The 117,732-nt window shown below is 42.1% G+C and overlaps 3 protein-coding genes and 1 gene segment (V, D, J or C); 2 read left to right on the top strand and 2 right to left on the bottom strand.

The window, feature by feature from the left end:
- Positions 1–7,788: 7,788 nt before the first annotated feature.
- Positions 7,789–72,630, top strand: LOC103188473 (paxillin). Of its 2 annotated transcripts, XM_042337267.1 has the most exons (12): positions 7,789–7,908; positions 52,132–52,358; positions 53,155–53,205; positions 53,459–53,559; positions 54,091–54,230; positions 55,454–55,655; positions 57,091–57,238; positions 67,172–67,351; positions 68,059–68,232; positions 68,571–68,652; positions 69,398–69,546; positions 70,076–72,630. In XM_042337267.1, exons 1-12 carry the CDS (start codon positions 7,896–7,898, stop codon positions 70,340–70,342), a joined length of 1,734 nt encoding a protein of 577 aa, XP_042193201.1. In that variant the 5' UTR covers positions 7,789–7,895; the 3' UTR covers positions 70,343–72,630. The 2 variants fall into 2 exon arrangements, with proteins under 2 accessions (XP_042193201.1, XP_042193200.1); XM_042337266.1 differs by lacking the exons at positions 67,172–67,351; positions 68,059–68,232; positions 68,571–68,652; positions 69,398–69,546; positions 70,076–72,630 and adding exons at positions 58,410–59,429; positions 60,007–60,270; positions 61,884–62,485.
- Positions 72,631–77,360: 4,730 nt separating this feature from the next.
- On the top strand, positions 77,361–83,080 carry rplp0 (ribosomal protein, large, P0). Its single transcript, NM_001293034.1, is given in 8 exon segments — positions 77,361–77,389; positions 78,982–79,087; positions 79,754–79,929; positions 80,070–80,157; positions 80,862–81,008; positions 81,359–81,544; positions 81,819–81,959; positions 82,862–83,080. Coding segments are annotated over 7 exon segments (942 nt in total). The 5' UTR covers positions 77,361–77,389; positions 78,982–79,033; the 3' UTR covers positions 83,012–83,080.
- Positions 83,081–96,824: 13,744 nt separating this feature from the next.
- LOC103188483 lies at positions 96,825–97,666 on the bottom strand. The segment is given in 3 exon segments: positions 96,825–96,870; positions 97,123–97,459; positions 97,555–97,666. Coding segments are annotated over 3 exon segments (435 nt in total).
- Positions 97,667–108,137: 10,471 nt separating this feature from the next.
- On the bottom strand, positions 108,138–114,968 carry LOC103188484 (immunoglobulin lambda-1 light chain). Its single transcript, XM_007908510.2, has 4 exons — positions 114,659–114,968; positions 110,743–110,878; positions 110,073–110,401; positions 108,138–108,725 (listed from the first exon to the last, which is right to left on the bottom strand). The coding sequence occupies exons 1-4, from the start codon at positions 114,966–114,968 to the stop codon at positions 108,394–108,396; spliced, it is 1,107 nt and encodes a 368-aa protein (XP_007906701.2). The 3' UTR covers positions 108,138–108,393.
- Between the last annotated feature and the right edge of the window lie 2,764 nt (positions 114,969–117,732).

Genomic DNA, 117,732 nt, shown 5'->3' with positions numbered 1-117,732 from the left:
GCAGGACTCTAGGACAAGGGTGAAAATAATATATGGTTTGATTCTCCAATAAATTGCAAACAAAACATCAGTGTTGATCTGATTCTGAAAGCACTTTCACAAGGCACTGGAAACATTGGGTTCAACTTCAATTGTAACTGAGGACTGTCTGCTTTTAAATAATGATAATAATTAATGATTAATGCAAATTAAAGTTAATTATCCATTGTTATCTCTGTCCAACAGTACGAATGGGCATATCAAACTGATGAAAAACATACTACACCTGAATTTATCAAGAAAAAGTTGTTTATCTCAGTCCAATGCAAATACGAATATCAAAATCCAGGTCTGTGTGGTATTTTCATTGTCAGGCATGCCCCGGAATGTCCAATTTTGTTAGCGATTTTAGTAAAGATATTAGGGTGCTGAACTTTTGCCCACAAATTAGGAGTAATTGTGCCAGTATCATATTTAGCACTAGTTTGCCAGTTTGCCACATTACACACAAGCTAAATTTCACACATCAACATAATTGAGAGCCTCAGCAGATTGAATCTGCCAACCTGTGAAATTTTCCATAACTAATGAGTGTTAATTAATGCCTGTCTATAGCCCAAATAAAAATTGATCTAAATGATGCTCAACCTCTATAAACTTGCTCACTGGAGCCCAAAGCACTTTGAGAGAATGTTTGTGCACTGGTGTCTGTAATATATTAATAATTAATTTATAATAATCCTTGCCTTTGATATAGCTTCTTATCATGTCATTGAAATGTCTCAAAGTGCTTCACAATATTTTACTGTGAAATGTAGTGACTGTGTATTTGGGGGGGGGGCAAGCGTGGCAACCAATTTGACACAGCAATGTCCCACAAACAGCTGTGAAATGAATGACCAATCTTATCTGGGGATTGTTGGCCAGGACATGGGCAGAATCTCCCTTTTTCAAATAGTGTGACAGGTTGTTTAACATGCACCCGAACAAGCAGATAGGACCTCTGTTTCACGTCTCATTGAAAGGACAGCATCTCTGATAATGCAGCCCTCCTCCAACACTGTACTGTGTTGGAATGTCTGCCTGAATTGTATGCTTGAGTCCCAATTTAGGGCTTGAGCCCACAAATTTACTGACCCAGAAGTGAGATTGCTATTAACTGGGCCAAGATGTTGCCTAGGATGCTTTATACTCACCAGACAAGACCTGAATGACCTATCTTATAATGTGTAGTGATCTGCAAATAAATACTGTCATTGCACACGCTTTGCTGGTAACAATTCATTTGCAATCAATGGCTGTTATGCTTCTGATTGTTTCCAAGTGTTTAGGCAGACATCAGCCAAGTTTACATTCACACAGCAGATTTTGCTGCATTGGTGACAAGGGCACATCAATAGATACAGTTTCCTAGGATTCAGCAGCAGAAAGTGAACCTGATCCAAACCCCCTCTCTTTGTGAATGGCATTGGCTGCTGAAGGGGACAATATGAAATCAATACGTTCAAATAGAAGACAGTGCCTTTAAGCTGCTAAAATGGAAATAGAAAAAAACATATTACAGCAGCATAACTTTGAATTGGGGAATAGAAAATCAGAATGATAAATTTGCCCTACCGGAACACTTCTTGACTTGCTTAGATGGTAAATCGCCTTCAACAGCTGAAACTGACAGAGGAATTGTGTATTGGAATGAAGGGTTGATTTGTGGACATGAAGGGAGATATGTTGGCTGATATTTTAACGATCTTGAATATAGAGGAGCACAGCCGGATTGCTATGTATACATATAACAACTTGCATTTTTCTAGAGCAATGTTTTGTTGTGTTGGGCGGCGGGGGTGGGGGTGGCAGTATAGGCTGTGTTGAAAAGGTAAGGGGTTTTGAAGATCAACATAGAATGGGTGAAGCCACTGATAATGGCAGAGTGGGGTGCAGATCCCTGACTGTTCAGCGTCTTGGGACGTCTTTCTGACATGAAAGGCACTATACATATGTAATTTGGAGTCCTATAGCTCAGTGGTCAGAGCACTCGCTTTGCAAGCGAGAGATCTGAGTTCAATTCCACGCAGAGGGCGAAACATTGGGCAAGTTTCCTTACTCCACACGCCTAATAATAATCCCTTCAAAAAAAACTAAAAACAATAATAAATTGGTCATTTTCAATCTACAACTGTTTGTGGGACATTGCTGTGCACAATTGGCTGCCACGTTCGTCCACAACTATACAGTCAACACTTTACAGTGTGTTCTGTGAAGCGCTTTGGGACGTCCTCCCGACGTGAAAAGCGCTATATCAAATGCAAGGATTATTATTATTATTATTATTTGTTGTTGTCAGGGAACCCTCAACAGGGTTTGCTGAACTGGGGAGCTGAGCAGAAGAGTGAGGCTAAAGAGTTGTTCATATAGCACCTTAGGGAGGTGCAAGGGTGTGAAAGGATTTATCAGTGATGGTGAGCCAGTGAAGCCTGGCAAAGTTATTGAGCATGTAAAGTTTTGTATGCATGAGGATGTGGGCTATTTTGCATAAAGTATGTACAAAAGATCACGGCTGTATGGGTTGCATCCTCTACCAGAATTCGAAACCCGTAGCTCAAAGTTAGCACTACCTTAACCACAACGTTACAAACCTGTAAAGCAAAGAGGAAGTTTAATGGGCAGGACACCAACAGCTGACCCAAACAATACGAATGTGACTACATCCTGTGCTGGTGAGAGATAAGCTTTCTGAGCTCTGAGAAACAACATACAAAATGTCTGGCTGAAGTGGTAAATAACAACTAAATCTTCTGGGATAAGTATATGTACTAGTCTGTAGCTAACAATCTAACGTGAAGTGTAAACTCAATTAAAAAGTAGACCGTAAACTAACAGTAAAGTTAGTGATCATAAAATTGTATGGTGTTTGCACTGAACAGACTGGGGGAAATAGCATATGGGCAAAGAACTATGAATTATCTGAAATCAGAAAAGAAAGCTTCATAGGTTGTTAGTATAGCACCATACAACAACAACAACCATTTATATAGCACCCTTCCTGTAGGTGTGTCCCATATCTCAGAACACCTCACACGGCAATGTCGGACACTGAGCAAGGGAGGAGGAGGGAGGTAACCATAGCCTTGGTTGAAGATGTAGGTTTTTAGGCAGGATTTATAGTTGGTTAAATAGATGGATAAATATACTGTTGGAAATTAATTCAATTAATTGTATTAAAGCGTAGCTAAGCCATTTTAGATTTTAGATGTCAGTCTGGCTCAGTTGTTAGCCCTCACACCATGCCTGAATCAGAAGGTTCCAGGTTCACTTTGAAATCGTGTAATCGAGGCTGACAGTCCAATGCTGTGCTTCAGATGAGATGTTGAGCCAAGGTCCCAGCTTTCTGTTTAGGTGGATGATAAAGATTGTACTGTTTGAAAAGAGGAGGGAGTGTCACCTAATGTCCTGACCAACAAACAAATAAAAATTGTTAATTCACTTCACGGCTGTTTATGGAACATGGCTATGTGACAAATTGGCTGCCACGTTTGCTTACAAAATGCAAAATCACTACATTTTACAATAAATCTCGTGAAGTGCTTTGAAACGTCCTCCTGAATGAAAGGCACTATATCAAACGCTAAGATTATTAATGTTCTGATTTCAAAATCACACTCTTTCTTCTAACAGTAAGCCTGGGATAAACAGGTTTCTCACAGTTAAAGAAATGAACTTATTAACAAGAAGTTAAATAACAAAGGAGAGGAAGAAACTTATTTAGAAGAGAAGGAGAATTGGAACAAACGAGAATCTTTGAGTATAACAATAATCCTTGCATTTGATATAGAGCCTTATCATGTCATTGAAACATCTCAAAGAACTTCACAGGATACACTGTAAAGTGTAGTGACTGTATAAGGAAATACTTCACTGTAGAATGTAATATGCAAACATTACGGGTTATGCCAAGCAGAGGAGGGGGCAAATTAGAGTAGTCTCTGAATATGTCTGCTCCAAATGCCAAATAGTTCAAGAAACTGAAACTTGCTCAAATATCGCCTTTACTGTGTGTGCATACATAAAAGAAAAACTTGAAGAAATGTTGTAGGAGCAAAAACTGCTGCAATTGTAATATCAGATACTTTTATATTGTGGCAACATCAATCCAGTACATAGTATTGGATTCCCACAGGGAACAAAATGAGATCAGTGTTGAGACCCAGTAGGAGGTAAGAGAAACAAACAATAAAACCCAATGTGAGGGGAGAGAGTGAAAGCATGGGATACAATCTGAGAGGAATGCACTGGAGGAGATATCAACACACAGGAGGTATTTGGAACATATATTAAAAAAATGCAACAGGGGACTTCACAGCAGATTTTGTGAAGATCTTTGAGATGTCTTGACAATTTTCATTGTTTTAATAGTGAGGTATGTGGGCAGTGAGTTTTGGAAAGATGATAACATGAATAAGGCTGGATGCTGCTTCCTTTCCAGAGATAAAAGGGAGGAAAGGATGAGATCATGAGGGGGGAGGGAGTAAATCAGTTTCACATGTGGGAACAAATGATATCATGGTTACAAGGTTGATGAGGAGTTTTAAAGAAAAGGGTCAAAGAAAGTGGTTGTATCTGGGTTGCTCCATGTATTTTTTCTGAGGGTTGAAGAACGAGCAGGATAATTAACTTCAAGTCAGGAAAATTGTGTGTGCAGGAAGAAATTAAGTGTGGTGATAAATGGGCTACTTTTTCAAGAACATTAATACACGTTTATAGGAAGAATGGTTTACACTTAACTAAAAGGGGAACTAAATTGCCATAAAACGTAAAAGCAGCGTTTCATTTAAACTAGATTGGGAGGGAGAAGAGAGGAATGGGAGATTAGGAGGTCAGGCCTGCTGATCATCAGAAAGAGATGGGAAAGGTTGAAAACAAAATAGACCAAAAAAGGGAGGGAATTATCTAAATCAAGAACAGAAATATTTCACAAAGTCTCAGATAGCAAGAGCAGGAAACCAGACAGGAAAGTTAAGGGAGTAAAATATTATATACTGTATGTACGTAAAAGCTGGAAGCAATCAAAATTAAATGGTGGAATTAGAGGCAATTGGTAATTACAATGTGATAGGAATCACAGAGACATGGCTAAATCAGGATGATGGAAGTGAATACAACTTGCTAGGATTCAGGTTATGTAGGTAGGATAGGATAGAAAAGCTGGAAAGGAATTAGCAAGTTTCCTTTTAGGATGTACCCAGATAGAAGAACAAGACATCGGTTTAGCTTTGCAAAGAGCAATTTTAGAACGGAAAACAGGAATTTTCTCTTTACTCAGAGGGTAAATAGTGACTGGAAGAGGTTGCTGGGGAGGGAGGTCGAGGCCAGGACCCCGGACTCATTTAGAAAGCAGTTTGAGGCTGTGATGGTAGGCTGGTAAAGTGGATACTCCGGAGAGATGGTATCCTGTTACCGCGCATGTGCCTATTGCACGTACGAGTACATGTCTGTTAGTATCTGTGGAGTCCTGTAGCTCAGTGGTGAGAGCACTCGCTTTGCAAGTGAGAGACCCGAGTTCAATTCCAGGCAGAGGGCGAAACCTTGGGCAAGTTTCCTTACTCCACACAGAGCCTAATAATAATCCCTCCAAAAAAAAAATAATGGGTCATTTTTAATCTATGACTGTTTGTGGGACATTGCTGTGCGCAATTGGCTGCCGCGTTCGCCCACAAATATACAGTCAATTCACTTTACAGTGTGTTCTGTGAAGCGCTTTGGGACGTCCTCCCGACGTGAAAAGCGCTATATCAAATGCAAGGATTATTATTATTATTATTATCTTCCTCAGACGTGCAACACGCCATCGTTAGTGAGCATGTTAATTACTCCCGTGACTCCGGTGACCACGCCGGACCTATCATTAGCTCCTAATGCATACATCCGTGCTCAGTCCCGTGCTATCCTTTGAGACTCTCATTCGGTCCTTAACCACGTCTGGTTTGCTCCGTCTTCACGCCGACCTCACCCACCGCAGTGGGAATCCTCAGTCAGTGTGCGCTCCCGCTATGTGTAGGAACAGGAGGAGGCCATCCAGCCCCTCGAGCCTGTTCCGCCATTCCATTCGACCATAACTGATCTGTACCTCAACTGCAATATTTATTTTTAATTTTTGGCAGCGCAGCCCCCCCTCCCCCCACCAGTCAGTCAGTGCAGCCCCCCCTCCCCCACCAGTCAGTCAGTGCAGCCCCCCCTCCCCCCACCAGTCAGTCAGCGCAGCCCCCCCCTCCCCCCACCAGTCAGTCAGTGCAGCCCCCCCTCCCCCCACCAGTCAGTCAGTGCAGCCCCCCCCCCTCCCCCCACCAGTCAGTCAGTGCAGCCCCCCCTCCCCCACCAGTCAGTGCAGCCCCCCCCCTCCCCCCACCGTCAGTCAGTGCAGCCCCCCCCCTCCCCCCACCGTCAGTCAGTGCAGCCCCCCCCTCCTCCCACCAGTCAGTCAGTGCAGCCCCCCCCCTCCCCCCACCGTCAGTCAGTGCAGCCCCCCCTCCCCCCACCGTCAGTCAGTGCAGCCCCCCCCTCCTCCCACCAGTCAGTCAGTGCAGCCCCCCCCCTCCCCCCACCGTCAGTCAGTGCAGCCCCCCCTCCCTCCACCAGTCAGTCAGTGCAGCCCCCCCCCTCCCCCACCGTCAGTCAGTGCAGCCCCCCTCCCTCCACCAGTCAGTCAGCGCAGCCCCCCCCCCCCCACCAGTCAGCGCAGCCCCCCCTCCCTCCACCAGTCAGTCAGTGCAGCCCCCCCACCATCAGTCAGTCAGCGCAGCCCCCCCACCATCAGTCAGTCAGTGCAGCCCCCACTCCCCCACCAGTCAGTCAGTGCAGCCCCCCCCTCCCCCCACCAGTCAGTCAGTGCAGCCCCCCCCTTCCCCCCACCAGTCAGTCAGTGCTGCCCCCCCCCCCCCGGTCAGTCAGTGCAGCCCCCCCCTCCCCCACCAGTCAGTCAGTGCTGCCCCCCCCCCCCCCCACCGGTCAGTCAGTGCAGCCCCCCCTCCCCCCACCAGTCAGTCAGTGCAGCCCCCCTCCCCCACCAGTCAGTGCAGCCCCCCCTCCCCCCACCAGTCAGTGCAGCCCCCCCCCTCCCCCACCAGTCAGTCAGTGCTGCCCCCCCCCCACCGTCAGTCAGTGCAGCCCCCCCTCCCCCACCAGTCAGTCAGTGCTGCCCCCCCCCCACCACCGGTCAGTCAGTGCAGCCCCCCCTCCCCCCACCAGTCAGTCAGTGCTGCCCCCCCCCCCACCACCGGTCAGTCAGTGCAGCCCCCCCCTCCCCCCACCAGTCAGTGCAGCCCCCCCTCCCCCCACCAGTCAGTGCAGCCCCCCCCCTCCCCCACCAGTCAGTCAGTGCTGCCCCCCCCCCCACCGGTCAGTCAGTGCAGCCCCCCCTCCCCCCACCAGTCAGTCAGTGCTGCCCCCCCCCCCACCACCGGTCAGTCAGTGCAGCCCCCCCCTCCCCCCACCAGTCAGTCAGTGCAGCCCCCCCCCTCCCCCACCAGTCAGTGCAGCCCCCCCTCCCCCCACCAGTCAGTGCAGCCCCCCCTCCCCCCACCAGTCAGTGCAGCCCCCCTCCCCCACCAGTCAGTCAGTGCACACCGCCCCCATTAGTCAGTCAGTGCGCGCCCCCGTGACGAGCGGTCAGCGCGCGCTGCCTCGAACAGCCAAATGCGCGCTCCCGGTATCACACAGCGGTTCCCCCCCCCCTCCCCCTCCCCCAGAGAGTGCGCGCTCCCGCTCGGAGGCGCGCGATGCTGCGGTAGCCCCGCCCCTCGCTGCCTCAGACCGGCGCCGTGAGGGAGGGAGAGAGAGAGGGAGAGAGAGAGGCGGCGGTGGGGCTGTGCGGCGTCTCCTCACACAGACACACAGACAGACGCACACGCACGGCGGCCCCGGGCATGGACGACCTGGGTGAGTGACGCCGCCGTGGCTGAGCGGCACCGGGTGGGTGGGTGGGTGGGGGGGGGGGGAGAGAGAGGGAGGGCGGTGGTGGGGGGCCCGGGGTGGGTGGGAGGGGGCACTGCCGGGGCCGCGGGGCTCGCAGTTCAGGCCCCGGAAACAGCCCGGCGCTGGCGGTGAGGGCCGGGCCGCTGCCAACCCGGGGTAAGGCGGCGGCGGGTGGGGGGGGTGTGGGGGGTGGGGAGCAGCGCGTGGTCGCTGTTTGCCTGTGAGAGGCTTTGAGGTGGGTGTGGGGGGAGACCCCCGGGTTGGGTGGGTGGGTTGGGTGGGGGGGTGTCCGCGGGCCTCAGGCCTCCCCCCCCCCGCAGCCCAGACCCCCCCTCTCCCGCTTGTTCACTCACTGGGTTTCAGGGATTATGACCCGAGTCGCTGCTGAAGTTTGGGAAAGTTTTTTTTTATATATTGGGGGGGGGGGGGCGTTTTGTTTGGGAATCTCTGGAGAAAAGGGGAGTTTGTTGGGAACTTTTTTTTTCCACACACCTTTTTTTTTATGGGGGGGGTGGGGGGGGGCTTGGCTGGTGGTTTGGGAATCTCTGGAGAGAAGGAGTTTGTTAGGAATTGTTTCGCACACAAACTCACACACAAAGTGGTTCTGCTCCTCCCTGGGAAGAAACAGCAAAGTTTTCGCTCTCTCTCCCCCCCCCCCCCACCCCCCACCCCATTTATTCAGTCGGGATTGGATTCCCGGTTGGGTTGGTCCAGGGGGAGAGGAAAGGTTTTATTCATCATTCCACAGGGTAACGTTAAGGAGGAATAACGACACAACTGGTCCTCGGGGGGTCCCGCCAGGCAATAATGGTCCGATGACTGCACACTGGTTGCCCACAGGGTAATGTGGGGGGTGAGGGGAAGTGGGGGAATAATATTCTGTTCCGATGCCCCTGGGGCAGTAGGAGAATAACAGTTTGATTCAGTGCCCACCAAGTAATAATGATACTAATCCTTGCGATCTGATACAGCGCCTTATCACGTCTTCGAGACGTCTCAAAGCGCTTCACAGAATACACTGTGAAGTGGGGAATTGACTATATGTTGTGGGCCAATATACAATGCTGGATTAGCAATTGGATCAACTAACTATCCACTGGGTAATGGGTGAATGATACCAATCCTTGCATTTTTGACATAAATTGACTTAACTATTCGGTCATACCCTTGTGGTGTTGAAGATTTGATATTCTTTCCTGAGGAGAAGCGGAGGTGGTGAGGAAATAACTATTTATTCAGGTGTTAACAACATCAAAAGCACTAGTTAGTTGATCCGTTACCCCCAAATGACTGAATAAGGATTCAATTATTTAGCAAGTGAGTCAGAAGCAAGAACAAGTTTCATCTAAGCTGATCTTGGGAAAGGAATGATCATGGGAAATAGCGAAAATCAACCATCCGTGGACTGTAGAGCTTCAGTGAGTTATCCGTGGGGAACAGGGCATCAGGTTTGGCTTCCTGGGGGTTCATGGAATTTACAAAACTTTACAACAAAGTTTATCACTTTTAAAGATGCATTCATTCCCCAGTGATGCAACAGGTATTCATGCTTGCTGGCATTAAGCGGCTATCATTCACAATCTGTTTAGAGAAAAAAAATCTGGGCGTTGGCAGATTCCGTTGACAGCGGAAAGTTGTACATACATAGTTGTATTAACTATGTATGCTCTTTGAGATGTCCTCCCAATATGAAAGGCATTGTGTAAATGTAAATTGGTTTGTATGTGTGTACTTTGCATCGTGTATTGTGGAATTCATCTATTTCTTAAATTATTGCTCCCTATCTTAGGGTAGTGAGGGTGTTTGTTTTAATATTTCAGTGTGATCTGCTGTGGTGATTAAAATTCTGATCTCTAGTCTTTGGGTATGTTGCTATCACATACCACACGTTCTTGGGTTGCCTGGTGGTTTCAAGATTAGAGCAGATAATTGTAGTTAAACATTTAACCCAGGAAAAAGAAACCAAAGTGTAATAATGTACTGACAGACCATCTATCCTCAGATATTGTAAAAACACACCGCTGGGGTTTGAGAGAGCAGTATGTGACTGAGCGGACAATACATCTTTCTTTGTTGTTATACTGTGCTCAAATTAATAACCTATCAATGTTTTTATAGAACAATAAGCAGCAAAATATTCCACAATCAAAAGCCATGTTAATGTTCATATTGATCAGCATTTTCCAAGAAGTAATGAGAAGCTGCCCTGATTGATGAGTAGCTATGTGTTCTGAACTCAGTAATGACTTTGCCAGCATGCTATCCGGAGTTTTCCCGAGAGTTAGCGTGTAAGAACCTCAACGTCCTGTAACAGCGACTGACCTGGGCTTTATTAGAATTTGCAGGCATTTTATATATGTATTGTTTTTCATTAACTCGCCCTGTCTCCAGAGGGGTTAAGATAACAAGGTTATCAGAAAATATTTCTGGACTTTTGCCCAAGAAATGGAAGTTTCCTCTCTGGATTTTACTTGTCAACTTCCAGAGTTTCCTTCCAAATAAGCCATAGTGTCCGTCCGGTCTGTGTGTTTTATCTGATCTTTGGTTCCTGTGCATTGGTGATTTCACTTGGTGTTATTGTGAAGGGGCCCTTGAAGCCGTGTTTATCCCAAATTACACCAGACCGTATAGCTTTTGGTATTCTGGATTTTTATGAAGGTTTTTCAACAAAAAAATGTTCACAGAGGTGCCAAATTATGCCATGTTGATATGGACAGCAAGAACTGAGACTGATGTGGGATAGAGTAGCATCAGAGGGGCATAGACTGGAGAGCTGTTTAGTGCAGAAAAAGTGAGGTGTAGGTCATGCAGGAGAACTGTTGTATGAACTGTCCTGCCTCAGATATTAGCTACTCTATAGTGTAATATGCAGAAAAAAAGGCGCAGAATATTTACAAAGGACTTTTTCCACCAATCTATTTTTATGACGGACATGAGGAACTGAAATCAACATGTCTATGGCCTGAGGATTGATTTCTATGAGCACTGGATACTGTTCTTTATATAGCAGAAACATTTGCAGTGACAGCTACAGCCCCTTCCACTCTTTATATAAAAAAGACTGTATCTGGCTAGATAATGTGAACCACTCTTCATTTACAATGTCTGTATATACACTCAGAGCTCTCTGCAACCCTTTTTCTCACTTGCTGAATGAACATGTGCGAATTTCCACAGGAAGCACAAGCAGTTCTGCCTAGGTTTTACAGAAAACCAAATGTCTATCAACACTTTTGAGAAAAGAGTTTCCAAGAGAATGTTTTTTTCCAAGAAAAGGAAATTACAAATCTACTGAGAAATGGGGAGGAAAAAATTAATACATTATTGTTGAAACAAACCAAAAGGGTAATAATATGACAAAGTCAATGGAAGTGCCATTGCTTATTAAGGTAGATATAATGGCATCATAGCTCCCTGTCTTTGTTTATTAGTTTGATTTTGATTAGCAGTTTTGCTTTAAGGTTGGTGGTTTGAAATGGCAATTTTTAATCCAATGGCAATGCTGTAAACTCTTTTTAAGTCAGTTGAAAGATTTGTTCCCTACTTTTAAGGGAAGTAACTGCAGATTTGAAGTGGGTAAGTATTGTACCCTGTTTTGGGTGATGAGTGGTTGATTCCAGTTTGGATTCAATTCTGCTACTGGGTACAGACTGTTTGTTGACTAATACAGTATATGCAGGGAATTTACTGCGGTGGTTTGGGACAATGTATTCAGTGGCTGGTTGTGAATGGGGAAAATGCAGAAAGGGCTAATAGCAACATTGCCCAATCCACTTAAATGCTTTAACCACATGATTTCCATAGGATGTGTTTTATCTGTTGTAGTACTTAACAGTTCCTGTTACTGAAAGCACCAGGTCATTACTCACAGCTATGAGCTTCAAGAGTGTGTGTTAATAGAGATAAGAGTAAAAAAAATGCTGTACACATTGTAAAGGTCCTTCCTTAAATGCATTGTTGTTTTTCACCAGAACAAGCACAATATATCATACTACTGTTCATTTTAATGCTCAACTGCTAGTGCACAGTAAAGCTTGATTGGTAGAGACTGCCAGTTATTATCAACATCGATACATCCATTAAACTTGGGACTCTAAGTGGAGATGTCCTCACGCATTGAGAGAGAGGTGTCTTGGATTTGAGGTGCAAACTGCACTTTTGTCACAAACCGTTTGTCTCTATTTGTGAATTCCTTTCAAAACCCATTTTGGACTGTTGACATTTAGAGTTACAGACTCTGTTTGGCTTCTCTGAAAGGATTAAAATTGAATATTTATTCAACAACATCACAATTCATTAAGCCAGGGCTTGAGAGATTCAAACACATTATGGATTACGTCAGTGAGATTGGGGAGTTGGCGAGATTGAAAATGTTGTCAGATACAATCACAGTCAGGGAGTTAGAGAAGAAAAATCTACTGGTGTGTCACTGTGTCCTGCATATGTGTGTGCAGGACGTCGGGAGGCAGTGGCTGAAGGACAGTATTTCCTTCCAGAGGCTGGAGCTTTGCCATGAGTCCACTTTAACTCTTTCAGTGCACATTCCTACCCATAAACATCAGATTGACTGTGAGAACTAGACCCCAGACCATCTCCTGATTCTCAATTCAGTACTGGGATTGATCTATTTGTGATATTTTATTTTGTAATTATGTTTGTGGAAGGTGAATTTGTCCTCTTGTTCCCCTTAATTCTTATTTGATCTGCATTTTATGTTTCATCACTTCTGCCCCTTGCTGTATGATGCAGTATAAAACTTCCATCCCATCTGCAGTTGTCAGTTTCATCTCTATCTGTTAGGAACTGCTGGAGACTTTTCCACACTCCTCCCAACTATAGTTCAGTCTACCCTGTGGTTAGTAGAAATTCTGTAATCTTTCCAACCATCCATTCACATAGATGTAATAGAATATCACCTTCTTGAGCCTGCCAGGGCTGTCACTTCTATTCATCCTCTATGATCGATTCTACATGCTGAAAACAACCATTTATTGTGGTTGCTGTGGTATTGGAAAATATCCCTGTGTCCTGGGAAGACACTGTTGTGACTCAACGAAGGGTGATGGCTGCAGTATGGGCCATCCGCTCATTTGTTTTTGCTCACTATCCCCTCCAGCTCGTTCACTTCATCAACTTGCACAATGTGTTCCAAAATACAATTTTTTGGAGGGTCAGCCAGGTTCTTCACACATGCAGAAACCCTTCACCATGCTATACCATGGTATCCAAACCAAACTGAGAATTACATGCATCCCACCTACATATGGAAATTCTAGAGATAAATGGTTGGAATGGAATTGCGCACTCGCTCCCTGGAGGGACGCTTCCTGCTTAAGTAATTCCAGAGAGTATTAGGCCAGATTGGCAGGAGCCAAGGCTTGAGGGGACCGCAGGTTGTGTTAGGTTGCTGCTGGGGTCTAACCAGCTAAAACTGCATATTTTGCCACCAATATCGCTGTCTAGCAAGCTTTCCCACTGCTCATCCAGCTAGGATCACTCTACCCGTTAGGGCTTTGGCTTGCAGGATTAACAGGAGTTGGGGGGGCTCTGGTCTGGTCTGTCCTTCCAGGTCCTGCGGATGAGCTGTGCGGTCAGGAGGGCCATGGAGAACTGTGGACCCATCTGGCTCAAGGAACGGATTACCAAGTCCACCAAAGAGGGCTGGCTCAATTCCGACATTACATGGCGAAACATGTCACCTTGGAATTATTTTAGACCCTGTTTGCCCCCACACCCCTCCCCCCGAAGGATATAAAAGAAATATGCTCCATATCTAATGCAATATCTAGTGAATGGCATTGAATGAAATCAGGTTTATTTGCAATATTACTGCATTTTTTCTTTAAATGATTCAGAGTGATACTTTCAAGATAATTTTGCAAGAAGCCTTGGACTGTAATGTAAAATATATGTTGCTAATTTTATGCATAGCTCTTCAGTTACAACTGTCTACTCTTATTAGGTTGGCTAGCACAAACTTTATATAGTCTGTTGGATGGTTTTCAGTGTTTAGTCACAGACATAAACCAAACGGTTGTTATTTTATCCCCCATCTGTCAATGTTAAGTGAGAGACAACCCTAAACTTAACCAGAGCTTCGGAGCTATTATTAACTTGAACATTCTGTAAGTGAATTAAATTACTATTTTTATTTGCTAAAATAGTTAATATTTCCCTCAACAATATCTAACACATCATTTGCAATAATATACTCTAATACATTAATGCAAAAAAGGAAAAACTGCACACAAATTTGGTTTAACTTATAGCACATTTGCTACTTCTGTTATCCCAATTTCTAGAACTTATTTTTAATATTTCATTTACACAGTTAAAAAAACTTAAAACTAGATTTAAATTGTATTTTTGCCGATTACTGAGAAGAGCCTTTACCATAGACATGATTTTATGTTCTGTTTCCAATGTGTGTTTGCATACTTATTACTGGAATTACCTGGAAATCTCATTCTATGTTTTTAAGGTTTTGGCAAAAGTGCAAAAAACCATAAATTAACTTTGGCTTTATTGGCAGGTTAAAAAAAATTGAATTGCATTATATAGAAAACCAGAGCTACCAGATATATTTTGCTTCAGTGTGAAATCTTTATCTGGTCCTTTTTTGGACCAGCCAGCTGTCTGACACATGCGGAAACCCATCACCATGCTTAGAAGCATCCAAACCAAATTGAGAGTAGCATATTTGTATGCCCACCTGTGAATTGAAATTTCCCTGTGTTTGCAGTGGAATACATCTCCCTGAAGGGATGCAACCTGTTTACCTAATTCTGGAAAGTAGTAGATGCAAGATGATGAGAGCCAAGGAAGGATTGGGGACCTCAGATTGTGCATTGGGGATAATACTGGGTTTAACTTACGAGTGCCTGTCCCTTTATCAGTGAATTGCTATAGTTTCTAATAACAAGTACTTTGCAGTCTCCTAATTCCTTTGTTTTTCTCGCCAATGTATTTCCTTCAAGCTCCGTCAGAATAATGTGGTGGAGTGACATATGAAACTTTCCCAGCTGTCAGTGTTCACCGTTAGTCGAGGTTGAGAGCTGTGGAAGGGATCATTCCCACACCCACAAATATGTACGAGTCATACAGACGCACAATGCACACATTCACACACATGGCAAACTTGTCTGATACTGGGATTCAAGGCACATTTGGCACATCGCTAGTTTTGAATTCTAATTCAGCAAACTGCGCCCTCATGTCCAAGATTTGAATTCATTGGTCCTGATCCCTAGGAACGGAGTTTGAATTTCAGTATTCAAGTCAGGATAGCTGCATTATTGGATTCAGAGATTTGACTGTTGAATGCAATAGAGATGGGCTCAGTTTTAAACTTGACTATGTTTGGTGTCCATTCAAAAGTCCTGAAAGTCAGTGTTTCTGTGGTAAATGGTGTACTTTTTTTTCCAGCAGAGGGGACTAAATAGTGATTATGAGCAGGAAACCCCTCCTCATCAGCCCAAGGTCTTAGGCCAGTTGCAAAGCCCCCAACTGTTGTTTCACTTTAAAGAAGCGAACTTCCCATGAACTGGGATGAAACCTTTCTTGCATTACAATTTTTCCATATTGGATTGTGAGGGCCTTTCAGGAACTTGTACGTACACGGTAAGAAATATGCTGTAGACTAAAGTGGATGCTTTGGTTTGTTGGGAATGTTGCTTTCTCTCACTGGAACATCACTTGCTTCTGGGCTTTTAGAGTAAGCGTGTGGAGACTCGCTGTACAAAAGAATTCGGCAGAATTGCTGCAGGGTCAGGCTGATTCCCGATTTGAGGCAGCATTGGAATGAGGCGATTTTGTATCTGATGGGTGGATGGTGGTATTGGGATGTCCTCCCGATGTGAAAGGCACTTTACAAATGTAATTTTGTTGTTGTATTTGATGTCTAGATAAAATTGGAATTGTGACTGGCAGAAATGGGTTAGAATGACCAAGGTAAAGCAGATTTTTAAAGCTGATTGGGGACCCAATCTTGCCCTGAAAAAACAGGACTTCTCTGTGCTACGCTTGTGTGGTTTGTTTCGTTCTCTTATTTTCACCCTTCCTCTTCTGTATCAGACTGATTCTCTCGAACAGTCTATCGGTCGGTACAGATTGTTCTATGTTTTTTCTCAATAAGTCGGTATTCCCTATTTGTTCTCTTGACAACGAGTATCAGCAGGCTGATGGTATTTAACTGTAGGGGAGGGAGCAAGTTTGATGCACAGTATTCATTAGTCACTGGATAGCAATCGAGAGCAGGAGCCCTGGTTGATTTGTTTTTTCCTGTTTAAGCCAAAGGTTCTGAAGCCAATTGTACTGGCCTTGACTCTGTCCCAGATGAGAGCAGCCAGCTCAGCACTGATTGAATGGGAATCATCTGCATAATCTTTTTTCCCTGGTACAAGTTCCTAAAAGGAAATCACAATCGCAATTTAACCTTGTTTAACAACTTGCATTTAATTAGCGTCCTTCACGTTGGGTAGATCTCGGAGGACCGAGCCTTCCTCAGACCCCTAAATCTCAGACCTGTTTAAGATAAACAAAAAATGGCAGTACAATTGGGTCACGCCGAACAAAATATTTCTCACTTTAATGCCTAGTGATACCNTTTTTTTCTTTCTGAATTTTGTACTTCATGTCTTCCAAAATTAAACTCTCTTCCGTCTCCTAGAAATAATGGTTTGGCAGCATGAGATTGAAAGGAAATCTGTTTGCCGCACCTGAGAATTGTCATCGGGACTTTAGTAAAATGTAATGGTAGGCGTGTGTAACTTATACACGATAATGTATTCACTTGGAAGTGTGAAAGGCAGTAGGCTGTATGAGTAAAGACTGTCTGTATTCATCCAGCCAATTTAACAACTATTTGCCATAAACTAGCTCCAAGTGAGTGTTACTTTATACAGAACACAGCCCATCCTTTCACAGCTTTGCATTGCAGTAAAAATGCTTCGCTGTGGTCTAGAACCAAACCACATCTTTGTTTCATGGTAGAGCACAGCAACTGCTGTTCTCTTTAGCCACTTATGTGGTGTGGTGCAGACCTCACAGTCTCATTGTTCCTCACTTGAGAGTTCTATGTAGAACATTTGCTTTCATTTTGTACCCCTTTTAATGTGTGCCCTGGTTTCTCGAGTTATTGATGTAAATGTGAAAACGTTTTGACTCCTTTCCCCTCCTGCTCTTGCACTTTGGCCTGTGCACAAGCCATTACTGAGTGATTGTGTATGATCAGGCTTTGTGGTCATTTTAATATCATCCACTGGCAGAGTCCTACTGTACTCATTTTATAATATTTAATATTTTTTTCCAATGACGATGGTCTCTAAGAACCAGTACTCATGTAAGCAAATTAAGTGCAAATGAGCTTTCTCCGTTCATCTATAACGCTGGTGTGACAGATCTAGGAAGTGGAGGGAGGAAATGTGGTTGGTTTTTGTGGTGTGTAAAGAAAACATAGTGGTAAAATCTAGGATATTTTCCAAAAGATGTTTTTTGGTACTTTCTTACTCTGCATCCCAAATACTATAAATGTTAAGCACTGTCCATTTTAGCAGACCCCAAGTTTGTGTTATTTGGTGTGGCTACTAATACTCCCAATACCAGAAGTGGTCTGGCTTGTGGCTTGCTGTCTATTTGCTCATGTTTAAGATGGTTTCCTTGCTGCATGCACATACAACGTTGTAGAGACTAGGGACATTGGGTAGGTCAAGAGAATGCACTGAAGATTTACTAGGACGTTACCAGGGCTGGGAGAATAAAACTACAAGGAAAGACTGGACAGGTATTATTTTATTTTTGGAGATGAGAATATTGTTGGTGAGTCCATAACAAGGGGGCAACAATCTAAGAGCCACTAACAGATCTAAGTTTAGGAGAAACTTCTTCCTTTACACATTGAGCGGTGAGAATGTTGACATCCGTGCCAGAAACTGTGATTGTAGCAGAAAGTATCAGAGCATTTAAGAGGACACTCGATGTGTACCTAAGGGAAAGCAATTTGGGTAGAGTTTGGGGGAAGCGGGTTTAGGATGGATGGAGACTTGCACAGAGTATGAATATCGACACAGACTACTTGGGCCAAATGGACTGTTTTGGTGGTATAGATTCCATGTAATCTGTCTGAATATCACGCTGTGACTAAAAGTAAAAGAGCCGTAGATGGTGAATATACTCTCCTGTTTTACCCTGTAATCACTGCTTCTGATGCGCATAGGAGCCATTTTGGATAATAATACACTGTCAGGTGCTGGTATGATTGTCAGTACTTGTGTCAACCTGTACACCCAGAAATATGATTTGATGACTTAACCTCTTGTTCTAATGGGGTTTCCAATAGGAACCTCAACCATTTGTACAAGTAGGCCCTACATGTGAATAGTGTTCAGGACAGGTCCTGGGGCTCTTTACATTTAACCTGCTTTTTTTTTATGTTGAATGTGAGAGGCTGTCATGTGATTAATTCCAGATGTCCATTATTCTCTATATAATTCCCTCCGATCTCTGTGCAACTAATCTGGGATATCTGTTACACTATTATTCTCACTGTATCAACACACTTCTGGGTAGTTGTTTCTCCGTCTTTGTGGAACAGATGTGTGAATTGGCAGGGGTGCTGAACTCTGCCCCTTTTTCTGACTGCTCATACCAGGGTTGCACAGCTAGAGATCTGAGCAAATGCATCACTTTGCTAGGTTTTGTATCAATATTTATTTGGCTGATTGAGATGCTTCATAGCATTGCAGAATGTTACAGCAGTATATTTTATAACATAGATTGAGCATTGTGGCTGTTGATTCTAGCTCTTCCATTGAATAACTATTCTTATTTGTAAGTTGCCGCATTTGTCTACAAATACAACAACAACTTGCATTTATATAGCGCCCTTCATGCCGGACGACATCTCGGAGCGCTTATACAGTCACTACACTTTACAATAAATCCATTTGAAGCGCTTTGAGACATTTTGATATAGTGCTAGGCACTGTCAAATGCAATAATTATTATATCCCTGCTCCTTTTCCATTCCTTTAATATTTTTCCTTAATATTGTATTTTTGTAATTTCCTATTCATCGCATCATCATTCCTTCTTACCAATTTCCTAGTGCTTTTACTTTACTACAGTCAATTTTTTACAATGGTTCTTGGTTCCAATTAGTACTTCCCTCCTAAAATATGAGTATTTTAGTCAGTTTTAGTATTGTGTAGCTTATGACAGAAAGAATGTACTTCATAAATGAATAAGTAGTAAAAGTGTCTAAATCTTTGACTGGATTTGTGTCAGAATTCTTTAGAGCAATTCCTGGATCAATATTGATGTGTTTGGCACCCGCTTTTTAATCTGCTACAGATTGTATTTATAATTAGGCATTGGTAAGTTGTTTTTTTTACCTGAAATGAGCAATTTATATCATTATCGTAAATGGACCTGTATCTGATTGAATTCAAAGAAGTATGAGGAAAATTAATTTTTTTAACCTGCAAAGTACTATCCTTCAAAACAATTTCAAAATTAAAAACTTAACATAGGAAGGAGTTTGTATTCGTATGTAAGATGCAATGGAATAGATTGATTCAAGTTCGATTCCCCAACTCCTGAGGTTCCCCATCGTAACTGTTTTTCAACCAAAAAGAAATTCTGTGTGAATCATTGCCGCACTTCGCCCACAAATATACAGTCCATTCACTTTACACTTTACACTATAATAATAATCCTTGCATTTGATATAGCGCTTTTCACGTCGGGAGGACGTCCCAAAGCGCTTCACAGAACACACTGTAAAGTGAAGTGACTGTATATTTGTGGGCGAACGCGGCAGCCAATTGCGCACAGCAATGTCCCACAAACAGTCGTGGATTGAAAATGACCAATTTATTATTGTTTTTTGTTTTGGAGGGATTATTATTAGGCTGTGTGTGGAGTAAGGAAACTTGCCCAAGGTTTCGCCCTCTGCCTGGAATTGAACTCAGGTCTCTCACTTGCAAAGCGAGTGCTCTAACCACTGAGCTACAGGACTCCACATACTGTGAAGCGCTTTGAGACTTGCGCTATGTCAAATGCAAGGATTACTATTATTATTATATGCTTCCTGACAATGAACTAGAAGAATGGCATTGGCAGAGGAATCGATGCAGATGGATCACTCTCCTTGTACATAGCAGATTCATGGCCACGTTATTGCTCGTGCGTTTGTGTGGAGGGAACTTCTGTTGATCACTTTGCATGTTGAGGCCTGACTAGGTTGTCCACATCTTTGGATTGTAGATCTGTCATGTGGGTGGAAGGGCATGTTGAGTTAAACAGAAACTCATTCATGCGGGAAGTTGAAGGTTCGAATATTCCACCCCCATAGCTTTGCTCATCCACGGAAAGCTGTGCTTCTGTTTACATGTCTCATTGAGCTGAAACAATTAACATTAACAAACGTGCTCTGTTCTACTGACAAGGGAACCCTGTCACCCATTTCATATTGAACAGTGAGACATGTTAGCCTGCTCCCACCAGAGAGGTGCTATTTTCCACCCTTCTTTCATTGCTCAGGACAGATAGCCTGCTTAGAATCATAAAATTATACAGCACAGAAGGAGGCCATTTGGCCCATCGTGTCTGTGCCGGTTCTTTGAAAAAGACTATCCAGTTCAATCCCACTCCCCCGTTACCACCCCATAGCCCAGCAAACTTTTTCTCCCCAAATAATTATCTACTCTCTTAAAAGCTGTTATCAAATCGGCTTCCACTACCTTTTTAGGTAATGCATTCCAGATCTGAACAACTCCCCTCTGTTTCTTTTAACAACTGTTTTAAATCGGTGCCCTCGGGTTACCAACCCACCCACCAGTGGAAATGGTTTCTCTTTGTTCGCCCTATCGAATCCCCTCATAATTTGGAAAACTTCTATTAAGTCTCCTCTTAACCTTCTCTGCTCCAAAGAGAATAATCCTAACTTCTCTAGCCTTTCCTGATAACTGGAGTCCCTTATTCCTGGTACCATCCTGGTAAATCTGCTTTGCATTCTCTCCAATGCCTTGACATACTTCCTAAAGTGTGGGGCCGGGAAGTGTGGGGCCTGAACACAGTACTCTAGTTGAGGCCTAACCAGTGCTTTATAAAGCTTCCACCAGAGGGGGTGCCACTATTCATCCTCCATTTCATAGTGACTCAGAGCAATTTGCTCCCAGCAGCGATATCAATACAGTGAATGGGGTAGTGTATGCAATCGAGATTTGCCCGTATATAGTACAGTGAATGACAGCAATAATAATAATGGAGAGCATATTGGCTGCTACATTTCGCCCACAATCAATATATAATCAATTCAATATACAGTATATTCTGTGAAGCGCTTTGAGACGTCTCCAAGACCTGATAAGGCGCTATATCAAATGCAAGGATTATTATTATAATCTGACATAGTGAGTGTAGAACACATTTTTTAACCTTAAATGAACAATTGTTGTATATGCTGAAAATTTTACTGGACATTTTTCTGAAATAGTTTTTCATATTTCCTGAAGAATTGCTGATTTTGCAGGGTTACATAGGCGTATGCATTCCCATGAGCAGTCACACACAAAGGATTTTCAGTTCACCCCACAGAATTGTGCTTGGTATATAGTGGAAATGCTGGTGTAAGTGCCAGAAATGTCGGAGCTATTTATTGCAATATTTAACTGGAGAAAAATTCAGGCATCTCAAAGCATGTGCTCAGGAAGGCCCTTGGGCAATGTTAGATAAACACAATCCAGTGCACATCACAGGCAGACACACTACACAGAGCCTAATGGGTACAGAACAAAAAACATTCTTTGAGCCTAGATCTGATACTAGATTAATACAGTTAGACATTGTACTGGAGATCTGGAGGAATAGATTTCATCTTATGTTTAAAAGATTCCATTTGGAGTTGCCAAGGTTTCCTAAGTGTCTGATAGTGTGTCAGCCTGATTCAATTGGGTTGCTCCCACCACCTCATAGTCAGAAGGTTGTGGATTCCAGCCCCATGTCAGACTTGAGCACATATAGCTCTAGGGTGACATTCCAGTGTGGTACTTATTGGGTGAGCGAGCGCCTCATTGTTGGAGAACTGACCTTCAGATGAAACATTAAACCAAAGTCCCATTTGCCTGTTCAGGTGGACAGTAAAGATCAAAAAAAAAGTGAATTTCTCTGTGTTCTGGCCCACAATCCCACAGATAAAATTGGTCATTCAATTCACTTCATGGCTGTTTGTGGGATATTACTGTGGGCAAGTTGGCTGCCAGCTCCCGGTCAGCTGTGCTTTGAGAGCTGTTCTTTCTTCTGTCCAGAAAGGAGCTGCATAAATGTGTTGTAATCCATTCTGACTACTCTTTGTAGTGTTTAAATGGACATCCTGTATAATGTTCACAAGCATTTTGCTGGTTACAGATGTTAGACTTACTAGTCTGTCTCCTTTGTAAAGCTCCAGTGTTTACAGAACTTTTTTTTAAAAAAACTAAATCCACCTTTTTTCCTCTTGCTTTTCCTCCTCCTTGTTTTCTTGCCTTGTAGATATTCAATTACAGTTGGACTTGACTGTATTAGAGATCAGAACATATTTTATTTGTGCAGCAAAGGAAAAAGATTATCACAAGATTATTTGCGATGTCACAAGATTAGCTGATCATCGTCCCACTTGTTTTTTCAGAATATCCACCCTACCATTTTCGTATCACAGCATCAGCTATTTTTAAAGTGAGTCCAGTGTTGCAAGTTTCCTGTTGGCAAGCCTATTACTTATAGCTATTGGGATCATCCTCGTTGGGACGTCCTCCCGATGTGAAAGGCGCTTTACAAATGTAATTTTGTTGTTGTTGTTGCCCTTCTCTGCACTCCCTCTAGAGCTTCGGCAGCACCCCCTCTTATGTCTTGGCAACCAATACTCCAGGTGCAGCCTGGCTAGAACACTGTATTGCTTGAGTATGACATCTGAACTCAATTGATTTGGCAATGTAGCATCCTGTTTGCCTCGATTATTGCTGCATCATCCTGTTTTGACATGATGAACGATGAGTCAACTAATCACACTCAATCTCTTTCAGCTTCTCCTTTATCAAGTTCTATCAAATCCACTGGAACAAACATATTTCCTATTCTTACTTTCCACATGTAGTACCTCACATTTATCTGTTATTAACCTTCATTTGTCAACTGCTAACCTATGTGTATGCCCTATCAAGCTCTCTGTAGGTCATTCACTGCCTACTTTGAATTCCATAGGTCCCTTCAACTTGGTATCATCTGCAAATGTAACTGCCTTACACTGGGTCTGGAAATCTTGAGTAAATATACAAGAAACAGGAAGGGGTCCCAGTACAGACCCCGAGGCACCTTGCTTAATACCTCCCCCCCGTTTTGACCTAGCTCCCCTAACTAACCATTGCTTCCTTCCCTTCAATGAATTCTGAAACCATGTGCATTGTCTTACCCTTGATACCCAGTGACTTCAACTTGGGAAGGAATTTTTCATATGGTTTGTTGTCATAAGCTTTTTAAAAGCCTATATGCTATGTCATATAGCTTCCCATAATTTGGACTGTCACAGTCTTAGAGTCTGAGGTTGGAGAATAAATCTACCCTTTCTGAATGCGTGTTGGCTTTCATTCATTAATTATTTATATAATAGTAATCCTTGAATTTGATATAGCGCTTTTCACGTATTCTAGATGTCTCAAAGTGCTTCACAGAATATACTGTAAAGTGAATTGACTGCATTTGCATATGCAGGTAATGTTCCATTTTCTTTCTGATGATTGTCTCCATTTTCCCAATTATTGAGGTCAGGCTCATTGGTCTATAGTTGCCACGTCATTCATCTTTCTTCAATATCAGAACAGCCTTTGTTTCCAGTCTGTTGGAACCTTGCACTGTTTCGCATATATTGAGAATAATTGGTTGCAATAAGCCAGTGGTTACTGTTTCATTAAAGTTATACCTCAGCGCCTTGGGACATCCTCCCAACGTGAAAGGCGCTATACACATGTTATCTTGTTGTTGTACTTGGGCAATATTATAGTTTGTGGCTTTCACAATAGAATGTGCTGACTTTGGAAATCCTTCCCTTTTGGGAAACTTTTGATCCAGTAACATTGCATCACTAGATATGTTTCATAATACAGAAAGATGTAATTAGAGAAACTCAGCAGGTTGGCAGGATATTGTGGTGGGTTGGCAGTGCTGGACATTTTGCTTTAAGTGATGTGTAGAGAACAAGGCGAATTAAGCTGCCACTCGTGTTAGACTTGGATGTGTCACAATGAAACTTTTACACAAGCTAGTGTTAGGCCTGCTAACATAAATAATTGTATGGAAACCTCAATGGGTAATTTGCTTAATGACATTGGGAGAATGCAGCTGTGATTCCAAAGAGGATCTTGTGGCTTTGCAAAGAATCGTCGTGTGTCGAGTCTTTTAATGTGTGTGCTTTTGAAATAGGATTTTGTTTTTAACATGGAAGAAGATTGAATATGTTTCACATTACACTTGTGATACCTCTGTATTTATATTAGACCCCAGGTCTGATGTTTTGAAGTTGTGCCATGTTTAACTTCTTACAGGGAATGTTATTTGTTTTAACTGGCTATGTTCAGTTAGTTACCATACACTGAACTGAGGAGTGCTCAACTGACTTTGGGCCAGTCGTATGGATATCTCGTGCCCTGAATCAAATTCTTCCCATCAATCTGCCAAGAAGTGTATTCTGTTTAAAAACGAACTGAACCCAGACGTAAACTGTGAGTTGGGGAGGACAATATAAGGGAGGAGAGAGGCAAAATTACAGTTTTTTGTTGCAAACCTGGATTACAAAAAGGGACATCGCAGTGCGCCCGCCCCCCATCTTAACTGTCCTACCTCTGCGCTCCTTCAGAGTTGCATTGTATGACTGTGTTCCTTTGCACTGCATTTGGCCCCAGGGCAGTTTTATTTCTTGAATTACTATGGTAGTTTCATCCTTCTTTGGAAATATAAGATTTATTTGGATTCTTGCCATAAGAGATTTCCTGCCCAGCCCTGGATTGGCTTCAAGGCTGGTGTTGGCAGCATTTCCTGCAGCAGGTTCTTCAGGGCTTTGACAACCTCAAAACTTGTATCGAAAATCCACACACTACAGAAAGGAAGGAGTTGCTGTTGACCTCGCCAGCAATTTTTGCACAATGAGATGCCCTTTGTGCCTCTCAAACTAACATACTTTCGTTTCCTCAAAGTAATGCATTTGAATTACTCTACTAAAGTGAGCAGGACCTAAATAGTTCCAATAGCCACTACTATACTTTCCTTTCTTCCCAAGGTGGCTCATCTAACCTTTGACTGCTGCTTGGCCTCCACCGCATTTGCTGTCTGATCTTCCAATGTGTGCACTCTTAAAATGAACTTTTACTATTGCCTGAGGCTTTCAGCTGCTGCTGCAGCAGTGGACAGAAAGCCACAGTTGAGTGTTGGTGGTATGAAACAATTTGGACTGGCTGCAGGTTCAGCCTCGCTGTCGTACAGCTGGGAGAAAACTGATGACTAGGCATCTAACAAAATTAGATTTGCTTCATTGGTAATGTACCAATTCTGACAGCCATGCAGCCGAAATTCAATTGCATTTTTCACACAGACCTGCATTTTGTTGTAGCTGAAATCTTTGCAAGTTAAATGCATCGATGACATTTTTGGCTTGAGGACTTGTTTCTGTAGGATGTAGTGTATGAGTAAAACCATGGTTTTTTTACTTTTAAGGATCAGATGGTGTGTTTATAAGACTGATTCTGCTCACTGTCTCCATTGATACAGTTTTGGGAGATTGCTAAGATGGATGAGGAATAATGGAGCTAGTGAATTATCTTGTAATAATATAATCGTGCATTTGATATAGTGCCTTTCTTGCACATTTAGTTTGGATGTGATGAATGCATGGATAAGGCCCTCAGCGGCCCGTGGGGAGAGTGGTGGACACTATTGCAGATGTGGGGGAAGGCTGCACGGATGTGGCGTTTGAAAGATTGTTGAGAATCAAACAAAACACTGAATTTCTTCACTGGCTCTGTGAGGTGGTGTGTGTATCCGTGTAGATTGATGCAATCAGCACCTGAAGGTTGAGTGCATTTTATAGGCAAATATAGCAGCCAATTTGGGTCCAGCAAAGTCCCACAAACAGTCATTAAATGAATGATCAATTTTATTTGGGGGATTTGTTTGTCAGGATACCGAGAGAAACTCCCTTCTTTTTTGAATAGCAGCATGGCATTTTTGAGGGTCACCTGAACAGACAGATGGGACCTCAGTTTAACATCTCATCCAAAGTATAGCACCTCCAATAATACAACACACTGCACCGGAGTGTCAACATAGAATGTAACTTCAAGGTCCTTCGATGGGGCTTGAACCCACAACCTTTTGACTTTGAGGTGAGAGTGCTACCAACTGAGCCAAGCTGGCACACGGTTACTTTCTGTCTCTGCTCATGGCAAAGTTGTTAAAGCCTTGTCTCGCTAATTCAAGGGGTGTACAATGACTGTCTCTCTGGAACCATTAATAACTACTTTCTGGTATGTTTTTTTTAAACCAGTGTCAGTTCAAAACCTACAATTTTAAAAAAAACACACACGAAGAAAGGGCTGGAGAATTTTCTGTACAAACAAATGTAGCTTTTATTCTCTTACTGTTAAAAGGGGGAGGTTTGATCTATTTTTAGTTATCAATTTGTACATTAGTATGTATCAAAGTGCAAATCAAAATGTAAAGTGAGTTGTGCACACGGATTACGATGAAATGCATATTCAAAAATGATTAAAATCGGCCAAGTTTAAATTTCTAGTTTTTTTTCCCCAAAGGGAAAATGCACATCAGCCGCAGCGCCAGTCCATGGCAAGAGAAACATTTCCCTGCTTGAGTTTCTCCACAATCAACAGCTTTTGACAGCTTATGTTTACAATGTGAATGTGGCTCACCAGGACAAATTTTAATTTGTTTTGAGACGTACTATTAACTCATAAGACCATAAGACGTAGGAGCAGGAGTAGGCCATTCGGCCCCTCGAACCTACCCCGCCATTTAATAAGATCATGGCTAATCTTCTAAGCTAATTCCATTTACCCGTCCTATCCCCATATCCCTTGATCCCTCTGTCCTATGAACCATGTTCATAGTATTAGCTGAAGCAAGCTTAGCAATTGAGTGAGGAGAGATGGAATTTTGGCTGGCAGTTCTAAATAAATTACCCAAATAAGATATTGTTGAATAACAAAGAGTCCAAATAATCAGTAGCCCTCTGCACAAGTGGGGTAAATCTAACAAATTCTTCATGTCAGTAGACTTTGGGTGGCTATGTCCCCACTTTGACAAAAAAAACAAGTACTTGCCTTTACATTAAAAAGAATCTTGAATCCCTTAACCATGATAGTGGAGGCAAGAAATGCAGGGAATTGAGGTAACTGATTCAGTGGTCAAATAAATAATAATAGTCCTTTCATTTGATATAGCATGTGGTCAAGACATCTCAAAGCTCTTTACAGGATATACTGTAAAGTGGATTGACTTGTAAAGTGGATTGACTGTATTTTGTTGGTGAAATACAGCAGCCAGTTTTGCGTACAGTAATGTCCCACAAATAGCCAAGGAGTGAGTAACTATTTTATTTGGGGATTGTTGGCCAGGATACCAGGAGAACTGCCTTCTCTTTTTGATTAGTGCCTGAGATCTTCAACGTCCACTGAAACAGATTTAACTTCTCATCCAAAGGAGGTTTTTGACAACTTGAGAGACCGATAGGCAGTTTTGAGAAAGCAAAAGGGGTTGCTCTATGGTAGTCTTTTTAATAAGATAGTTACAGGGGTTTTGAAGGAGAATTGAACAGTTCTCAAGGTTGGCGTGGATAGTGTACTGCAAACTAAATGCCCCTTATAGTGTCTGAGAACGTAAAATACCTTTCCATTCTTTTGTGTTAAACAGATTACAGCTCGTGCCTGAAGCCATTACTGGCAGTGAAGTGGACAAAGTTGCCCTAAAAGGGAATATAAATAGACAGTCTCGGAATAGTAATTTTATGATCTGCAAAGATTGCAGCTGAGGTCAATATGATCGAATTTTTTTGTAAATGAGTGTATCACAAATTTGCACAATTGATGTCATATCAGCATTTGGAAAAATACTGTAGAGCATTTTGTACAAGGCTAGGAATGTTTAATGAATGTAACTGGGTACCCAGCAAAGTTTTAGAAGCAATGAGTCATGCCTCACAAATCTAAAAGAATTCTTTCAGGGGGTAACAAAACTATTAAATGTGCCTTTTCAGGTTTCCAGTACAATTTATTTGCGTTTTCAGAATAGGTTCTGCATCCATGAGTTTAAAATCATGCAAAAGACCTTTGGAATTGGTGACCTATCAGTAAAGACCATTAAAATATTGTTTTTATTCAAAAAATGTAAAAAAAAGTTTATTTGGGAGGGAGTTATGTGAAATTGGGAGAAAATTAAGGTAGAAACTTGATGTTAAAAAGTCAGTATATTCTGTGTAAATCTGCCAGTGTTTTACATTTTCTGCCCAAGATAGATAGTCAGAGAAAGTCGTTAAGCTTTTCAGAGAACAACTATTGTACTTTCAGATAGCTAGCAACAAATGCAACAGATTCTGACGCCAAGCTACGACCTCGGTCGACAAAATTGTATCTTGAAACACATTACGGAGCAGAAAGAAGTCACAAAAGTGGCAAATTAGATTTTTTTGCAGAGAAAATGAGTTTCAGAGAAACTAAAGGTCGCTACTTATCACCTAATTGGAAAATAACTTAGCAGGAGAATGTACGAGTTGATGGCAAAAGAACAAGTTTAAAATCTCATGCTGAGGATGAAACTCCAAGGTGTCAGCCTGGCTCACTTGTCAGCACTTTTGTTCCAGAGTCAGAAGGTTGTGGGATTAAGCCCTAGGTCAGAATTTAGACTTTCTAATCTAAGATGACACTCCAGTGCAATGCTTGGGGTGTATGTCGGAGGTGCAATCCCGATAATAATCCCTCAAGAAAAAAACAATAATAATTTGGTCACTCAATTCACAACTATTTGTGGGACGCTGCTGTGGACAATTGGCTGCTGCGTTTTGCCCACAAATATACATACAGTCAATTCACTTTACAGTATATTCTGTGAAGCGCTTTGAGACATCTCGAAGATGTGAATAGCGCTATATCAAATGCAAGGATTATTATTATTATTTATTATAGTCCTTCAAATGAGATGCTAAACTGAGATGCATTCTGCCTGTTCAGGAGAACATTAAACATCCCATTGCTCTATTTGAAAAGTAAAGGGAGATTCTTCCAGTGTCTTTGCCAACAATCCCCTGATTATATATTAAAAAAATTCACTTAATGGCTGTGGGACATTGCTATGCACAAATTGGCTGCTGCGTTTGCCTACAAAAGTAATCACTGCACTTCGCAGCAAAATCCCATGAAGTACATTTGACGACCCAAATCGCAATATCAAATGCAAGGATTATTTTTACTTAGTTGATTTGTGAGCAAAGTTTCTGAATTCCACACGTGTCTGTTATGTCCTCCTGCAGACATTACTATTCCTGAATAGTACTGCAGTAGTGGCTTACCACAGTGTGACTGCTCATGATAATTCACTTGATTTTTAAAAAAAAAAATCTTTTGCACTGTGCATAGAAAGTCTTGTTTTTGGTTTTAGCAGAAGGGTTGCACTCAGATTGAAATCATGTTCCTATTCTCCGACCCAGGGTTCTGACAGGCTGAATGATTGCAGCAGAACAACTTGTTATTCTCTCCTTGAAGGCAGTGAGTCATTAAATCCACTGGGACGCAAATAACGAAGCACAGACATTTTTACAGCACAGTTCTTTTTGTAATTCAAATAATAAATTTTAAAAACTCATTTCGTTCACTGTGTGAACGAAAAAATTAATTTTATTTCCCTGTAGCTTTTATTTCTCTCTCACAATGAGTAACCTGAATAGTTAATTGTTCATTCCTAACGTAATTCAGCAGAAACATTCAACAGAACATTTTTAAGAAACTTTTCTATTCATTTTCCATTATGATAAGAACATAAAGCACCTCTCAAAAGTGCTGAGTTTTGGGAATACTTTGTTCTTCCCTGCTTCTCTTTCCTCCATTCACAGATGATCTGGAGGATGGTGCAAAAAGTTGTATTAAAATATGTTCCTGGCACCAATGTTATGTGGCAAATATAGAGAAAATTGCTAATATGTGGTAAATTGAGTATGTAACCAAAGGAATGTTAGGAAGAATTAATGTGGGATTACACAGAAGAAAACAATGTTGAACACATGGGTGACTGTTAGCTATGATCGAAAAGAAAGAAGATGAGTGTGATTGACTGCTCACTTTAACTAAAATAAACTTAGTGGAGATATTTCTATATAAAGCACTCATAATGCTGGGAAACTACCAAGCTATTTCTTACATATTAAGAGACGGCTTTGGTTTAGCAATATATTTTTAGCCATGTGGAGAACTTCCATTTCGAGACACAGTGACTGGTCCAGAGGTGCCCTGACCCATTTATTTTCATTGGAGGTTGGAAGTGCAAATGGACGGATAACAACGTGACTGAGCTTGGGTCCCAGGCCTACTACCAGATAATAATAATAGTGATAGTGCCTTATCACGTCTGTAGGATGTCACAAAGTGCTTCATAGGAATTACTGTGAAATGGAGTGACTGGGCATTTGTAGGCAAACCTGGCAGCACAATTGCACACAGCTAAGTCCCATAAACAACCATGAAACGAATGACCAATTTATTTGGATCAAATCTAAAGAATGGTTAATAAAAACAGAAGTCGCTGGGAAGACTCAGCAGGTCAGGCAGCATCTATGGACAGAGAAAAGTGAGTTAACGTTTCAAGTCGATGACCTTTCGTTAGAACTTAATGGTTGTTTGGCAAAAGTAACTATGGGGTTGCTGATCCAGTGGAATTGTGCTCCATTTTGATTTTCTAACTTCAAGGGAGGAGGGATAAGGGAGTAAAATTTGTAGGATTGGACGACTATTACAGTTGGTGTATTTTAAAAGTAAGGACTGAAGCTTATCAAGATAGGGTTGGAGGCAGATGATCAAAATCATTACAAATCGTGCATTCAGAAAGGTTGAGACTCTTGCAGTGTCATTTGCGAGAATGCAGTCGGTTGGGATTCAGTAATGTGGATTTTATCATTACAGTGCTTTGATATTCTTGAGTTTCTGTGCTTGGGAGAATTTATATCATAGAAGTTGCATATTTTCCTTTTTTAGAAGGGCCTGACTTTATTGTTTGATGAATGATCTTTTCTTTCCTCATTCGGTGCATATTTTACATTCCAACCTGAAGTTGTTCAAGTGTACTGTTTGTAAGGCGCAATCTGCTGGCTGAGTTCTGCATTTACTAAACATGAATAATTTCAGGCCCACGGGGAGATTTACCCCAACCTCCAGATAAAATTCTAACTTAATCACAATAAGTTAATCACAAATTACACCAGAAATAAAATCCCTGAATTTCCCACATTTAATCTCATTTTATTTTTAGTACTTTAAATTGCAGGTCTGAATTAATAATAATCCTTGCATTTGATATAGCGCCTTATCACATTGTTGAGACTTCTCAAAGCGTGTCACAGGATGCACGGATTGACTGAGTTTTGTGGGTGAAAGAGATTTTAAGGTGTGTTTTTTCAGCATGACCTGTCTCTGGCTGGCCAGGGTCCCATGGACTACAACTTCCTTTTATTATTGCAAAGCAGTCAAGTCATAAAGTATCACTGATAGATAGTGAGAGAGAGTAACTCAGGATACCGTCAGTAATGCTGTGGAGCAACAGTGAGCAGCAGAAGGGAGTAATAGGATTTGGGTTGACGCCTATGATTTTACCACATTGATGAATGTATGTTGAGTCACTGAGAAAAAAGTGAAGAAAAGTCTAGTCTTTTCCTCTTGGGTAAAGATAACATTATGAGTCAAATTTAGGCTGATTTAGTTCCTTTTGGTGGCTGATGTGACTTTGAGATGTAACCAGATATTTGTAACCATTATCTGCCAGCTGGGTTTATATATTCAGAAAATATACTGTGAATATACTTCCCAGTATATTCTGTGAAGCGCTTTGAGACAACAACAACAAAATTACATTTGTATAGGGCCTTTCACGTTGGGAGGATGTCCCAAGGCGCGAACTGTCTAGAAGACGTGAAAAGTGCTATATCAAAGAGAGGATTATTGTATACAATACTGAGTCTCTGGAAGATCGCCCAGTCAGAGAAGATCATGTATTCCCTGAGGTTTAATCATGAGAAATTTACTAGAATCTTGCCCATTTTTGGAGCCTACTGCTCATGACTAGCTAGTGCACTGGCAACAACCCCTTTATAGCTCAAGTCCCATGAGAGATGTGCATGCCATTACACCCACTCAGGAAAACTTGTGAAGCTGAGGCAGTGTGGTAGAGAAGGATTACATCACATCTAACCCTATTAGATCTAATCTCTGTGGCCATCCACAAAGCCGTTGTGTAAGTAGTACTACTTACTACACTGTATTGTACAAGCTACCTAACCATGAAAAAGGTACTATATACTATATGGGTATTCATAATGGGACGGATGAACCATGAACAAACCCAGTTTGCAATCAACTATCCTGGGAATGGGTCCGTGGTTGTGTTGGTGATTCAGACAGCGCTGACCAGCAAGTCTCGACTGATCACAGCTGCGCTTGTAGTTTATTCTGCTGTCTTTGAGATGGCAAATTTGGACCAGTTCCCGCATGTTGCTTTCTTGGAAAATTTTATATCGAAATTAGGAATCTGGTGTAACGGGAATCTCATACAGTATATAACAGGACTGGGTTTAAACATGTATTAAAAACTAGTCTTTTCCCTCAAAGTATCTTTGTTTGCCTATTTATTTTTTTGTCGCAGCTTTTTCCACTGCTCAGCATTTTCTTTTACAGCTGCTGTGCATGTTGTTTTGAGCTAGAAAACTTCTTATGATTGTGGAAAGTGGTGGGGACACCTCTTTCCTCGCGTGAGAGCAAATTGAGAGAACAGTTTACTGTTCACCATTCCACTGGCAAAGGAATGTTCAAAGTGACTGAAGCTGCGAGGCATAATTTGTTCTGCCTTAGAATACAGGATGTGGGTTTGTGTCCCAGGTGATAATGTGAGGTCATTTATATTTTTAAAGACATTTTCTTTCACATGTAAAGCAAAATGCAAGCGCTTAGAGCCTGCGGAAGTGTTGGGTGATAACTGTCTTTCACCATGCAGTAGTAGTAAGGTCAGAATTATAATTGTTTTTCATGCAGCAGGAAAGGCTGGGATGATTTAATGTTGCTGTCATTCTGAATCAAAAAAAACTGTTCACCTCCTCCCCAGCTAGTGAGACCAGACTAGACCCTCTATTCCGCCCAACCTAATGGAGTTCCTTGCATTAACTTGAATTTATATAGTGCCCTCCACACAGCGTAGCATCTCGGAACACTTATAATAATCCGTAATATAGTATATTAATATAATAATAACTTCTCTGGAAGGGGAGAAGTTAGATAGTGTTAGTATTCAAAGGGATTTGGGTGTCCTTGTCTACCAGTCCCAAAAAGTTAGTTTGCAGGTGCAGCAGCAACTAAGAGGGTGAACGACATGTTAGCGTTCATTTCGAAAGGTTTAGAATATAAGAGTAGGGAAGTCTTGCTGCAACTGTATAGGGCCTTGGTGAGACTGCACCGAGAGTATTGTGTGCAGTTTTGATCTCCTTATTTAAAAAAGGACATACTTGCCCTCGAGGGGGTGCAGCGTAGATTCACTCGGTTAGTTCCTAGGAAGAGGGGACTGACCTATGAGGATAGGCTGAATAAACGAGGGCTGTATTCACTAGAGTACGGAAGAATTAGGGGGGATCTTATTGAAACTTATAAGATTCTTAAAGGGCTGATAAAGTAGACACTGCGGGTCTGTTTCCCCTGGTGGGAGAATCTATAACCAGGGGTCACAGTCTTAAAATTAAGGGTCAGCTTCTTAGAACAGAGTTGAGGAAACATTTCTTCACTCAGAGGGTAGTGAACTTATGGAATTCACTACCCCAGAAGGCTGTAGATGCTCAGTCCTTGAACATTTTCAAGGCTGAGACTGATAGATTCTTGAAAAATAGAGGGATTATGGGGATAGGGCAGGTAATCAGAGTAAGGTGAGAAGATCAGCCATGATCTTATTGAATGGCGGAGCAGGCACGAAGGGCCGAATGGCCGACTCCTGCTCCTAATTCTTATGTTCTTATAACTTAATATTAAGCTATAACTTAACTTGTGTGAGTATCTCTGTATTATGTCTGAAACAATTCCTTATGTGAGATGTCAGCAATCTATATCTAACATGATCGCCTCCAGCCTATTGTGGGTTATGTTGCAACTTCCTGTTCCTTGTGACTGCGCAGTGTTCACACAAAGTTTCAATTCTGCAGATATTTTGGTTTCTCCTGGACACCACCAAACCTATGCACTCCATTTGCCCCCACCACCTTCCCCAAATAATCCCTTTAGTAAACAAAATACCCGTTGGTTTGAACTAATTATTAATTAAATGATCGTTTTTGTTACATTCAAGGTCTTTTTAGGTTGTCACATTTAGGAGCTCAGAGATATTGTCCCCAGTTAAACAACACGATCTCTCATCTCGATTTTTCAATTACGCTAGTTGCCTTCTATTTGTCTCTCTCGTTCCACCATCTACAAGGTCATTTTGGCAAGCTCGAGCCTACTCTGCCCTATCATTGGTGGCTTCAACAACTAATCTTCCATTTGGAGCTCCTTCCTTCTCCTGTTCCATTTTACCACTTTTCTGTCTTTCAGTCCCACCTACCTATTTGACCACATCTGCTACTACCTTCCCCCTAGCCCCTGGTATCTGACTCCGTCTGTGAAGCATTATCCTGTGTGAAGGGTGTTATATACATAAAGTGTGAAGTCCTATAGCGTATTGGTTAGAGCACTCTCCTTACAAGTGAGAGGACCTGGATTTGATTCCTGGATACGTGAAACATTAGGCAAGTTTCCTTACTCCACACGCCTCTGTTTACCGAGCAGTAAGTAGGAATCCGGTTGTTAATTGATTGGCAGATCGCTTTTCCAGGAGTAATAATCCCTTCAAAAGAAATAACTAAATAATAATTTGGTCACTCAATCCACGACTGTTTGTGGGACAATACTTGTGCGCAATACTTGTGCTGAGTTTCACCCACAAAATATACAGTCAATTCACTTTACAGTATATTTTGTGAATCGCTTTGAGGCGTCTCAAACTGTGTTAAGATGCTATATCAAATGCAAGGATTATTATTACTGTTAAATTGTCTTTAGAATAGACTGTCATTGTACTAAAGTCTCTACAAGTCAGTGTTGAGGGTGGCGAAATATGACCTTCTTTCATAGCACACGAGAATATCCTTTTGCAGCTGTAAACAGCAGTCAATAGTAGAAGGTCAGGAGTGAGCGTCCTTTGGGAAGGTTTCAGAAATGAAGTCACTTACTGCACCCCCCCCCGTGTCTACTTAAAGATGAGCTGCAAGGACCGGCAGGCTACTTCAGAGTAAATACTACCGACCAAAATAGATATCACTTCAGCGAATGGGAGTCAAAATCACTCTGTGGCCTGCTCAGCATAGAAGACTTGGCAGCTATCCTAGATATTATCTAAAAGAAATAGAATTTATCACAGAAATGGTATACTGTAGTTGAATATATCAAAGAGGTGTGCAACATTAATGCAGAATAATATTTTGTGCAGTAACAATATCAGCGTTCCCCAAAAAAGGAATTGTTTAAAGTTAGCAATGTCCGAAGGTCCTGAGATCTAATCAATAAGCGCTCTGACTGTTTATTAAAGCGGAGGCAAAAAAAATTAAAAGTGCAAATAGTTGGGTTCTTGCTCGTGTGCCCTTAAACCTGTTTGCAGACTCTCTGCTGGGTGCTGAGTGGAGCTGCATGGGAACAACAACATACTTTATTACTTCTCTTATGCATTTTCTTCTAAATTACTATTTTTAAACAAATTGTTTTAAAAATATTGCTGTATGCTGCTCCAGTTCAAAATGTTAATTGTAGCCTCAAATGACTGGAATGTAATTTAGTTTCACGGTGTTGCAATGGAAAGGGGCCATCTGCTTCACAATTTTTGATTCTAGTTCTATTATTGTCTATTTTATAATTTATGCCGGAGCTGTCAGGCTGCCATAAAGATGTTCAGCTCTTAATGTTGAACTTATTCTGTGGCATCTCCATTGTGATCATAGTAAAGAATCCCTCATATTTGTTACTCTGCAAGTATACATTTTGGTCTCTGGGGCTACTATCCAGGTTATTTTGTCCACATACATGTAGCAGATCTGAAGCTATAGTACTACATTTTTGAGGAAAGATGACATGATTTCAAAACCTGCTGAAATTAATTGAGGGCTATAAAGCCACACGCGCACAAAAAGCGGTTACATTTTGTTTTATAAAAAAAATCAGACTTGTTGGAAGCCATTGAGACCTGACTGTACTGCTGCTTTGTAAGTGGGCAGGTAATTGTGTGGGTTCAGGGATGTCCATGTAGGGGATACAAATGTGACTCCTGTCTGGGCTTGTTGGTATGCAGTTTGTCTCCTTCACTTTCTTGCTCTGGATCATTTGCTCTCTCCCTCAGGCTCTCAACCTTTTCTGGATGTACACACTGCGAGTACTGACAAGCAGTGAAAAGACTGAAACCTGTGGGTGTGTTTTTGGCAACATTTAAATATTACGTTTTGATTAATGTAGGAATGCAGCTGTTTATCCTGCTGTGGGCAGGGACAGCCGGTCTATACATTAGAGCATCAGCGCACACCAGTGCAGTCCAAACAAACTGTTTGTAGTTATCATTAGGTTTTTGTGTTGTCAGAATAAAGCTCAATCCTCCAATATGGAGTGCTGCACACCTTGCAGACTTTCTTTATATAACGGAGGGGTTATGGTGATCTTACATGTATAGGTACACACAGGGAGTGAGTGGGTTGCACCTCGACTCCAGTGTTCGTGTTCATCAGTTAAAGTTTTACTTAGAATATCCACCCAACTACGATCTATTGTATTCCTGTACTGGTTCCGGTTCATTCAACAGGATAAGGGACACTGAATGTGCGACCATGTGGAAGTTTTGTTTGGCATGGTAACAATTACTCATTGGGGTCTATTCATCTCCGGCAGTTGCAAATATGGGCTCCTGCTGTCAACATGATTCACATTAATCTGACCCGTGGAACAATGCTCGGATGTACCTGAAGTAGTATTAAGTAGTATTACTAATAATAAATAATAAATATTAATAATAATACTTGCATTTGATATAGCGCTTCATCATTATCATTGAGACATCTCAACTAGTTTTCACAGATTTTTACTGCAACGTGTAATGACTATGTATTTGTAGGCAAACACGGCAGCCAATGTGCATATAGCAAGTAATGTTTTGAAATAGGGTTATCTGTGGGTCAGCATCATGCATTTTCAGTAAGCACTAGGAGGACCTATCTGTGACTTCCTGACAAACATAGAGTTTCGGCCTCTGTGTGCAAATGTGAGGAGTTTCTATTCAAGGTAAAGATTACTTGCTTGGTTACTGAAGTTAATTTTAGTCAGGAATAAGAGTTGTTGCAGTTCAGTAGTGATGTGGGCTCTTGCTCACTTAATTCTGTGATATGTGGCTGTTTTAAACTTGTGTGTTCTCATTTAAATTTGAGTCTCAACAGCCATTCTGCATCCATCCTGTGGACCTCCATCCCACAGTCGCTTCAACTCACCCCCTCCCTCGCAACCTTCAAGACCCACCTCAAGACCCTCCTCTTCGACCGGGCTTTCGATCTCTCTGCTTCACCCATGCCCTCCTCTCTCCCCGACCGCCGGCTTGGGCCCATGACTGTCTGTCCAGCGACTTGGGACGTCTTCCTGACGTGAAAGGCGCTATACAAATATAATTTTGTTGTTGTTGTTGAACAGAATTGGTAATATTGGCAGAATTGGTATGGAGTCCTGTAGCTCAGTGGTTAGAGCACTCACTTTGCAAGTGAGAGACCTGGGTTCGATTCCCAGCAGTGTGAACCTTGGGCAAGTTTCCTTACTCCACAAGCCTGATAATAATCCCTCAAGAAAAAAATAATAAATTGGTCACGACTGTTTGTGGGACACTGCTGTGTGCAAATGGCTGCCGCATTTCGTCCACAAATATAGTCAATTCACTTTACAGTCTATTCTGTGAAGCGCTTTGAGACGTCTAGAAGACGTGAAAAGCGCTATATCAAAAGCAAGGATTATATAATGTAGCATTTATCCAGTCCAATATTTTTCTACTCTTTGATACCAGGGTCCGATTCAGGTTTTGGGGGGGAAGTATGGCACATCTTTAGTGAAAGAACTTGTCAGTTGTTGAAGTTATTGTAGATTGGTCCTGCTCTTTGGACCAGTTGCTAAAAAACACTAACTTATTCACTCCAACATGGAGAATGGATTTGTGGTGTGCTTCGTATTCAGATATGTTCAACTTTTTGATCAACATTACAACAACAAGATTACATTTGAATAGCGCCTTTCACATCAGGAGGACGTCCCAAGGTGCTGAAGCATTAGCAACAAATCATTCTTTGAATTAAACTGGTCATTTCCAATCTCTCATTTTTGTTGAAGAATTTGTTCCTCTGGTCTGACTGCTGAGTGAAGCGTAGTTATACTGCGAATAATAGTCAGCAAGAAGTGATTTATAAGCTGTAATCTAAACAAGAGGATTCTTCTGGCATGAAGAACAACTAAACTGCTTTGTGAATGTGCTCTGAACTCAGCATTAGGTTACAGCCTTGAAATGCTATTTATAATGTGCCCTGCACACCTCTTGTTAATCATTTGGCCTGTTGCTGTTGCCAATTTCAACCACTGTGTTGTATTGGAAGAAACCTGCTTGGTGCCAGCATAGCAGTACTGGGTTTAGTCTGTGCGTATAATGGGAAGACAAGTACTACCCAAGTGAAGGTGTTGACAGCGTATGCCACTGCACTCTTCAAGCTTTGACATCATGCTGTTTGTACAATAATATGTTATTCTTGAATGCAATTACATCCTGTTTCGTGGAACCCCAGTCGTGTCTGAAATACCTGAAGCTAATGTAGCTGCTGAAGCCTGAATCACAGATGACTTTGTGCTCAACCCTATTTCTGTCGTTTTTCTGCCATTTGCTCGGTCAGTGTCACCGATTGCCTGGTGGATAGTGAAGGCAGAAGAGGCATCTAATGACTAAATGGTGCTTCAGATGGGTGTTTTTTGTTTAAAATTGTGCGGACTATGATAGCTATCCAGCTTCAGTCTAGGCTGTAAACCACTGAACCACCAATAATAGGAAATGGGGTTCCACAGACTGTTTTTCCTGTGGTTGATCGTTAAAACAAGAACAACTTGGAGTCCTGTAGCTCAGTGGTTAGAGCACTCGCTTTGCAAGTGAGAGACCTGAGTTCAATTCCAGGCAGAGGGCGAAACCTTGGGGAAGTTTCCTTACTCCACACGCCTAATAATAATCCCTCCAAAACCAAAAACAATAATAAAATTGGTCATTTTCAATCTACGACTGTTTGTGGGACATTGCTGTGCGCAATTGGCTGCCGCGTTCGCCCACAAATATACAGTCAATTCACTTTACAGTGTGTTCTGTGAAGCGCTTTGGGACGTCCTCCCGACGTGAAAAGCGCTATATCAAATGCAAGGATTATTATTATTATTATTATTATTGGATTTATATAGTGCCCCTCACGCAGGGTAGCATCCCAGAGCGCTCCGTTAGAGCATAACTCACTTTGTTACTGCTACAAAGATGAGTTTAATTTGTCAATTTCTGGAATCACGTTTCTGTGGCTGTGACATCAAATTTGTAATCATTCAGCTTGTTTGTGTCATTTGGCCAATTTGCACAAGTTAATTATATTTCAGTACGTTTCTTACACAAAACATGAATGTTGATTCCTGTTCCCTTTTCTGGCCTCTGCCTTGCTTCTACTTCCTTTTCTGTCATTTGTATTTTTCCTCACTTCTGTCTTCAACCTCCATCTCTGTGAGGGAGCACAGGAAGTGACTAAATTGGGTGGGAAACAAAGTTCTATACAGTATAGTCCAAGTTACCACACTAAATTCTGGTGCATGCAAAAAGGCTATGCAGAATCTACGCCAAATCTTTCTCTTTGGACAGGTCACAATAAGTGAATAAATGTTGCTGAATTGAGCTTCATGGTGCATATAAATGATTTGGGGAAACTGCTGCGCTTTTCTGAGTGTTGGCGTATGATTGGGTTTATTAAAACCCGATAAGATGCTATTTGATAAAGTTCCAATGTAATCAAGGTGAAACAGATGCCTAACATAGGCACATAGGAACAGGAATAGGCTATTCAGCTGACAAGTCTTTTCTGCCATTCTATAAGATCATGCCTGATCTATACCTCAACTCCAATTACTCACTCTTGTCCCATATCCCTTGATAACCATACCTAACATATCTATCTACCTCAGTCTTGAAAATATGAATGGATCCAGCATACATAGCCATTTGTGGAGAGAGTTCCAGATTTCCACTACCCTTTGGGTGAAAAGCTGCCTTCTAATTTCACTCCTTAAATGGCCTAGGTCTAATTTTAAGATTATGCCCCCTTGTTCTGAATTCCTCCACTTGTCTGTGTACCTACCTTATCAAATCCCTTTATTATTTTAAAAACCACAATTAGATCATCCTTCAAACTTCTAAACTCAAGGGAATAAAGATCAAGTTTATGCAACTTTTCCTTGTAATTTGACCCTTTTAGCCCAACTAACAAAAGCAATCAATGAAGCGTGGTGGTTATGTCTTAAAAAACAGATGGATAAGTATCTGCTGGGGATAAGTTCTGAAGGGATAAGTGCAGACTAAAAAGTGACACAATGGTTTCTGTGTGGCTGGGTATGAGAGGAGGTCAGGATTTAGCTATAGGGATGTATGCATCTTTAGTAACCTCAGTTTGATTTCCTTTAGGGACCATCAATTCTCAATACAGAATTTTGTTCCAAGAATTTATTTAATTACGAGTGGTTGGATGGATGGAGTCCATGATAAGTAGGCTTTTCATAATCTGAAAGGAATGAGTTATGGTAAAGGTGGCCTTTTTTCTATATTCGTGTGCGGTGTTTGTGTGTGCGTGCGGTGTTTGTGAGTGAGTGTGGTGTTTGTTTGAGAGTGCGGTGTTTGTGCGAACATCTGAGTGCACGGAATCTGGACAAGTACCACTTTTTCCCAACTGTTGGGTCCGTTCTTGCACCCAGACATTGAGGTGCTGCAGTTCGATGGTTTCACTTGAAACTCTGCCATGTAGATTAATTTACTGTAACTGCGCAGAAATCAGAAATTAATTGGGTGGTTTATTCCCTGCTGTGATCCTCAATTAGTCTTAGTGACCTTATCCTGTTTCTAATAATAGAGCACTAAAACAAAATGAGGACTTGTGATGCAAGGAGAATCTTTCGTTGGGCAAGTGTGATACAAATTTTCCCAAATTTGTAGAATAAATTGCAGTTTTCTGAGTATTTTCTAAGTGTCATTAACAACCTACAAATTTAAGAATGCTAAACAACAAATTATATTTGTATAGCGCCTTTCGCGTCAGGAGGATGTCCTGAGGCACTGGACAGTGAGGGATTTGTATCATAAAATGATTTTAGCCCATCCAGTTCATTTCCTGAATTGATCCAATTGTCTTCTGAGGCTTCAGTTCATTAGAGATTTGCAGGACCAAGGGGCAGATTATTCCACAAATTCACAACACCCAAGCCTTAGGAAATTCGTTGTTGTAATCATTGATTCCTTGTTCTATTCATCGATTCTCAATACAGAATTTTTCCTTGGAGTTTAATTAAGAGTGGGCGGGTGGATAGAGTCCATTATAAGAGGCTTCTCATAGTTTGAAAGGAATGAGTTAATGATCAAGGTGGTCCTTTTCTATGTTTTGTGTGTGCACATGCACGTGCATTTTCTCTGTTTATAAAGTATTCCTGTTCCCTGTGTACATATGGAGTGATCTCCTTTGCTGTAGCTTATGGAATATATGCTGTATCAGCCACACCGATTCTGGTGTTAACTGAGCAAATTGTTTACATTAGTTTATTTTGCAACCTGGCAGTATTGCTAATGGGAGTTGGCCTCTGGATATAATGTACTATCATCAATGTTTCCAAAAAAAAAATTCTGTGCAGAAAGGAGGAAATACACAGGACAGTAATATTCGCTCACTGTTGATAACCTTCTCATTACTTGATGAATAATTTTCCAAATCCCGCTTGTCCCTTCAGTATTTCTCCATAACTGGTAACAAGCTGACACTAAAAGTCATAATGTTTGTTGCCAATCTGACTAACGGACTGTAAATATTTCTGTCACTAAATTCCGTTGGAAGTGATTAGAGCTCAGTGCACTCGCAAAATATGTTTATTGGACTTGTTTCTGGTGCACAAATAATGATTTTGTGAGGTGGAAGTTTGTGGTAGGTAACCTAACCTTTCTGGATACTACTCTCACTGTAAACATTCAGCTTGTGCTGGACATTCTCAAGAGAATGGCTGGTGAAAAAACTTAGGGTGAAGATAATGTTTTGCCTCGATCTTACCTGTTTAGTTGTGTGAAGGGGGTATCTCTTTCTTTATCCTCTCTCAGTTTCATATTCTCCCTCCTGTCTCTCTCGTCTCTGTTGTTGTATGTCTATGTTTCTCTTTAAGGACATTTAATTACTTCCATACACAGGAATTGTTTGAGTTGACATTCTCTGCTCTACATTTATTTTCACTTAACGGCTTTTAATCAATGAGTTCTGCGGCAGGAATTGAGCAGATTTTCAGTAAAACTTTTATTGGGGTTGCCGTTGGTTTTTCTTTTCCATGTGTTTTGGCTTTGCTGGCGCTTTCCTGTTAATACGGTCCGTTCTGAGAAAATTTGGTGTCGATTTGCACTGAGTACACCGACAGGACACCAGAAATACTTGAGGTTTTTTTAGTTTGTTCTAGGTACAACTGTTCAAATCCAAGAAAAATGCTGATGACTAAACACTTTGACCCTTGTTTTTCATTCCTTTCACTGTTTGATTATGTAATGGGCAGGATGAGATATACAAACTAAATTGGAATGCATCCCTCATGTATGTAATTGCTGCTTGCAAACTGTTCATAATCGACTGATCCACGATCACCTCTGCTATGTGTGCAGAACCTACCCTGGAAGCTATTGTCTCTTGTTTGTGCATATACAGCCCCATGTCACTCCTAAATACCTGTCTGCAAAATTCCAACGTTTCTGCTTCTATTATTTAAGAAGCAATAACAACCCTCAACTGCTAAGTAGACATTAGCACTGCCACGAGGTTCTCGTTTATTGGCAATGCAGATGAAATGTTGCGGATCATGGAATTTATAGGAAGTCGATGCCCGGACTCACAAGAAGAGTTTTTTTACACAGTTTTGCGGTGTTTGTGGTGTTCAGCAGTATGTGTTCTGTGGATGTGGAGAATTTCAGGTGATCAGTGTACAGCCTGGTGATGGTACAGGCAAGTAAGTATTGTATAGGCAATTTACAGATTTAAAGTCTTGTCTTTCACCTTGCACAAGTTTGGAGGTGTTGTAATCTTGGTGGGTTCTTCGAAATGAGGCGAATTACATCATCAGCAGACACCAAGCGAAACTGTCAGTTAAGGTTTTATGTAAAGGGGCTCAGTATCTGCCCAGCACTCTTGAGATTGGGCTTCATTGATCAGGTTCACGTCTCAAACTTTAAGCATTTTTTTCTCTTCAGTTGCTGATTGACTCGCTATTCATTTTCCAGCATTTTTTGTATTTATTTTAGTGCTTTATCAAACAGTCTGGTAGGTGCACCGTTTTGGACAAAAACTTAATCTGTTGAATTTATACAAATATGATTAAGGTCTTAGACAGGAAGCAACTCTGTTTTGTTTAATAGGCAGTCTCTTGCGTTTGGCGTCAAGTCTTCAAGGTTTGGGAAGACCTGCTTGAGGGTCGGCTATCGGGGAGGGATGAGTGTGTGTAAATGGAGGAAACCGAGGAAAATTTTATGAGCAAAGCTTTATTTAACAGTCATTGCTTTTCTTTACTTTTATTTCAATTGACTGAACACAAAGCGCCTTTTTGGATGAAAAGAAAAATATAAATCTTGGGAATGTGTGATCAACATCTGAAAGAGAGGCTGATTAACAATTCAGTTGTAACTTTGGATGATCAACAACAACCAATTACTGTTGTATAGCACCTTTCACTTCAGGAGGATGTTCCAAGTTGCTGGACAGTTAGGGATTTGGGCACGAGCTGAGGGTTGGGGTTCAGGAGGGGTGAAGGACAGGGAGGATACGGATAGGAGGGTGACCAAAGGTGTGGTCGAAGAGGAGGGTCTTGAAATGGACCTCGAAGGAGGCGAGTGAGGTGAAGGGACTGTAGGATGGAATTTCAGAGAGGCTGAAGGCCTGACCACCGATGGTGGGCCGGGCGGGGAAGTGTAGCTCGCCGGGGTCCACTGAGTGGAGGGAGTGGACAGGGCAATATGGATCAGGCTCACAGCTGAAACTTTAGCACATATTTCTCTTCACATGCTGATTGACTTGCTATGCATTTTGCAGCATTTTTTATGTTTATTTTAGTGCTTTTTTGAGACTTATCTCTACAATATATTTTGCTGTTAAGTGACTTTGTGCCTGCTTAGGACCAGTTTGCCTTTCTTTTGAAATAGTGATATTGATGCAGGTGCTTGGGCTGTAACATTACAGCCAGTCATCAACAACAACAAATTGCATTTATCTAGTGCCCTTCACGTGGGGTTGCGTCCAGGGGTGCTACCTCACTATCAAACAAAGGCTTTAATGAAGAAGGTGGGTGAGAATTGTGACAACTAGATGCGGATTTATACCTAGGTGCAGAGACTCGACTCAAATGTTTCACTTGATATACATTTGTTCAGTTCTTGAATGTTAGTAAGAATGAAATGACGGCATGTCGGCTTCAGGCTACTACACAACTAAAGTGGAAGTTCAGGCCTCAGAACTGCACTGCAGCAACGTCGGTTTTCTACCAAAAGAGGACATAAGCGAGTTCCAGTATTTAGAGTAAAAGTGGAGCTCCTTCCAATGGGAATAACCAGTACTGCAACATATTTGTTAATCCACTGACTTTGGATGTTTTCGCAGAGAGACTTTCTGCACGTCCTGGACTTCAAACCTATGAATTATCAATGCTCTATTTGTGGCCATAGACTGAACTGAGACTAATGTATAAGGCACCGGGGCAAGAGTTTGTAAGAAAATAAGCCCCATCTGTAGCTTATTCACCTGTATAGCAACATTGCGGGTATTTCATAGTAATAATACTGATCACCTTTGCCTTATTACATTGTTGAAACGTCTCAAAGCGCTTCACAGATTATATTGTAAATAATACTTGCGTTTGATATTATGCCTTATCACGTCATTGAGACGTTTCAAAACTTCAATTTACTGTAAGGTGAATTAACTGTGTATTCTGTGGGGCGAAAGGTGGCACAGCAGTTTTTATTTCAGGAATTATTACTTCCGGAAAAGCGATCCGCCAATCATCTAACATACGGGTTCCTATTTACTGCTAGGTAAACAGACGTCAAGTAAGGAAACTTCTGCAAGGTTTCGCCCCGCCTGGGAAACAAACCCAGGTCCTCTTGCTTGTGAGGCGAGCGTGCTAATCACTATACTACAGGACTCCACGGTCCTATTCCCACAATCCCTGCTCCTTTACTACATTCCAAAGTCTTGTTCTTGTTGATCATTATTATTATTAACATTGAGGCCAGCATTCTACTTTATTTTGCTTTAAATGCTATCTACCCCTCCCCTCGTTTTACTAACTGCTTCATTTCAGAATGCCAAGTGGCACACCTAGTGTATTCTGTAAGGTTTACACACTGTCTGAGCACGCAGGGAGTGAGCATGCTGTTGCCTGTGCCTGTCCTCTGGTTCTGAGTGGTATGTAAGTGGAGAGTGGTATGCAGAGTGGTAGGTGTGGTTTCAGAGTAAGGAAAAAGCTACCAAATGATGACTAGTACTCTGATTAACTAGGTGGAGGTGCACATTAAGGTGTTGTCATAATGAAATTGGTGTTGAGTCCAGACATGGTTGATATATGAGGAAGCATTGGGTTCCTGTACCTTTGGATGGCTTTGGGAATCTATACTGCCATGCACCAATCCTCTTTCTTCTCTCTCCTCTCCCTGTCCCCCCCTTTCCCTCGCATAAAGTGGTAGATTAATATTTACATTAATCATCAACTTGCTGCACACAGGAGAGTTTTGACTTTATTGCTTTGAATTACTGCTTTCACAGGACCAGGAGCTGTGCCCTGAGGAACCGCATACTGCCATGTAGATTGGTATGTGAATGTGTGGGGTCTCAATACAACTGGGCTGTGTTGCACTTAGATTTTAGATTGATTAAATAATTTGTATACATTGTTTGTGTAGGAGCATGCGAAGGTAACTACTATCTATATTGCAAAATACTGTGTGCAGTGTACCCAGGAGTATAAAGAGAATATTATATGCTGCAGACAGGAGTATAAAGGGAACCGGATAATGTATTTGAAATAGGAGTATTTGTGTATGTTATATAAAGCAGGATAACACTGAATAACTATGAGCATTGTGGCAGAGTGTATGTGGTTTCTCAGGAATATGTGAGGAGGATGAATCTTCTATTAGGGAGTAAGTGGTTAATAGCATTTATATTGTAAATCAGGAAAAGTGTGAAACCGACATTGAAACTCACTGCATCAAGATGTCTGCAGGGAGAAGAAAACCTTCCAGACGTGTTCAGATATGAAATTAAACTTGTATGAGGAATTAAAGGCTGATCAGTCAGTGATTGTTGGAAGGGAAAATGTTCACTGGAAGTTATTGAGTTTTATCTCATGGGATTTCTTTGAGGAGGTAAATAAATTAATCGACAAAAGCTATCCGATGGACGAAATTTATTTGAATTTTCACAAAGCATTTGATAAGGTTACAGATCAAAGTCCATTTGGCATATTCATGTTGCAGGGCTCTTTGGAGCCAGTTTCAATAGAACTGGATCTGAAGTGTCCCATAGCTGCTAGTCTTGGATCTGACATTAAACCGAGATCCTCAGATAAAATTGGTTCATTCACTTAATGATTGTTTGTGGGATTTTGCTGTGCACAAGTTGCTGCTTCATCGGGCTACAAAGTACAGTTACTACACGTTATAGTACATCCTGTGAAGTTCTTTAAGACATCCTCCTGATGTGAAAGACGCTACATCAAATGGAAAGACTATTTATTATCCGTTTTTCTCTGCGGATAGGATCCCAAAGTACCTGCACAAATCGCCATTATTTGCCAGCTGTGAATTTTAACTTGAACTTTGTTTTCTGGACGGTTTTGGGGAATGTGTTTAGCATAGCTCAATTGACAACATTCTTTTTTCTGAGTCAGGCTGTGGTTTGAAGCCTCATTATGGTACTTTGAACTCGTAGTCTAGGCCAGTGGTGGTCAAGAAGCCCCCACCCCACCCCCCAAATCTGCATGAGTCTAGGTACGTCTGTGTGCAATCGGTGGTGTGTTTTTCGCTTTTTCTTGATTGAGTATTTCTTGATTTATGGCTTAAATCAAGAAATATTCAATCAAGAACATTTATTTTGTGGGCCGACCAAAAATGTTGGCCACCACTTATTTAGGCTAACACTGAAACGTGGTGCAGGGAGTATACTGCATTTTTGGAGTTGTTATCCTTTGGATGAGATGTTAAACTGAGGTTCAGGCTATTGACAAGGTCGTTAAAGATCCTGTGGCACTATTTGAAAAGAGCAGGGAATTTCTTCTGGTGTCTATGCCAAAAACAACATTTATATAGCACCCTTCACATAGGATAATGTGTCAGAGTTCTTTAGAGTGATTGACAAACTCTGAGCAGAGGGAAGGGGGTGACCAGAGGTGCAGTCAAAACGGTAGGTTTTAAGGTAGGACTTAAAGACTGTGCGGCAGGGGGGCACGACTAAGGGAAAGTTCCAGAGGTTAGGGCTATAGAATTCCCCCGATATGCATAAATTGGCTGCTACATTCGTCTAAGATATAGTCATTACACTTTACAGTAGATCCTGTGAAGTGTTTTCACATGTCTTTCTGCTATATGAGATGCAAGGATTATTATTATTACTGATACTGCTTCACCACCGACAACGTAGCAACAACTCTACGTTAGCATTTATTTTCAAAGTCAGGAATTGCAAATTTCAATCTCTTCCCTACACTACCAAAGAAGTGAAGCTTCTGCACTGTGGAAGGTCCTTAAAAAGCAATCACACAAATCACTCCTCAAAAATGAGAAATAACGACTGGGCTAGTGACTGCTTAGTTTGGTACTTCTGCACTGCTGCCATCAGTAGAAGGGGAAAGCCTACATCTCGATGTCTATAGTCGGACTTCTAACCGAGTGCAGCGGCAGTGTAAGGAAAAAGACCTGAACAATTTACAAGATGAAATCTGAGGAAGAGTTCATTCTTAACTTTCTCCCACAAAATATGCATATTTTATATATTGTGAAGTATATTTTGTGAAGCGCTGTGAGACGTCTCGAAGATGTGATAAGGCGCTATATCAAATGTAAATCATTATTACTAACTGAGCAATAAGAGTTTTTGCTGCACTGGACCAGCTAAAAGTTTTACGACCAGCAATAGCCAAGGCTGCATATTGCTGGGTTTGAGTCGTATTAAATTTGAAGAGCAAATCTGAACTTGATTGTTCAGAATGATGTGGTGTTATTATGTACAAATCCAATGGAAGTCCACTTCAGCTTTTTGTTATAGCTCATTTTATGAATTGGAATCCCAGCTCAACACTCAGACTCTTTCATATCCTGAAAATGCCCTCAATCAAATAAGTAGCTCGTAACAACTGAAAGTTCTGTGCAAAGTGGAATTAGTTATTGCCGAGTTTTAGAAAGGTAAGTTGCTGCTGTAGAAATTTGACACCTGCGGTTAATTATTCTGGAAGCCTTCTTGGACTAAAGGTTTTCACGACTAATCTCTAACAACGTCTACTAAATAAAGGAATCCGGACTTTGTGACTGCTATCAATCTGTATACATGTTGAGGATTGCTGAGTTTTAGCATGTTTCATTAAATGCTCCGTAATACTACCTTGTGTGAAGGGTGCTAAATAAATTCAAGTTGTTGTTGAAGTGTTCTGGCAGCTACATTAAGTCACACATTCCAATATGTTACTGAAGAGTACATAATGCTCAAGTAATCTGGACAAATTGGACCCACTGGAGTGTCACAGAGTTCTCTAGCTTAGCAAACTTCTGTGACAAGTTGCAGTGCGTTACTCAGTGGAGTACAAGTTTGGCTTTAGACCAAAATACTGAACTCAAGTTTCTTTTAAATTAGGTTAGTGTGCAAGGCAGAATTGTCCATTTTTCCCACCGGGATTTGTAGTGATCTGGAATGCGTAGATGTAGTGATTAAGGTACACCTCCCTTCTTCCTCCCCAATTCCACTCAATAAACTTGATAAGGTATTATGAGTTGCTGCCTGAGACTTGGCAAGGAAATGAGAGGCTTGAGGGATCTGTGTGAAGCAATTGAAGGATAACTACCCTTCTTCTGGAGATAGGAGCTGGGATCCTCAGTCCAGTAATGTATTGGATAATGCTAGGGTGCATGGTGAAAGTCTTAGCTCCTCATACCACAGAGAGATTCCTACGTTTAGGGTGTTTGATGTTGTGTCATAACAACAGGCCCACAAAATGCACAGGCAGTAACACTTTATAGTATATCCTGTGAAGTGCTTTGAGATGTCCTCCTGACGTTAAAGGAGTAAGGATTGTTATTTATTATAGCATCAAAATCAAACCGTTAAACACCCCAATTAATCTTACATTAATCTTCAAATGTTTGAACGTGAAAGGGCTGAAAGCTGACCTGCAAAAATACTTAAACAGCCCAACAACAATAATTAACACTTGTATAGTGCCAATCATATTGAGAAAACATTTCAAAGTGCTTTACAAAGACTGAGCAAGCAGGAGCCCGATCTAGGAGAGAAGCTGACCACAAATGCAAAGAAGGAGCCCAGAATGAACAAAGTCTATAATGATTTAATAATAATTCTTGCATTTGATACAGCGCCTTGTCAAATGCATCTCAAAGCGCTTCACAGAATAGACTGTAAAGTGAATTGACTGTATATATTACGGGTGAAACCCAACCAGCCATTAGAGCTGCAGATAATGTTTTAGGAAGCATTTTACTGCTTGCCGAAGGGGTAGTAGTGCATCCATTTCATAAATTGCGTAATGTCCAGTATGCCCATGTGAGAGGTGCATTAAGACTACTAGATGTAGAAGGTAATTAACTAAATCTCAGAACTAGACAAAACTTTGGGATTTGTTTTCTCTTCTGTAAAAATAAATGAATGATTGTTTTCAGGATGTGAAAATGACCGGTGAATTTGTATTTAAGCAATTTTTCTTTACTTGAGCCATAATTACAGAACATGAAGCATAGTGTAAGTGAGATTGCCATTTTGTTCTCTCTCCGTACCCCCCCCCCCACATAGCAGTCAAGTAACCCCTGTAAAGAGAAGCTATAGGAATGTAATTAAGAATTTGAAAATTATAATGATGCTTGTAGAAATGAAGGAGGAAATGATGTGTTCCAATGGAACTAACTCTGAAATGCTGTTCAGCTTCCAACAGCATGTTACATCGTGGACTTTGCACAGGTTTGGTGTAATAAATAGGTCTGATGAATCATGGCATTGTTTTGGGGCGTTTAGTTTAACTGATTAATGGAAAGCTCGGAGTGTACTGTTTTTATTGTACCTGAATACTTTCCAAGTGTAGTGTTGGGGTTATCAAAAGCCCTTTGGCCATTGTTCTTCGAGGCATAAATTATTATTGATAGGAATGGTTGCATTCCTATTGCAGTACAAATTGTATTATCTTTCGTCACAGTGCTGTGATGAAACCCTTTGTCCAGTACTTAAGGATAGACATAGGTTTGTTGTTTCGATGAACTGAAATGGAACTGATCTCACAAGAGTAAGTGTCTTTGGAATGTGTTGAGTGGTGTATGTATGCATGTATCCACATGGCAGCTCCAGAGCAGGTTCCAGATACTGAGTGTTGAAATGGGTTAGGTTGGCAGCAATAGTGTAGTGACTCGTAACTGCTTCTCTCCCACACTACAGCAGAAATATAATCATTTGGAATGAGAGCAATCAAGAGCAACAGAAAAAGACTTAACAAAGTAGCTCTGAAGTGCGTCTGCCAAGACCCAACTTTCGGTTTAATAATATTAGTGTTCATATTGAATGTTCGGTAAACGATGCAGATAGATTTCCTTGTTGGAATTTCAAAAGTTTGTGTAGTTTCCCTTGCTGATTACTGCTTTCCTTCAGATCCTTATGATAGAGTGGAATGGTAGTGGTTAAAGTGACAGCCAGTGAAAGGTTACAGACATTTGGAGGGAGTGAAAGCGTTAGTGATTCCTTCAGTAAACTCCTCGCCTCCCACTTGCTGTGGCTCATTACAGAAGCAGCCTACTCAATTAATGGCGATTCTGCTTAAGGTCCTTTTTTCTTGAGAATGAACATTTTCTTCATATATGCTTGTGTTAGAGGTAGAATATGTAGTTACTGTTAGATTTTTTTGGCCTGCGTGAAATATCCTGAGCTCACCTCTGTGCTGACGTGTTTCTGTGTTCGGGTGGAGGTCTCGGTGCTGCTAGAAACAGCAACCTTCCAATAAGAAGTTAAACCAGACCCCCTTGTGTCTATCCTGGTGGGCACTGATGGTTTTGTGGTGTGATTCAAGAGTAAAGGGTGCTTATCCCTGGGATTCTGACTGAGATTACGTTTAGGACATGTACTATCATCCTACTTCCCACAACCATATTGTATCTTACCTTTGTGATCTTCAAATAAGAATAATCGTGAGACATTAAACAGTAAAACTTGATGGTTATACTAGAGGGGTTTGTTTATTATACTTTAATATACGGGTCCCTCTGGTACTTGTCCAAGCAAATTTGTCTAATTCTGGATTGGTTTCTCTTCTGTTTCAGATGCCTTGTTAGCTGACCTCGAGTCAACAACTTCACACATTTCAAAAAGGCCTGTTTTTATCCCAGAGGAGACACCGTACTCCTATCCAACAGGAAGCCATACTTACCAGGAAGTGTCTGTGCCTCCACCCGTGCCACCCCCACCTTCTGCAGATGCTTTGAATGGAGTGATCATCGACACAGTTGAACAGTGGCAGCCTCCCATTGCCTGTTATCGGCACCAGCAGGTAAACCATCTGCTGCTGTGTTCTCCTTCCTCCATCCAGTCTTATCACCTGCCTAAACTGAGGGTGTTCCTTCTATTCTCAATTCTGTAAACCGTGTTCTACTTTTTACCATAATTCCCTCACTGAATTTTCACCACTTTGCGGAAGAAATCGCTCACTGTATGGATTCCTGTTCAATTGGGCATTTCAGTATAATAGCAAATTACAAGCTTCTTTTCATCCCCCTTGCCCTGAGTTCCACCAATTTACGTACGATCGTAAATCTATTTTGGTGGCAGCTGGTGCTCTTGTTGATGGCTAAAATGATTGACATTTTTGGGGGATGAGAAGAAAGAAAGAGTGTTGAATCTTGGGCAGAGACTGAAATCAACTGTGAGAGTTATGTAAAATTTGATGGACGTTCAATGTTCTTGAAGATGTCAATCAGAACAGAAATTAAATGATGGTATCACCCTCGGAGCAGGACTTAAGGATACACAATAAACTGCTTGCACAAACTGTACTAACTACTGACTGCTTCACTCAGATTGGTCGGGTGTATTTCTGGGTACAGTGGAGGACACAATATGATTGTGATGGAGAATATGCTGGGGTAGGGTAGGATTTTTATTGGGATGGAAGAGTGACTAATAATATCAAATAGGTTTGGCTGAAACTAATTCAATTGTATCTTGGAAATGAACTAGAAACTACATGATACAGGTTTCAGTTCAACAACTATAAGACTTGCTGCTAAGAATCTTGCCGTGACGATATTTTGTACATTTAGGTGGTTGATCTTTTCCTGGTTTTGCAGGGTTTCCAAGAGGATGTGTCCCCTCCCACTGGAGTGAACAATTCCGTAAAGGTACAGCATGGATTATTTTAGAGATGGTTGAAAGAGTACGAGTTCAAGTGATTGAAAGTTAATTATAAAATATTTGCTTCTAATGAGATGATCCGATATTTTCTGTTGTATTTCCTTGTATCTAAAATGTTGTCATTAAGTATTAAAATAACAAAGTGCAACTATCTGGCTTTTAAATATTATGTTTGAAAATAATTTCACTTTGACTTTCATATTACAATTCAGAATATTTAGATTTTGTTCCCAATTACAGCAACAGAATTACTCTTCAAATGTGAAAAGCAACTCCGGTATTGCCCGAGAATCTGTCAGTCCTCCTGTACCACGTTCAGCTGAAGAGGACCACGTCTACAGGTAGTAATCCGGACCAGTGACCGGCTTTCTCTCTCTTCTCCCTCTGTCACCCTTTTTCCTCCTTTCCTGAAGAACGTTTTATATTTCACTTTTTTTATTCATTTTTTTTTCTTTTCTCATTCTTCCTTAGAGTCCTGTAGCTCAGTGGATATAGCACTCACCTCTCAAGCGAGAGACCTGGGTTCAATTCCCGGCAGGGCGAAACCTTGGGCAAGTTTCCTTACTCCACACGTCTAATAATAATCCCTCCAAAACCAAAAACAATAATAAATTGGTCATTTTCAATCTACGACTGTTTGTGAGACATTGTTGTGCGCAATTGGCTGCCGCGTTCGCCCACAAATATACAGTCAATTCACTTTACAGTGTGTTCTGTGAAGCGCTTTGGGACGTCCTCCCGACGTGAAAAGCGGTATATCAAATGCAAGAATTATTATTATTATGAAAGTGCATTTATGTTTAAATGAGACACTATACAAATGCAAGTAGTTCTTTTTAGACAATAATGCTGTTTATCTTTGATTAATACAGCTTCCCCAACAAGACAAAGTCCACAGAGCCTTCACCGACGATCATGACTGCTTCGCTGGGCAGCAACCTGTCCGAACTGGACCGCCTTCTCTTGGAACTGAATGCAGTTCAGCACAACCCACCAAGTAGCTTTGTAACAGGCAAGTTTTATTAGTGCTGATAGTATAATGTGGTGTTTGCTACAGGATCCGCTGTTTGCTCACTACTGCCTGTTCAAGGTCCATAGTCCAAGCAGTGTTGTCTTGTACACCTCACTGCATCGTGCTACTGTTTGAGAATTAAGGAAGCACCATAATTTCCCAATTGTTAATGTGGTGTAATCTTGTTGTCGTGGCATTGTGTTGCCAGGAGGAGACTGTGTATCTTAATGGAGATGTGTATTTAAAAACTGAACTCAGCACCACACACCGTTACCCTAGGCTCCTCAAAGAACTTTGAGTTGCCTTTATCTTCAATCTTTTCCACTGTAGTTTTTTTTTTCTTGCATTTGTTTTCTCCATTGCCTTTTATGCCCCTTCTGTGTAGATGTTAGGAGTTCTGGGCTACAGCCTCTCTCTCTCTAGTCTCACTGGAGAGTGAGAGAAAAGCATGAGAACGTAATTACATTTACTGCAGCCTAAAAATTGGCCAGCTAGTTCATACTCCTTGAGCATTCATGATTCCTATTTTCTTCTCTCACACGTGTGCATTGAGCTTTCTCTTAAATATATATAAGCCCTAGTTAGCCGGAGAGGAGCAATCAGGGGAGTGGTGGGAGAGATATGGAGTTTTGTGCGATTGAGGCTGCAGTGGTGACGTTTTGGATGAGTTGTTTTATAGATACTTACTCAGCGAGGTAAGTATTAGACACTAACAATACAGTATCCCACATCTACATTGTGTGTGGACATTGTGTGGGCTTGAGAACTTTGACACGAGCAAAGCAAATATATAAATTGATGCTTTTTGCTTTAACCACAGCACCATCCTCTGTAAAGAAATTCCTCCTAAACTCCCTTTCAGATCTACTACAAGCTATCTTACATTTGTGCCAGCTTGTTTTGGACTGACAGCAAGTGGAAACGTGTTGATAATATCTCAACCTCTATAGCTGAGATGAAAGGGCTCTATTAAAAGTTTTACAGTAAGTTAAAAGGAAGCATTGCTGGATCCTGGCATCAGTAACACTTGACGACCAGATGAACAGGTTTATAGAGACCTGCAGATCAGGGGAAAGTGAACCAAATTTGCCCAGAGTACATTATGAGTATCAGAGATGTGGTTCGAAAATAATTTGCATCAAAGTGCATCTCCAATTGGGGTTGAGCTGTTAACTGTTTTGCGATTGATTCTTATTGTTATTGTTGATTTGCCTCTTCCTCAGATGAGCCAATTCGCAGCTCCCATTCTACGCTTGGGACTAGCTCTCAATACACTGGTCAGGAAAATGGAACTCAGGTGGGGAAAAAAGTGCCTCCTCAAACAAAAGAAAAACCTAAGAGAAACGGAGGCCGAGGGATTGAGGATGTGAGACCCAGTGTGGAGAGCTTGCTGGATGAACTAGAGAGTTCTGTTCCCAGTCCAAGGTATTGTTTAGGGTGTATTTTCTTCATCTGTCTTGTGACTTTTATCTTGTCAAATGTAGTTGGGCAGAAGGGTTTGCAGACCAAAACGTAAGACCACAACGTGAAATTGTCTTGGCAGATAAGCAACCTTCTTCTGGATAATGTGTGCACCTGTGTACACTTTAGTACAGCTAGTTCTGTTACGTATTGGAGGCGTACCTACAGGTTTCACAATTTGGAGGCTAAAAAGAATTGGAGGTGTTAAAAGTTAACTGGAAAGTGACAAACCCGCGAGTGCAAAGTGGAGTGCAAAGTTATAACAGTAATTTATCTGGTAATTATAAATATAAATATTTACAATTATAATAACAAGAAGGTAGTCGAGGAGGAAATTACAATTCTTAAGAGACTTAAACAGAATTGAAAATAAGGATGAGGAATGGATAGTAAACATATTAGAGAACATAATTACATAGAATAACAACAGCATTAAAATAGGCCATTCGGCTCAATTAGTTCGTGCTCCTTGAGTCTCCATGATTTTTTTCCAAAGAAAGACAACAACTTGCATTTAAATAGTACCCAAATAAGGAGATGAGAGAGGGGGGACAAGTTGACCATAGGTGCAGTCGATGAGCTAGGTTTTAAGGTAGAGAGGGGGCGAGTTGAAGGGATGAAGGGAGGGTGTTCCAGAGGTTAGGAATGTAGAATCAGAAAGCTTGGCCTCCACTGATGGCGTATGTAGTGTTGGGAGACATACAGTAAGGAAGTGGGAGAGATGTAGAGTTTTGTGCGAATGAGGACACAGCGGTGACGTTTTGGATGAGTTGGTTTATAGTCGGTGGAGTTTCGGGGACCAGCAAGGAGTGAGTATTGAGACACTAACAGTACGGTGTCCCACATCTAGATAGACATCTTGTGGTCCTTGAGAACTTTGACAAAAATCCTAGGTATACTGAAGGGTCTAAATTCTCTACCCCCTCCCCTACCAGCCATGACACAATGTCAGGGGACATAGAAGGTAAAACATGGAGGTGGTTTAGTATCTGGCTAAAGGGAAGAAAACAGGTTTTTAATAGTGAGGTTGAAGTGAGCAGTGTGTTGACTGGGAGCCTTGGGATGCAGGTGCTGAGCTCTCTCCTGTTCCGGGCACCATACGGTGTCTTCACTTTCTTGCTGTTGGCTTAGTATGAATGGGTCAGTGGTAACTAAATCATTCCTGACTAAAACCCTCAATTTGATCCAAATGAAACATCGCAGTGGAACTAATCAACTGCTTCCCTGATTTTTGGCACTTTTACAGTTGTGTTGATTGATGATTTGACATTTCGATGATGCAGTTTGGCTTTAATTGAATTTGGTATGAAGTTCTCGCATGCAGCTGCTGCATTCCATTCCATTGGGTGTATTGATGTGGTTCCAGGACTCTGCTGACTAAATGTGGTCTCGCTTTCAGTCCCGCCGCAGCTGTGCCTTCAGTGGAAGGGGCGGCCTCACAGCGTGGCACTCCCAGCCAGCAGCAAGCTCGGATTTCTGCTTCCTCGGCAACCCGCGAGCTCGATGAACTAATGGAGTCTCTCTCTGAGTTCAAGGTCCAGAGCAATGTGAGTACGGCCAAGACTCCTTCCTGCGTCTAGCACCAGTTTCAAGAACCAGATGAAAGCATCTGTCTCCAAAACAGCCCTTGTCAGCTGTTTTGATTGTTGTACACGCAGCTCACAGCAAGCTATGCCCAGCAGCAAACACCTGTTACTCATCAAAGTAAAGCAAAGTGCTCACAATAATCTGTTTACTCCAGTTAGATTGCAGGTAACAGGAAGGCAAGGTTATTTTTGTGAGTTTGGGAGAAATTAAATTGCTCCAGATTGGTTTCTGGAATCAGGGTCTGTTGAGGTAGCAATCAACCCAACACAGTATCTGTTATTTTAAGAGTCCATTGGTTCTTCCTGTTGTCGTTAAAGGAAATGTTCTGGGAGAATGATTCAAAAATATGCTCCCTTTCCTCATCATTAAAAGAAGAAAATGTTTTTGGGGAGAGAGACAAGAAAACTCTCAGACTGTAAATTATTACTCTGAGTGCTGAATGGGCTTAGGCATCAGGAGTGGGGAGGGAATCATGGATGCAATGTGAGCTTTCAAGGTGAGGGTGTGACTACTAAATTGGTATTCATGTTGAGAGGAAGGGTTTCCATATCAACCTGTCTGCTCCCTCAGCTCAGCAGGCCAGTTCCACATCCCCCGCCCAACCCGCTCCACGCTCGGCGGTCGGGCCTTCAACCTCTCTGCCCCCATCTTCTCTTCGCCTCGCTCCCTCCCTTGCCTCCTTCAAGGCCCTTCTCAAGACCTTCCTCTTCGACTGTACCTTCTGCTACACTGATACCTTCCCCCCTCTCTGATCACAACCTCCCCCCGTTTGGGTCCAAATCCCTGACAGTCCAGCGCCTTGTGACATACTCCCGACATGAAAGGCGCTATACATATGTAATTTTGCATTGTATTGTTGAGGCATTGGAGGAGGTTTCAATGTTGAATAAGACCCAAGATGTTTGGGACAGCTTTAGATTGTGTGTGTGTATATGTATATATATATATGTGTGTAATATATTTTTTATATATATATATTACATATAATATATATATATCTCTTTTGGAGAGGCAACAATGTAGGATGGAGAATATTTTGGTAAAAATGTTCTTTTCTCCCAACTTATTTTCTTCTCCCAATTTATTTCATTATTGCTTGCTTTCTGTTGCTCTCCTTTCCTCTCAATTCAGGGTGACTCTGTAAGTCCTGAACCAGATGAAGAGCAGGAAACATCTGCTCAGAATGATTTGCCAGCTCCTGGTGCTGCCCAGTCTATGCTTACTTCTGCAAATGCTACATCTGTACCCCATGACTCTCAGTCTCTGTTTAGTGATGGTCATTTAGCCTCTCCAGTCCCACGAACACCCAGTCCCCTGGAGCTATTGCACATTGACGAGGAACCTGGCACTTTCCTTCCATCTATCATTTTACCTCATGCTTCCTCTCCATTGTTTGTTCATGAACCTCATTCATCTGTCTTTGTCGCATCAGTTTCATCTAGTCAGCACGTAGATTCCATCCTCTCACCAGTTGCAGAAGAAAGTTCATGTGTGAGAACTAACGTTTCTCTGTCAGTGACGCCATCCAAGGTAGAGCCTTTGGAAAATGAGCAAAACAGACAAAGCCAGCTACTCATTGCTGAAGATCAGGGCAACGCGATACCAAGTTCTTTGACTGCCACTAACACTAAGTGGTTGGTATCCGAAACAGCACTGGCCTTGGAGAGTGGACCGCAGGTGGAGTCCACGTCCTTGGTCACTGACTTTGATGAAGTGAATGAAGCCATAGATCAGCTGTTGATCCTGTACCCTGATTCCATGCAACATGTGCACATGGAGAGCAAACGGGAAGTGTGGGAAGAAGAAGTGGTGGCAATGGAGAGGCAGATTTTATGCTCCGATACTAGAGAGCTTCCACTTTCAAATCAGGAATTGAGAGGGAACTCGCAGAATCAAGAGAGCCTGGCAAAGGAGGCCCTGTCTGGAGCTGAGGTCTCAGCAAATCTACCCAGTGAAAGAAGGATGTCAAAACTATCCGAACAGCAGGCAACACAGGAGCAGCAGGAACTGGGAAAGCAAATGGGTGTATCACAGGGTGAAGTGAAGAACTGTTCTCCACATCCAGAACTACATGAGAAGGTCCAAGGAGAGAAGTTTGATTTGCCTCCAGTTCAGACACCTGTGGTGGAACGGATTTCTGCCTCTCGCCAGGCAGGCAGAAAGCTTTTAGTGTGGAATGTTTTCCAGAGATCCATGGCATGAGGCCCTTGATATTGCATGGCAGAGTAGCACTGGACACCAAGCTTGTTGCGCTGTTGCAGAATTCAAATAACAGAGGCTGGTTTTCAGCAAGCACTGACTCTTATAATGGTGTAGTCAAAGTGGAGCTCGCTGTGGTATTTAACAAAGTGAACTTTAATTTCAATTCTTTCTAAATGCATCACGGGAGGTGGATAGTGGGAGAGCTCTGAGTGTGTGTGTGAATAACACAGTACATGCATTACATGTATGTATTAACATATCCACCACTTAATGACAGAAGGGTAATTTTTACTGAGGTAATGCTACATGTTGGCTGTTTTGTGTGCAATTTGTCTAATTTGCCAGAAAGCAATTTAGATCCTTGATGGTTGTGTTCGTGTAAGGCGTCCACTTGACGGGCAATTTAGTGTCAAGGCTGCACATGGGCTGTGCATTTGTGGCATTGCTGTGTTTGCTGAGTGTGTCTATTTCTTCATATTGGCCCGCAAGATTGTAGTTTTACTGTGAAATGTTCCCTGTGGCACAGATGAAATGTGTTATTAAGAGGACCAGGGATTCTTCAAATGTACACCCCATGTACCGGGAGGAGTCAGCACGGCGCAAATATGGCCCCGTCATATTTAATAAAAGTGTGTCTCAGGACAGGCTTATTGAGGAGCTTCATGACAAACTGGGGATTGAGAAGAAGGAACTCAAGAAAAGGGAAGAGGATGACTGGCTCACAGAGGGAGTGGTCATCACTGTGAATCCCGTCAGGAAACGCGAGGACGGAACTCAGAAGGTTGAGAAGGTAGTGAGAAGAAAGCATGAGAAATTGTGACCCAAGGAATGCATGGAGTAAAGTGTAGTGCACAAGAAACCTTGATCTTAATTCCATCTGCATGTGCTGCTTAACAATTTGCTGTGGATCCAAGACATTGAAATTGAAGTTCCAGCCTCCCAATGTTGGACTATTGGAGATGTGTTGCAAGTTTAATTATTCACTGTGTGGTTGGTTGGTGTGGTTGCAGAGTGGTGTCAGAGTGGTGTTGTCTGCCTGGGCAGATTAGGAATTTGTTCCTGTAGTGTGCCTTGTCCAGTTTAGGCATGTGGTCAGAATTAAACTAGGTATTGGTGCCCAAGGTATACAAATAAAGCATTTGGAGATGACAATGATTAAAGATTAACAGATGCTTGCTGCGGCTTGAAATACCCGTGATAGTTTCTCGTGCGGTGGTACTTTAACTTTCTTGTTTCTCTATGTGCAGGGCTCTTCTTGCACTGAATTACTGTATTGAAAACTGATCAACCTCTATTCTAAGATCCATCTGGTAGCTCATTTGGTAGCACTCTTGCTTTTGGGTCAGAAGATTATGGGTTCAGGCCCATTATGGGATTTTCAGTTCTCAATCTGGATTTATAATCCAGTGGAGCAACACTGCATTTTTGCCTTCAGCTGAGATACATAATAATAATAATCCTTGCATTTGATATAGCGCCTTATCACGTTGTTGAGACGTCTCAAAATGCTTCACAGAATATACTGTAAAGTGGATTCACTGTGTATTTTGTGGGCCAGATGTTAAACCAAGATTGTATTTGTAATTTTAGGTGGTATTACGGATCCCATGGCACTAGTTGAAAAGAGAAGGGAGCTTCACCTGCTGGCCTGCCCAGAAATCCTTCAAATAAATTGGTCATTTACTCCATGCCCCATTTGCGAGATATTACTGTGAGCAAGTTGCCTGTCCCGCTTGCCTCCAAACATAGATACTTGACAATTCCCTGTGAAGCACATTGAAACATTTTAATGTTAAAGGCTCTACATCACATGTAAGGATTATTATATTTGAGTGCTCTGTTTATTTTACATATCATCAAGCCTGTTGAGTCTATGACAAGAGAGCCTGGTTAGTTATGTGTCTTGCTTCTGTTTTTAATCTGAGATTTTAGCACGACTGTCAGTGTGGCAGTTTGCAGGAGATACGCTCCAGGTGTAGAAGTGATTAAAGAGTTGCATTTGTTGGATCTGTTCAGTTTTCAATAACTGTTATTTGAGGCAAAATTGAATACTGCCAGACAATTGCATGACATCTCAGACTTTTGTCGTTGGGTTTCAGGATTAAAACTAACCAGTTTGTGATCGGCGAGACGACAATTTGCTAGGTATTTAAAATCGCTGTGTAGCTCCTCTCACACTAATGTAATTGTTGACAGAGGAGGTTTGTTGAATTGTGGGTCAGGCTGTTCCTCTTGAGTTTTGTGCAATCCACTAATCATTCTTAGAAACCCAGTTGTGTGACAAATAGCAGCTTGAAGCATGTCCTGCATTTTGACTGGGGCATTTTCTTTAGTGCAAAGGAATGAAAACAGCCTTCAGTATTGTTAAAGTTAATATTAAAGCTACGATGTGTTTTTCTCCAGATAATAATTACTCGAGAACACTCTTCTCCAAAGCGTTCCAGGCCACCATCCCCATCTATTCCCGCTTCACCAACATCTCCATCAATTCCTCCTTCTCCCCCAATCAAACCACGTCAAGATCATAAGAAAAGACTTCAGAATGTTTCAACCCCACCATTTGCATTAACCCATCCCCCTCGTTTACCTACTCCTCCTCTTCGTTTACTTACCCCTCCTCCTCCACCTCCTGCTCTCCGTTTACCCATCCCTCCTCCACGTTTACCTAGCCCACCACTTCCCTGTTTGCCAACCCTAACTCCACCTCCTCCACTTGCTTTCCCTCTCACCTTCCCAGAATTCAACCCTGGGCCTTGCTGGGATGCATCATCTGATGAATATCAAGAATTCTCTCTCCTTCCAACAACACCACCCACGTCTTTAACCCCAATATTCTACACCCCTCCGCCAGAGCAGCCTCTTTGTTACCCTTCCCTGTCCTTGCACAGACCATTATTGCCCCAACTGAACATCTCCGATCCCTATCCCCACCACCAAAAGTCATGGTGTCAATAGCCTGTCAGACTGATGACTACAGCAGCGATGAAGGCTCACCTCTGTTTCCACCTCAGGCATGGAGTATTTTGTTTCTATGGTTACAGATTAATTTTAGCCTTTTCAATTACAAAGGGCAATGTACAACTTCTGAAGTCTCTTCAGCATGATTCTGTCTGGTAACAATAATTGTAGCCTACATTTCAGTGGAGTTTTACACAATTTCACTTTTTGGTATGAAATTAAGCAGCTTAGTTATAATATTAGTCTATTTTCAGTTGTAAAAGCCAGGTAACTTACAGTGACCTTGGAAGTTAAAATAATAGGATTGTGCATCTCAATGATGTATTCCTTACAAAGATCAGATCCTTTGGGATAAACTCTATTCATCACTTGGATGAGGGTTCATCTTGGCTCGACTATGCCAGCTTGTCGGCCTTCCCAACTCTGCTTGTTGGCATTCCTATCTATTCTCTCCACAAGCTGCAGATCATCCAGAACTCTGCAGCTCATGTCCTGTCCCGCACCAGGCTCCATGACCCCATCACCCCCATCCTTGCCTGACTCCACTGGCTCCCCATACCCCACAGGAGACAGTTCAAAATCCTCTTCCTCGCCTTCAAGCCCTCCAGGTCCTTGCTTCTACCTCTGTGACCTGCTAACCACGTATCAACCTGCCCACTCCCTCCACTCAGCAGTCTCCGACCTGCTCAACGTCATCCGCCCGGCCTACCCCACTATCAGCGGCCGGGCCTTCAGCTTCTCTGCCCCCACTCTATGGAACTTCATCCCACATTCCCTTCGCCTCGCTCTCTCTCTTGCCTTCTTCAAGGCGCGTCTCAAAACCCTTTTCCACCGAGCCTTTGGCTACCCATCTTGCCCTCCACCCTCTCCGATTCCGACCTCCAGCTCAGGTCAAAATCCCTGATGTCCAGTGCCTTGAGACATCCTCCTGATGTGAAAGGCGCTATACAAATGTAACAGTGTATTGTATAAGTCATTGTAGTTTGTTTGTGGAGTAAGAATGAGGAGCAGTTGCCAACTATACCAAAGATGACGATATTAATTTTTTCTTCCAATTAAAGTCTTCCAAGTCTATTCACTTCACAGTATATTCCGTGAAGCTCTTTGAGACATCTCAAAGACATGATAAGGCATTATACGAAATACAAGGATTATTATTATCACCAAAGTCTACTGAGGTATCATTAGTGAAAAGGGAGGCTCCTTATGCTGTTAAAAGATTTTAGTGGTTCTGTTTTCAAACCACACCTCTACCAGCGATGGAATTAAATTGAATATCTTCAGAGGTTATTACCCTTCAATATGTTAATCTGTGAAAGAACAAACTAAAATGTGTCTGATTTTTTTTAAAGTTTGTGTTTCATGTATCCAGAGTAGGTTTTCTATTCTAAGTCATACATTAAACATCAGGTAACCCTTTAAGATAGTTCTATGTTACCAATGTTTTCTTTTCCTCCTGAAGACTATCTTTGGTGTCCTATGTGAAATCTGTTTGGGTAGTGGTTCCTTGTGGAGCTGAATCCACAAACTAGCAATCTGGTTGACAAGCCATCTGAATGACTCTGTTGTGAAAAATTGTAGTTTATCACTGGGCAGTTGGGGGTAATATGAGTTTGAGGTAAATATATTTTGTTGTACGGGAGGATTAGTATACTCTCCATCTAGCTATGTTGATTAATTTGCTGAAGGTACTTCATGCTGATGCTATGTGCCAAAAGTGGAAAGAACTTTGATTCCCAAGGTTTGACATTGCAGTGCGCATATTGGTTGCCACTATTGCCTACAAATGCCACTACAATTGACAGTAAAAAAACTGAAGACCTTGGAGACATCTTGATGTGATAAGGCGCAAAATCAAATTCAAGGATAATTGTTGCTTTTCTTCCTTTGAAAACTCACAAAAAATAGTTTTAGAAACACAACAAAGGAACAATCAGCATGCAGGTCATACATTTTAAAAGCAATTTTTTTCTATCATCTTATTTACCTACAAAATATACAATCCACTTTACAGTAGATTTTGTGAAGCAATTTGATGTCCTGAAGATGTGATAAGACGCAATATCAAATGCAATAATTATTGTTGTTATTATGTTGAGATCCAACAATGGCAGCAAGGGGTGATCAGAGAGGTAAGGCCTATGAGAAGATCCAGTTCCCTCATAACTTTTTTCTGATTCACTACTTACCTTTTGGTTGCTATGATAAAGGCTGGTGGAAAAAGGATTTAAAATCCTATTTGCAATGGCTAGAATGGCTGCTTTTAAGTGTTGTCCTCAATCTCCGAAAGTAGGCTAATATCTAATGGCTTAATTGAAGTTTTCCACTGTTGAGAGAAAGCTTTCTGTTGTTGCACAATGTTCCATATAGTGCCAAGATGAGAATAGTGTGTTCCTGAGAGGAGAGGCACTATAATTAGGAAATGTACCATCTTAAAAAAAACTCTTTAACTTTTTTTATGAGGATCACAGTAAGCTATTTGTAGGACATTGCTGTGCACAAAATTGACTGCTGTATTTGCCCTACAAATAGACTGTCAGAAACTTTGTGAAGTACTTTGATACCACTCTCAATAATATAATAATAATAATCCTTAAGGAGCCCAGAGTGAGCAACGCTGTCTATAATGATAATAATCCTTGCATTTGATATAGCGCCTTATCAATGTCAAGTGAATTGAGTGTATATTTTGTGGACGAAATAGGTGCTGTATCAAATCCAGTGCTATATCAAATGCGAGAATGATTACTGTTATGAAGCAAGAGACATGATACAGTAATTTGGTGTTGTATCAAGGTACAAATCACCAAACGTTGACTGTAGTACATTAATGGTGTGTAAATTGTCTAACCTGTAAATGGCATAGCCAAAGAACTGTTGAGTATTAGTACACACTTTGGTACAAGTCCAGTTTGAACACACAGTGGTAATTTATTTGAACTGATGGTAATAACCCCACACACACTCACACAATTCTATGAATTATATGCAAATCAATACTACTTGAGTAGAATATAATTGTTAAGATGTTCATTTGTAACGTTACCGACATAACTCCTGTGGAGTATTCTGTCTTAGACAATTAAAATAAAAAGTCAGTGCTCAATGAAGAGTTATTTTTTCCGAAATTATGCAGTGAATTAAGATTTGTTGCCATGTTTAAGATTTTTAAAAATTCTTAACTTATTGTATATGAGGATTACAGTAAGCTGTTTGTAGGACATTCCTGTGCACACAATTGACTGCTGTGTTTGCCCTACAAATGGACGTCAGAAACTTTGACAGTCACCAGCTTATTGCAACTTTTCACTCTGTTTTAGGTGAATACAAAGTTTGAATTTCTGCGTCTCACTCCTCCCCCAGCCATTGAGCAGGCAGGACATTCTTTTCATTCTCAGCATGCTATATTCTATACTTGTTGCTGAAATACTCATCTCATTGCTTCCATTAATTACAAAGCTCTAATTTTAAATCTAGAGTCACCTAAAATATTCTGCCCTGTACTTTCCTTTTGTTGCGAATATTCTTTTGGTCTTTTCGTTGTTTTGTTGTGTTCACATTATCTTTCCTTTTTTTTTCTTAAACTTATTCTATTGCATTACTCTTCTGTCTCCTGTCTGCGTCCCTATCTAGCCCATCAATCCAGGCCACACTGCTCCTGTGCCAGGTAACCTATTCCAAAAAGACGATCATCGTAGACTGGTAGATCCATTTGCCCTTCCTCCACTGCCGCACCAATCCCCCACTCCTGTGCGTGGACAGCAACAAAAAGCAAATGCAAACGTGTGTATAACTCTGCTAAGTTCGACATTTTGCTTTGTTCTGCTAGAGAACAATTGCTTTAGTTCGATTACAGCAATGTGCTGCTGTGAGACGAGTAAAAAGATTCATTATTGTGGACCAGAAGGAGAGCTTATTGTGCTGATGAGTCTTTAAGATCACTGTGATTTACTAACTTGGCACTCTCTAGTCATATTCATTGCCTGGTGTTGCCCAATGATAGGAGTTAACCTAAGCTTGATATCCAAAACCCATACATGGATTGAACAGTATGTTAGTTATTCTAGTTCTTCAGGCGGTCGACTTCCTTGGTAATCTCAGAAGGTTTGGTTGGGATACAATTTATTTTTTGAATCCTTGCACTACTTTGAAGATCACCCAAATTTCTCTGCAGGACCTGCATAGTTCCTGTCAATCAGTGAACCGGAGGCATTCTTCAAACACAGCACTCCGAATGGTATCCGACGTGAAGGGCACTATAATTACAAGTTGTGTAGACACATATTACAAATACTAACTATTCAAATGTACTTTTTTTTTGCACATTTCCTGCTCTTGAAAAATATTACAGATCTGAGTGTACCTAGAAGTGTATTTTCTTCTATACTTGTCATATGAGAAGTGGGTTTTCCATTAAAGTGCTTGCTCTAAAATGAATGCCCGAATAGGGCAATTTTACTGGGTGCTGGTCAAGTTGGGTCTAACTGTTGTCATCTTCTGATATCTATACTGTATGTTCAATTTAAGGTCTATCAATGCTTAATGCTGATCGCACCTTGAAGTAAGCAGTAAACTTTTAAAACTTCCATTTTAAATGTATCAATGAACCAATAGACAGCCCTGAGAAAAGACACAAGGTTAACATTTATCTGTTGTATCACCCTGTAGCAATGAAGCGCTCTTTTCTGGAGAAATTTTGGCTTTAGCATAATACCGATGTGTTTTCTTCACAGATGGCACAATCGGGCTCTAAAGGAAAGCAGAGTGGAGCTTCACCCGTGGCAGTTCCTCAGAAACCTGGGAGCCAGCTGGATAACATGCTGGATGAACTGCATGTAGGACTGAACAAGCTGGGGGTTGCTACCGTAGCGAAGGGAGTGTGCGCTGCCTGTAAGAAACCTATAGCTGGACAGGTAAGAAGAAATTGTTCAGGACTAGAAGCATCTTTGCTTTTTGCAAAGATCAATAAAAAATGCGTCTCCATCTAATCCAATGCTGTTAACTGCAAACTGTTCAGCATTACGTAAAATAATGATGTTTGGGAGATATACCCATTCCATGGGGTTGGATACTTTGAGAAAAGGGGCAATGGCCATGAAAATCTTTTGTACCATACAATTCAGGCACACACAGCAGATCCTGTCAGCAAAACCCTAAAAGAAGTGTATTTGAAGGCAGTGAGTCAGTCATTCATTATCACCTCATTCTTGGTGCAATGATCCATATTGATAGATTTCATTTCATTTGCCTGGACAGGAACTGGCTGCACCTGGTCCTTTATAACCCTGGTTAACAAACTATTGGGTAGAAATTCCACCCGAGTATAGATCCACTTTGTAAACATAACATTTCAGAGCATTCAGAATTTGCCAAATTCTTGAATTCTGAAGCTGGTTTAGGTAAGTTCTTCTAAAAACCACAGAAAACGGGCTTCAGAAGTTAAAACTGAATTGACAATTTGATCAATTCTGTACACTGAAATGTTACATTAAAGTGTAAATCTCTACTCGGGTAGAATTTTACCCCATATGTTACAATATTATCGGATACGTAGTAGTAGCTCTGCGTGAGCAGATTTCTCTGTCGTGTTCCACAATTACAAAGTTTTATTTTTTGTTAGGTTGTGACTGCAATGGGACGTCCCTGGCATCCAGAGCACTTTGTTTGTACCCATTGCCAAGAAGAGATTGGATCTCGTAATTTCTTTGAGCGTGATGGGCAGCCATACTGTGAGAAAGACTATCATAACCTATTTTCTCCCCGCTGTAACTACTGCAATGGACCCATTCTGGATGTGAGTATGTCAGACTGCTGCTTTGTTTAAAATGAAATGCATCATTCTACCAGGAGCTCAGTAGTACAGACTTGTTACCTGGGTAGTGTAACCTTACCAGTCACAAATATAGGTACGTATAGACATTGTAACAGTCAGTGCTGTATTTCGCGAATAGCATCCCTTTGGGTTTTGTATTCCTTCAGGAATCGAATATTTTTATTTTGTTTTATCAACATAATTAGTGTAGAGTGCCATGTGGCTCTGACACTGAGTGCCTTGGTGTGGAGCAGGGGCAAAGTGTGATGAAGCTGTGTTCTGCTGCACTGATGCCTTCTCTTGGCTTTTCTGTCTTCTAGAAAGTGGTGACGGCACTGGATCGGACTTGGCATCCTGAACATTTCTTCTGTGCCCAGTGCGGAGCCTTCTTTGGACCGGATGGTATAAGCTCTGTCTTGTTTCTATCTTAAGTTGTGTATTTTTGTGATTTCAAATTACTTGATTAGCGACAGCAGCAGAAAATGCAGGCTCTTTCCGTGAAAGTAAAATACTCACCTCTAGTCAATTGTCCTTCCAGCACTGACTATTCTCTGTGCTGATGTAAGCCTGAACAGGCAAAATCAGTTTTGCCTCACAGAACAGGAAAAGGGTATAAAGGAGAGGCCAGTAAATACATAATTACTTATATTGCCAGCACTTCCACTGAACTTCTCTGGGAAGCAGTAGGGCATTATCTATGGAAGGAGTGATTGTCACTGTTTTGTGCATTAAATTGTAACTCATTTTGCTGTTTGACAATATCATTCTGTGACTGCACTAAATTCACATTACTAGTGCTTTCTGTTTGATATTGAGTTTGAGAGACCCTTTTTCCTTTGTGATAGCTTTTAGACATTTCAACAAGAGAGTCCTGTCATCTAATAGCTTCCTTCTCGTGGATGAATCTGGCAGGTGTGCTATTCTTCAGTAGGAGTACAGTCAAACCTGTTCAAGCAACCACCTCCACAGCCCAGACACAGATAGAAAACACACCAACAAACTCTTACTCTGAGGACAGACACCCTTATATAAAGGTCACTTTGGCCCAGTTCTTTTGAGTGCTCAGGTTTGACTGTAGTTTGAACAGCAGAAAGGCTGGGTTTATCATAAATCCTACTGCAATCATGTCTCCTCTCCTTGTTTTCAGGATTCCATGAGAAAGATGGGAAGGCATATTGTCGCAAAGATTACTTTGATATGTTTGCACCCAAGTGTGGTGGCTGTGCAAGAGCCATTCTGGAAAATTACATCTCGGCCCTCAGTTCATTGTGGCACCCAGAGTGCTTTGTATGCCGGGTAAGGGAGAGGTCGCTAATGATCCCTGTGGTGATAAATGTGACTCATGGCCCCCAGGCACTTTATGGGTCAGCATTTGTGATTGGCAAGCTGTGAATAGATATAAATATTTGTCAAATGCTATGTCTGCAACAGCTGCTAAACAGTCATTAGAAAAGCAGAAGCATTTTCTCAATTGTTTCACTTGGTAGAGATATTCAAAGATGTTGTAGATTGCTGCTTGTAAATGTATAATTTATCCCAGCTCCACTCTCTCTCCTAATATTTTTCATATTTAAAATTATGTTGAACTCAAACTCCTTGATTCAACAATTTGGATGTCAAAGCCTAAACCTGTTGATAAATTTTTAATAACATTTTGGGTTGGATGGTATATTCTTTTTATTTTAATGACACAAAAGACTGGGTTCACATAAATTTTCCAGTACCTAACTACACTGGCACAGACAGTGTGCAGTATTGGTGTATTAGTAACAGCCCTATTACAAATGTGCTCTTTGCGAAATGAGAATTTTTTGTTTCTTTACAGGAATGCTTCACCCCGTTTGTAAATGGCAGCTTTTTCGAACATGATGGACAGCCATATTGTGAGATGCATTACCACGAGCGTCGTAACTCGCTCTGCTCTGGATGCCAGAAGCCCATCACAGGTCGCTGTATCACTGCCATGGGGAAGAAATTTCACCCAGAGCACTTTGTCTGCGCTTTCTGCCTGAAACAGCTCAATAAGGGCACCTTCAAGGAGCAAAATGATAAGCCCTACTGTCACAATTGCTTTGTTAAGCTCTTCTGTTAAACCCATCCCACCAAACACTTTACCAGTTTAACCATTCCTGCAATCCCATAAATCCACACCTATGCATTCAGTACCAACAAAACAGAAGACTCCAGGTTTTTAAAGAGTAATATGGTTCTTGTAATAAAATAAAATAGATTACTTTTCCATTATAGAGACTGAGAAGAAGAGAAGCTCCTCAAATGTCATTTTACGAGTATTACAGAAAGCTATAGCTTTCCCTTTCTCTGAGTACCCCAGGAAGGCCAGGTATACAACTTGCATTCCTATAGTATGCTGATTGTCTTCAGACATGTCCATTGAAAAGGAGACTCTTGTTTTGGGAATGGTGAAGGATGTGAAATGAAATTCAACTGTGAGGAAAATCTGTTTGATTTCAAGAGCTCCGAGCTTTCTTTGATGAGCATCTTGTATGAGATCCGTTCCAAAGAGAGGAGAGCGTTGCAAATGATAGGAGCTCCTTTATAATGTGGGACAAAAGTTGGCGCTAAACCATGTCATTTTACAAATATGAGAAAAAAGTAGGTCTTTTGAGGTTATTTGGTTACCCTGCTGCTCTTAGCTTGCTTGTCTGTAACCCACATATTGAACTCAATGACTGACTGCTTGATTTAAAACTATGGCCATAGACTATTCAGTTTTATAGTTTCAGTTTTACATGTCTGAAACCCACCTGGTTTGATCTCAAAATGACAATAGTGTCACATATAGAAGGTGTCAGGTTCCTAATATACTTTGGTTATACAGAAGGATGCTAAGTCAGAGGATGGCTCCACACTCACACCTGTCCTAGCTATGTATATTCCCTTTCAATCCTTCTTAGCTACAAATTCAAAGTAGCTCTGTATGCAGTTAGTTGTTCCCTCACACCTTGGAAGAGATGGAGAGCAAATGTCATATTTTGCAACGCTCCAAACCAATGCCTTTTGTGATATTACCAGCAGACTCTAGGACTCAAATCGATATTCAGCAGCAGTGCACGGGAGGTTGAATTGAGAGAAGACCATTCACCCCATTTACCAGGTCCTTTTCAGAAATCACAAATTATTTTTACCTCCCTACTGTCCTGGAGTGAGCTCCATATCTCTCTGCACCTGTGCGTAAGTGTCAAGCTAAGTGTTTTTCAGTGTTAAAGGTAAACTGAACAGTGAGGAATGTCATTGTAAAAAATATCCCTAAGGAGAGCAAAGAATCTGCAATGAACAATCCCTTGAAGGAACAATGTAAAACTGTTACGAGGCCACGGGTTAGCGAGCCCCTAAAAAGGATCCATTTGAAATGTGTGAGATGATTGTGCTGGAAAGCAGTATTTTATTCTGAAAAATGTTCACTTTAAGATGTACAGCAATGTCTCTGACATTAATAATGCCTTTGACTGTAACTGAAGCAATAATATTTCTCAGCGACAGCCACAATCGCACTGTCCTAATGTAGTGTGTCGGAGCTTTCTCCGAGACACCTGCTGTAGACATATTTGATAGAAACTTTTGCAGTACTAAATACAGAATCTTTTGCAGCACTGTATGTTTTTATCCTCCGGGTTTAATTATCAGTGTCATTGATCACTAAGAACTCTGTTAATTCTGACCTTTCATGCCAGAACTTTGGATTTTAAAAACATAACCACTTTTGTAAAACATGCATCCAGTTTGTAGTTTTAACGCAAGTCTATTATGATATAGGTAGTCTCAATGCTTTCTAATAATGACTGATTCTTACCTGAAAAATCCAAAGGACTGTTGAGCAGGACATGCCTCTTCACTTTTATAGCACAAAAATGTTAGTCTTTCAGGCATGTCCTAAAATAACATCAGTCAACAAACTATTTTGTAATTGTGAGCCTGTTGTATTTTTATTCAAATCCTCCATTCTAATTTGCCAATAATTTATCTTTTTACGAAGTCTTAATTCCTGCTGTGAAACCCCTACACGACTCTCCCTTATGTATGTACTAATATTTTTGATTTCACCATGAATAATTAACCTTTTTTTAAAAAAAATGGTCACAAAGCAGAAGGCCAGAAGTATTCTGGTGCCATTTTAACTGGTTTGAATTTATTGGATCGAAGCCTCACTAACCAGTGTTTACAATGTATGAAATTCAATCTGCCATTTAACCAAAGGGAGTCGTTCAAGAATGAGAGACTGTTGTAAGGAGTTAGTCCTGATTCTGCAGACTCCTGATCAATAGCAATTGCCTTTGTTTTATCGACATTTTTGTTCATCTTTTAATTATTGCTTTACACATATATCATGGAATTATGCCAATAAAAGTTACTTTCACTTTATGTCTTTTCACTTTGTAATAGTTACCTCTTCCAAAACATTTAATAGGAGGCTGCACAACAATATTAAGTCAAACCTGACAAAAGCACCTTTTCTGTATTTCCATTTCCTATGTCACCGTTGTTTTTGGTCAGCCGGGTGTTGACACATGCAGAAACACATCACCAGCTTCAGCATCCAAACCAGACAGTTTCACATACGTAAACCATCTGCACCTGAAAATTATTTTATATCTGGAACGGAATGCGCTCTCTTTCTCACATGGGATGCACCCTGCTTACATATTTATGAAGAGTAGTAGGTACGGGTTGGTGAGAGTCGAGCCTTGGGGACCCCAGAACGTGGGTTGGGGTACAGCTGGAGTTCAACCAGCTAAAATCGCAAATTTACCACGGGCAACACTGCCTGGCAGCTTCTTAATGCTTGTCCAACTCGGACCAGCTTACCTGTTAAGGCTTTAACTTGCAGGTTAATTGGGCCCTCGCTGCAGTTAATGGATATCAAGAACTCCTCGTAAGCTTCCTGTTGAGCAGAACCATTTGGCATGAAATGTGCGAGCCTGCTATTGATGGTTCCAAGAGTTGGAACTGTGAAGCTTGAACAGCAACTGCTTGCCTCTGCATACCAATCAATCATACTACTGCATATATGAGTGTGCTCACAATTCCAAACTCCAGGTGATGCCTTACGGCAGCTGTTGTTCCATGCCTCAGTTTTCTCATCAGCAAAGCGATGGACATCTGCCTTTGGTGTGATGAGAGGAACTTTACAGGATAACTTGTGATATGCCAGCTGCCTAGATTTTCTAGAAGTCTGAGCTCAATGCCCTGTACCAGTCGTACTCTTTGTATTTCATCCAGGTCCTTGAGTGAGGTAGCACATCAGACATTCTTTGATATGTAATTGCTTGTTCATGCTTAATCATGGGCATTCACCAGAAGCTATTTGAACTAATACTCTCGGCTCTTAGTCAGAAATTTGTGGGTTTAAGCTCCTTATCGGGATTTGGAACTCATAAACTAATCTGACACTCCAAAAGCAGTGCTGGGGGAATGTTGCATTGTCAGAAGTGCTGTCCTTCAAATGAGATGTTAAATCGGGTCCAATATAATCCACAATTGTTGCACTTTACAATACATCTTGTGAGATGCTTTGAAACGTCCTCCTGGCTTAATAGTACTTTAACCAATGCAAAGCTTATTAATAATTGGGGTGGAATTTGATTGCATTTATCAGAGAAAATGGAATACTGGTGGCTCACTATGCCATCCAATTTCCCAGCTTTCTAACTGCATTTTATTTGCAAGAAAAAGTAGCAAAATGACTGATTTTTTTGAGTGATGGAACATTCTGCTGTATTACAGCTCTGTCAAGTTGCAGAGAAAATTCAACTGCTGATTCAGACGTGAGTACAAACCCCAAGGGATGCAGACCAGCTGAGTTGGTGAAGATATTTACGCACTACAACATCAAACCGACTGGTGGGTAGCCCAATCTTCTACAAGATTGACTGGATGAACACTGCGAGACAGGAGACATGATTCGTGTCATTAAATTGTTGAACCACTGGGATAATGTGGAGGTTTCATTTAAATTGATTTCAATGCTGACCACAGAAGTAGAGGACACTTGTATGAAATTGGCAAACCAAGTGAGAGTAGATTAAAGGATTTTGTTTCTCTCAACACAGTAAATCTGGAATAGACCCTATCATAAGTGGTTAATGCTGTATTGATCAACTTTAAAATGGAGTGGAATAGGTATTTGTTAAAGAACGTGATTGATAGGTACATGTATACATAGAGATAGCTGAATGAATACACCACTTAATACTGACTGAGCCCACTGGTACTCCTGGGAATGTCATTTGTGAACCACAAGAAGAAGAGTTGAATAGTGCAGATATTAACATTGGATTGCTACTCTGGTGTTTCACTGAATCCCCTGAGTATTATGCAGTTGAAGAGAAATGTTAGCGTTTATTTATGGTCATTCACTTTCCTCAGAGGAATAACTAAACTGGAGAATCCTCCACAAGGCAAGCTGGGAAGACTCTTGAAAGAAGTTGGTTGAATGATCCTCATTCCCATATTATCGTTTTTATTAAGTCAAAATCAAACATAAGGACATCTATTGAAAGAAGAAAGCACAACATTTTCAAGATGTTTTTATTGTATAACTAAGCAAAATGTTCAGGAAAAAATGAATCGAAAATTTATAAGAGGAGCAGGTTAGATGTCCTCAAATGTTGGGTGTTAAACAGCTTGTCGATTTAGTAGGACAACCTTATTGTACAGAAAAATAAACCACCTGGGGTAATAGTGGAGTGAAGTTCACGGTCGATGAGTTTAATGGATCAAGAGTTTCTGATTTTCACGCTTTCTTGTATTATTTACTCAAAAAGAGAAGGGAGTTTCTCCTGGTGCTTGGTCAACAATCCTCCAAATTATGACTGTTTGAGGGTGTGCGCAAGTGGGCTGCTGTGTTCGCCTATAAATACACAATCACTCCACTTCACAGTAAATTCTGTGAAGCGCTTTAAGATGTCCTAATGTGAAAGGGGCTATACTAAATGCAAGGATTATTATTTTTTATTCATTTTTATTTTGAGAAAACACTTTTTTACAGGAACACTTCCTTTAAGCTTCATTTTGCTTGGAGATATGTAATAAGAGCCAAACAGAGAACGACATTCATTGCTTTATTTGCATTCTAAATTATACATGATAGTTCACGATAAACATTAGCTTCATTCTTTGGTTTCAAGAAAGGTAATAATTCCTTCCAAAAAATAATAATAATAAATTGGTCATTTCAATCCATGACTGATTTCAGGGCACTGCTGGGTGCTGCTGACACGTTTTGCCCACAAAAATATACAGTTAATTCACTTTATAGTATATTCTGTGAAGTGAATTAACTGTATATTTTTGTGGGCACCTTATCATGTCTTCAAGGCATTTGCCTTGAAGACATGATAAGGTGCTATATCAAATGCTAGGATTATTATTTATTATTATTCACGCTATCTATCTGAGTGATATGTTGGCCTGGACATGTTGTCAATGGACAGTGCTACTGATAATATTCGGAACCTGCACAAGATGGCACAGGCTATGTAAATACAAATTGTTGTTGTCTCTAAACCTTTTCACATTCCACACTAGGCTCTGCGAGCCAATCACCACCATTGTTGCCAAGCTCCACTGACTTCCAAACTCCCAGCGAGTAGAGTTCAAGGTCTTCATCCTGACCTCCTCAAACTTGGCTGCTCTCTCCACTCACCCACTGGCTTGCTTCATGGCCCCTCCCCACCATCAGCATTTGGGCTTTCAGTGTATCTGCCCCCAATTTCTGGAACTCTATCCTTTCGACTCACCCAGGGGCAGATCTATGGTCAAAGGATTTGGGATGGAGGGGGGGGTGGGGGGTGCTGCGAGACCATGTATTGTATGACGCTTTGATCCTTTTAGGTAGGACCAAACCTTTGGTTACCTGGGACAGGTAGGATTAAGTGAGGGTTAAATCATTGTTGGACTGGGCAGGGGTGCACACTTTAATGCAATGTAAATGACTGCAGTGTAAATAAGTGCAGTTTCCCAGATGTAGTGGTGGATATTGTCCTTCTTGCTCTATCAGTGTATTTAGGGACTGGTTATTCTGTGCTCTATGGGGAAATTACTTCCTGATGTGTGGGAGCCTTTCCTCTTTTGATTGTAGATCTTCTGCGTGTAGGACAACAATAATCCTTGCATTTGATTTTGCGCCTTATCACATCATTGAGACTTTTCAAATCGTTTCACTGGACATATTGTAAAGTGGTATGACTGTGTGCAATTTGTGGGCAATCAAAAGGAGCAACAAAGTGCCTTAAAGGGATAAACAGATAAACAACAACAACAAATTGCATTTATATGGCGCCCTTCATACAGGGTAGCGCTTCGGAGCACTTAGAGCGGGAGACACCGATATGCCAGCCTTATCGCTCGATTCTGGATCCAGTGCAACCTCTCGATTGGGGGCTGACCTGTCATTGGGATATCCTCCCAACGTGAAAGAAAAGGTACGAGTGTATTTTTATTTATTTGATTTTATTAAGGCGGCCGTGCCTTCAGCCACTATGCCCCGAGGCTCTGGAACTCCCTTCCTCACTCCCTTCTCTCCTATTTTCAGGTCTCTGCTGAAGACCTTTCTTTTTGACTGCGTCTTTGGTTTTGGTGACCTTCCCCACCCCCCCGCCCCCCGCCCCCCGCCCCCGCCCTGGCTCGGCCCCGGGATCCGTTACTGTAAAGGGCTCTGAGGCGCCGTCCGGCGTGGAGGGCGCTATATACACCCAAGTAGTTGTTGTTGTTGTTGTTGTGCACCACACAGTACTCCAGGAGTGGGCGACCGTCCGCCTTGTGCAGTGGCTCCAACCTTCGTTCAACACACATTGCTCCTCATGCCCCAGTGCGGTGAGGAACCCTGCGCGGTGATTGGCCGCTGCCGTCGTTCCCAGGGCTGACCTGTGATTGGCTGCGTGTCGGCCTGTGTCAGGGAGCGGCAGATGCCGGTGTCTGATTGGTCGGGTGGGAGGCCAGACGTTTCCGGCAGTCTGATTGGTTGATTGCTGCAGCAGGACGCGTCTGTGATTGGGCGAGGGGGAGGGCGGGGTTCCGTGACGTAGTGCCTGGTGATTGGCCAGCGCCCCCGGGCGGAGCGGCGTAACAGGAGCCGCCGAGGAGGCGCTGTTCTCTTTCTTCCACGAAGCTCCGGTGTGAGGTGAGCGCGAGCGGAGCCGCGGCCTGGGCCTGGGCCAGCGACACAGCCCGGAGCGTAGCCTCGCGTCCCGCCCGATATCCAGCCGGGCCTAGACCCGGCCCCGGTGTTGGCGTTGAGCCGGGCGGCAGAGAGACCCGCCCGGGGGCCGCCACCCGAGCTCCCAGGCCCCCGGCTGTCACGTGGCCGGCGGGCCGGGCCTCGCGGCTCGGGCGGGCGGGCGGGCGGGCGGGCGCGAGGGCCAGGCCTGATCTGAGGCCTTGGCTTCCGGTCCGTGTCGGTGTGGGGTGGGAGGGGGAGAGAATCAGTCGGTGCTTTTCGGGGGGAAAGGACAACTTGCGCGCCCAAAATAGGGAAGGTTCCTGGTGTGGTCACTGCCGACCTCAGAATAATATATAATATATTTTTATTAATATATTATATATATGTATAAGCGCACAGCACCTCATGGGCATTGGGGCCCAACCACACACACACACACACACACACACACACACACGTGCGCGGTGTCGCGTCGCAGTGATTCTCTCCCCAACCATCGGTTGCTGAGCTCTGCGGTTTTCACCTGTTGTCCGTCTTCAAGTGTTGACCGGTCAGTCGCAGGGCTTCAGGTCTCGGGTCAGGTCAGGGTGTAGCACGCTCATGAATATAAGGGTCAGCAGCTGTGGTGGGCGATGATAGCAGAATAATAACAACAATAGTCTGCGTGTCCTATCGCACCAGTCGCGCAGCGCACGCCTCGAAGCCCTTCGCGAAAGCCACGTGGTTTTGCGGGTGAGATTGCGGCCGGCCGCGCCTGGTTCGGATTCGGGTGCGCGAGTCCCAACGGCGGGAGCCGTTCAGCCCGATTGTGATACTGTCTCTGACTCCGTAGTTGAAGTTAGCGGTCTTGCTAAAGACCCAAGGAGCGAAGCTCGTTCATTAATATACGGATCACCGGATGTTGTCAGCTCAGCGGTACACAAGATCGTGCAAAATTAACTTGCACTCGTGCAGCTCGTTTCATGCGAACATATCTTCACCCACGAAATGTAGAGTCAAATACCTTTACCGTATACAACAACAACTTGCACTTATACAGTGCCCTCCATGCAGCGTAGCATCTCAGCGCTTAACGGAGGCGGAGCCTGACTCCGAGGGATTCTACGAAGCGCTTTGGGATGTCCTCCTGATGCGAAGTGCGGTATACAAATGTCACTTGTTGCTGTCTCGACGACGCGATAAGGTGCTATATCATATGCAAGAATGATTACATTGAGGTGCTTTACAGTTACAAAGAATAAGTTTGACAGTGGAGAGACCAAGTGCAAGATAGAGGGATTTTAGGGAGAGAGTTCCAGAGAGCGGGGCAAAGTGGCCAGTTTGACCAACTGGTGATGAATCAAGGGGTTGTAGAGTTATAACAGTTATAGGGTTATAGAGCAGGCTGGAAGCTGTAGAATCACGTGAGTTCTTTCTGGAGCCAATAGGAGACTGTATTTTTCATGGAATGTTTTTTCTTTTAGTTGGAGGGGTGCAGTTGGTACTATTATCTGGTGTAGTTGTAGCCCACGTTCAGTGGTTGTCTGATAGTATTCTTTCTTATTGACTTGCAGTAAGATCTCGTCTTTAAACCAGTTTGTGGCAATCCTTGGAAGCACTGCAAAGATGCCCAGGGAAGACCGAGCAACGTGGAAGTCCAACTATTTTCTGAAAATTATCGTAAGCTTAATCTATTTCACCTTCACCCAGTGGGAGATGACGTTCTTTGGAGCAAACTGTGCGGGGGGGGTCAATATTTTCTTTTGTGTTGCATAAATTGAAACTCGTGGCAGAAGCTCATTTCTACAATAGCTAATACACAAAGCAATGCTGTTGCCTACATCATCCAAACAATTACTGAATAGAAGTGCTGAAATGCGTGTCTGAGGGCAAGTTACACAGTCCCTCCGCCTTGCCTCCTTCAAGTCCCTTTTGACCGTGCCTTCAGTTAACCTCCTACCCCTACCCTTCACGCCTCTTGATCACAACCACCCGCTCAGGTGCAGATTTCTAATTGTCCGGCGCTTTGGGACTTCCTCCTGACGTGAAAGGCGTTCTACAAATGTAATTTGTTGTTGTTCAGTAATTATAATCCTTGCAGCATCCATCGCCTTATCACATCTTTGAGACGTCTCAAAGCGCTTCACAGAATATACTGTAAAGTGAATTGACTGCTTATTTTATGGGCGATATGGCAGTCTTCAAGTTTAACAAGAGCTAAAAATGTGATGTCGAACTTGATAGCCTGTTGAAACCTGTAGCATACATGCATGTGGAGCGATGGGAGAAGTTTGGAATTTTGCAAATTATAAATATTAATACTGACTTTTGATCCATTGCCTCTAGCAATTACTGGATGAGTTTCCGAAATGTTTCATCGTGGGGGCAGACAATGTTGGCTCCAAGCAGATGCAGCATATCCGTATCTCCCTGCGTAGCAAAGCTGTTGTGTTGATGGGCAAGAATACCATGATGCGCAAGGCGATCCGAGGCCACATAGAGAACAATCCTGCTCTGGAGAAGTATGTAACTACTGTAGACATTTTCTTTGTGCCAGCCAGTATGTGTGTTGGCCAGCTGAGTGTGAACCGTAAATAGTCGTTTGGAGTGGGCTCTGATATCACAGTTTTTGGCGTTCTACTAATCTACTGTTTTTTTTCAGGCTCTTGCCTCATATCCGTGGTAATGTGGGCTTTGTATTCACCAAGGAGGATCTGTGTGAAATCCGGGATATGCTGCTGTCCAACAAGGTAACCCCCATCTCTTTATCGCTTATGGCTGAGGCACCATTCTGTACATCTGGTAAAGGTTACATTAGGAATTTTAAGAGTTTCTTAATATAGTACCGAAGTACCCATCACTGGAGAGAGACGTTTTATTTAGAAAATACACTTAAACCCAGGCTAGCTGGAAGAATTAGGGCGAGGGGATGTCTGGTCTGGTGAGCCGGAATGTCTGGCTAATTGTAATTACAATGCCAGTTGTTACTGCCATTTTTTGGCGCTGGCTTTTTTCGATGGTGATAAATGCCTGGACCAAATCAAAGCTGTTATCCGTGGCTCTCAAGGCCAGCACATGGGTGCAAAATATATTAGGTATGAGTTCTGGATCCCCAGGGGTATAACTATTATATATACAATTCTTTACCGATGCTCTGATAGATGGTGAGTTTGGTATTCTAATCGCTTCAGTGTTGAGACTAGCTGTTTCAACTGAATACGTTTCTCGCATTCTGGCCTTGCCTCATTATCACAAGGGAACAGAGCTGTTGGATACATGTTTGTGAATGTGTAAGCTTTTATGGGTTTTGCTACTTGAAAATTAGTTTCTATTAAAGATAACGGCTTCTTCTGTTCCATTATTCTTCTCTGCTGTTTATTGTTGATTCAGCTTTGTGCATGTTTATCCTTTTGTTTCTACTGTGTTGAATTTTTCGTGTTTACTTCCTCCACAGGTACCAGCTTGTGCCCGGGCTGGTGCCTTGGCTCCCTGTGATGTTACTGTGCCAGCTCAAAACACCGGGCTGGGACCTGAGAAGACCTCTTTCTTCCAGGCGCTGGGCATCACCACCAAGATCTCCAGAGGTACCATTGAAATTCTGGTGAGTATTGCTAACACACAGTTAACTAAGAATGACACACTGTCCCCTTGAGTGACACACTGTCTCCTTTATCACTTGAGCTTCACAATTCTGCTTACTGTAAGCTTGTTATGAACCTGTATCTGTGTTGTATACTCTAAAAGCTTTTGGTTTTCCTAATCTGATTTTACCTGGAACCTGACAGGTGAGGTACCAAGAGCTGTACATTTTTTGCTCCACTTTTTATGATATTAAATTATCCTTTCTCTTCTAGATTTTATGGTTAGTTTGGGGGGAGGGCAGGAGGATTTTAATCCTCTGTGTCGGTGGCAATTTTAGCAACATATCAATTTAATCTCTTTGTTCCATAGAGCGACGTGCCTCTCATTAAGGTTGGTGACAAGGTGGGCGCCAGTGAAGCCACACTGCTGAACATGTTGAACATCTCCCCCTTCTCCTATGGACTGATGATCATGCAGGTGTATGATAATGGCAGTGTGTACAACCCAGAGGTTCTAGACATCACAGAAGAAGCTCTGCAACAACGTTTCTTAGAGGTATGTGAATTGGGTGCTGTGGTGGGTAACTAGTTAGATGCTTTGTAAACCTAGAAAAAGAGGTGAGTTAAGGATACCGGATTGGACTGAGTGATTTTTTTGGCTCTTCCTGGGATATCGAATGTATTTATAGCTACTGCTGGTCGCCTGTGGGTAATCAATCTCCAGTGACTCTTGCTAGAAAGTTGGTGTGATGCAGTCAGTGGAAGACATTTTTGTCCAGTTGGGGATTTTTTTTGTTCCACTTGTTCACCATTTTCCATTGCTTTCACAGGGAGTCCGCAATGTGGCCAGCGTGTGCCTGCAGATTGGTTACCCAACGATTGCATCTATTCCACACTCTGTCATCAATGGTTACAGGAGGGTTCTGGCGGTTGCTGTAGAGACAGACTACGTGTTCCCATTGGCTGAGAAGGTAATGGGAGGGGAGAAAAGTGACATATTTTACAAATTGAAAAGATGTTGTGAGCTTCAGCTCCTATGACCAGAAATAATTTGGTCATTTCAATTTATGACTGTTTGTGGGACACTGCTGTGCCCAATTGGTTGCTGTGTTTTGCCCGCAAAATATACAGTCAATTCACTTTACAGTATATTCTGTGAAGTGCTTTGAGCCATCTCAAAGACATGAGAAGCTGCATATCAAATGGAATGATAATGGAAATGTTTGGGGGTCAGTCCTGACATGAGGGAACCCATCACCACGCTTAAGTGTATCTAAACCAAACTGACTGTTGCTGTTTCCTTTTAACTGCATAGGCAGCAACATTGAAGGGGTTTTACATGGGTCAATTTTCATTAATGTTGGGTTAATTCTGGTGATCTATTTCCAATGTTTGTCTAGATGCTGTATGTAGCTTAATGTGTTTTTTAAGCTTTTAGTTTTATATTAAAAAAAGAACATATAGATGAATTAATCCTATTCACAATTAAATACTGGGTGTTTTTTCAATGGCGAATAGAGATTGGGCATCATAAGTTCCACAGAACATGATTTTAAAAGCTGTTATTTGGCACAGGTTGCATCCTCCTTCCTCATTTTGTTCCTCTGTAGTTCTAAGAGGATGATTCTCTTGAACATCAAAGGCCTTTCGATTTCCACTGGAGAGATGAATAGGTCATACTCTACTTTTTGGGTTCTCCTGTTCCCTGCTTTCTCTGATGTCTTGCATGAGGTGGGCAATGTGCCCTTTGGGGAATTGTCAGATGTGATCCTGTGGTTTACTGCTCTGGTATGTTGAGGTGTTTCGCCACTGGAGTTGTGGCAGTTGAAATAGTTGGAAGATGATTTTCGAACTGTTGCTTTGATTTTCTCAGGTGAAGGCTTTCCTGGCTGACCCATCTGCCTTTGCTGCACCTGTTGCTGACGCTGCTCCAGCTGCAGCCAAGGTAGAAGAGAAGAAGGAGGAGAAGAAAGAAGAATCTGAGGAATCAGATGATGACATGGGCTTTGGCCTGTTTGACTAGAACTTAAATCAGCAGAACCAAATTAGTTGAATGAGATGTCTGACCAAAAATAAACCTCATTGAAACTCCTGATTTTAACGTGTGGTAATGTTTTGCCTCCCAACACTTTGGCTTCAAATTTTATGCTAAGTGGATGACCTTACTTCCATTTCATGTTCTGCCTTGTGTATGCCCAGCTGTTGAGTAGCTGGTGAATCTCTGAATTCACTAGTTGGTCATTAGACGTCTAACAAGCATAGCTTTGAGCTCTTTATGTTGACAACAGGCACTGAGTATCTTGTGAATCACAACTTGAGCATCATAAAACATGGAAGTATTGCCACTATTCTATCTTTCATACACAAAATAGTCAATTCACTACAGCATATCCTATACATTAGAATATGCAGCACAGAAACAGGCTATTTGGCCCAACTGGTCTGGGCCGGTTTGTATGCTCCACATGAGCCTCCTGCCCTTCTTCAACTAAGCCTTCAAGCATAACCTTCTCCCTCATGTACCTATCTAGCTTTCCCTTAAATACATCTATGCTATTTGCCTCAACAACTCCTTGTTCCATTGCATGTTCCATCCTATGATGCGCTTTGAGATGTCTGGAAGATGTGATAAGGTGCTATATCAAATGCAAGGATTATTACCTACAATCTAGATATACACTTTTATTCATTTGCAGAGCTTCAACCACAGCAGCTCACCACTATACACACCAAGGACTGCATTGTTTTGGTCAGGATTCTGATACGCAGAAATCCATCATCACACTTGGAAAAGTTTCCAAATCAGACTGTAAGCCACGTGCACTTAGAAATTTCTGTGCCTGGATGGGAGCATACACTACCTGGAGGAATGTACCCATCTTACCTAATTCCAGATAGTATTGGAAAGGTGTAGGTTGGTAAGAGCAAAGGTTTATGGATCTCGAGTATCTGCTGGAGTTTAAACAACTAAAACTGCATGGCTTGCAATGGCACTGTCTGACCAGCTTCCTGATGGTTAGCAAAGATCACCCTAACCCATTACGCCTTTGGCTAGCATGATTAATAGGAGCTGAATGTCCCTCCAAATCCTGCTGACTATTTAGGCTGTCATCAACAGTTTCCTGGAGTCCTGCAATCTAACTGGACATCCAAGATCGCCACAGAATAGACTTCAGCTCCAATGAGAGCCCCTCCTAAGCATAATAGTCACTAGCTGCTCTGCACATTCTGGTGCAAGATTAACACAATAATAATAATAATAATAATAATAATCCTTGCATTTGATATAGCGCTTTTCACGTCAATATCAGGTGATCCAAGAATTAAATTCTGTGAAACGCCTTTGATACATGAAAAGTTCTATATCGAATGCAAAGAATAATATTTGATTATTGGAGCATTTTAAGACTTGCAATATGATTGCTACAAATCACTATTGAATTAAAAGTTTAATAGCACAGTCACACTGAATTCTGTTTTAAAGCTTGTGCTGCAAAGTCTAATTGCAGCAGCCAATTGTTGACATGGAGTCCTGTAGCTTACTGTTTAAAATGCTCGCCTCATGGACGAGAGGGCTTGGGTTCGATTCCCAAGCAGGGAAAAACATTAGGCAAATTTCCTACACACACCTCTGTTTACCTAGCAGTAAGTCGGAACCCGATCGTTAGTCAATTGGCGGATTGCTTTTCCAGGGATAATAATCCCTTCAGAAAAATAATTTACTCACTCATTCCACAACTGTTTGTGGGACACTGCTGTGCATAATTGGCTGTCGTGTTTTGCCCACAAAATATGCAGTCAACTCACTTTACAGTATATTCTTTAAAGCGCTTTGAGACATGAAGACGTGATAAGGGGCTATATCAAATGCAAGGATTATTAGTATTTTCTGGAATGTCTACCTTTGCAGTCAGTCTGAACGTCAAATAGTTTGTTGATGTTCCTATGGTGGTAGCTTGAGTGTCACACTTTATGCATCCAGAAGTCAGCGCTGTGGAACTACAGAGAATTAACAGCAATGTTTGTGTGTTTTAAAATGCATTTTCCTAAAAATGACAGAGGAATAAAAAACAAGGCGTCAAATGTTGCAATGAAATTTCAAAAATGGTTACACGAAGAGAAGAAATGTAGAGATTTTACCAGATGTTCTTGTCAAAAAACAAATGATTATGAAGTGAATGACAAATCTTATCTGGCCTGTTGTTGGCCAGGACACCGAGGAACTTTCCTCAAAAAGCCCCAAGGGATGCCCAGGATATGGGAGAACACACAGCACAACAACTTATAATAATAATCGTTGCATTTGATATCGCGCCTTATCACATTTTTGACACCTCTTCAAGCACTTCATGAAATATACTGTAAAGTGAATTGACTGTATACTTTGTGGGTGAAATATGGCAGCCAATTCCGCTCAGCAGTGTCCCACAAACAACAACAACAACAACAACAAGATTCCATTTATAAAGCGCCTTTCACGTCAGGAGGACGTCCCAAGGCGCTGCACAGTTGGGTCATGACCCGAGCAGGGGGGAAATGGTCAGGGTGAGGGGAGGGAAGGGAGGGAGCAAGGAGGGGGAAATGGTCAGGGTGAGGGGAGGGAAGGGAGGGAGCGAGGAGGGGAAGAGAGTCGAGAGGGGAGCTGAAGGCACGGTCAAAGAGAAAGGTTTTGAGACCGGCCTTGAAGGAGGAAAGGGAGGAAGCAAGGCGAAGGCACTGGGGGATGGAGTTCCAGAGCCTGGGGGCTGAGAGGCTGAAGGCCCGACCACCGATGGTAGGGCGGTTGGGGCGGGGGACGTGGAGCAGACCGGAGCCAGAGGAACGGAGGGTACGGGCAGGTAGGTAGGGGGATAGTAGGTTGGAGAGGTAGGAGGGAGCAAGGCCGTGAATGGCCTTGTAGGTGAGGATGAGGATCTTGAAATCAATCCTCTGGGGGATGGGGAGCCAGTGGAGGCGAGCGAGGGTGGGAGTGATGTGGTCCCGAAGCCTGGTGCGGGACAGTACACGAGCTGCAGAGTTCTGAATGACCTGCAGCTTGTGGAGGGAGGTGGCGGGAAGGCCGGCGAGGAGAGAGTTCCCATAGTCCAGCCTTGAGGTGACAAAGGCGTGAACCAGGGTTTCAGCAGCGTGAGGGGTGAGGTAGTGCCGTAGTCTGGCGATGTTCCGGAGGTGATGGAAGGCGGTGCCAGTTGTGGTGCGGATGTGAGGGAGAAAGGACAGCTCAGGGTCGAACAAAACGCCGAGGTTCCTGACTGGCTTTGAGAGGTGGAGAGTGCAGCCTTGGATGCTGATGGTGTCAGCGCCTGAGGTGCGGAGGCGCTGACGTGAGCCAATCAGGAGGGCCTCGGTTTTTCGCACGTTGAGCTGAAGAAAGTTGTCTCTCGTCCAGGACTCGATGTCGGACAGGCAGGCTGTCAGGACATCGGTGGTCGTGGAGTTGAGAGTAGAGGAGGAAAGGTAGAGTTGGGTGTCATCCGCATACATGTGGAAGTTAACTCCATGTCTGCGGATGATGTCACCAAGGGGGAGCATATAGAGGGTGAAGAGGAGGGGACCGAGGACAGAGCCCTGAGGGACACCACATGAGACAGTGCGGGGGGTGGAGGAGAAGCCATTCGTCGAGACGAAATGAAGACGGTGAGAAAGGTACGACCTAAACCATTCAAGGACAGTGCCTTGAAGGTTGAGGTGGGAGGACAAGCGGTGGAGTAGGATAGCGTGGTCGACCGTATCGAATGCTGCCGATAGGTCGAGGAGGACGAGGAGACAGAGGGAGCCCTGGTCACAGATGGTCAGGATATCATTGGTGACCTTGACCAGGGCAGTTTCTGTGCTATGGGCAGCACGGAAACCTGACTGAAGGGGTTCGAAAAGAGAATGGGTGGAAAGGAAAGAGCGCAGTTGGGAGGCGACAACTCTTTCCAAGACCTTGGAGAGAAAGGGGAGGTTGGAGATGGGCCGGTAGCTTGATAGCTGCGACGCATCAAGGGAGGGTTTTTTCAGGGTGGGCGTGATGATGGCAGTTTTTAATGGAATGGGGACAGAGCCAGAGGAGAGGGACAGGTTGATGATGTCAGTGATATGTGGGGCAAGAAAGTGGAGCTGGGAGATAAGGAGTGGAGTGGGGATGGGGTCAAGGGAGCAGGTGGTTGGTTTTAGGGATAGGATGAGTTCAGTGACAGAGGGTGGGGAAACGGGTACGAAGGTGTGTAGGGGAGGATGGGTAGGAGTCGGAGTGTGGGAGGGAAGGGGTGGGTGGTGGGTGGAAGTTGGAGGGGAAGTGACCGCGGAGCGGATTCCCTTGATCTTGGATTCAAGGAAATCCAGCATCTCCTCGCAGTGAAGGTTGGAGGAGATGACCTGCGCGGGGTGGCGGGGGGGACGGAGGAGTCGGGTTGTGGTGGAAAACAGTAGCCTGGGGTTGTTCTTCGCCTCCAGGATTATCCTGGAGTAGAAGGACGACTTGGCCGAGGCTAGAGTGGAGCGGTAAATTTTGAGGAGGTCCAGCCAGATTTGTCGGTGGACCGTTAGGCCAGATTTGACACAGGTGCGTTCAGCAGCCCGCACCTGGCTTTTCAGTGAGCGGAGGTGGGTGGTGTACCAGGGGGAGGAGCGGGAGTAGGAGACAGTGCGGGAAGTGATGGGGGCAAGAGTATCGAGTGTGGAGGAGAGGGTATTGTGGAGGAGGGAGAGAGGAGAAGAGGGGTCGGTGAGGGTTGAAGGCCAGAGGGAGAGGAGTTCAGAGGACTCCAAGGCATCGGTTAGGGATTGTGGGGGTAACTTCTTCCAAGGGCGGTAGAAGATGGTGGTGGGTCTGGTGGAGGTGGGGAGGGGGGTGGAGGTGGTGAAGGAGATGAAGTGGTGGTCAGAGATGGCCTTGTCGGTAATAGTGACATCCGAGACACTGAGGCCCCGGGTGATCACCAAATCGAGTGGGTGGCCGTGACTGTGAGTGGGGGAGTTTATGTGTAAGGAGAGGTTGAGTGAGGAGAGCAGGGAAGAGAAGTCTGTGGAGATGGAGCAGGAGGGGGTGAAGTGTAGGTTAAAGTCGCCCAGGATGATGAGGCGATCGGAGCAGAGGCAAAGAGATGTGAGGAGTGTTGAAATGTCAGAGATGAAGGTGGGAGAGGTTTTAGGGGGCCGGTAGAGGAGGAGGATTTTAAGGGAGAGGAAACAATAAGGATTATTCAAAAAACTTGCATTTATACAGCACCCCTCATGCAGGGTAGAATCCCAGAGTGCTTGACAGTGATGGAGCATAACGGGAAGCCGGGAGGAGTGGGAGGTGACCATAGGCATGATTGAAGAGGAAGGTCTTCAGGCGTGATCTGAAGCTAGGGAAGGAAGGGGCGAGGCAGAGGGATAGATGAAGAGTGTTCCAGAGTTTCAGGGCATAGTGGCTGAAAGCGCAGTCACCGAAGGGGGAACGGAGGGCACAAGGGACATACAGGAGGTGAGAGCCAGTCGAGCGGAGGCAGCGGGTAGTGAGTTGAGGAGTAAGCAGGTTGGAGAGGGTGCCAGAGCAAGATGGGATTTGAAAACAAGTGTGAGGATCTTGAAATCGATCCGTTTGGCGATGGGAGCCAGTGGAGCCTGACTAGAACTGGTGTGATGGGGGAACAGAGTTTAGTACAGGTGAGAATATGGGTGACGGAGTTTTGGATCAGCTGGATCTTGTGGATGGTGGAGCGGGCAGACTAGCGAAGAGGGATTTGAAAAGTTGAGTCGGGAGGTGAGGAACTCATAGACTCCAGTCCAATGCAACATCCAAAGGATGGCATCACCAACAACATGGCACCATTACCCAACCTATCAATGTACTGGAGTCCCAACCCAGACCACGAGCCCAAAACACCAATCTAACGATTGAATCTTCAACCCTTCAATATTCTTAGAGACATCTGAAGAATAAACAAATCCAGCTTGAGGGAAAGGGGAAAACAAATAAACTATGAATTTGGAATGGATTGAGAATATCCACAAAATAAGGATGAAATATAAATCAATGGATGTAAATAAAATGCATAGACTTGTCTATAAAGGAAAAAAAGAAGGAATTAATTAATGAATGACTGAGAATTTTATGAGGTGAAATCAAAAACTCTTAGAATGTAACATCTGTTAACATGTGTTTATGTTCAGATAATGATTTACCTTTTGAATTATACAACAATAGTTATACTGAATATCATAATAATACAACGTGTTGCTGAAAATAAGTGTAAATAAATTGTGGATTAATTGCAATTAACATACCATAAACCTGGTGGGTGCATCCAAAATGCGTTGTATCATGTGATTGACAAAGGACAAAACAGGAAATTTCGGTTTAACACTAACAGTGACAATTGTCGCTGCAGAATTCAGAACACAACGTTAATGATAATATGGCATAAGATCACTTGTTTATTTATTATCGAATTTCAGAATATTGACTTGATTATTGATTTGAAGTATTTATCAACAACATCTGTTGGACTCTCCCTAATTGCAAATTAGAAATACATTTAGTTTATCAAGGTTTGTACTTGTCTGTGTGTGTGTGTGTGTTTGTGTGTGAAAAATGTAGTTTGTTCCATTACTTAAGAAGTTGTCTTGAAAAGAGATCGAGCTCCTTTCTGCGTATGGAAATTTTTGTTCAAAAGCATGAATCGGTAATTATGATTCTTAAGGTACATGAGACTGTAAATGAATGCCCTTTGGAGGATTCCAACACAGCGCCTTTGCTTCATGTCTCAATCATTCCTCTAAGCATTATAACAGGAATATGATTTACAACGAGCCAGACTACTGTGTTGGAGTCAACATGTCTAATATCTATATCTACTCTTATTAATTAGTTTCTTTTTCCTGCATCGCAAGTCTCAAAAGAGACTTTTGCGGGTTTTGTTTGCACCTGGTGATTGCAGCTTAAAATATTTTATTTTTGTAAAGTGACCTTTAAGACCCATCTTGCTATTGATTGTCTTCTTTTGATGTTGAAAATACCCTAATTGTCGTACACACAGAGACAGATAGAAGTGGGAGTCTTGCGGTGAGAGGCGCAGTTTAAGCAATGTTGCAGACTTTTCAATTTTAATGAGTTACAAAGAAAGTTTCCCACCAATGCGATGGGTATCTCGTCTGCTCTCCGTCTCCAGCACTCTCACCCTTTAGATGAGAAACGTGTGTTTTTCAAGCTTTGGTTTAGACTAACACCCACAGCTAAACCACCACTGTGGTAGGAGGTCCTGTCTACCTTTCTTCAGATGGATATTAAAGTTTCCACAGCACTATTCTAACAGAGAAAGTCATTTGACCTCCTGGCTGTTTGTGGGACTTTTCTTTGCGAAATGGCTGCAGAATTTGCCCAGAGAAACAGTCGTTATAATTGACAGAAATTACTGTCGGGGGAGTCTGAGTCGTTTGAACGTGATAAAGCTGCAATGGAAATGCAAGTTCTACCTTCATGGTCCAATATATTTAGTATATATCATTTGGATCTGTACGCAGATGAGAACGATAACTTTATTTTGAAATCTGGTCTTATTTTTTGTTTTTAAACTCTGCCTCTTTAGGACACGTTGTTTATCTCTATTGCTCTCGTTCTATCTGCAGTTAACAATCACTCGGATTTGTTATCTAAGGAAATATTTTCAATAAAGTAAATATCAACCACTGTGCTGTGACCTGATTCTATACTACGCGCACACATTCCATTGAAAGGGTTAATTCACTGTTAAGATACGTAAATCGTGACAAGTGCAACCCTTCAATATATTCAATGGTAAAATCGGTAGAATGGGTGGGAGTCTGAAAGTATGGGTCCAACGGGTATTTTCTAGTACCATGATTATGTTATGTTACCTAACATGATTATGTTATCCAACCAATAAACAGTCTTACATGTTACTATTCAGGGTATGTTTTTGGTTTATTTTATTACAATGTATTATCCGTAGCTTCAGTGAGGTTTGTTTTCAGGAGTTCGTGGCGAGTCGCTATTTGGTTTAATCTGCTCTCTATCTATCATTGGACGGAATCTTTAAACGTTATTCTATACCCAATAAACATAGCAATCTGTAACTAATTTAAGCCTAACCCTAAGTATGTTTTACTTCACGAAACACCTGATTGTACACACTGTATCTCATATAATACACAAGAAAGATTCTCGTTCGCCTACAAAACCCAAAGTCACTGCACTTTACAATAAATGGTATGAAGTGTTTTGAGACATCTTCCTGATGTGAAAGGCGCTAATATCAAATGTAAGAGTTATTGTTATTACCAATAAAGATACGATTTTGGTATTTGCTATTTACATCAATGTGTTCATTTTACCTATTCTTAACCCCTAATGACAATTATAACCCGCTATTAGACCATTTGCAAACACATTGTTAGTAGCGATGGCTATCCCTGCATTAATGCGGTAGAGAATCGATATGTGGGTGACATGAGAACCATTATGTTGGCGTTTCTAATGAATTAACACATTTGCAAGTTAACCCCTGTGTAGGCGTTGCACCCAAACTCATTGAACTACCTGATGATGCATGCCACCCACTAATAAATTGCAACTCAGGTTGTATTGCTGAACTCACATTGCCCCTCTGCCTTGTTTTCTTCAGTCTAAAACAACGAAAGTCAGAATGTTTTACCCAAATGTGTTTGTACTGGTGAGGTAGTCTCCGTTCATAGCGTGGATTAGAATTCTTTCCGAGGTTGACCTTCTGCGACTTGTGACCAGTATATTTTGCTGCTTGGATATTAAGAAAAAATGATCTTTAAACACCAGGATCATCCTAAAGCTTGGAAACTTTTGAATCCCCCCCTCCCCCCCCCCCCCCCCCCCCCAGTTTTGGGAGTGAGCGTCATCAGAGCTAAAATATTAAGTGTGTTAAAATAATTAGGTGGCCCGCCCGCCACTGAACGTATTCCACCCAATGTTTTCTCTGTAAAACCAGATGATTTGTTAATTTTAAAACGATTGATTAATTTTAAAATGATTCATTAATTTTAAGATAATTTATTAATTTTAAGCCGACTTATTAGTTTTAAAATAATGTATTAATTCTAAGATGATTTGTTAATTTTCTCCAACCCAAATCAAGTGAAACAAAACGGCAAGTCTCTCTCTCTCTCTCTCCCCCCCACAAACACCCACACAGAGCTCAGAGGATCATTGGAACTTTAATGTGCATTTAACGTAGAATAAAACGATAGCCCGCACCCATCACTGTCTGGTTGCTGTGTTTCAATGTGAACAAACTCGGGCAGGAACATTGATAATTTTTATCACATAGGAAATGCTGAAGAGAGCCAATGAGAGGTTTGACAAGAAATCATTCTTAGTTAAAATAAACATTTGATTTGAGAAACGGCATCAGTTCTGGTGGGAGTAAAGCCTGGAGTTGATACTGCAGTTACCGACTGGAGAGTTGATACCTGAAGCTCCTCTTGCTCTAAAACTGCAGTTTGGAGTAGATAGTTTCCCTCTCCAGATGGCACTGTGTCTCCGCCTGTACTGTGCGGCTCTTCAGATCTGAATATTCCACCTGGAATCGCAATGTTCACAATCAGTCTGCTCACCATCCATATAAATAACATCGAGAAACACTGAGAATTGGTGAGAAAAACCACAAAAATCTGTTGATGTGCGACCAAGTGCGTTCGCTGTAACGTGACACCAACAATTTAATACCTATATTCGCACTATGTTCTTTGTTTTTATCATCTAAATAAGATATATTTTACTCTGTTTCTTCCAGATTTAATTAACAAAGTTTTGTCGACGTTAATTGACACGAACTGAACAGTGTTCCAAGCCAGATATTTGCTTTGTATGTAGTCAACAATTTACATTTATAGAGCACCTTTCGGGTAGAGAGGAGGTCTCAAATTGCTTCACACAACTCAGTGTCTGAGTTGAGGAGGGGGTGTGTGGGTGGCTGGAAGCATGGTCCAAGAGATTGGTCTTAAGGCTGGTTTTGAAGGGAGGAGGAGCGAGCAAGGTGGGGGGACTCAGGGAGAGAGTTTCAGAGACCGGGGGTGGAATAGTTGAAAGCTTGCCCACTAGTGATGGAGCAAATGGGCAGGGGACAAGAAGCAGACCAAGGTTGGTTGAGGAGTTTGCTGGCTGTGGCAATAGCAACCAGGAGGTTGCAGAGGTAGAGTACAGCCAAACCATGCTCAGATCATTTGGAAGTGAACACCTGAATATTGAATTGGACCCGCTGGGGAATGGAGAGCCAGTGCATCCCAGAGAGGATGGGCGTGATAGGATGGTGGAGCCTGACGTTGTGAGAGAGGACAAGACTGCAGATTTTTGCACCTTGTGTAGGGAAGAGCTGGGAATTATTTTTGGTCAGCCTGTTGTCTGACAGGTGCAGAAACCCATCAAGCATGCTTAAGAGAATCCACGCATCTCAGCTATACAGGGAAATTCAAGAGATAGATTGTTGGAATGGAACGCTAAATAATAATAATAATAATAAATAACAAAATGCCAACTGGGAATGCTGCAGAGGGAGGCGCTGGAATTACAGTGCTCTGGAGTAAAAGCAGACACAAGTGCATCGATTAAATGAGGCCTTACCATAGTTACAGATGGGAGGCGTATCTTCATCCCAGGCTGTGCCTCAGGGCTTGCATCCTCCGGGTTTGACATGGGCTGATGTGTTCCCGGCGTTTCCACAAAGGCTAAACTTGCATATATCGTCCTGTTTGGCGACGGAGTACGCTAGAAACCCAAACGATAAATAATATAAAACATGAAAAATATTATTATGGACCACATGGTTGCAAAGCTCGGTAGAAAATGCTTTGAATTGTCGGTAAATATATATCTTACTTACGGTTTAATATTTTTATGTACCTTTAGGATGCTTTATATTAATACTTCTAAAGAGTTTGCAGAATAAAATTGCCAAGAACTTGAAAATCCAACATGAGCATAGTAACGGTTGGTAAAATATTCGACATAACTTACATATTGTGATTATCAAAGTTCAGATCGGCAAAGGACAAACAACTAAACCGAGTGTTTTGCATTTTATAAATCCACTAGCCTTGCATCACTGTGCTATATTTCCCAATATTGCATCTCAAATTTAAAGAAATACCATCTCGAAAACTAGAACGCGAGAGAAAACGGGAGGGAAAGTGCCAAACCTCTTGTGTAACATTAAACTGTGTTTTTACTTCATTTTAACTTATTATTATTAATAATAATCCTTATATTTGACATAGCGCTTTCTCCCATCATGGTGAATATACTGAATATACTGTAAAGTGAATTAATTATGTATTTGGTAGGCGAAAAGCGCCAGCCAATTGCACACAGCAGTTTGCGACAAACAGTCGTGGATTGAGTGACCAAAACATTATTTTAATTATTAATAATTATTATTATTTGGATTAACCTCCGCATAATACAAATGGGAGCTCAAGATGCATTAACCTAACGTAAAGCGATGATGATTAAAGCAAATACAATACCTGAGGGGGGTTCTTATTAGATGAAGGCGTACATGCAATTATTGTGTTCCTTGGGACTGCAAAACAAATAATAAGACTATAATAATAATAATAATCCTTGCATATCATATAGCACGCCATCAAGTCTTTGAGACGCTTCAAATCGTTTCACAGAATACACTCTAAAGTGAATTTGCTGTATATTTTATGGTCGAAACATATATCATCATCGCACTTGACTTGTGTCACCAACATAAATGTGTTCAAGCCGATATTCAACATACACAAAAAAGGCAATCAGATTGGGGATAAAAGGCGAATCTATGAATGGGGGAAGTACACAATAGCTGGGAGTGAAGATCTGAGAGGGAAAGGCAGAAAGGAAAACTGACCATTAAAGGACAAGCCGGGAAGGAGGAGATGGACATTCCCTAACATTCCCTTAACAATTGAAATCTGCTCTTCACATTCACTACGAGGCAATAAACGGGATATCTGCAGGTGCTGAAATACTGGAAATCAGCGTTAAATTGCCGCAAACACTGCAGAGGTCTTCATCATATCAGAAGGTTAATGTGATGATTGCGTTCACTGGGTGGGATTCCGCTCAGGAATCCCAACTGCTCATAGTTAAGGGACGACTGCAGTATCTCTGAGATTTTTGGGAAGATTTGAGATTATGAACCTCTCGCGGCTGAAAGGTTATACTCAGGATAAGAGAAGATAAACCAATAAAGTTCAAGTTTTCCTGGGTTCCATTCAATGAAATGAATATATCACAATTGTGATAACTACAACTGTTAGCGAATACTGCTGAGCAAATGCTGAGTTACGAAGAGAGACTCGAAGAGCCGAACTTATTTTAACTGAAACTGTCTTTCCCATAATAATAATAATAATAGATGATAATGATGATGGTAAGAATGACGAGGGGGGAGGTGATAGAGATAGACGAAAACAACCTAATGATTTTGGGATGCGAATGAAGAAGGCGAGATTATAAGGTAAATAAGCCTCGGTAAAGCCTCTATTTCTCCTCAAATACACTGTACATTATATGTTGTGAAGCGCTTTAGACACTTCCACGACGTGATGAGGCGCTTTTATCAATTGCAACAACTATTATTGTTATTATTATTATTATTAAGTGAGACTCAACTCAAGATGAAAGGTTTCTATCAGAGAGTGGAGAAGGTATGAAATGGATATTTCTAGCCAGAACCGTTACCATCGTGTCCAATATATCCATGAAAAAACGATAAATGTTGTGTTTAGTAATGTGATGGAAGGTCGTGGGGTCGTTGGTAATTTATGGAAGAAGACAATTCATTTGCCACCTGGTTACATAAAGGAGATGGAGGGGTACTCTTGAATTTGTTGACTGCAAGACTTCTGATAGGCAAGACTTTGTCTTTGGCGTCACCAAAAGGTTTATAGAACATTTCGTTTAGGTAAGTGAATAAACGCGTGAAAGCCGTGATAGAGTCTACACGGTAATTGAACAGCATTTTTCTCATCTGCATTTAATAATAATCATTGTATCTGATGTAGCGTCTTTCATTTCGGCATTGCGCCTCAAGGCGCTTCACTGTATTTACTGTAAAATGCAGTGACTTTGCATTCTGTAAGGCGATCGCGGCGACTTGATTAACTTCTAACTCGAGCGGGTGATAAACATCGTTATTACATATCAAATAACTTGCATCATTCGTGACATTTCCAGCTATGGTGAATGTGGTCATATATTAGACATATCAACGTCAATATCACTTCAAACTAATCCTACGGCTGTTTTCGGAAAATAATTTGCTGAAGTGTTTTCACTGGAAACCTAACGCCCGAGTTTGTCAATTCAAAAAATAGCACCTACGTTGAGCTTTGCGGCGCCAGAAAATAACCAATAAAAATAATAAAAAAACCATTGGTATACATCCTAGGAGCCACTTCCAAGAGTCTTGACCCTTCTGAGATTCCGGTCCTAAAAAAAGACAAAAAACATCCATATTTGAAGATAAGTTACCGGCAAATAAATGTAACCTAACACCTTTCATTAATTGATGCAATACAACTTCTAATGAATGATCAAGTCACAGGTAAAACTAAAATGTTTTCAAACCCCACTTTGGCAGTTCGTTGCACCAAAACACTGGGCGCCGATTGATGTGAATTTCTATACGATGAGGAAATAATTGACCGCGGTCTAATATGTCAAATGCTAAAGCCATGTTACTCTTTGTTACTTTCTTTACCGGGTCAATAACCTCATTAATTACTCGGATTTAATTCGTAGACATATCATATAATATATAATTCAACTTGTCTTGGTGGCCGTGAAATGTACCATTTATTGAGACCGCTCGAAAAGTAGACAACATTTAAGAAGTTGGAAGGTAACTGTACATTCTCAGGTCCGGCACTTTCCTGAGAATCACAGAACACTCGGTAATGACATCATTAAATGCTTTCCAAACGACAGATAGACAATGTCTTGAATATATAAGATGTATCGCTTCACTGGGTCCATTTTATGTTAGATGAGCCCATGCGTTGAACACCGCTGTAATGAATAAATCCACCCCACTCACTATAAACACTTCTACAATGTTTTTTAAGTTTTAAATGCTTTTATATTTTGAAATGTAGCAACACAAAATCCCACCTGTTACTACCAACCTGCTTCCATTTCCTCTGACGTTATTGAAAGGTGGAGTGAGTATCTCCAACACACAGTAATAGGTGCCGCTGTCTTCACGCTGAAGGTTCTCTATCGATAACCAATTTGTGTTTTGTTCTGTATCTGTTATATTTCTGAGGCGATGGGAAGCTTTCCCTCTGGGGTTGCCCGAGAACAAAATGCACGTCAGGTTTACCTGATTTGGGGGCTTATAAAACCAGTTGATCATAATGTCTTCGCACTTGTTAACAGCGTAGACACAACTAAGATTGGCCGTCTTTCCCTCAGAGATGGAGAGGTAGGCAGGGCTCTGGTTGACCTCAGGGGCAGCACAATCTGGGCAGAAATAATCAAACACACCGATTATTCGTGTAAATGTTAATGAGTATGAATATCAACGTTAACTGGTGTTTAACTCGCGAATGAATTACCTGCGACTTGAAAGTGGAGACACAAGTAAGCGATGGCGCTCAGATGAAGCATAATTGGTGTGTTGTTCGCTCCCTTGTAGAGGCGCGGGTGTGAGAGGTGACCTGCTCAACTCCTTGCAGATCTTACCTTTCTATCACGAGTGGTTACGTGTGGTTCCTACTTATTCTGGTCAGTGCAGTATTCTGAGAAAAGTTATCGCCCACCGGCAGTAACCACAATGAACATCCTCCGCTTGTAACGCAGAGGTAACTGATATTGATGTAGTCCAATATCTCGGATGGCTTTTGCAGGCGCGTTGCACACCAGAGATCGCTCTGGTTCCCATGCTACAGCTGAGAAATATATCTTTGAAAGTTTTCAGAGCGCACAGAGAGAAATGGTACACGTAGAATGAAATAACAGAGCAACTTATGCGGCAGAGCTGTGCATTGAATTTCACCTGAACTCAATGCACAGGTCTGGAAGATCTCTGATAATCACTGGCGTTTTTTTCTCTAAAGTTGTTTGAGACTTTCGATTGGCGGTTAATGGGTCGGCGTTAACATCAGTTGGAGCAAAGTAAAGCGAAAAGAGCGAAACCCAAAGTTACGTTTAAATTATTTTTGCTCATTGTGTTTGCCTACCAGAAGTCGAGCAGTCAGTCAACAATTAGATTCCATCCGTTTGGCCAGAGCTGGATTTGAACTTACAACCTCGGTGGAAGTTAAGACGCCCATTGATTAAACTGTATGTCCTTCTGCAACACAGTCTGGACCGATCTTCACAGGGAGAGAGGCTGAGGAAAGCGGGGCTCCTGGTCTGCCCTCTTCTTTCATCGGTTCCTGCTAACAGTACAGCCAGGACACCAATGCTCGCACCTCAGCAAATAGTCTTTTATACTGAATACACTGGAATGTACTGCACTGCCCGTCTCTAGACCTTCCTCTTTACCGGTGCCTTAGGTCACCCTCCTTCCGCCAGCCTCCCCCGCCCTCCACCCAACCTGATCCCAACTCCCAGCTCAGATGCACACCCTTGACTGTCCAGCGCTTTAGGACGTCCCCCACCCCAACGCGAGAGGCGCTATACAAATGTACTTTGTTGTTGCAGTTGTTGCACTGGAGTATCAGCTTTGACCATGAGCTCCAAGATCACAAAGTTCATGAATTCACTCATCCAGTTGAGGGTGTTCCAGTTTATTCAAGTCCATTTGTCCCCACGGTATTTCCCCCATGTCTGTCGTTAATGATAACACCCCGTCCCCAAATAAAGACTGATTATAATTCTGCTCTCCTCTCATAGATTATTTGATTAAAGATGCAATGCTTTCAAACCGAGCCAGTTATTTGCATTTCAGTGTATTCAGTGCAAAGTGTATTCGTGGAGTCCTGTAGCTCAGTGGTTAGAGCACTCGCTTTGCAAGTGAGAGACCTGAGGTCAATTCCAGGCAGAAGGCGAAACCTTGGGCAAGTTTCCTTACTCCCCACAGAGCCTAATAATAATCGCTCCAAAAGCAAAACAATAATAAATTGGTCATTTTCAATCCATATGACTGTTTGTGGGACATTGCTGTGCGCAATTGGCTGCCGCGTTCGCCCACAAATATACAGTCAATTCACTTTACAGTGTGTTCTGTGAAGCGCTTTGGGAGGTCCTCACGACGTGAAAAGTGCTATATCAAATGTAAGGATTATTATTATTATTATTAAAAGATGGTGAGCTAATAAAATAGAGAGGCTGCAGAATCTTGCAAATACAATCTGAGCTATAAATTGGGACGAATTACATTTGGGACGTAGACTTCAAGAACGATTTCCTGCAAGTACTTTGTAGGTTTAAAGATAGTTTGGTAGAGGGTAGATTTTGTGTGATTTTTTTGTCAGCCTAGGGGATTGAAATACATTCTCATCTCAGGCGCTGAGTGTCAGCCTGAAACACTGGTAGATCAGTTGTAGAGTACTGTTTACTCTGCGTTCAGACACAACCACTGAACATATCCAGGCATCAGTCTGATCTCAGTTTGTAGCGATCTGGCCTGTGGATCAGAAGGTTGAGCGTTCAAGCCCACATTGGGATCTTGGAGCTCATGGTCTAAGCTGATACTCCAGTGTAGTGTTGTGGGGGGGGGGGGGAATGAGCCCTGCGTTGTTAGAGGTTTTGTTCTTCAGAAAAATAAACGTAGAACCAAGGTCTTTGCTTTTTCAGGTGGATGTTGAAGAACCCATGACGTTCTTTGAAAAGTAATTGGAGCTTGTCCTTGCCAACACCCCTACATTTATGTTGATGATTCCGACACATTGCCATGTGATAAGGTGCTGAATAAATGCAGGGGGAATTGATCAGCCAGGTGTAACATCTCCGTGTCAGGCAGAAGTAACCCCTTTGATCTTTCTGAGTGAACTGCAAATTTAATGCTGGTTGGTATCAATTAAGGAGCAGTTTTGTTTGTCAAGGTTCTGAAGGAATTGGCCACAATTAGAGAAGATCTTTACCCTTTCACTGCAGATGGAATAGGAAAACATGCTTCTAACATGAAAGTGTTACTGTGAGATCACATGAGGTTCATGACAATGCACGGAAGTTCGGAAAGTTGTGGGATCAGGAATTTATGGAACAGTGGCACAAACACATAAAACATTGAATGGTTATGGAATACTAATAAATAGAATAAAGGCCATGATAATGCTAATAATGTACAATCGTATTGTCTTCTTAGACTAAGACATGCAACCCATCAGTCTGCCTCTGGATCTGACCTGATGTGATATACGTTGGCCAACAGATATGGCTTGTGTATCTTTGGAGTGTTAGTAAAACATTGTTGTGGTGCGTGGACAGCAAAGTCAGTCAGACTGGTGTTCAGATAAATTAAACCACAAAGTATCTGTGCAAACAATTTATCTGACTGTCAGGCACTGAGCAGAATTCTCACAAAGTGCACTTCTGTGGTTTACAAGCGAGCTTACTTGGGCTCTCGGTTAAGTAAAGTATCAAGCAAACAAGATGAGAGTCAAGCTGGAACATTCTTACCTTGGGTTTATTGTGTCTTATTTTGCTTGAGATGATTATTTGTTCACTCGATTGATTCAGGTTCATGTGTTTATTTGATGCCCGCCATTATTGTAGGAAATGCTGAAACAGATAAGTAAATTACAAGTTCAGAGGAATAAACACTTTCATTTAAAAAACAGATAATAATAATAATCCTTGCATATGATATAGCACCTTATCACTTCATCGAGACTTCTCAAAGCGTCTCACAGAATATACTGTAAAGTAAATTGGCTGTATATTTTGTGGGCAAGATATGATTTATTTTTCGATAAAAATAGGATATAAAAATAAATATTCGCAGGTTCCACACTGTAGTAATATTCAAAGTCTCAGTACTTCGTTAGTGCTTTCCTCCTGTTGCTGCAGTAATACCACTTATTTGTAATATGGTGCCATTATCTGTGTTCAACACGACAAATACAGGCCAAACATGAAGAATCTGTCACTGTTCTATCGGACATTTGCTCCAACAACTGATTTTGCTCAAATACAAAGAAAATTGTCGCCGTCTGGTGGTACAGGCTCGTATTGCAGTTAAAACTTTTGCCTCAAAACCTCCTCAGGTATAATAATAATCCTTACTTTTCCTGTAGTGCCTTTCACGGATGTCCCAAAGCTCTTCACATGATACAGGAGTCCTGTAGCTCAGTGGTTAGAGCACTCGCCTTGCAAGCCAGACACCTGGGTTCAATTCCAGGCAGAGCGATACCTTGGGCAAGTTTCCTTACTCCACACGCCTGATAATAATCCCTCCAAAACAAAACAAATGGTATGTTTTCTTGCTGTATCATGCTGCAAATTGTTCATTTTCAATCCACGAAAGTTTGTGGGACGCTGCTGTGCGCAATTGGCTGCCACGTTTCACCCACAAGTATACAGTCAATTCACTTTACAGTCTATTCTGTGAAGCGCTTTGAGACATCAAGAAGACGTGAAAAAGCGCTATATCAAATGCAAGGATTATTATTATTATTATATACTATAATGTGATGTGACTATATTTTGTGGATGAATATGGTAGATAATTTGCACGCATCAAATGTCCCACAAACATTTATGAAGTGAATGACCAATTTTATTTGAGGGATTTATTGGCTAGCACACCAGGAGAAACTTCCTTCGCTTTTTGAATAGTGCCATAGGATCTTTAACGTCCACTATCTCATCCAAAGGAATGTCAGAGTAAACTTATGAGTTCCAAGTGCCAACATGGGTTTCTTCTGCCTCAGAGGCAAGAGTACTACCAACTGAGTCAGGCTGGCACAGATTTGGCAGAAATAGATGGAAAAACAACACAGACTTGCATAAAACTAACTCAAAAAAAGCATCCACGTATTTGGAGGAAACTTAATACATATAGAAGGGCGATGGGAATGGAGAGGCACAGGAGAGAAGAACAGGAGGTGAGGAGGCGTGGAGGTTCACGTGGAACATAAACATTCACATGGGACTAGTTGGACAAATGGTATGTTTTCATGCTGTATCATCTATGTAATTGTATGATATTCCACACTGCTTTTTTTTAACTTTATTAATAATATTTTGTAGAATGACATTTTTGAAACAATGACATGCACAGCAATGTTTCCCAAATAACCATGAGATGAATTATCAATTTACTTGGCAGATCATTGCCCCCCACACTAGGAAAACTCACTTCTATTTTCTAATAGTGTTATGAAGCAGATGGGCTTTGGTTAGCATCTCGGACAATATACCTTCGATACTGCAGTGGAGACTTAGCCAACAACAACAACTTGCATTTATATAGTGCCCCTTATGAAAGGTAGCCCGGACTTTGAGCTTGAAAGCTCTCAACCTGGGGCTTGATTCCATAAACGTCTGTCCCAAGGGAGCAAGTGAACTGAGCAAGTTCACATTAATGAATAAGGCCTAAATTTCCACGGTTGTTAACCTGGATGGCTGTCTTTTCTTAAAGATTCAAGATCAAGCAGTCTTGTGGAAAATTCTTAAATTCAGATTTAATATGTAAGTTTGATTAATGCAGCTCTTAAAAAGTTCCATCTTCCAACTTAAAACTGAATTTAAGATTATTTTTTATCATATTGAGAAATCTTAAAACTTTAAGACAATGTGGTTTTATAGACTAAGTCTAACTACAATTTCAGACCTATAGGATGTTTGATGACATTTGAAGCATTTGATGATCTCAGTATCAAATGGAGAATGCATGATACAATCTGAACTAGAACTTAAGGAGTGCAAAGATCCCATCACCAGGAAGGTCCATTGGCAACAACAACAAGATTACATTTGTATAGCACCTTTCATTTTGGGAGGACGTTGGACAGTGTACAGCATTTCAGACCCGAGCTGGGGTCAGGGGAGAGAGGGGAGGGGAAGGGGGCTGACCAATTGCATAGTCGAAGAAGAGGGTTTTGAGGTGGGACTTGAAGGAGGCTAAGGAGGGGGCGAGGCGGAGTGATTGGGGGATGGAATTCCAGAGGTTGTGGGCAGAATGGCTGAAGGCTCTCCTGCCAATAGCGGGGCGGGTGGGTTGGGGGAAGTGAAGCAGGCTGGAGCCAGCTGAGTGGAGGGAGCGGGCGGGTTGGTAGAGGTTTAGGAGGTCACAGAGGTAGGGTGGGGCGAGACCATTGAGGGCTTTGTAGGTGAGGACCAGGATTTTGAACTGAATCCTCTGAAGGATAGGGAACCAATGGTGTTGGGCGAGAATGGGGGAGATGGGGTCATGGAGATTGGTGCGGGAGAAGACACGGGCTGCAGAGTTGTGGATTATCTGAAGCCTGTGGAGGGAGGAGTTGGGAAGGCCGACAAGCAGGGGGTTTGCATAGTCGAGCCTGGAGGTGATGAAGGCATGAACAAGAGTTTCAGTGGCCTGAGGTGTGAGGTAGTGGCGGAGTCTGGCAATGTTACGGAGGTGAGGGAAGTCAGAGCGGGTCATGGCTTGGATGTGGGGAAGAAAAGACAGTTGAGGATCAAACATGACACCTTGGTTCCTGACTGGTGAGTTGAAGTGTGCAACCGTGGAGGTTGATGCTGCCAGAACCTGAAGTGCAGAGGCGCTGGCGCGAGCAATCAGGAGAGCCTCAGTATTGTTCACATTCAACTGTAGGAAATTTACCCTCATCCAGGACTTGATGTCCGACAGACAGTCTGTCAGGACAGCAGTGGTCCTGGTGACAATGGGCACTCACTGCCTGGGATCTTATGTGAAAACTACTCATTTGCCGGGAGGACATAGTAAAACTACTATGTTTGGGAAACTGGGGATGGAAAAAGATGTGAGATGTATTTATAATTAAAATGACCTTAATTCAATATGTTTGAAAAGCATCTAGGAGACCAAAAGCAGCTGAGATCCAAATTGCATGTATGTGATGGAAATACCATACATTATTCACATGTCAACTAAAAACATTTGTGTTCTCCAGGACTCAGCTCAGGCTGTGAAATAGAACATTGAAATACAGTCAAATAATAATAATTCTTGCATTTGATGTACTTTGTTGCGATATCTCACAGAATATACTTTGAAGTGGATTGACTGTGTATTTTGTGGCGAAATGCAGCAGCCAATTGTGCACAGCAGCGTCCCACAAACAGTTGTGGTTTGAGTGACCACATTTTTTTAGAGGGATTATTACCCCATCAATCGACTAACAACTGGGTCCCTACTTACTGCTAAGTAAACAGAGGCATGTGGAGAAAGGAAATTTGTATAAGTATTTGCCCCGCCCGGGAATCAAACCCAGGTCCTCTCGCTTGTGAGGCGAGCAGCTAACCATTACACTATGTTAGGATCCATGTTAGCCTTCTGGATACATATCTGAAAAGTAGTAAATTGTAGGCATATGAGAAAATGGGACTGGATAGATTGCTCTTTCAAAGATGCGAGGGGTTGGATTGTTTTCTTCTGGTGTGCCTATATATAGTGCTTTGCAATCTGCCAAAATGTCTGGTCTCTCAGGTATCTCTCTTTGACTCAAACAGACATCTGGACAGTGACAAACACGTATACATGTATATAAAGTGTGTTTGTCAGTGAAATTATAACGTGAGGAATAGATGTCGAGCTGTTTTCTGACGGGTGACCTATTTCTACTTGTCTGAAACTATCTTTAATCCATGCTGTACAATTGAGCTTGGGGGGAATTGGAATAAAACCTGGATTTACTCCTGCTGTGTTTGTCATTTGTCATTTTTCTCTGAATTCTTTAAAATAAGAGTCTCAATTAACATCACATAGATTTTTTGTTAAAATGTGTTTTTATTCGAAACATTTAGTACCTATATTTCTTAAAATGTAAAGCTTATTGATCTGAATAACCACTCCCAAATTTNAAAAAAGCAACTGATGATGAAGTGTTTGAGATTGCAGTATTGTTTGAAATTGAAGTGCAATTTTACGGAAAAATGAACAAGAATATTTGCAGATTTAAAATGACAAAATTTACTTTGATACAATTGTAAGCATGTCCATATTTAAAGAACAGTGATCTAGTTCAAAATAATTATTTTTTTCTTTGCAAGGAATACAGTCGTATAACAATAATAATAATAATACTTGCATTTGATATAACAGCTTATCGCATGGTCTCAAAGCACTTCACACAATTTTTACTGTGAAGTGTTCTGCCAGTGTATTTTATACGCTTAATATGCTACTCAGAAATAGGATATCTTACAAACTGATGGAAGACTAACAGCTTTCGTATGCATTTAAGTGTACTGTGAGAAGATGGTTTTCAAGTGTAAGGCTTTCCAACCAGATACAAACAACAGTATAGTATTCTACAAAAAAGTACTCAAAACGACGAACATATTTAGTCTACATCTAAAATAAAAGGGAAACCATTGTGTGTCGCTGCCAAAAGAGGCTAGACAACATGTGGACTGTATTTTTACATGTGTGAAGCAGATTAAAGAGCTTTTAATTTATAACTCTCTTCAACAACAACAAGAACAACAACAAATTACATTTGTATAGCACTCTTCACATCGGAAAGATGTCCCTGGGCGCTGGACAATTAGGGGTTTTGTACCCGAGTTGGGAGTTGGGGTCAGAAGTGGATGAGGGCATGCGAGGTGGAGAGTAGGAGGATGGCTGAAAGTATGATCGAAGAGGAAGATCTTCAGATGGGACTTGAAAGAGGCAAGAGAAGGGGTGAGGTGTAGGGATTGCGAGATAGAGTTCCAAAGTGTGGGGCCAGAGATGCTGAATGCCCGACCTCCAATGGTGGGGTGGGAACTTTAATATAGAGAGCATTTGCCGATACCACAGGTAGCGAAATAAAGAGAAAAAAAAGACATAGCATGGCAGTGAATTATAACTGCTGGTCATAACAGTTCTGACGAAAGGTCATCGATCTGAAATGGTAAGTCACTTTCCACTCTCCATAGATGCTGCATGACCTACTGAATGTTCCCAGTGACTTCAGTTTTTATTTCAGATTTCCAGCATCTGCAGAATTTGCCTTTCAAATATTTATGAATGTGGTGCATTTATGAACTTTACTTCATGTGCAGCCAACTTTCTCGAAATGGAAAGAGGTGTGCAGCGGTGTCCCCCAGGGAACGGTATTGGGACCACTGCTTTTTCTGATATATATTAATAATCTGGACTTGGGCATAGAGAGCACTATTTCCAAGTTTGCAGATGATACAAAGTTAGATAGGGCAGTAAATAGTGAGGAGGACTGTAACCAGGCTGGAGAAGTTAGGACTTTTTCCATTAAGAGCAGAGAAGGTTACGCGGGGACCTGATCGAGGTCTTCAAGATCGTGAAAGGTTTCGACAGACTAGATAAGGAAAAGCTGTTTCCGCTGGTAGGTGTGTCTGTGACCCTTAAGATATCTATCAAAAGAAGCAGAGGGGAGGTTAGAATAATTTTTTTCACTCAGTGAGTTGTTGGAATTTGGAATGATCTGCCTGAAAGGGCAGTGAAGTCCGATTCGATAACAACTTTTAAGAGAGAACTGGATAGGTATCTGGGGAAGATGGGTTTGCAGGGTTATGGGGAGAAAGCTGGTGATTGGGATTAGTGAAAGTGACTTGCTCTGTCAAAGAGCCGGTACAGACTTGATGGGCCGAATGGCCTCCTTCTGTGCCGTAACATTCTATGAATCTATGAAAACTTTAGTACTGCCTGTTAACTTAGAGATCTTGATCTTGATCCCCTCATCCAAATAAATACTTACATACTCACTGTCTCCCCATCACCGAATGGATCGACTTCAAGCTCCTCACACTCGTGTTTAAATCCCTTCACTCCCTGGTACCTCCCTACCTCTCCGACCTTCTCACTCCCCAGTCCATCACCAGGCGCCTCCGCTCAACTGGCACCGGCCTCCTACTCATCCCTCACACCCTCCGTCCCACCATCGGGGGTCGTGCTTTCAGCCACTACGCCCCAAAACTCTGGAACACACTCCTCAATCCCGCCACCTTGCCTCTCTCTCCCCTTTTTCAAGTCCTGCCTGAAAACCTTCCTCTTCAACAAGTCTTTATGATAACTCTCTTCAACAACAACAAGAACAAGAACAAACTACACTTGTATAGCACCCTTCACAAACTGATGGAAGACTAATGCCTTTAGTATGCATTTATTATTTTCAAATATAGGTTTTATTAACGTTTGAACAGACAAGTCAGCTACACTGTATCCCTTACACAGATATACTAGGCAACAGACAGAATCAAAATCATATTACTCTCTACTCCTCCGCTTTCACTTTTAATGGTCACTTTCTTACTGGAGGTAAATTCCCTCACCCCTGTACATACACATAGATACAATAGGACCGATATTGATTCCACTGGGAAGTGCGCTGACCCTCTACACTACTCCAACTATTTCAAAGTTAAATCTTTCTTTTATGCGTTTCTACCTCCACCTCCCCTTGTCACAGAGATAGCCCTCACCCATCACAGGCTGCTTTGCACGAGAGAGATACGGACAACTTCTGGGCAGCCTCCTACTTCCTGCTTGTTTCTCAGCCTTGAGATAGGCAGGTGTCTGAGGCTGCAGCCTTTACTTTCTGTGGTCCATTGTTCTTACATCTGTGCTCAAGGACCCAATTCCTCATTATCTCAGAAGAGTGAACAACTTCCCAGGAAAATATGAAATGTAATCAGAAGCTAATCTCAACCCATCCAGCAAAACTACTTCTAACCTCCAATTCTTCTGGAGCATTTGGTTGCTGCTATCAATATACCAATGTATCCTGAGGTGATAGTCAGTATATTTCACATTAGGGCCACCCTCCACCCCACCCCTCCCCCCCCCCACCCCAATGGCTCTGCCATTGTTAAGCTCTCTGAGACGCTACCCTACGTGAAGGGCGACTGTTTGTGAAACACTGCTGTGCGCAATTGGCTGCCGCATTTTGCCCACAAATATACAGTCAACTCACTTCACAGTATACTCTGTGAAGCGCTTTGAGACGCCTAGAAGACGTGAAAAAGCGCTATATCAAATGCAAGGATCATTATTATTATTATTATATATAAGTGCAAGCTATTGAAGCTGTTGTAAATAAAATGTCACCAATAACAAGAGACACGTTTGTTCTGATTCAATGCGCTATTTTATTATCACAGCAAAACTGGAAAATAAGAGGTAATCACTGCAGCGCACTGGAGGCAGATGTGAAAGCTGCAGTGGTGAATGCGAAGAAAAGAGGCGACACACAGATTAAAATAAGCAAAATCCAATTTCGACACAGATCGAATGAACACCAGTATCCCAAACCCCCACCCCAGCCTGTTGGGTCGGTAACGCAGACTTCCAAACATTGAGCGGCTTTTATTTCAAAGAAAACTATTCACAAGCATGTAGACCTCTGGATGGTCTGTTCGAGAAGCCGAGACCCGAGAGAATGATGCCTCACACCGCAGGAGTACACCTCGTGTGTGGTCCATTCGGAGGCTGACAAGGTCAGGCAACTGCTCACACTGTAGGTGTTGTCAGTCCCCATTAAACTTGGACTCGTCTGGACACCCGTTTCTGTTACATTGCCGTCCACACTCCATTGAACTTGAACCGAATCCGGATAAAAATTATTCACGAAACACACGAGGGTCGCCGCGTTTGCTGTCGAGATCTGATCGGACGCCGGAGGGAGAAGCAACACCGAAGGGGTGGATGTCGGTTTGTCTGAAATAAAGATCGTATGAGTTAGTTCATGTTTAAACCAAACATTTCAAGGAACATGGTTTAACCGCATCATCTGAACACTGTAGGAGGTTTAGAATGTTTTTAATTTTTTTTTTAATCGAAGCAAACTAACTGTGAATTAAACAGATTTATAATTGTGTTGTTTTGTCATTCAGCGGTCTGACCAATTATTAATAATAATAATAATAATAATAATATTCCTCGCATTGGATAAAACTCCGTATTAAATCGTCGAAATGTTTCAGTGCGCTTCGCAAGATTCACTGTAGAGATAGAGGCAAACTGAATTAATTCTGGTGAAATGCACAGGGGAGCAAAACATATCAATATATTTGGGTTGCATTTGACAAATACAAATACATCGCGAGTAATGTCCCACAATGATTTACATCACAATATAGGAAGTTTAACATTTCGTTTAAAGTAACTCTGGATCGGAATTCAAACCAACACAGGAATTTTATGCGGCTGCATTCTGCATTCGCTGTGCCTTTTCTCTAAACCTGTTGATTTTGGAGAGGAATACTTTCGCGTTGATTGTTATATCTGTACCCGATTACATCTATGCTTTTTGAGGACACACGTGAGATTGTCTGAAATCAGTCAAGTGTAATATAACCTTTGTCAAAAAAAAACCTTTGTTAAATACTTAATTTATTGCATTAAAAAGACAATACGCATTGCGTTTGTCAATGAAACAAAAAGTGTTTTCATTGAAAATGCACACCCCGCGCCTTTCACGGTAAATATCCAACAGGGAATAAAAATAACGATGAAGGTTCATTGGATTGCCCAAAAGTCGCACGTGAACCAAAATGTCCCATGAATGATTTTCCATAATTTTGTAACGGCTTTCGTTATCCGCACCTATCCTTGTGAAAGATAACAAGTGAAACATTTAGTCCAGAAATTGGGAACTGGTGTTCTTAACTAAAGTTTCCCTGGTTAATGTTGATTCCTGTTGTGAAAAATTAAGGTGAGTGGATGAAGGTTTACAAGGGATAAATTAATACAGTTCGAGAGCAAGATTGTCAACGCTTGGAAAGAAAGTCCATGAGAGCGAGAGGAGCAAAAGAGAGGTAAGTGATTAGAAAGGCAATCTTAAAACAAAGGTTCCTTGCCAAGGGCACAACTGGAGGAAACAGCACAATAATGTCAAGGTTTACTTGCTGTGAGTACAGAGTACACGTTTCCCACGGGGATAACGAGAGGGTTTAGCCAAGTAAGTGGACAAAGAGGGAAAGCAGTGCGGGTAAAAAAAGAAAGCACAAAAAAAAAGTTGTGAACAAAATTGCAGGTCCCATCAGATAAAAATGTTTCACTTACCCAGAACATTCAGTTTAGTGCCGCCACCGAAGGCTCTGGCGTCGTCGTTTTCGGTGGATGTATAACAGAAATAGTCGGCGGCATCATCCGCCTGCACACTTTGGATAATCAAACGTCCAACATTTGTGCTTTCGTCTTCAAGACCAGAGAATCTGTCTGGAATCCCGGAGCCTCTGGTAGCGTTGCCTTTCACCACGAACCGCGGAGCGCCGCCACCTTTCTGTTGTAACCAGTACACATACCTCTTTGAGAGGCTGACACCCCGCACTGCACAATCCAGTGTGATCTTTTCTCCCGGCGCACAGTTAGGGTCAACTGTCCACTGGCATCTGCTGATTAAAGAATACATTGTTAAATCCAAATGTTACAAATGTAAATGCAAGTTGTTATCGTTAAATCCGCCCAGAAAGCAAAGCGTAAAGAACATCCACATTTTCCTTCGCGAATAGTCACCTATTTTTTTTTTGCTAAAGCGATCATAAAACGCTCCTAAAATTCCTTACAAGTCACACCCAACTGACAAGCGATGGAGAAATTACACGATTTCGTATGTTTTGAGTTAAAGCTCTGTGTCCCGTTAGAAGCAGCAAGAAAAAATCCGAGCATAGCTTCGTGAGTCAATGCCCCCAATCCGGTTTTCCACCGTGGGATTCCGCAGCGCGGTCCTCACCGTGCAGACAGAGCAGGAGGGCGGACAGAACTCCAAGCCACTCGCTCATTGCGAAGAGTCTGATGAAGATCCGCAACGAAAAAAAAGATGTCTTTCCTGATGCGAAGCTGGTTCGTGGGCTCCTTGTGAGCTTCTCCTTAAGAGCACCGTGAAACCCACCGCTCTTCACTTTGCATTCACTTAGTTATGCAAATCCCCCTCCCAGTCTGCCCATCTGATTTACTTTATTTCTCTGTGCGATGGCTCCCAACAGATCTACTTCCTTCATTTCTCACCGACATCCAGTAATGACTTATAGTAATTATCAATATATTGTAACCGTGTCGACCAGCAGATTGGCAGCTTTTCTCTATGCCCGTTAGATTTTATTGTATGGTAGAGGTTACAGGTGGGAATTATCAGGTCATCTTCACAAGGAAAGCATGCATGTATCTATTGTATGTTCACACAAGGCATCTCATTCTACCCATGTAGTTTAACACGTATAAAGCAGATCCTACTGGCTGAATAGACTGCTGCCTCTGCAATCAACATGTTCGCTCTCTCTGTTCTCACAACAGTCAGAGAAACATGGGACTGATATGTGCGAAGGTAAATTCAGAAAAGGCCCACTTGATTAACTTCAGAGAGGGACAGAGCTATAGGGAAAGATTGGCCAGCCTGGAACTTTTCCCCGCTTGAAAAGAGATGGGAGATCTTTGAAATTATGAAATTGTAATTTCAATACAGCTAAGTTCAAAAAGAAGAGTTCTAAGCTTCAAAATAAGGATGACATGAGTGAATGGAAAATATAGGTAAATAATGTAAAAATACAAGGGTGAGAAGCCTGTGGCACTTTCAGGCAAGAGGAAAGGGTCATGACTAGTTTAAGCAAAGAACTAGGGAAATTCCTGATAATTAAAAGCATGTAGGGTTATTGGGTGATGAGATAAAGGAATCTTTTGGAAAGTTGGATGGGTAGGCAAAAATGACCAATGGTTTATTCCTGCCTGAAACTATCTGTCACGATTATGGTGAGTTATGATAGGATTAATGATAACAGATCATTTCCACTTATCAGTAACTGTTAGGTACATATTTAATATATTTAGAAAAATAATTAGAGATGAGAAAATATATTTACACAATAGTTGATGAGAATGTAGAATTATTTCCTCCAAACTATAGTTGAGAAAGCTGATAAATCTTTTAAAAGGGAATTTTATGTTATTAATATATAAGCCTTCCATTTGTTATAGCGCCTAGAATGTCAAAATGTGTCATAGCATTTCAAAGGCAATTGCTGTCAATGGGATGGATTATTAAAGAGGGGGAACATTATAGAATATGGTGGGTGGTTAGGGGGAATTCTGTGATTGCAGAGTAAAAATAGTTGACGGAAGGAATTTGAAGTCAATGTATATATGCAGTGTAATTAATTTTTTTTTTAGAAATTAGACTCCCTTGTTTGCACAGAAAATAATATGGAAGTCCTGTTGAAACATTAATTGAATCTCTTTAATAGTTATGTTTGAAGGCTTTTGATTGCTCTTGGTTCTCAGAGGATCAAAATGAGTCAATAGACCTGAATTCTACCAACAGACATGACCTACTGAGGGGCAATGGGACCTTATGATGAAATAATAAATATGGGATTCAAAAAAACATTTCATTGTTGGCTAAGATTACTTAGCTGCTAATGTCCACATTACATTCCTCCAACAGATGTCATATATTGCTGTTGTGTTGTGAATGAACAGAAAAGATAAGGAAGCAAAGAACGAGCATTACAAACTTTTATGCATGAATTCATAGAATAGAATCATAGAATCGTACAGCACAAAAAGAGGCCATTCGGCCCATCGAGTCTGTGCCGGCTCTTTGAAAAGAGCAATGTAATGTCAACCCTACTCCCCAGCCCTTTCCCCATAACCCTGCAGACTCATCTTCCTCAAATACCTGTCCTCCGTATTTTTAAAAGTTGTTATCGAATCGGCCTCTACCACCCTTTCAGACAAAGCATTCCAGATTCAAACAACTCGCTGCGTGAAAAAAATTCTTCTTACTTCCCCTCTGCTTCTTTTAGAAACTATTTTAAATTTGTGATCTCGAGTCACCGACACACCCACTAGTGGAAACAGTTTTTCCCTTTCTAACCTATCAAATCCCCTCATAATTTTGAAAACCTCTATTAGGGCTCCTCGTAACCTTCTCTGCTCCAATGAGAATAATCCTATCCTCTCTAGCCTTTCCTCACATCAAGGTCCCTCATTCCTGATACCATTCTTGTAAATCTCCTCTGCACCCTTTCCAATGCCTTAACATCCTTCCTATAGTGTGGTGCCCAGAACTGGGCGCAGTATTCTAACTGAGGCCTAACCAGTGTTTTATATAGGTTAATCATAACCTCCTGACTCTTGTACTCTATGCCCCTATTTATAAAGCCTAGTATCCCATATGCCCTTTTTACAGCTTTATCTACCTGTCCTGCCACCTTCAAGGATTCATTTACCTGCACCCCAGGTCTCTCTGTTCTTTCACCCCAGTTAAGATTGTATTACCAGCCTATATTGCCTCCCCTCATTCTTTCTTCCAAAATGCATTACCTCGCATTTCTCCACATTGAAATTTATCTGCCATGTGTCTGCCCATTTTACCATTCTGTCTATGTCTTCCTGCAGTTGGCTACTATCCTTCTCACTGTTTACCACCCTACTTAACTTTGTGTCGTCCGCAAACTTGGAAATGGTACTTGCTATACCCAAGTCCAGATCATTTTTGTATATTAAGAAGGCCAGTGGTCCTAATACCGATCCCTGGGGGACGCCACTGTACACTTCCCTCTCCAGGTAGAAAAGCAGCCGTTCACCACAACTCTCTGGTTTCTGTCTCCCAGTCAGCTCTGGATCCGCTGCCACTATTCCTTTTATACCATGGGCTTCTATCTTTCTTACAAGTCTTTCATGTGGCACTTTGTCAAATGCCTTTTGAAAGTCCATATAAACTACATCAACTGCACTACCTTTATCCACCCTCTCCGTTACCTCATCGAAAAATTCTATTAGATTTGTTAGACAAGATTTGCCTTTAACAAATCCATGCTGGCTGTCCCTAATTAACCCATATTCTTCTAAATGAAGATTTATTCTGTCCCGGATTATAGTCTCCAGGAGTTTCCCCACTAACTGATGTTAGGCTGACTGGCCTGTAGTTCCCAGGTTTGTCCTCCTGTCCCTTTTTGTACAGGGGAGTAACATTTGCCACTCTCCAGTCCTCCGGCACCACTCCTGTGTCCAACGAAGATCGAAAAAGCCTCCGCTATTTGTACCCATGCCTCCCATAGTACCCTTGGCTGCATCCCGTCCGGACCGGGCGACTTATCTACCTTGAGTCCAGTCAACCTTTTCAGTACTTCCTCTTCTTTTATAATTATTCTATCCATTTCCTCTCCCCTCTCCTCCGATACGTGGCATTTGGTGCATCCACTTCTTTTGTGAAGACAGATGCAAAGTACTCATTCAGTACATCAGCCATGTCCTCTGCCTCCACAATAAGATTTCCGCCTTGGTCCTTAATTAACTCCACCCTACCTTTGACTAACGTTTTTTTCTTGATATGTTTGTAAAATATTTTAGGATTCTCTTTAATGTTACCCGCTACCTTTTTTGTGTAACCTTTTTTCCCCTCTTATTTCCTTTTTCAGTTCTCTTCTGTACTTCCTGTATTCTGTTTGATTGTCTTCTGTATCTTGGGATTGACATTTGCCTCTTTTTTTAACCAATATCATGGATCCCAACGTGGATCACCACTTCTGGATGTTCCCCTTCCCCCTGAAGAATTTTATCCACCCATTCCATGATGTCTAAGACCGTTGCACCAGGGAGGCAACATACCATCTTTGACTCCCGTCTTCTGTTACAGAAATGCCTGTCTATACCTCTCACTGTTGTATCCCCTGTGACAATAGCATTGCTCCTGTTACCTATGTCCTCCTGTTCAACCAATTGGTTTTTACTGTCCTCCCTGGAGCTATCAACACTCTCAATGTTCAGTATAGAGTATCGGTTTGCAAGTGCTACGCTATTGGGGGCATTCTGCCCAGCCTGTCCCCTCTTCCTACCATGCCGGACAGTCACCCAGTCATTTTCCATCTGAACCCTCAGTGGCTGTGGGATGACCACCTCCTGAAGTGTCTGGTCCTTTAAAACCTCACATCCGTTGTACAAGTTTGAAGCCCAAGGCTCCATCACCCACTCTCAGGGGTTCCATTATCTGCAGGACTGATAAAACTATCCTGTCCCTGACCACTAACCAGATGCAAGCATCTCCCGAGCTTCAGGGGAGTGATGGTTTCCTCCATCATACTGTCCAGGAACCTCTCACTGTCCCTGATGGAGCGCAGTATCTGCACCTCAGCTTCCAGCTCAACTACTCTCAGCTGGAGCTTCCTGAGTTGCAGACACTTACCGCAGATGAAGTTACCCGGGCTCAGGGTGCCCTCCATTAACTCCCCCATGTCACAGTCCTGGCATTTCACTTGCCACATCATCTTCTCACACAGTGTTTTCAATATATATATTTTTTCTTTTTTCTTTTTATTTGTCGTCAGTGTTGTAGTTTCTGACAGTTCCTTGTTTGTCGATGTCTCCCTGGTTCTGCTGTTGAAAATGACGTCACACCAACGTCACTTTTCGTTTTTCTGTAGCTCCGACAATTCCTATCTTACCTCAGCCACTGCCTCCGCCTCCGCTCTGTCCTGACTCCCCTCCCAGTATTCTCTGAGCACTAAGTCGAAAAGCATGGAATTCAGCTCCCACCTTCAAAACAATATGCAAAATACATCCATATAAAAAAACTTTATGTTTTAACCTTTAAAAGAAGAGTCTTAGAATAATGACACAAAAAAGTCTAAAATCCCCATATCTTGCCACAGTTGTTGAGAAAATTGGTATAGCTTGCCATGGCTGAGGAGAGCTATTATCTAGATTTTGTAGATAATAATAATCCCTAATAATCTTAAACTTGATATAGCACTTTTCAACAATTCAAAGGATTCTGTGATAGAGGGAGAATCATAGAATCATACAGCACAGAAGGAGGTCATTCAGCCCATCGTGTCTGTGCCGGCTTTTTGAAAAGAGCTTTTCCAATTGAATCCCACTCGCCCGCTCTCTCCACATTGCCCTGCAAACTTGTCCTCACCAAATAATTATCTCTCTTAAAAGCTGTTATTGAATCGGCTTCCACCATCCTTTCAGGCAATGCATTCCAGATCCGAGCCACTCGCTGTGTAAAAAAACATTTCTCTTCACCTCCCTTCTGTTTCTTTTATCTATTTTAAATTGGTGTCCTCGGGTTACCGACCCAACCACTAGTGGAAATAGTTTCTCCTTGTTCACCCTATCGAATCCCCTCATAATTTTGAAAACTTCTGTTAAATCTCCTCTTAACCTCCTCTGCTCCAAGGAGAATACTCCAAGCTTCTCCAGCCTTTCCTGATAACTGAAGTCCATCATTCCTGGTACCATCCTGGTAAATCTCCTTTGCACCCTCTCCTTCCTAAAGTGTGGTGCCAGAACTGAACACAGTACTCTAGCCGAGGCCTAACCATTGTTTTATAAAGGTTCACCATAACTTCCTCACTTTTGTATTTTATGCCCCGATTTATAAAGCCAAGTGTCCCGTATGCTTTTTTAACAGCTTTATCTATCTGTCCCTCCACCTTCAAAGCTTTACTTATATGAACCCCAGGTCTCTCTGTTCCTTCATCCCCTTTAAGATTGTACCATCAGCTTATATTGCCTCTTCTCATTCCTCCTCCCAAAATGAATCACTTCGCATTTCTCCACATTGAACTTCATCTGCCACGTGTCTGCCCATTTTACCAATCTGTCTATGTCTACGAGAACATGCAACCATATCTGTTCAGTTAATATTATAATCCACAGTAGTGAAACTGGGGAAGATTTCATCCACCCCAGGGGAAGATTTCATCCAGCCCAACCATTCCCTCCCTTCCTGCTGAACCATTTTGCCATAGCAGTGGCAGGAGCTGGCGGGTGGTTGGTCAGAAGATGTGCTTGCCTCCCACTCAGCTTCAGAAGATGTCCTTGATACCCTGCAACAATGGGCAGTTTTACTTCCACTCCCACTGCTCAATGCACTACATTGCGTCAGGAAGTCCCTCCAGAGCTGATGGAAAGGCAAGCTGGTTTCCTTATCCACTACGTGCTCCCAAGCTGGCTCCTGCCGCTGCCAAATAGTGAGCCTCCTGCATGCGCAGTCGGGAGAGCGACTGTTTCCGCTGGCAGATAGTCAGAATGTGTGATTGAGAGAAATGTAGAGAGGAGATGTGAGAGTGATTGAGAGAGAGAGGAGAGGGGATGGGATGAGAGAGAAAGTGAAGGGGTGGGGTGGGGGTGTTGGAGGGGAGAGAGAGAGTGTGAAAGGATAGTGCAAGAGTGTAATTGAGAGAACAAGTTTGTGTGAGAGAGGGGCAGGAAGAGAATGTATACATGAAAGTATGTGAGGGGATGACTGGGAGAGATGGGTGAAAGAGAAAATTGAGAGAGAGGGTGTGAGAGCAAAGCGGAGAGAGAATAATTGAGAGAGGGGGTGGGTGGGGAGAGAGTGATTAATTGTCAAAGGGAGAGTGATTGAGAGAGAATGAGTGTGAGGAAGAGGGGAAGAGGGACAAACAGAGAGAGAGAGGAATGAAGAGGAGAGAGAAGGGAAGTGAGGACAGCATTCTTGATTCACTAACAGCTACCATGGGTGGGGGTGGTGGGGGGATGGGTTCTGAAGACAGACACAGAGCGACGTGCTGTACTGTGCCATTTCCTCACAGCAAGCTCCCTCTTTCCCCAGTGAGAAACTCCTCTACGGCCTTCATCTCCCCTCACCACCCTACCCTGTGATCTCTCGACTCGGCCATTACATTTACCCAGCAAACACCCACTTGCTTCATGTTCCCCCATCCCATTTGCCCCAACATCGCAATTTTGCCACCAC

The sequence above is a fragment of the Callorhinchus milii genome, unplaced genomic scaffold (assembly GCF_018977255.1).
Source record: "Callorhinchus milii isolate IMCB2004 unplaced genomic scaffold, IMCB_Cmil_1.0 Scaffold8, whole genome shotgun sequence".
NCBI classification, from domain to species: Eukaryota; Metazoa; Chordata; class Chondrichthyes; order Chimaeriformes; family Callorhinchidae; genus Callorhinchus; species Callorhinchus milii.
The sequence above is the reverse complement of the archived record's forward strand: the minus strand, read 5'-3'. Positions and strand labels throughout refer to the sequence as shown.

What these genes read in the sequence shown, in the direction of transcription:
- LOC103188484 (XM_007908510.2), bottom strand. Translation starts at nt 114,968, where the DNA reads ATGGAGCCTTGGGCTTCAAACTTGTACAACGGATGTGAGGTTTTAAAG. An exon ending in AGGGGATACAACAGTGAGAG is followed by an intron (nt 110,879 to 114,658) that starts GTATAGACAGGC and finishes GGTGCTCTTAAG; the next exon opens with GAGAAGCTCACAAGGAGCCC. An exon ending in CACTAAACTGAATGTTCTGG is followed by an intron (nt 108,726 to 110,072) that starts GTAAGTGAAACA and finishes TCTTTATTTCAG; the next exon opens with ACAAACCGACATCCACCCCT.
- LOC103188473 (XM_042337266.1), top strand. An exon ending in GGATTTCTGCCTCTCGCCAG is followed by an intron (nt 59,430 to 60,006) that starts GCAGGCAGAAAG and finishes CCTGTGGCACAG; the next exon opens with ATGAAATGTGTTATTAAGAG. An exon ending in GAACTCAGAAGGTTGAGAAG is followed by an intron (nt 60,271 to 61,883) that starts GTAGTGAGAAGA and finishes GTTTTTCTCCAG; the next exon opens with ATAATAATTACTCGAGAACA.